This window comes from Schistocerca piceifrons, chromosome 6 (genome assembly GCF_021461385.2).
Source record: "Schistocerca piceifrons isolate TAMUIC-IGC-003096 chromosome 6, iqSchPice1.1, whole genome shotgun sequence".
Classification (NCBI taxonomy): domain Eukaryota; kingdom Metazoa; phylum Arthropoda; class Insecta; order Orthoptera; family Acrididae; genus Schistocerca; species Schistocerca piceifrons.
Genome location: NC_060143.1, coordinates 210,846,474 through 210,990,652, shown reverse-complemented (window position 1 = coordinate 210,990,652; position 144,179 = coordinate 210,846,474).

Below are 144,179 nucleotides of genomic sequence, written 5' to 3'. Positions count from 1 at the left end.
CGTAGGAAGAGCGATTGTATGTGATTGTTAAGCATGGAGTTGCCGCATCAGCGGGAACCTAATTGTTAAACAAATTGGACCGGAAAATTCGCTTTTATTAAGTGATTTAAGTTGCTTCACTACTGCAAGAATATTTACTTCTAAGTTACTCATGTTGGTAGCTGTTCTTGATTAGAATTCTGGAACACTTAGTTCGTCTTCTTTGGTGAAGGAATTTCGTAATTCTGTGTTTAGTAACACTACTTTTGCAGCACTGTCATCGATAGGATTTCCATTGCTGTCTCGCAGAATAGGCATTGGTTGTGTCATGCCGCTACCATACTTCACATACGTCCAGAATCTCTTTGGATTACCTGTCCAGGAGCGAAAAGATTGACTACTTTCTCCTGATTTTGAATACGCCGTTGGCGTATTTGGGCTATTTCCTACCATCCAAGCTTCAAGGCACTGAAAAATGGCATTGTTAATGAAGAACTTACCAGTGGCTAGAACGTAAACGGCAACGTTTGGAGCAGAAGCCAAGGGCTCTCACTAGAGGAACACAGCGTCAGATTTTTTTTCCCTTTTTTGTCACGTTTAGTGGATTTGCAATACACGGAAGCAGACGTAACAGTTGTGCTGACTTGGAAAGATTGACGCAGCATATGTAGTAAGCCTGGACGGTGTGAAAGCGAAACCGAGGCTACTCGAGGGAGAAAAATGTGAAACAATGTAGAATAATTCAATACAGAATAATTCGAATGTCGTTGTTATAAGTAGGATGTATTTTTTAGAATGTTATACGTAAACGTTAAATGAAAAAGTAAGTTGAGGATGTGTCAGATGACGATCAGTTTGGATTTAGGAAAGGTAAAGACACCAGTGAGACTGTAACGCCGGAAATGCTTATCCTCATCTATTGTACTATAAATTTTTTCCTTATTTTGCTATCTGAAGATATGACATTTCTGTGTCTTTATATATTGTAATTGTTTTGCTATATATATATATATATATATATATATATATATATATACATATATATATATATGTCGATGTATAATTGGTTTATTTTGTAAATATTATTTGAATTTTTACGCTGGGTCTTGCCTAGGAAAAACTATGCTATCGAACGAATATATCGATAGGTCGTGTGGAGAACCAAAGTGTTTAGGATCTTTGGTAGGGTTAACCCTGCCGCGTGGAGCGCGGGCAGAGGGGAGCCGGGCTGGAGGAGGGCAGTGGAGCAGGTGTGTTGTGTGACGCTCCCGCAAGTTGCCGCGCTTTCGGGGTTTGGCAGCATGTAATTCCGCTCGAGTTGCTATGTTAGTTTCTGACATGGTGTCGCAGACGGGAGCGTTAGCTGGCACACATCAAGAGCCCGTTTCGGCAGGAGACCGTGTCGAGAAGAAGGCGCGCCAACATCCAGCTTCTGCAACAGCTACGGCCGACAATGAGTGACTGTCGCCACCTCCTCGATCGTCGACTTCAAACCTTCAATCAACGAACACGGAAGACTGGAAGCACGTAAAGTTTTAGAACTGTATGGCAGACCTCAGCATTTCAAACTGTTTCAAAATTACAGCAATGTAGCATGAACCTTTGTTGCTCATTGTCCCAATTGCATTACCAAGCAGGGTCCCGACCTTTTCCTGAATTAACCCGAGTGTCGTTGAAATTCAAACGCCAGCATTAAAGTAATATCATTCCATTTCGCGGCTTTAATTTCAAAATCAGTTAAAGTATTCATAGCTGGCTACAATATTTAGATTACACAAGCACAAATTAAGAGTGCGAGTTTTGTTATCATATTTTAGCTTATCTGTGACTGCAGCTCAGCTTGGTACGTACTAAATCTTGCTATTGTTAACTGTTTAGAATCATTTAATTCAAGTTCAAAGGTAAATCTCTTATTTCTAAATTGCGTGGATTCAAGTAGCTTTTGAAATGATTGTTGAGGTAGCCCAAGTCTAACCATATTTTACTGAATTTCGATGTGCTTCAGAAACAAAGCTCACTATTAATTTCAGTCACTAAATTAACTTTCAGTTTTCCGGTTTTATTAATTCTTTCGCTAAATTAAGTCATAGTGTAGCGAAATTTATTACTTCTGACAAACTTTCAGTTTTCACACTACACGTGTCAACCTTCAGTTGCCACGCTTCTAGTGCTAATTATATGTGTAATAACCTTCGTTTTTCAGTTACTATAGTAATTGTCCATAGGACTGGGAACCGTAATTTCCCCCAAATCTCAAATATCTAATTACCGCTAGTAATTTGTTAACGTAATGACCGCAGATTTTCTTTCTTCATTAACTTTCCCCTTTTCCAAAGTAAATTTCCACCAGTTTCATTTGCATTTTTCCTTTCATTTAGATGTAACCCTTTCCTCCCTCTTTACCGACAGATTAACTTCGGTGACGATTGCTTTTCCCAAATTTCCATTAGGCGCACGCGGTTTAATTTTGCACTGTCATTAAGGTCGATAAGTGAGAAGGAGGTTACAAGACAATTCTGCCGTTGTGGTTAATAATGGATGGAAGACTAAAGGAAAATCAGGACACTTTCATAGGTCTTGTCGACCCTGAAAAGCGTTGAGAACCATGGACCTTGCCGTTAGTGGGGAGGCTTGCATGCCTCAGCGATACAGATAGCCGTACCGTAGGTGCAACCACAACGGAGGGGTATCTGTTGAGAGGCCAGACAAACGTGTGGTTCCTGAAGAGGGGCAGCAGCCTTTTCAGTCGTTACAGGGGCAACAGTCTGGATGATTGACTGATCTGGCCTTGTAACACTAACCAAAACGGCCTTGCTGTGATGGTACTGTGAACGGCTGAAAGCAAGGGGAAACTACGGCCGTAACTTTTCCCGAGGGCATGCAGCTTTACTGTATGATTAAATGCTGATGGCGTCGTCTTGGGTAAAATATTCCGGAGGTAAAATAGGCCCCCATTCAGATCTCTGGGCGCGGACTACTCAAGAGGACGTCGTTATCAGGAGAAAGAAAACTGGCGTTCTACGGATCGGAGCGTGGAATGTCAGATCCCTTAATCGGGCAGGAAGGTTAGAAAATTTTAAAAAGGGAAATGGATACGTTAAAGTTAGATATAGTGGGAATTAGTGAAGTTCAGCGGAAGCAGGAACAAGACTTTTGGTCAGGTGAATACAGGGTTATAAATACAAAATCAAATAGGGGTAATGCAGGAGTCGGTTTAATAATGAAGAAAAAAATAGGAGTGCGGGTAAGCTACTACAAACAGCATAGTGAACGCATTATTGTGGACAAGATAGACACAAAGCCCACGCCTACTACAGTAGTACAAGTTTATATGTCAACTAACTTGCAGATGAAACAAAAGAAATTTTTCAGATAGTGAAGGGAGAAGAAAATTTGATAGTCATGGGTGACTGGAATTCGGTAGTAGGAAAAGGGAGAGAAGGAAACGTTGTAGGTGTATATGGATTGGGGCTAAGAAATGAAAGAGGAAGCCGCCTGATAGAATTTTGCGCAGAGCTCAATTTAATCGTAGCTAACACTTGGTTCAAGAATCATACAAGAAGGTTGTATACATGGAAGAAGCCTGGAGATACTGACAGGTTTCAGATAGATTACATAATGGTAAGAGAGAGATTTAGGAACCAGGTATTAAATTGGAAGACATTTCCAGGGGCAGATGTGGACTCTGATCACAATCTATTGGTATGAACTGTAGATTAAAACTGAAGAAACTGCAAAAAGGTGGGAATTTAAGAACATGGGATCTGGATTAACTGAGAGAACCAGAGGTTGTATAGAGTTTCAGGGAGAGCATAAGGGAATAATTGACAGGAATGGGGAAAAGAAATACAGTAGAAGAAGAATGGGTAGCTTTGAGAGACGAAGTAGTGAAGGCAGCAGAGGACCTAGTAGGTAAAAAGACGAGGGCTAGTAGAAATCCTTGGGTAACAGAAGAAATATTGAATTTAATTGATGAAAGGAGAAAATATAAAAATGCAGTAAATGAAGCTGGCAAAAAGGAATACAAGCGTCTCAAAAACGAGATCGACAGGAAGTGCAAAATGGTTAAGCGTGGATGGCTAGAGGACAAATGTAAGGATGTAGATGCTTATCTCACTAGGGGTAAGATAGATTCTGCCTACAGGAAAATTAAAGAAACCTTTGGAGAAAAGGTTTGTATGAAAAGGTTTGTATGAATATCAAGAGCTCAGATGGAAACCCAGTTCTAAGCAAAGAAGGGAAAGCAGAAAGGTAGAGGGAGTATATAGAGGGTCTATACAAGGGCAGTGCGCTTAAGGACAATATTATGGAAATGGAAGAGGATGTAGATGAAGATGAAATGGGAGATACGATGCTGCGTGAAGAGTTTGACAGAGCACTGAAAGACTTGAGTCGAAACAAGGCCCCAGGAGTATACAACATTTCATTAGCACTACTGACGGCCTTGGGAGAGCCAGTCCTGACAAAACTCTACCATCTGGTGAGCAAGATGTATGAGACAGGCGAAATAACGTCAGACTTCAAGAAGAATATAATAATTCCAATCCCAAAGAAGGCAGGTGCTGACAGATGTGAAAATTACCGAACAATCAGTTTAATAAGTGACGGATGCAAAATACTAATGCGTATTCTCTACAGACGAATGGAAAAACTGTTAGAAGCTGACCTCGGGGAAGATCAGTTTGAATTCCGTAGAAATATTGGAACACGTGAGGAATACTGACCTTACGACTTACCTTAGAAGCTAGATTAAGGAAAGGCAGACCTACATTTGTAGCATTTGTAGACTTAGAGAAAGCTTTTGACAATGTTGACTGGAATACTCTCTTTCAAATTCTGAAGGTGGCAGGGGTAAAATACAGGGAGCGAAAGGCTATTTACAATTTGTACAGAAACCAGATGGTAGTTATAAGAGTCGAGGGGCACGAAAGGGAAGCAGTGGTTGGGAAGGGAGTGAGACAGGGTTGTAGCCTATCCCCGATGTTATTCAATCTGTATATTGAGCAAGCAGTGAAGGAAACAAAAGAAAAATTCGGAGTAGGTATTAAAATCCATGGAGAAGAAATAAAAACTTTGAGGTTCGCCGATGACATTGTAATTCTGTCAGAGACAGCAAAGGACTTGGAAGAGCAGTTGAACGGAATGGACAGTGTCTTGAAAGGAATGTATAAGATGAACATCAACAAAAGCAAAACTAGTATAATGGAATGTAGTCGAATTAAGTCGGGTGATGCTGAGGGAATTAGATTAAGAAATGAGACACTTAAAGTAGTAAAGGAGTTTTGCTATTTGGGGAGCAAAATAACTGATGATGGTCGAAGTAGAGAGGATATCAAATGTAGACTGGCAATGGCAAGGATAACGTTTCTGAAGAAGAGAAATTTGTTAACATCGAGTATAGATTTAAGTGTCAGGAAGTCGTTTCTGAAAGTATTTGTATGGAGCGTAGCCATGTATGGAAGTGAAACATGGACGATAAATAGTTTGGACAAGAAGAGAATAGAAGCTTTCGAAATGTTGTGCTACAGAAGAATGCTGAAGATTAGACGGGTAGATCACATAACTAATGAGGAGGTATTGAATAAGACTGGGAAGAAGAGAAGTTTGTGGCACAACTTGACTAGAAGAAGGGATCGGTTGGTAGGACATGTTCTGAGGCATCAAGGGATCACCAATTTAGTATTGGAGGGCAGCGTGGAGGGTAAAAATCGTAAAGGGAGACCAAGAGATGAAAACACTAAACAGATTGAGAAGGATGTAGGTTGCAGTAGGTACTGGGAGATGAAGAAGCTTGCACAGGATAAAGTAGCATGGAGAGCTGGATCAAACCAGTCTCAGGACTGAAGACCACAACAACAATGTAAAATGATGCAAGATGCCCGAAATTCTCAGAAAAATAGGAGTGAGCTTTAGGGAGAGACGGGTAATGTACAATATGTACAAGAGCGAAGAGGGAATAATAATAGTGGACGACCATGAACAAAGTTCTCGGATTAAGAAGGGTGTAAGACAGGGATGTAGTCTTTCATCCCTACTGTTCAACCTGTACATTGAAGAAGCAATGATGGAAATAAAAGAAATGTTCAGGAGTGAGATTAAATTTGAAGGTGAAAGGATGTCATCATACGTTGCTATATTGAAGGAAAATGAGGAAGAATTACATAATCTGGTGAGTGAATTGACAAGTCCAATGAGTACAGAACATAGCCTGAGAGTAAATCGAAGAAAGACGGAAGTAATGAGAAGTAGCAGAAATGAGAACAGTGAGAAATTTAACACCAGGATTGACGGACACAAAGTAGACGAAGGAAAGGAATTCTACTACCTAGGCAGCAAAATAACCAATGACGGATGGGACAAGGAGGATATCAAAAGCGGACTAGCACTGAGAAAATGGGCACTCCTGGCCAACAGAAGTCTACTAGTATCAAACATAAGGGGTAATTTGTGGAAGACATTTGTGAGAATGTACTTTTGAGCACAGAATTGTGTAGTAGTGAAACATGGACTGTGGGAAAACCTAAACAGAAGTGAATCGAAGCATTGGAGATGTGGTGCAAGAGCCGAATGTTGAAAATTAGGTGGACTAATAAGTTAAGAAATGGGGAGATTCTGCGCAAAATCGAAGAGAAAAGGAAAACACTGACAAGACGAAAAGACAGGATGATAGGACATTTGTTAAGACATCAGGGAATGACTTCCATGCTACTAGAGGGAGCTTTTGAAGGCAAAAACTGTATAGGAAGACAGAGATGGAATACATAAAAAAATGTTCAAATGCGTGTGAATTCCTAATGGATCAAACTGCTGAGGTCATCGGTCTCTAGACTTACACATTACTTAAATTAACTTATGCTAAGGACAACACACACACCCATACCCGAGGGAGGACTCGAACCTCCGGCGGGAGGGGCCGCGCAATCCGTGCATGGCACCTCAATCCGCGCGGCCACTCCCCAGGGCCTGGAATACGTCCAAAAAAAAAAAAAAAACAAAAAAAAAACAAACCTGATACGGCTCTACGACTCATCCGGCAGACTTTATCAACAACGATAGTTGGAAAATGTATGTTCTTTCCCGATAAACTAACTGTTTTCTGTGCTTGAGTATTCGAGAAGCTCTTGCTTTGTAGTCTTGATTAAATAAGTATTTTCTGTTAATGGAGTTAATGGACACTCGAAGCCAAGTCGGAAACGGGTTGAAATATGTAAATAACATTTCTTTTCTGAAACTAAAAATAGCGCAAAAGCACAGCAAGCTCGTCGTAAGTTCCATTTACGTAAAAAGAGCAGAGTGCCTAAGTTGATAAGGATCTAAAACTTTGCCCTAGCCGAGCGTCATTTGGCCAACGTTAGTTAATTAGAGATCTCGATAACAGAGTTTGGCTGCAAAGGTACTTCGCATTGTCATTCTGTTGTTGGCTGTAAGAAAAGCACTGAAAGAGATGTTTGATGCAAAATTCGAAACGAATGGAAATAAAGAAAAGGAAGTACTGGATCCGTTTTTTAATAGCTCCGGACGATTTACCTGTAGAAATAAACCTGTAAGCACAACTTTCTTGCTGGCTGGAGGAGAAAGCGGCACAGGAAATCGGATTAAAAATCTGCTGAGGCCGAAATTCCACCACGGTGGAACGAAGAGCCTTGGAGGATCACTGAGTACGGGCAGAAACTTCTTTCTTTCGCGCATTTATGTGGTTTCTGCAACACACTCACGCCGAAATTCCTGCACCTGATGCAGATGTTCGTATTCTTAACAGGTAAGCTGGTGTCTCGCAAGGACACGAAAGTGCTTTCTTACGTGGTATTCTTATTTACTCGAATGTTTCCCAGTTAGGTCACATGCAGTCGGTCTTTTGGTGAATTATTGTTTAAGACATGAATAAAATCTCTGATTGCTCAAGATAGGTAGCTGGTTATCCGAGGCAAGGGTGGCATTAAATTACGTGATTTAAGTACTATCTTAAGAGATTAGTGATTGACAAAAGAATGTGAAACTTCCTGTCAGATTAAAAGTGTGTGCAGGCCCGGAACAAGAACCCGGAACCTTGACACTCGTGGGAAAAGTTCTCACCGACTGAGCTATCCAGACATGTCTAACGACCCGACCTTACGGCGTTCTTCAGCCAGTACCTGTTTCCCAGTTTCCAAAATTCCCAGAAGGTGTCTTACGTACCTCACGGAGCTGAAGAAAGTATATCGCGGAGAAATGGCTTGCCCATAGACTATGGAATTGTTTACAGACTAAATCTCTCTCTCTCTCCGCTGCAGAGTGAGAGATCCATTCTGTAAATATGAAGTTGTTTAAATGGGTCAGCAGCACTCATCCTGTGAGAAGAGTCAACGGAACAATCTTATTGTTGTGGGTTTAACCTCGTCTCAACAATGTGCGAGACGTCGCACATACTCTCAGTAGCGACTGGTTTAGAGGCACATACGTAGTAGAGTGTAGTACAAACTTACCCTCAGATAAAGATGACGTCGCGTCGTCGAAAGGACATCAGGAGACATTAAAAGCTTTTACAAGCAGTCAGGGGTCTTCTTTGTCTACAGACAAATTTTAACTATGGTTGTGACTCCGTTGTGCGGCGAAGGGACAACCGATGATTTTAACAACCGGTTGGCCAAACGCTTGCTTTTTAATTCATTAGGTTTCTTTAGTTGGGTGAAACAAGTGAATGAAAAATGCCGAATGATACACCTGAATGACATTAAGTCTCTTATGGTTACGTCAGTTTTGTGAATGTCTTCACTCAATCAGCGGGTAGGAGTGTTTACACTTACATAATTTTTTTAACCTTTTCGGTTATACAGGGTAAGGCATTTAAAACTGTTTATGGAAATATCAGGAAAACTGCAAAACCAGATTACAAAATGGTTGGAATAAAAGCAGCTCGTCACGAAGTGGAACATCCAATGACACCATTTCAGCGACATCTGTGAATGATGTCGACAAAGTAATGTATTATGTTCTGGAGAAACAAGTTTTCTTGCTATAAAAGTCGCTTAAATATTTTAGAATAACTACATTTCTAACTTCATGGTGTCATAATCTAATGTGTATGTGTTGAGATATCATTTTTCAACGTTTTTAACCCATTTACACTTTGGTCGATTACAGAGACTTCTATCGGCAACGGAAAAAATATTAAGTACAAAAGTTACCTATTTTTTCGCAGAGCTTCCGAACCCGCAGTAAAAAATCGGGGTTCTATTTAAAGTTTCAAAGAAGACTCCCCTCCAATCCCCTGGGTGTGGTGCAGGAGAGGGGGGGGGGGGTGTAGAGTGTGGTGTCATTGGATGTCACCCTTCGAGACGAACAACTTCTGTTACAAAACTTTTTAATCCGATTTGTAGTTTTCCACATATTTCGAAAAACAGTTTTAAATACTTCACCCTATTTATGAGCCATGGCTAGGGTTGTTTCCTTTTTTAGAGACAAAGTATCTTATTTCAGTGAGAGGTAAATAAGACATGTATTTTGCAAATGAATTATTTTTGAAATACATGTAGCCCTATTTATTTTTGGATAAATGAACCATTTCTTTTGTAATTTAAATTTATTGAATTACACTGCAGAAAATACTGTAACCAACCACAAGCTTTTTTGAAATGATTTTATTGTACCGCTGCTTGTTTCGGGCCTGAGCCCATGGTCAGATGGTAGCACTGACTTCTTTGCAAGTTTTACGTTTGTATCCCGAAATATAACGAAGTTTTTCTGATTACATAGTTTTACGCTTATATATGCTCTACACATTGTAGGCCTATTTATTTCATGAGAAGCCCTCCTTTACTCATTAAAAGACGCAGGACTGATTTTCTTTAACCATCAATGCTGATCAATGGACTTAACTAAATACAAGATGGCGGATACATTTGTTTGTATTGGCTGCTGATCTAACGTGCCAAATAACGTAATGTGTGTAGAGCTATGCACATTTCCGGAGTTACTGCAGGGATACTTCCTCATAGTACGAATAATATTAGACAGTTACATATTTAATGATTTCGGTTTAAAAGATGCTGGTAACGGCCAACGAAGAATTTTTTCTCCAATTATTATTTCTATAATTTCAAATTATAGGAGTTGTATGAAATTTTGGAGGTAAGTTTGGTTTTTTAATTCCAGTTGATCATTCAGTATGCAGTCAGGCTTATTGTGAATGTGCTTGCACATTTCTAGTTTCACTAACAAATTCATATACTCTCCTTTTTAGGTAAAATGTAATATCTATAAGTTTTATTCGATGCTTATCTCTGTGTTTCCATGTTGGGCCAAGTGAATAACGAATGTTGACATATTTAGGTTGATGGGGCGAGCATGCATGTTTTCGCAGTATTGCACATTGTAACTCCTTCCAGTTTGGCCAATATGAATTATAGGCACATAGAACAAATTAGTTTATAAATGGCAGACCTCTGGCGTACTTCAGTTTTTAAATTTAAGTTGTGAACAATTTTGTATTTAATTTTATTGTTTGTGGAAAAACTAAGTTCGATATTCTGGAATGGAATAAGTTTGCCATCTGATATGACACTTTACCAATGAATCGTGTGCGGACATATTTCATAGAGTTTTGAGGAGCTATTTGGACTATGGTGTTGTTTGGTTTGGACTTAGAGCTATCTTTGTTATTATATTCGTTCTTAATTCTGTTGTGAAGTCTAGTGATGTTGTCATTATTGTGGGCTATTTAGTTTGATTGTTTTTAGTTCTTTTAGTTTATTTTGAGTGTCCAAAGGAATTTTTTCTAATATGTTGAGCATTGCCCTACAATAGGCTATTTGGTGTTGCTTGGGGAGCATGATGGGCTGTTGATTATGATATCCACTGCAGTGGGTTTTCTGTATATTTTAAATTTCTATTTACCATTGTATTTACTAATTTTTAGACCCGAAAGATTTATGCCATTATGAGTTTCATGGCTCAAAGAGTGTAACTTACTCTTAACCTCAATTTTAAGATCTGAATGCGCAATAATGAACCCTTCACCACCAAAAGTTCGATTGCAACCAAACATTCACAAAGAACATTGCCCTATATGTACGATTGTGGACTCACAAAAGACCCCTTTGTACAAAATCAGGAGAAACCTTAATTATATCTTTACCAAGGCCTTTACATTAGACGAGAAATTTTGTGTATACAATACCTACGAGCATTCAGAAAATATCAAAGACATTCCCATACCAAACACAGCCAGATTCGCATTCTTTGATATAACTAATTTACACAAATATGCCGGTAAAAGAAACAGTATCAGTAATTAAAAGTAAAACTGAAAATAGCTTGCTCTAATATGAAAAGATCAGTCTACCCGAAATTTATCAGCTTGTTGAATCTCTAAACTATCACATAACTGCTTCAACTTTAGTAAAAAAGTTTTAATGAGCAAGAAGATGGCCCTGCAACAGACAGTTTCCTAGCTAGCCTGCTAGTGAAAATTTACATAAATCATTTTGAAACATTCTTTTTCAATGCCAATATAACAATAAAGAAAAAAACTCATATATTACAAACACTATGTGGATGACACACTTACCTTACATGATGGAACATAGAAGAAATTGCTCAATTTGCAGAAGAGCTAACAGACTCCACCAAAACACAAAAATTTACCGTTTAGCACGAAACTTATAATGGCATAATTTGTTTGGATCTATTAATTAGTAAATACAGTGGTAAACATAAATTTAAAATATATAGAAAACCCACTACAATGAATGTCACTATCAACAGCTCATCATGTCACAGTGAGCACACAGAATGTCGTATTACAGGGCAATGCTTAACAGAAAGTTCCTTTGGACACTAAAGATAAGACAGAGTTTAATGTTTTTAACCTCTAAGGTGCATCTTCTAAACCAACAATTTTTATCATTAGCAAAAGACGCAAAATAATCTACACTCCCTTGGTCTGCGACTGTGAAAAGACGTCTGTACTCTTCACCAACAACAGCGATGTAAATAAACAATTCTTCACCTGCCGGTGATGGTGTGAACCATCGAAACGCATAGTGCCAAATAAATATGTGGTCGACGGGAAAATTGTTTTATTTGTACTGATCAACAGTAGTAGCACTCACAATGCCGACCCCTTAAGGACGAAATATTCACAAGTATAACTGTATAAAATTACCTGTACTACGAAGAAGTATCTCTGCAGTAAATCAGGAAGTGTGTAGATCTGTACACGTATCACGCTGTTTGGCACATCAAATCAGCAGCGAATGCAAACAAATGTACCAGCCATCTTGTATTTCGTTCAGTTCATTGATCAGAAAATAAAACCTGTGTCTCGTATTGCGTAAAGAAGGGCTTCTCATGACGTAAATGCAATGTATAGAGCATATTTAAGCGTAAAAGTTTGTAATCGCATGAAGTTCGTTATATTTTAGGATGGAAATGTAAAACCTTTTGTAAACTATGGAATCACAAAAACTTAATAATATTTTAGGGCACAAATGTAAAACCTGCAATGAAGACAATGCTACCATATGACGATGGGCTGAGGCCCGAAACTAGTAATGGTACAATAAAATCAATTCAAAAAACTTCTGGCTGGTTGTAGTATTTCCTGCAGTGTAATTATGAAAACAGCTGGGGTGTTCTTTAAGCAAAACGCATAAAATAAATTTATTGGAGCTGAGTCTCTCTCTTTCCGCCGGTTTGCACCAATCACCGATAATTATCTTTGCATAAACTGTCGTGTGCTAACTTAGGATAAAGGGAAAACAGGGAGTTACAAGTCAGCCTACAATTACAGAGCAGTTAGGAACAATTGCAGAAAGACAAATTTCCAGTGTTGGCAGACTGCTTGGATCAGCGCCAAACCCCGTCAGAGGGCATCTACGGTACAAGAGGCATACATTTTGGGACTCGATAGGATGCTCGCAGCAGGAAACTCGAGATACTAGAGGGGTCTGAATAGCACTATTTACTTGCATTTTGACTAACTATTACTCTGAAAGCTAATTATAAACTTTAGAAAAAGCAAATGAAGCAAATGGTTACACAACAGAAGTCAATTTCTGATTCCGTGGGATGAGAGCTAACAGAAGTACCGAAGACTAGCAGCATTGTAAAATGAAAACATTGAGAGCACTCCACGTGAGAGAAACAGACTTTTCAGAGCTTACCCGAGGCTGGCGACGAGCGACACGGAGTTGGCGTCTCAACGATCTGACACTGTGAACACAGAAAACATAGTTTTTAAACGACTGTGGCGGCATACTGTTTCTTCCTATCTATAGTGGGCTCGTCAACCCACCGATTGTTTACAGCGATCGGACAGTCTGATCCATTCCCTCCTCGTACTCTGTATGCGGAGATGATTCTGGCCTTTACATTACCAATTTCTAAGTCTGGCAGCAACAGCGTTCAGTTGAAAGCTAAACCTCACTGCCATTCCTATTGCGGCTAGCAATTATACTGTTTTACATCAGTTGGCCGTACCATGAGGCCTATCGTGAGTGGAGACCGCTGTTGCTGCAGTTTTACCCATTTCCCATCTCACTCTAACGTGTGTAAACGTACTGACGTTGCGGTTCTCAGGGTCAAGATTCGAGCTAGCTACCTCTGCTAAGACATACATGTTTGTGACCATCTTCTACCGTGGTGCCTTATAACATCGCCTAGACGGTGGATGGAGTTATCAGTTGATTTCTGAAGTGAAACGTCACCTCTGGAAAAGCTGCCCAGAGCGTCTCCAATACGCAGGACTCGAGCGTTACTATTTATCTCCTCCGATAACCTAAACGGTACCACGTTTCCTGCCCTCTGCATTGTGTCTCTTATTTCCTATCTTGGAGTGCCCTTGCTGGATTCCAACAGCAAACAGTGTACAAGGCAATACAACAGTATGTGACAAAATGCTGATTAATTATCCGGCGACGTAATCACTTGCTTTTGAAGCATATACTGCCACTTTTCGAAAATATTTTTTTCGATTATGGGCAAGGGGTACTATGTTATTAGTGTGCGGACAAGTTGTGAATTCGGTTCTGACGGAAGGCGTTCTAGAATAGTCCGTGGACTTGCAATGACGACTGTGTCCGCACGGCCTAGTGGTCAGAGCATCTGCCTATTAAGCAGGAGACCCATGTTCGAATTGAAAGATTCTTTTAACTGAAGAAGCGTAAGCTATATACAAAGCTTTGAATCATATTTTTATTGTAACATTCTGTTTTATAGCGTTTTCATCTGTAAACATTTACTAACGGTAATCATGTAATTAAAAATAAATAAGTAAATAAAAAAATTGTAGACCAGTGGGATCTATCGCCTGAGTATTATTGAGAATTGTTAGGGGAAACGCCTGAAGTGAGATAGTTCTTTTCTTTTTTCTATGGTAGAGTAACAATGGCGGTGCCAAGTAGGGATAGATTTGATTTTCGCTTCTTTTCTTTTTGGAGATTACACTTAGTTAGGTAAGGAGATACGTCCAAGGCCAGAAGACAGAGAGAGAGAGATAGATAGATAGATAGAGAGAGAGAGAGAGAGGGAGGGAGAGAGAGAGAGAGACAGACAGAGACAGAGAAACTCGCGGTCCCGCACAAATTTCCAACTTTCCCCACTGATTTAAATTAGTGCCCACTCGCAAACAATGTCTGTAATCCCTTTGTGGATAAATACTCGTCCTATAAAGTGTTGATCTTTAAGCTGATCCGTTTCATCAGAGAAAATACCATTCAGACGATGCAAATCTTTCACATTACACAGAACACCCTACCGAACTAACTATGTGAACTGATACATCGATTTTACGGGGGTAGTCCCAAAAGTAAGGTCTCCTATTTTTTATAGGTACATAGACCTGTTTATTTCTACAATGGTTTACATCAATTTATAGCTTGAACATTTAGCTATGTTTTCGACATTTTTGTAGACGCTGTGGCAGTTTTTGTATGCCCATGTCAACCAGTTCATCGCCATGCTGTTCAGAAAGTTATGAACCTGTTCTTTCTGCTCGTCGTCGGAACTGAATCGCTTTCCGGCCAAATGTTCTTTCAACCTAGTGATAGTCACTGGGCACCAAGTCAGGACTATACAGTGGGTGGGTAATTATGTTCCACTGAAACTGTTGCAGGGGAGCAACGGTTTGTCGAGAAAAAGTGTGGGCGAGCGTTGTCATGGAGAATGTGTACGCCCTTGCTCAACATTCCTCTTCTCCGGTTCTGAATTGCCCGTTCGAGTTTTTTCAGAGTCTCACAGTACCTGTCAGCGTTAATTGTGGTCCCAGAGATTCAGCTCTGACGACGAGGTGAAAGAAGAGGTTCATAACTTTCTGAACAGCATGGCGGCGAGCTAGTATGACATGGGCATACAAAACTGCCACAGCATCTACAAAAATGCATCGACAGAAATGGTGATTATGTCAAAAATAGCTAAATGTTCAAGCTGTTAACTGATGTAAACCATTTTAGAAATAAACAGGTTTATGTACTTATAAAAAAATAGGAGACCTTACTTTTGGGTTTACCCTCGTATACTCTGTTATCTGTTACAACCGAGTTCAAACAAATACTGAAAAATACGGGCTATACAGGACTAAAATACCGGTATCAGTTTGAAGCGGTCGGTTTCTCCCATCGGTACGCGGAAGCAGTTTTGCCGTGGCAACGGACAGGTTCAGTCGCCTAATTGGAAAGATTTTTCGTATCCTTCGTGCACAGTTGCACCTTTCCTGCGGTACTGTCGGAGTTGTGATTTAAGTATTTCTGATAACTGTAGATGACTGCAATGTGTGTGTGTGTGTGTGTGTGTGTGTGTGTGTGTGTGTGTGTGTGTGTGTGTGTGTCTGTAACACCAAGATAGCCGCCGAGCTTAACGTTCCCATCCGACGGACAGATCACACTCAACAGAGTCACACGCCCTCACTTCATCAGACAATGCGGAGAGATTTGGAATTTAATCCTGGACTGGCGCAAAGATGGTCATCAGATGCTTTTACGGCACCATTTTTTCTCCCCTTCTACGTATAGGCAAAGGGCAAGCAGCCAACAGGACGGGTCGTACCCAGGGGCTACCCATCGAAGCGCTGGTCACGCCCGACGTTGCTTAACGTTGGTGATCGACGAGAACCGGTGTATTCCGCGAGGCACGGCGGTTGACTCAGAAGAGCTATAGACAGAGTGATGCAGAATGAAACGCGTTTTGTTATCAAAAGGGCAAAGTGTGAAGCCTTTGACTACAGCTGTAGGAGAATCTTACGAAACACCTTTCACAAAACCCAGAGAAATTCTGGTCGTATGAAGTGGCTGTCACTGGCGCCAAGGTTAGAATACTCACGGATGACAGAGTAACCAAAAGTAAGAGTATCTGAGCCCAGAGGCAGAAATGTTGATTTCCGCTTTCAATTGTTCCTTTACAAACGAAGAGACAGAAGTACATTCATAGTTAAATATTCGCGCTACTGCGAAGATGAGTGATCCAGGTATTAGTATCCATAGCGTGGGGAAACCGCGGACATCGTTAACGTTAAATACGGCTCCGGTACGCGACGAAACCCTGCCAGATTCCCCACAGAACTCGCAACTCAGATAGCTTTCATTTTAACCATAACAGACTGTATAGGCCAAGCAGCATTAATTCCGACAACACGGAGCGTGTGATGCCCAACTCACTTATTTCTTATATGGCAATCTGAAAGCGAAGGATCGAGGTAACGAAGAGGGTGCAGAATTTATTGACTTCCTCAATGAATTTGAATTGTTACGACATCAACAATAACTAACCAAAGTACGATCACATGGGGAACCAAAGATTGCGACGGGATTGAAAATTTCGTGGTAGGTTGGACACGGCAAGTTATCATGAATGGGAAGGAGCAGTGGCTTCAGGCATAGACTGTTATGTTCATGTAGTATGTTAATTATGTGTACATTATGCCAAAACGCTGCTTTGTGTAACAATTGTTATTATTGTGACTTTATTTTCATTGCCTATAAGCCTATTTCGGCTCAAAGGCCATTTTCAAGCACTCTGCAACATTTAGTACGGTATTTAGATCATATATGATGTACAGGCAAAGAGTATTAAAAGTAACCTTCTTTTGCAAATGATTCAGTTACTTGTTGTCTAATACTATCTGAAAAATTCAGCACAAATATTAGGTCAGATCTTAATAATATTTTAGAGTAACGCAAAAACCACCAACTCGCTCAGAAATATAAAACTGAGCACTGCACAAAACGAAACAACGTAGTAGCTTATATCTTCAACATCAATGAATCACAATTATAATGAGTCAACTGATAGAAATACGTGGGTCTGACAACTTGTATGGATATGACATTGAGCAGTCCCACAGGCACAGTCGCAGGTAAAGCATGTCGAAAACTTCGGCTTATTGGCAGGATACTGAGAATATACAGTCTGTCCACAAAGGAGACTTCTTCAAAACAGTTGTGCTTTCCATCTTAGATATTACTGATGTGTGTTAATCCGTACCAGATGGAGTTTACTGGAGGTAGTGAACGTGTGCAAAGGAAGGCAGCATGAATCGACACAGATTTGTTTCACCCACAGGATAGCGGATCGGAAAAGCTGGAAAAGTTAGGTGCGAAGTCTCCCTTGAAAGCCTGTTTACCAAGTTTCAAAAAGCTGTATTAAGTCAAGAATCTAGAAATATACATCATCCCCGTACATACATCTCCCGTAGAGAGACCGAAAACACGATTACACTAATTTCAGGGCACACACCTAAACATTCATCCCTTCCATGCTAAATATACAGCTCGAACCTTAAAAACTGTAGCATGTGATACAAAGCGACGTACGCTGTCCCATACACTTCATGGTGGTTTCTACATCTACACGTACATTTAGATCTACAGGGTGTTTCACTACTCATGTTAGACACTTCTAGAGGTTGCAGAGAAGACTTAGTAGATCAAGTTTTACATAGGAAACTATGCCCGCAAACTATTCGTTTCTATGTTACAAGGAAAACGAGAGCTACTGAATTGCACGCTAGATGTGTCTTACGCAGTTCGCCTGTTATGGTAGGCTAACCACGTTGATGAATGGTACGATGACACGGTGTCACGTGATGTCCTCTGTTTCCATCTGCCTTCTTTTCATGCTTCCTGGTGAGGCGTCAGTTGCCATTGCGGTGTCTGGCACTAGAATAACAGGATACCTGCGTACACGTTCGCAGAGTACACCGATATGTCGTTAATTTACCGTGAATCCCGCCTAAATGGAAGAGAAGCTGAACGTCTGCACCATGAGCACTTTCCAAATCGTGTGGCTCCGTCTCATTCCGTGTCTGCCAGAGTAGAAACGGCTGCGGGAAAGTGGAAAATTCAGAAGCGATAGGGTAAACTGTGGTGCTCCAAGAAGGTAGGCGCATTTTCGTATTGGATGAGGAAGTGCTTCATCAAGTCGAAGAGAGCCTATCGACAAGTACTCGAGCCACTGCACCTAACTTGCGTGTGGCTCACTCGTATGTCTGGCGTGTCTGCATGAACAACGAATCCACCCATATCCCCCTCAGAAGATACACGCCATGCTCCTGGCGAATTTTTTGCTACATGTCAATTTCTGTGCTTGGTTTTTACACCGTTGTATATATTTTCCTCAGTTTCTAAGGCGGACTTTGTTCACCGACGGAGAGCATTTCAACAAGGAAGATGTTCTGAACCCTCGAAATAGCCACATGTGCAATCAGGAAAACCCCAAAGCCACTTGTACACAAGATTTCAGCTCACCTTCGGCATCAATTTCTGGACAGCTGTCTTCGATGGTCGTGTGATTGGGCGGTACGTCTTTAATCCCCACCCAATGGGTGCCAGGTACTTGATATTCCTGCAACAAGTGCTGGCGGAGTTTTTGGAAGATGCGCCTTTGGACATTCGGCACAAATTGTGGTTCCAGCATGATGGCAGAGCAGTACAATTTACAGTTCGCGTCCGAAACCATCTGAACGTAGTCTATGGAGACAGGTGGATCGGTCGAGATGGAGCCAATGGTTGGCCAATACGATCCCCAGATTTAACCCCTTGGACTTTCTGAAGGGGCCACATGGTTTACGAGATCCCTGTCCAGAAGACGTGGTTGCACGGATCACTGATGCGTCCGAAGTTATTGATCATAAGCCATGCATGGTGGACAGAGTTTATGCGAGCTTACTGCGCAGATACACTGTGTGCACCAAATTTGGTGGTCGTCTTATCGAACACCTGTCGTAATGTTACAGTAAACAGGAGTGAAATCTATACTCCTTGCTTTCCTTTTGACATGGAAACGAACCGTTTCTCGATATGGGTTCCTACGTAAAACCTGATCTGTTAACTCCCCTCTACAACATTTAGAAATGTGTAACATGACTTGTAAAACACACTGTATATTCTGCAGGCCATCTTACGGTGTGTGGTGGAATGTGTGTACCACTGTAACTTGTTCTCTTCCTTCTTACAGAGGTGAATGGTGCACGGGTGAATGATTGTTGATAAGAATCAGTGCGCGTTCCAATTTCTTTAATTTTACATTCGAAGTGTATTTGCGACATTTACTTAGAAAGAAGCAATATGTTGGTTGCCTCTTCAGGGAAAGAACGGTCGCGGAATTTCAACAGTGAACCATTTTCTGCTGGACAACGCTTGCCTGTAGCGTCTGCCACTGAAGATGGATGAGCATCTCTCTGACGCTTGAGAGCTTACTGAACGAATCTGTGACGAAATGCCCTGTTCTTCTTTCGATATTCTGTACATCCTCTGTATTTTCTCTTACCTGTCTGGTACTAGTGGCAGACTGAAGAACAATAATCAAACCCAATATCCTTCTTGTGTATTCTTTCAGCTGATTGCAGTGTGGTAATCACTTTGTACGCGTATTCCGTGCCATTTTAAAGATGCGACTGCTTCCAGCACTTGTATGACGTGTCATGATACAGTAATGGGCATTTCGTCTAATTTTGAACAATACGTTACATTTCTTTAAAGTGAGGATCAACCCTCAATCGTCGCACCAAGCATCGATCATCGATCCTCTGCAAGTCGTTTTGCATTTCACTACAATTTTACAGCATTGCGGCATCTTTGTACACAATAGCATCATAGGAACTTCAGATGGTGTCCACTTGCATCTAGATTATTTACACTCTACTGGGAAAAAATGCAACACCCTCAAGTATCTTGTTCAGTTATGCCAGGGTATAATATGTGCATACTTAGGGGCTTTAGCGTTAGTGATACATTTGTCACGGTCATCGGGGATCAAGTCATGCTCCTGAAGCCTGTCTGTGTGCCTTCTGCTTTGACTCTGCAATCAGCAATTGCGCTGAGTTTAGAGTTGAACAGTGTTGCAAACACTGTTGTGTTGCATACATTCAGTCTAGGGTACAACCACGCCCCACCGACGAGAACGTACTCCTGTTGAACGTACTCCTGTTGAACAGCTTCGGCCATTTCAACAGGGTCACATTGTGAGCCTGCGGGAAACTGGATGGGATTATCGACTGATTGCTGCACATGTTGGATACAATTCGTCTGTGTTGCGTCGCTCATTTCAACAGTGATCGTGGAACATTCTCAAGCCTGTGAGCCAGGTTCTGGAAGTCCGCCCAGTACTGACACGTCAACATCGATTCACTGTGCGAACAGCGTTGCCCCACCGAACATCATACTGCGACACCGCCAAGCACGGCTGCTCTGGTGTATTGAAAGAGGACTGGAGAGTGGATTGGCGCTGTGTTGTCTTCAGTGATGGAAATGGTTTTGTCTATATGCGAATGATGGACGCACACGTATAAACACTACTGGCCATTAAAATTGCCACACTACGAAGATGACGTGTTACAGACACAAAATTTAACCGACAGGAAGAAGATGCTGTGATATCCAAATGATTAGCTTTTCAGAGCATTCACACAAGGTTGGCGCCGGTGGCGACACCTACAACGTGCTGTCATGAGGAAAGTTTCCAACCGATTTCTCATACACAAACAGCAGTTGACCGGTGTTACCTGGTGAAGCTTTGTTGTGATGCCTCGTGTAAGGAGGAAAAATGCGTACCATCACGTTTCCGACTTTGATAAAGGTCGGATTGTAGCCTATCGCGACTGCGGTTTATCGTATCGCGACATTGCTGCTCTCGTTGGTCGAGATCCAATGACTGTTAGCAGAATATGGAATCGGTGGGTTCAGGAGGGTAATACGGAACGCCGTGCTGGATCCCAACGGCCTCGTATCACTAGCAGTGGATGTGACAGGCATCTTATCCGTATGGCTGTAACGGATCATGCAGCCACTTCTCGATCCCTGAGTGAACAGATGGGGACGTTTGCAAGACAACAACCATCTGCACGAACAGTTCGACGATGTTTGCAGCAGCATGGACTATCAGCTCGGAGACCATGGCTGCGGTTACCCTTCACGCTGCATCACAGACATGACCGCCTGCGATGGTGTACTCAACGAATGGCAAAATGTCATTTTTTCGGATGAATCCAGGTTCTGTTTACAGCATCATGATGGTCGCATCCGTGTTTGGCGACATCGTGGTGAACGCACATTGGAAGCGTTTATTCGTCATCGCCATACTGGCGTATGACCCGGCTTGATGGTATGGGATGCCATTGCTTACACGTCTCGGTCACCTCTTGTTTTCATTGACGGCACTTTGAACAGTGGACGTTACATTACAGATGTGTTATGACCCGTGGCTCTACCCTCAATTCGATCCCTGCGAAACAGTACATTTCAGCAGGATAATGCACGACCGCATGTTGCAGGTCCTGTACGGGCCTTTCTGGATACAGAAAATGTTTGAATACTGCCTTGGCCAGAACATTCTCCAAATCTCTCACCAATTGAAAACGTCTGGTCAATGGTGGCCGAGCAACTGGCTCGTCACAATACGCCAGTCACTACTCTTGATGAACTGTGGTATCATGTTGAAGGTGCATGGGCAGCTGTACCTGTGCACGCCATCCAAGCTCTGTTTGACTCAATGCCCAGGCGTATCAAGGCCAGAGGTGGTTGTTCTGGGTATTGATTTCTCAGGATCTATGCACCCAAACTGTGTGAAAACGTAATCACATGTCAGTTCTAGTATAATATATTTGTCCAATGAATACCCGTTTATTATCTGCATTTCTCCTTGGTGTAGCAATTTTAATGGCCAGTAGTGTAGCATAGACCTGGCGAACTGCCTATTGCAAAGTTCATTCGCTCACAACACACATGTCTCATTCTGGGCTTCTTGGTATGCAGGGTCATCAGTTACAACTCGCTGTTGTTGTTGTTGTCTTCAGTGCTGAGACTGGTTTGATGCGGCTCTCCATGCTACTCCATCCTGTGCAAGCTTCATCATCTCCCAGTACCTACCGCAACCTACATCCTTCTGAATCTGCTTAGTGTATTCACCTCTTGGTCTCCCTCTACGATTTTTACCCTCCACGCTGCCCTCCAATACTAAATTGGTGATCCCTTGATGCCTCAGAACATGTCCTACCAACCGATCCCTTCTTCTAGTCAAGTTGGGCCACAAACTTCTCTTCTCCCCAATCCTATTCAGTACTTCCTCATTAGTTATGTGATCTACCCATCTAATCTTCAGCATTCTTCTGTGGCACCACATTTCAAAAGCTTCCATTCTCTTCTTGCCCAAACTATTTATCGTCCATGTTTCACTTCCATACAGCTTCTTACAACTCGCAGTCACATCTAATGTTTGTGCATCGTAAATTAACCAGTGCTCGATACACTGAACAGGCTGTTATTCCCATGCTACTGGCTTTTCTTCGACGAGGAGGTGATATGCGTTTTCAGAAGGTCAAAGCACGTCCACAATCGGCTCCTGCGAAGCAACGCTCCCCTTGTGTTATACAATCGTCCACACCAGCAAGACGACCAGATCTCTTGCAGCTGAATACGTATGGGACAAGATCAAGCGGGAACTTAATTGTTCTCTAGGGCCTGCAAGAGCCATTGCTTAATTACAACAAAAGGCGCAAGATGTTTTGGGTAATCAGTCGGAGGATGTCATTGGGCACATTTATCATCGTTTGAATGCGAGAATATTCACCTGTGCTACCACCGGAGGGTGTTTGGTCACTCTTTACTGTGACATGTGTGTTTCATTTGGTCTGAATTCGTTATCATGAACTGCCTTTCACTTCACTTGTCAATAAAATGACTTTTCAATGTGGATATTGCATTTTTTCCGGCAGGGGCAGCAAGGGCTGTTCGGAAAGTAAGGTCCGATCGGTCGCTAAATGAAAACCGCAGTGAAAATAAAAATTTTTTATTTGTTTTATTTGCAACAGTTAACCACACCATCCAGCTACCTCTCTAAGAAGTCGCCGTTCCCACTTAGACATTTGTCGTAGCATTGTACAAACTTTCCATTACCCTCATCACAGACAGCAGTGGCCTGTGCTTTCCACCAATTCTCCACACTGGTCTGTCTTTCGTGGTTTATGCCAAAATGTTGACTTTGTAGCCAGCGGTTCATGTGAGCAGAGATGAACAACGGAGGGAGCTAATTAAGGGCCGTACTGTGGGTGATCAGACACTTCCCATCGAAAACGCTCCAGGGCTGTCTTCATTGCCCCTACAGAATGCGGGTGAAAATTGTCTTTAAGAAAGAAACACATGACATTTATGTTATGTGGGCTGCATAGCTTCAGGCGAAATCTATCACGAGATCCACATACTTGGCAGGGGACACTGTTGTTTTGAGTATTTCTACATCATTATGCTCTGTGATCTGAAGGGAGGTACGTGAAGCGATCGACAAGCACACTAAAGACACTGTCCAACACATCTGTGCAAAGGGCCATCGACTTTTCCCAGTGGTTTCCATTTCGCGCCTAATCGGGCCTTACTTTCCGTATACGCCTCGTATAGTGAATAGTAATGGTCTTATAAAACTCCTCTGGGATACGTCCAAAGTTATTCTTATATCTGAAGATTTCTCTCTGTAAGAAGGACGTGCTATGTTCTATTTACAGAGTTTGTTTGTAGAAGAAGATGTAGTTGACAGCCCATATTTAACAGATGACACAGATGCTAGTGGTAACTCAGTTACAAAAAACACCGAGTAAACTTCGCCTAACACAGTACATCAGCAGGCGTACCTAATTTTGTCCTTTATAAATGGTTCTGTGAACTCATGCAACTATGGAAACAATGGGGTGTTGTGTGATGTCCTTAGGTTGGCTAGGTTTAAGTAGTTCTAACTTCTAGGGGACTGATGACCATAGCTGATAAGTCCCATAGTGCTCAAAGCCATTTTTGGAAACAATGGGTTTGTTTATAAATAACTTCTCTGCCACCAGTCACGATTTTCTTTTATTCATATTGTACACGACGCGATTCGGGAAATGGTTCCCATTTTCCAGCGTATTTTCTCTTTGGACTATGCCATTATTGCGTAATGTTTCTAATGTGTGAGATTCTGCTTTGTTTTGTTGGCTTTACTGCAATTTGTAAAAAACGAGCAATTTTTAGTTAGTACTTACGGTTTTCTTATGGTCAGTTTGTGTTGAGACTCACACTGCTCAAACATAACACGCAACTTTCAGTGCACACTATCGTTAAACACATCGGCACGCCACAGGGTCCAGAACCAACCTTCAGTAAGAGTTGCAGACTGGAGTGGCATTGTTATTTCTTCTGAGATCTTGATTGCCTGTCCTAAAGAAACTTTCATTTCCTTCTAGATAATTTCGCTAATTTCGCAGAGGACGCTCAGCGCGTCTGATAACAGGCCGAGCCGCCGAACAAAACGTGCAGTGCCATCTCCGCGGCATTGACAGTCGCGACCCGGTTGTCTCAAGAGACGGCAGCGAGGACAAAGGCGAGGAATGTCTTTTCAGTAGGCTCGCCGGCTTCTTTTCCACAGCTGGGAAAAGCGTGCAACATAATGCTCCGGCTGCGAGGACAGCGGCAATTGTCTTCCGCGCCATCTGGGAGAATCGTCTGTCTGGAAATCAAATTTAGACGATCACGATATTCGGTTAGACTTAAGGATATTCGTCGTCCCGCAAAAGGAGCCGTCTGTGATGTAGAAAAAGGGTTCATCATTTCAAAGTAAAACAAGACTGCTTCTTCAAATTGCGTACAGAAGTACAGAAGGAGAACGTTCTCGACAACAGCCGATGTTTCTACAGGTGAACATCCCATGATTTTGAAAGCTCAAATGTATACCAACCAGGAAACGAAAACGCGATACGACACCGCAGTGCCCGTGTTGTTAACTACGATGCAATGTTCCTTCTGACATACGAGGCGTGTTTTTTTATTTAAGGTCCGTTTCAACATAAGTACACAACGAAAGGTCATTTCAAAAAAGTAAATTTATTTTTTCAGAAAGTACATACTTCACTCTATTTTTCAACATAGTTGCCTAGTTTGTTGAATGACGTATCAAACCTCTCAACCAATTTTAAAGTACCCTCTTCATAAAAACTTGCCGCCTACTCCGATAACCAAGAGTTCAATGCCGTTTTCACGTCGTCATCATTGTAACGGTTGCCACTGAGGTGTTGTTTGAGGTGGAGGAACAGATGGTAATCGCTCGGGGCAAGATCAGAACTGTAGGGTGGGTGGTCTAAAACTTACCAGCCAAAACTGTCCAATAAATCGCGGGTCTGACATGCAGTATGAGGTCTTGCATTGTCATGGAGAAGAACAATTCCTTTTGTCAGGATGCCGCTTCTTTTTGTTTCAAACCGCTCTGCGTAGCTTTCTCGGGGTTTGGCAGTATGCTTCTGCATTGATAGTGGTTCCTCATTGCATGAAGTCGACCAACAAAAGACCATGCCTATCCCAGAACACCGACGCCGTGATTTTGCACTGGGACAGTCTGTTTCGCCTTCACGTTTACAGGAGAGTATGTGTGTCTCCATTCCATGCTCTGTTGCTTCGATTAGGGCGTGATACGCGAAACCCATGTTTCGTCTCCAGTTGCGATCTGACTCAAGAACCCTCTTCGCGATAACGAATCAAGAACTTAATCACACCCTCAAATCTTTGGTCTTTGTGGTCCTCTGTTAGGAGTTTCGGGACCCAACGGGAGCACAGTTTCCTAAACTTTAGGTGTTCAGAAACAATGTTGTAAAGCACTGATCTCGACACGTCAGGAAATTCGTTTGAGAGACCTGTTATTGTGAAGCGCCTGTTCTCACGAATCCTCGCTTCAACTGAAGCCGCCAAATCGTCTGTAATCCAAGAAGGGCGACCGGAGCGGTCCTCATCATGAACTTTGTCACGGCCATCTTTGAATTCTCGTGCCTAATTATGCACTTTTCTTTCACTCATAACAGTATCACCCTACACTTCGCAAATCTGTCGAAGAATTTCTGCAGCAGACAGGTTCCTTGCTGCCAAAAACCGTATCACTGAGCGAAACTCACACGCTGCAGGCGAGTTGATAGTCTTCAACATTTTAAAGCACAGAACACAACCGTACAGGTTAGCTACAGAGATGAAACTGAGCACAGTTGTTCCCGAGGCATGCCGGTACACGACGCACGCGCTCGATGAGGTATGCGCGCGAACTACCGTTGTCTACAACAAAACGGACCTTACTTAAAAAACACGACTCGTAAATGCCTGAAGGAACACTGCATCATACTGCTTAACAACAGAGGCACTGCAACGTCGTATTTATCCGCCGATACCAGGCAGCGACTTTCAGTTAAAATGTCCTCCTCCTGTACGGACCGAGCGAGGTGGCGCAGTGAACACACTAGACTCGCATTCGGGAAGACGACGGTTCAAACCTGCGAGTGGCCATCCAGATTAAGGTTTTTCGTGATGTTCCTAAATCGCTTCAGGCAAATCCCAGGATGGTTTCTTTGAAAGGGCACGGTCGACTTCCTTCTCCATCCTTCCCTAATCCGATAGGACTGATGACCTCACTGTTTGGTCCCCTCCCGTAAATCAACGAACCAATCCTCCTGTACGGGAATCACATACACTGAAGCGTCAAAGAAACTGGTATGGGTATGCTTATTCAAAACCAGAGATACGTAAACCGGCAGAATACGGCTCTGCGGTCGACAACGCCTATATAAGGCAACAAGTGTCTGGCGCAGTTGTTAGATGGGTTACTACTGCTGCAATGGCAGGTTATCAAGATTTAAGTGAGTTTGAACCTGGTGTTATAGTCGGCGCACGAGCAATGGGTCACAGCATCCATGAGGTGCCGATGAAGTGGGGATTTTTCCGTACGACCATTTCACGAGTGTACCATGAATATAAGGAATCCGGCAAAACTCTCTGCAAGAACGGGACCAACGACGACTGAAGAGAATATTTCAACGTGACAGAAGTTGTAACCTCCCCCTCACTTATTGACCTCAATGACAGTGAAAAATTAAACCGCGTGTACCTAAAGGAAATTTGGGAAAAGTAATCGTCACCGAAGTTAATCTGTCGGTAAAGAGGGAGGAAAGGGTTACATCTAAATAAAAGGAAAAATGCTAATGAAATTGGTGGAAATTAATTTTGAAAAAGGGGAAAGTTAATGAAGAAAGAAAATGTGCGGTCATTACGTTAACAATTAACTGGCGTTAATTAGATATTTGAGATTTGGGGAAAATTACGGTCGCCAGTCCTATGGACATCTACTATAATAACTGAAAAAGAAAGGTTAATGCACATATAATTAGCACGAAAAGCGTGGCAACTGAAGGTTGACATGTTTTGTGTGAAAACTGAATGTTTGTCAGAAGTAATAAATTTCGCTACACTCTGGCTTCATTTAGCAAAAGAATTAATAAAACCGAAAAATTGAAAATTAATTTAGTGACTGAAATTAATAGTGAACTTTGCTTCTGAAGCACAACGAAATAAAATAAAATAAGGTTAGTCTTGGGCTACCTCAACAATCATCTCAAAAGCTACTTGAATCTATACAATTTAGAAATAAGAGATTTAACTTTGAACCTGACTTAAATGATTTTGAACAATTAACAATAGTAAAATTTAGAACGTACCAAGCTGAGCTGCAGTCACAGGTAAGCTAAAATATGGTAACAAAACTCGCACACTTAATTTGTGCTTGTGTAATCTAAATATTTAGCCAGCTATGAATACTTTAACTGAACTTTGAAATTAAAGCAGTGAAATGGAATGATATTACTTTAATGCTGGCGTTTGAATTTCAACGACACTCGGGTTCATTTCCGAAAAGGAAGGGACCGTGTTTGGTAATGCAATTGGGACAATGAGCAACAAAAAGTTCATGCTAAGTTGCTGTATTTTAGTGATGCAAATAGAACCGTTTAAAAAGCTGAGGTCTGCCATACAGTTCTAAAACTTTGCGTGCTTTGTCTTCCTTGTTGGTTGATTGAAGGTTTGAAGTCGTCGATCGAGGAGGTGGCGACAATCACTTATTGTCGGCCATAGCTGTTGCAGAAGCTGGATGTTGGCGCGCCTTCTTCTCGACAGGGTCACCAGGCGAAACGGGCTCTTGATGCGTGCCAGCTAATGTTTCCCCCCGCGACACCGTGCCAGAGACTATTATAGCAAGTCGAGCGCAATTACATGCTGCCAAACTCTGAAAGCGCGGCAGCTCGCGGGAGCGTCACTCAACACACCTGCTCCACCACCCCACTCCAGCCAGACTCTACTCTGCCCGCGCTCCAAGCGGGAGAGTTGACACTACCAAAGATCCTAAACACTTTGGTTCTCCACACGACCGTGTTACAAAAAGGTACGGCCAAACTTTCAGGAAACATTCCTCACACACAAAGAAAGAAAATATGTTATGTGGACATGTGTCCGGAAACGCTTACTTTCCATGTTAGAACTCATTTTATTACCTCTCTTCAAATCATATTAATCATGGAGTGGAAACACACAGCAACAGAACGTACCAGCGTGACTTCAAACACTTTGTTACAGGATATGTTCAAAATGTCCTCCGTTAGCGAGGATACATGCATCCACCCTCCGACGCATGGAATCCCTGATGCGCTGATGCAGCCCTGGAGAATGGCGTATTGTATCACAGCCGTCCACAATACGAGCGCGAAGAGTCTCTACGTTTGGTACCGGGGTTGCGTAGACAAGAGCTTTCAAATGCCCCCATAAATGAAAGTCAAGAGGGTTGAGGTCAGGAGAGCGTGGAGGCCATGGAATTGGTCCGCCTCTACCAACCCATCGGTCACCGAATCCGTTGTTGAGAAGCGTTCGAACACTTCGACTGAAATGTGCAGGAGCTCCATCGTGCATGAACCACATGTTGTGTCGTACTTGTAAAGGCATATGTTCTAGCAGCACAGGTAGAGTATCCCGTATGAAATCATGATAACGTGCTCTATTGAGCGTAGGTGGAAGCACATGGGGCCCAATCAAGACATCACCAACAATGCCTGCCCAAACGTTCACAGAAAAACTGTGTTGATGAAGTGATTGCACAATTGCGTGCGGATTCTCGTCAGGCCACACATGTTGATTGTGAAAATTTACAATTTGATCACGTTGGAACGAAGCCTCATCCGTAAAGAGAACATTTGCACTGAAATGAGGATTGACACATTGTTGGATGAACCATTCGCAGAAGTGTACCCGTGGAGGCCAATCAGCTGCTGATAGTGCCTGCACACGATGTACATGGTACGGAAACAAATGGTTCTCCCGTAGCACTCTCCATACAGTGACGTGGTCAACGTTACCTTGTACAGCAGCAACTTCTCTGACGCTGACATTAGGGTTCTCGTCAACTGCAAGAAGAATTGCCTCGTCCATTGCAGGTGTCTTCGTCGTTCTAGGTCTTCCCCAGTCGCGAGTCATAGGCTGGAATGTTCCGTGCTCCCTAAGACGCCGGTCAATTGCTTCGAACGTCTTCCTGTCGGGACACATTCGTTCTGGAAATCTGTCTCGATGCATACGTACCGCGCCACGGCTATTGCCCCGTGCTAATCCATACATCAAATGGGCATCTGCCAACTCCGCATTTGTAAACATTGCACTGACTGCAAAACCACGTTCGTGATGAACACTAACCTGTTGATGCTACGTACTGATGTGCTTGATGCTAGTAGTGTAGACCAATGAGTCGCATGTCAACACAAGCACCGAAGTCAACATTACCTTCCTTCAATTGGGCCAACTGGCGGTGAATCGAGGAAGTACAGTGCATACTGATGAAACTACAATGAGCTCTAACATGGAAATTAAGCGTTTCCGGACACATGTCCACATAACATCTTTTCTTTATTTGTGTGTGAGGAATGTTTCCTGAAAGTTTGGCCATACCTTTTTGTAACACCCTGTATATATACAAATTGTAAAACAATTACAATATATAAAGACACAGAAATGACATATCTTCAGGTAACAAAATAAGGAAAAAATTTATAGTACAATAGATGGAAATAGGAGGATATGCATTTCCGGCGTTACAACGTGCAACCCTTCCGCAAATTGCTGCAGATTTCAATGCTTGGTCATCAACAAGTGTCATGTGGGAACCATTCAACGAGACATTTACATGGGCTTTCGGAACCGAAAGCCCACTCTTGCATCCTTGATGGCTGCACGACACAAAGCTTTACGTCTCGCCTGGGACTATCAGCATCGACATTGGACTGTTGATGACTGGAAACATGTTGTCTGGTCGGACGAGTCTCGCTTCAAATTGTATCGATCGGATGGACGTGTACGGATATGGAGACAACATCATGAATCCATGGATCCTGCATGTCAGCAGGGGACTGTTCAAGCTGGTGGAGGCTCTCTAATGGTGTGGGGCGTGTGCAGTTGGAGTGACATGAGACCCGTGATACGTCTAGATACGACTCTGACAGGTGACACATATGTAAGCATCCTGTCTGATCACCTCATCCATTCATGTGCATTGTGTATTTCGACGGACTTGGGCAATTCCAGAAGGACAATATGTCACCCCAAACGGCCAGAATTGCTACAGAGCGGCCCCAGGAACACTCATCTGAGTTGAAACACTTCCGCTGGCCACCAAACTCCCCAGACATGAACATTATTGAACTATAAAGGATGTCCTACAACGTGCTCTTCAGAAGAGATCTCCAACCCCTCGTACTCTTACGGATTTATGGACAGCGCTGCAGGTTTCATGGGGTCAGTTCCATCCAGCACTACTTCAAACATCAGTCGAGTCCATGGCACGTGTTGTTGCGGCACTTCTGTGTGCCCGCAGGAACCCTACACGATATTAAGCAGGTGTACCAGTTTCTTTGGCTCTTCAGTGTAATTTGTATGAGTGCGGGTTGTGACGCATGAACGGAAGTCTAGGTGTGGCCCTGAATCGTGCACGGATAGTTAAAGCGGTAAAGGCGACCGCTTGCGTGAGTCGGAAAATCCGGGGTTCGAGTCCCATTGCGCCCCAAATTTTAAGTGGCGACATTCTATTATGCTGCTGATGTTTGTCCGTATTCGCAACTGCGAAAACATTTCACATATAGGAAACGGAAAGACGGCGTATGCAAAAAGACCATACATACAAATTAGCTCCAACACATGAAATTACATGAACATCTTCAGACGAGTGAACAAGAAGCCCTAACTCTGACCCTGTCTTGGCTGACCTGGGAGAGAACAGATTGCCAAGCAAAATTTAACGAAAAACCTCTAGCTATCAAATAAGATTGGTTGTTAGTTTAATCTCAGCAAATTTCTTTATATATTTATGCTAGTAGCTGGAAATGCACGTCTGAATGTGTGTGTTGTCATGTTTCATAGGATGCCCAGTGTCAGGGCAAAGTTCTGCAGTCGCTGATTTGCGCGGATGCTGTAAGCATATGTGACGCTTATGCTCAATTCACCGATCTTCCATTGTCATGAACGCCTGAACGATGTATAACTTTCAACAACTGCTAAAAATACATTAGAGACCTACATTATGCAAACTAAGATCATTCTTCATAGAGCCTAAAAGGGCCCTAATTTTAGATAGTGGTCGAAAAACATACTTCACACTGAAACGGAGGTGCCTCCATTCTTCCTATGTTGGATGGCGGGCCAGTAGCCGACATGTACGTAATAAATAACAAAAACGTCGTCAACTAAGAGTTCATCTCCAATTTATTTTACAGGCTACCGGTTTCGGCGATATAATCCGCCATCACCAGCTACTCTGTTGTAGACAGTGGCTGAATTTTTCAGTGACAAAATGTATGTACGTCATATGTGGTGCGAAAAGTTTCTACTGTCTAGAATAGGGGGGCTTATGATGGCGTATTATATCGCCGAAACCGGTAGCCTATAAAATAAATTGGTGATGAACTTACAGCTGGTCGATTTTTTTATGTTTATTGAACATCACAGTGCGTTTACTCAGTATATGGTCAATCCTCTTTGAAATACCATTTGTGTGAGCCAATAAAGCTGTAGATTGTAATGCCTTATGCAATTCACGGTACGTCGATAGCACAACATGCGTCTGATCTGACTTTCACTGTAACCATTCTGGTTCAAAAATGGTTCAGATGGCTCTGAGCACTATGGGACTTAACATCTGAGGTCATCAGCCCCCTAGAAGTTAGAACTAATTAAACCTAACTAACCTATGGAAATCACACAAATCCATGCCAGAGGCAGGATTCGAACCTGCGACCGTAGCGGTCGCGCGGTTCCAGACTGAAGCGCCTAGAACCATTCTGACAAAAGGTGGCTTCAAGGTGGGTTAACTCAGCTGACAAGCTTTCAGGGTCCGAGATAACGGGGGCTCTATGAAACTAGGAAGTTGCTCGGTAACTGGGTCCTATGGATTTTATGTCACTCATCACTTCTTTCCCCTCGGGCAACGTTTGTTGATGTGAAAAATGCCTAGTTTCACCGTGGTTCGGAATCCATGTTAAATTGTAGATTCCCGTATAAATGCCTGTGTTCGTCAGTTCAGAGATCGGAGGAAGGCAACGGCATATCACCTCCAACAGGACAGGACCATGCCTAGTGAAGCATTGCGATCGATGTACTTTACTATGAACCTTCACGCTGAGCCAGATGGTGACAACTATCAGCCTGAACATACAAAGTAAGGTAAATTGGCTTCCTATAAATGTGTTCCAACGTACCTTCATCTCCTTTCCTGACCAACGCGTCTATGAAGGGTAGGCAGCCATTCTTTTCCACTTCCACAGTGAAACGAATATTCGAGGGGGCTGAACTGAATTTTAGAAAGCTGGGCGAAGTTCTCAATGCCATGAGTGCAAATAACAAAAGTGTTGTCTCATGTTTACAAAGCATGCTGCTTTGCCCTAAATGTTTCACAAAAAGATTGACTACTAAAGAGACTCACAACGTGTGTGCTCATAGACCTGGTCGTAGGAATAAAAAGTAAGAGGAAGTCAGCACATGTCGAAACACCTTGAAATATCGACAGCTGTCGAGGCTCCATTCTCATAAGTTATGTTAACATTTGATACGTCAGGAAGCGATCAAGTTTCTCAAGACTACTTGGTCCAACGCAGTCAGTTCGGTACGAAACATTTACGGGGCTGTATTAAGAGTTGAAAGTCTGTAATGAATTAAACGAAGGAAAAAGAGAGAAGGAAGATTAGGGTTTAAGTCCTCGTCGACGACGAACTCATTAGAGCCGGAACACGATCTCTTTTCAAAGGAAGCACCTCTGAGTTTGCCGTAAGTAATATAGGAAAACCACTTAAAATGTACACCGAAGAGCCAAAAAACTGGTACACCTGCCTAATATTGTGCAGGTCCCCCACGAGTACTCAGAAGTGCTGCAACACCACGTGGCATGGACTCGACTAATGTCTGAAGTAGTGCTGGAGGGAACTGACACCATAAATCCTGCAGGGCCGTCCACAAATCCGTAAGAGTACGAAGGGGTGGAGATCTCTTCTGAACAACACGTTGCAGGGCATTCCAGATATGCTCAACAATGTTCGTGTCTGGGGAAAAATGGTTCCAATGGCTCTGAGCACTATGGGACTTAACTGCTGTGGTCATCAGTCCCCTAGAACTTAGAACTACTTAAACCTAACTAACCTAAGGACATCACACACATCCATGCCCGAGGCAGGATTCGAACCTGCGACCGTAGCGGTCACGCCGTTCCAGACTGTAGCGCCTAGAACCGCATGGCCACTCCGGCCGGCGTGTCTGGGGAGTTTGGTGGCCAGCGGTAGTGTTGAAACTCAGAAGAGTGTTCCTGGAGCCACTCTGCAGCAATTCTGGACGTGTGGGGTGTCGTATTGTCCTGCTGGAATTCCTCAAGTCCGTCCGAGTGCAAAATGGGCACGACTGGACGCAGGTGATCAGACAGGATGCTTACGTTCGTGTCACCTGACAGTCGTATCTAGAAGTATCAGAGATCTCTTATTACTTCAACTGCATACGTCGCTCCCCATTACAGAGCCTCCACTAGCTTGAACAGTACCCTGCTGACATGCAGGGTCCATGGATTCATGGGATTGTCTCCATACCCGTACACGTCTGTCCGCTCGATACTATTTGAAACGAGACTCGTCCGACCAGGCAACATGTTTTCAGTCATCAACAGCCCAATGTCGGTGTTGACGGGCCCAGGCGAGGCGTAAAGCTTTGTGTCGTGCAGTCATCAAGGGTACACGAATGGGCCATCGGCTCCGAAAGCCCATATCGATGATGCTTCGTTGAATGGTACGCACACTGACACTTGTTGATGGCCCAGCACTGATATTTGCAGCAATTTGCGGGAGGATTGCATTTCTGTCACTCTGAACGGTTCTCTTCAGTAGTCGTTGGTCTCTTTCTTGCAGGATCTTTTTCCGTCCGCAGCGATGTCGGAGATTTGATGTTTTACTGGATTCCTGACATTCACGTTACACTCGTGAAATAGTTATACGGGAAAATCCCCACTTTAGCGATCTAACATCTGCGCCAGACACTTGTTGTCTTATATGGGCGTTGCCGACCGCCACGCCGTATTCTGCCTGTTTACATATCTCTGTATTTGAATACGCATGCCTACACCAGTTTCTTTGGCGCTTTAGTGTAAAACCGTGTGGTAGGGTTGCAGATTTGAACCGACACCCTCCAGTATACAAGTCCAGTGTACTACCGCTGCGCCACCTCACTCGATGGTAAGAAGTACGGGAATAATAAGCAGTTATATAGGGGTAAAAAAGGAGAAAAACAGATGAGAATAAGCTCACATCAGTGTAGAGCTCTCTGAAGTGAATAAATCTTATCAGATAACCGTAGGTCGAAATTACGCCAATCTGGAGTTACGGTCACAAAACTGCAGCCAATCAGCGACGAGGGCGCGGAAAACAACTCCCGTGTAGAGCTGTTTACAAGAGTTTTGGAGGAGGCAACTGTGAATAGCCACGCGCCGCTGATTTTCGAAAGTCACTAAATTATCCGACAAGGTCAACTTCGCACTCATATTGGAGGCAGTAATCTCTGGAATTTGCTGCAAAAAATGGTACTTGAGAAAATAAGAGTGTTTAAAATTTAGTATCTGTTTTCTTTTTCTTCAATGTCTTGGTTTAAAGTCCTTCTTTTGGTAGGTCCAATTATGTCTATTATTAAATTATTTACTATGTCTGCTTCTATATTTTCTCCCTAATATCTTCAAGTCGTATTCTACCCTTACTTAATCTCCCTGTAACACTTCTTAAAAAATATCATTTCTACTCAGTTGCTTTTGAATCGGCACGCAAGCTTTGCTGCAATGAAGGAATGTAGTAAGCAGTTACTTTGTAAAATTTCATTTTCGTTCTTTCCTAACATTGTTTTAACGGTTTTTTGGTTTCATTCTTAACTTTGTTTCTATTTTAATTTCTTATTTTTGTAATTATCCCATATACGGCTTAGGATCAGCTAAAATCTTGTTCTCTGATCTAGTCATCATAAAAACATATCATAACCAAGATATTTAAAATTTGATACTTATTTTAAAATGTTGTTTTCCAGCACGATTTTTCATCTGACTGGATACTGTCCCGTAAAAACCACAATTTTCGTATAATTAACTGAAACTGTAAAATCACAAGCCTTACATAACATATTTAAAAAATACAAAGATTTCTGCAACTGTGTCTCATTTACTTGAACCATTGTTTAATTATCTGCATATAAAAGAGTGTTAGAGTAGACACTCTTTGGCAATTTAATTCCTGGACCTGCTAGCAATTTCAACTTCTCTAAAATGTCATCAAGGTATATATTAAAAAGAGTAGACGATGAACTACAGTCTTGTCTAAGTCCTGTATTTGCTAAAATCTGTTCATTTCTTATAATTCCAGTGTCTGTGATAAAACTAATATCTCTGTACAGAGTCCTTACTACCAAAATTATAAGTGACAGACAGCCTTCATTGTCTAGTTTTTGTCATGATTTTATTCTGTTTGCCCTGTACAACGTCTTAACAAAATCTATAAAAGCGAGTTGATTTTCCAAATTCGTTTTTCTTCTTTATTATTTGTATAATGGTGAAGACATTATCCACTCATGAGCTCCCTTTCCTAAATCCAGTTTGCTTCTCTCCTGACAGATAATCTGCCATAGCTTTTAATCCATTATTTACTATAAATTTTATATCCTGTTTTCGTGACTAATTGCTGCAAATTTTCATAGTTTTTGCGATATCTATTTTCGAGTATATTGTTAACTAGAACTGATGATCAGCAATTGCTGCGTAGATGTAAAGTTCTTAACTTGCATATTATACCATTAAGTTTAGTAAGTTCCATATTCAATTTATCTATCCTGATGCCTTCCTGTTTTTACAGATCTTAATACTGTATCTAATTCTTGTAATCTTATGCGGTCTTCTTCTGGAACATTATTTCCGCAGGAGCTGTATAGTTTAAGCCATTCTCTTCCTCATTACGCCATAATTGTCTGTAATGTCCACACCACGTGGACTCTGTTAAAGTTAAGTAAAAGCTATCTGTTCATGTAAATAAAGAACTGTGTTAATCCACGTGTGCGTTTCTGTTGTAGATAGAGGACACTGGCCACCCATAATAATATCCTCTTCCTTGCTTCCTTGGTACAAGACTCTACACTTGAGCCACTTGATTGTGTTGACCTAGGTTCGGTCATAGGAAACTATCTTCCTTGGGTGAAGGCTTCTATTTTTTAATTGTTTAACCCATTGTCATTGCATCTGATTGTTTTACAAGTTCTGAGTATTTACTTGCTTTCAAGGTATGTAAATGGTCTCTTAAAAAGTTATTATTTAATACTTATGGATTTCTCATGGATTTGTTTAGTTTGTTTAAATGATTAGTCTATAATCCAAAAAACAGAATGGTACTGTTACCAAAGTGTCGCAAGTATTTAGAAGTTTTGCAGGGAGTCCTCATGGTGTAAATGTATGCTTCTCTTGAATGTTTTTTAATTTCATGTCTTTAAATTCGACTGATTGGAAGTTGTGGTTGTTTGTTTTTAATTCGTCCGCTTGGGAGTACAAATTTAGGAAAGTATAATTAATGTTTAGTTGTAATAAATGTTTGAAAATTTTAGCCTCTCTTTTGATACCCAGTCCTGGCTTGCTCCACTGCCGCTTGATACACTAATCTGGTGTTGTGAAAGAGGTGACTGGAGACTGGAATGGCGCTCTGTTGTCTTCAATGATGAAAGGGGGTTCTGTCTGTAGGCGAATGATGGATTTAAACGTGTATACAGATCCCATTCCAGGAGTCTTCATGGTGTGTGTTGGTGGAGGGGGGGGGGGGGGGGGTACATCAGTTTCAACTCGCCGACGCATTTTGAGTTTCTGCAGGGTAAAGTAACCAGTGTCCGCTACAATGCACAGGCTGATATCCCCGTGCTATTGCTGTTTCTTCGACAGAAAGTCGATGTGCATTTTCAGCAGGACAATGTACGTTAATATACACCGCTGCGGCGCAACGGTCACTTCCTGGTATACAACCACTGCCCTACCCGGTTCACGAATCTCTTGCCAGTTGAACACATATGGGGAATTACTCGTTCTCCATGGACTGCAGGAACCATTGCCGAATTGCCACAAAAAGTGGAAGATGCTAGGGATAGTCCGTAGTAGGATGCTATTCGACACCTTTATGATTATTCCATTGGAATGTGAGAATACCCTCCTGCGTTGTCGCCTGAGAGGACGGTGGGAGGCGGGGGGAGGGGGGGTGGAGAAGTTGTAGTTTTGCACAGGTTACTCCCAGCTTACCTGTGACACACCCGTGAAAGCTCATCAAGTACTTTTGGAGATTAGCATGATCAGACAGCCTAGCAGACAGACACAACGGTTCTACAGTTTTATGATTACTATGGGCAGCATGGAGTCTCGAAGTACTCACGAAAACTGAATCACCTTAGTGGCTGTAATATGCATGTAGCAATTATGCTGGTGGCAGCTTATTTTGAGCAATGATTCCGCTGAAGGCAGAATGCATTTAACAGCTTGTGCTCATATCAAATAATGATTTACGTAAACATATTACAGCGCATGGTAACAGACCAGAAATCGTAATTAAAAATTCCATAAATGACTATGGGATGAAAACGAATCGAAGGAATCTTGGAATAAATGCGTGTTATATTCATTAATTCAATGAAAAGTAGCAGAAACAACATTACATATGTTCCCTAGCGCTCCTTGTGGAGTACAGTTCCACAAAACACGAAAATCAGAACAAAAGGAAATCCCATGCATTTTTAGTTCCCGTAGCAATGTTATACAAGTGAGAAGGTAGTAAATGCCATACCCTACTCCCACGGACGAGTAACTGGAAAATCGATATTGTTCCATGGACATGAAACAAAGGCTTTCTCTTTGAACAACAGCTATTAAGCTTGAATACAATGGAAGTACATCTATAACTGCCAAAGTGCTGCGAGCAAAATACTGTTGCACAGCTACGCCTCACCATAAATTCCATCGAGCGAGGTGGCGCAGTGGATAGCACACTGGACTCGCATTCGGACGACGGTTAAAGCCCGCGTGCGGCCATCCTGCTTTACGTTTTCCGTGATTTCCCTAAATCGCTTCAGGCAAATGCCCGGATAGTTCCTTTGAGAGGCCACGGCCGACTTGCTTCCCTAATTCGATGGGACCGATGACCTCGCTGTTTGGTTCCCTCCCCCCCCCCCCCCCCCCCCAACCAACCATCAATTCCAGAATTTGCCATCGAAATATACTCTCGACTTGGTAAAGGAGGCGTCTCCATGATATAGTAGCCTCAAGGACTCCGAAAACAAGACAGCCCAGAACGCCACTTACGACCAGCACAAACGGGAAACAGGAGTGTCTCTGTCTAACCGTTTACAGGAGCATATTGCCACCGAAATCTGCTACACTAAAAAGTGGTTGGTTAGTCAGCTATTCCTCCAAACGTATCGAGTATACAGGGTGGTCAGGCACAGCTTGTAATGGCCTTGCAGATTATATTGTGCTGAGAAATAAGCGTTAAGAAAAAAGTTCGATACGTTGTCTGGGTTAATAAGCATTGAAGTCTGCCAATCAGGCTCCTGTGTGCACAAATTCAAGCGACCAGTCACTTACAATTAGTGTCATTTGTTCTCCATAGCGCAGACGATAGCGCACAAGAAAGCTATGCCTTTGGCTCGGATTCGATCATTACTACCGACCATTGTGCAATTATCGCTCTCTTGTCCTGTTTTAGGAAGCTAAACGAAAGACACATTTGGCTACACCGTCTCGGGGGGGGGGGGGGGGGGGGGGGCGCTAGAATATGCGCGCGCAACGGCCTGACTGGTTAGCTTAAACGCTAATAAATTCGGAAACGGAGCAATGTATCAACTATTTCCGTAACAATTATTTCTCAGCACAACCTATCCTTCAGCACCCTTACAAGCTTTTCATTGTTTCTGACCACCCTGTATACCTACCATCATTAGGCAGCAAAAGACCAAAGGCCAAAGATCAAAGACGCTTAGCAGTTGAGAACATGCGTACACAGTGTACTACTTTATAACTTGGGTAAAAATAAGTTATTTCTAATTCAAGTTTTAATTTTTGCTAATGTGCGAAGGAGATATACTTTTATTCTAACAAATACGTCAGTAAATTTACGTTCTCAAACTTTTTTCTAGCAGGAGAGGCATCTTACACATTACCTCAATTTCTCATTTGTATTCTGGGTTACCCTTCCTCTAGTTTGCAGACATTATAATTTTTGAAATTAAAAAGTTTTGCATCACCTCGGTTCCCAGAGCTCCTGCAGATAGATGTTGGCTGTAGATATTGTATCAGAGACACAGTCCCTTTGATTGTTCAGGGATGTCCTTAAACCCGCCCAAAGATGTAATCAACCATGCATTATCAGCGCCTATTAGACGGAGGGGGCCCGACAGCCGATCATTTCCAGTCATTCCACCAGGAAGGAGGTACACGGCTCGTGCTGTTTGTTGTTCAACCATGCCTAGACGGTCAATACCGCAGTTCGACCGCGTCCGCATTGTTACTTTGTGCCAGGAAGGACTCTCAACAAGGGAAGTGTCCAGGCGTCTCGGAGGGAACCAAAGCGATGTTGTTCGGACATGGAGGAGATACGGAGAGACAGGAACTATCGATGACATGCCTCGCTCAGGCCGCCCAAAGGCTACTACTGCAGTGGATGACCGCTACCTACGGATTATGGCTGGCCACCATGTTGCATAATGCTTTTCGTGCAGCCACAGGGCATCGTGTTACACAATAGGCTGCATGATGCGCAACTTCACTCCCGACGTCCATGGGGAGGTCCATCTTTGCAACCACGACACCATGCAGGGCGGTACAGATGGGCCCAACAACATGCCGAATGGACCACTCAGGATTGGCATCACGTTCTCATCACCGATGAGTGCCGCATATGCCTTCAACTAGGCAATCGTCGGAGACGTATTTGGAGGCAACCCGGTCAGGCTGAATGCCTTAAACACAATGTCCAGCGAGTGCAGCAAGGTGGAGGTTTCCTGCTGTTTTGGTGAGGCATTATGTGAGGCCGACGTATGCCGCTGGTGGTCATGGAAAGCGCCGTAACGGCTGTACGATACGTGAATGCCATCCTCCAACCGATAGTGCAACCATATCGGCAGCATATTGGCGAGACATTCGCTTCATGGACCACAATTCACACCCCATCGTGTACATCTTGTGAATGAGTTTCTTCAGGATAACGACATCGCTCGACTAGAGTGGCCAGAATGTTCTCCAGACATGAATCCTATGGAACATGCCTGCGATAGACTGAAAATGGCTGGTTATTGACGACCTGACCCACCAATCACTCTGAGGGATCTACGCCGAATCGCTGTTGAGTAGTGGGATAATCTGGACCAACAGTGCCTTGATGAACTTGTGGATACTATGCCACGACGATTACAGGCACACATCAATTCAAGAGGACGTACTACTGGATATTAGAGGTGTGTACAGAAATCTGGACCACTACCTCTGAAGGTCTCGCTGTATAATGGTACAACATGCTATGTGTGGTTTTCATGAGCAATAAAAGGGGGAAATGATGTTTATGTTGATCTCTATTCCAGTTTTCTGTACAGATACCGGAACTCTCGGAACCGAGGTGATGCAAAACTTCTTTTGATGTGTGTTTTTTGTGAATGTATGTGGGTGCTTTATTTCAAAATTTGCTTAATTTTTATTAATATGTGTCTTTTAGTACAACATTTAATGTAAATTTGTTTTGTGTCAGGCAGTATGTTAGGCATTTAAAAGCTTACTGATCTGATCACTTTTCCGACCGATAAATTCTTAACTCAGCGTACTGTCTCCTTTTTGTAGATTATTATTTGTGTTAGTAGTGAGCGTAATGTACCAGCTTAATGATGTAGTTGCTCTTAGCCTCCCATAATTAACCCGAACGCCACATGGTCGTATTTTCTTGTTGGGAGAATTATCCAATTGATCCCATATAGTGGTTACAATTGTTGTGCAGAATTAGATGTTAATTTAGTTTCCTTTTTCGGATTCGTAACATTCAGTGGTGTCCTTCTTCTCGTTTCTTTTAATTTCTGCTCTCTGGGCTTTCTCAGTTCAAAATTGTAATGGTACCTCACAATGTGCGTCAAAAAAATTTAATCACTACACCTGAAGTCTGCTGGGGAGTTTTTTTTTTTATCAGAGAATGGGAATCCAACTTACCCTTGTCGTCAATTGTGGCAGCGATAAAAAAGATTAAATTCAGAACAGTCTAGCATCTAGTACCTGTAGGAGACCCTTATCAGAACACTGACCGTCTAGCTCTACACCGTACAGAACTATTCACACCGTATCTATGGAATCAGGCTACATGATATTATAACTTAAACTCGACAGTAGGTCTAAAACGTTGTGCAATAACTTAGAGATTAATCTTTACAAAGGGTGCTACATACTGTCATTACCACAAAAGAAATATCCAGACGGAATAAGATGTCCAATTCTTCCAAAAAACATCCACTTCATTCTTCCTCATTATTTTGTTTTCCTCTCCGAAGAAGAATCCCCAACTACAGATCAGCTCCTATTTAGTTCTGCTTGATTATCGTTCAAATATTTTATGCTTTCCGTCGTTCTCTTAAGTGCTTGGAATTACATTGCCAGAAAAAAATCGCAAAAACCCAATAATTAATGTAGAGTAATGAAATTTCGGGAATACGTTTGTCTAGGTAACATATTTAAGTGATTAACATTGCAAGACCACAGGATAATGCAAGTGCGAGGTATGCCATTGCAAATGTGAAATACTGGTAATTTAATAACCGGTGTACCTGCCAGAATGCTGAATGCAAACGTGCATGCATTGTGTTGTACGGGTGCCGGATGTCAGTTTTTGGGAAGGAGATCGATGCATGTTGCGCTTGGTCGGTCAATGCATCGACGGATAAAGTTGGGTGCAGATGACGCTGGAGTTGTCGTCCGATGGTTTACAGTACGAGCTCGATTGGAGACAAATCTGTTGGTGGAGCAAGCCAACTGGACATGTCTATCACGCAGAATGATTGGTTGCAGGCCCTCAACTGGCCTCCATCTAACCAACACACTTCCATCACTGGCGACGAGTCAGAACCAGCGTTCATCAGAAAACACAACAGACCTACCCTCCAGTGAGTTCTCACTAGAAACCAATGAAATCGCGAATGGCGGTGGCTTGGGATCAGTGGAATGTACACTGCGAGGTGTGGCGCTTGGAGCTGTCCTTGAAGTTACCAATTTGTAACAGTTGGTTGTGTCACTGTTGTGCCAACTGCTGCTGAAACTGCCGCTGCAGATGTTGTACTATGCGCTACAGCCATACGCCGAACACGATGGTCTTCCCTCTCGATAGTGCCACATGGCCGTCCAGAGCCCGGTCTTCGCGAACGTACATTCTCGTGATCACCGCTGTCAGCAATCATGTAATCAGATACATTCCTGCCAAGTCTTTCTCCACTATCGCACAAGTAACATCCAGCTTCTGGTAGCCCTATTAACGCGACTTCGTTCAAATTCAGTGTGGTGTTGCTGATGGCGTCTCTGTCACCTTAAAGGCGTTTTCGACTAACATCAGTCTAAAAGGTAACTAACGCTCGTGATCGTTACAGTGTGTATTTAAAGCAAACCTTTTCTGCATCTTCATAGGCGCGCTACTACGACCACTCTTATGCGACTGGCGCGAAATCTACACTACTGGCCATTACAATTGCTACACCAAGAAGAAATGCAGGTCATAAACGGGTATTCACTGGACAAATATATTATGCTGACATGTGATTACATTTTCATGCAATTTGGGTGCAAAGATCTTGAGAAATCAATACCCAGAACAACCATCTCTGGCCGTAATAACGGTCTTGATACGCATGGGCATTGAGTCAAACAGAGCTTGGGTGGCGTGTACAGGTAGAGCTGCCCATGCAGCTTCAACACGATACCACAGTTCATCAAGAGTAGTGACTGGCGTATTGTGACGAGCCAGTTGCTCGGCCACCATTGACCAGACGTTTCCAGTCGGTGACAGATTTGGAGAATGTGCTGGCCAGGGCAGCAGTCGAACATTTTCTGTATCCAGAAAGGCCCGTACAGGACCTGCAACATGCGGTCGTGCATTATCCTGCTGAAATGTAGGGTTTTGCAGGAATCGAATAAAGGATAGAGCTACGGGTCGTAAGACATCTGAAATGTAACGTCCACTGTTCAAAGTGCCGTCAATGCGAACAAAAGGTGACCGAGATGTGTAACCAATGGCACCCCGTACCATCACGCCAGGTGATACGCCAGTATGGCGATGACGAATACACGCTTCCAATGTGCGTTCACCGCGATGTCACCAAACACGGATGTTGTAAACAGAACCTGGATTCATCCGAAAAAATGACGTTATGCCATTCGTGCACCCAGGTTCGTCGTTGAGTACACTATCACAGGCGCTCCTGTCTGTGATGCAGCGTCAAGGGCAACCGAAGCCATGGTCTCCGAGCTGATAGTCCGTGCTGCTGCAAACGTCGTCGAACTGTTCGTGCAGATGGTTGTTGGTCTTGGAAACGTCCCCATCTGTTGACTCAGAGATCGAGACATGGCTGCACGATCCGTTACAGCCATGCGGATATGTTGCTTGTCATCTCGACTGCTAGTGATACGAGGCCGTTGGGATCCAGCACGGCCTCCTACCGATTCCATATTCTGCTAACGGTCATTGGATCTCTACCAACGCGAGGAGCAGTGTCGCGATATGATAAACCGCAATCGCGATAGGCTACAATCCGACCTTTATCAAAGTCGGAAACGTGATGGTACGCATTTCTCCTCCTTACACGAGGCATCACAACAACGTTTCACCAGGCAACGCCGGTCAACTGCTGTTTGTGTATGAGAAATCGGTTGGAAACTTTCCTCATGTCAGCACGTTGTAGGTGTCGCCACCGGCGCCAACCTTATGTGAGTGCTCCGAAAAGCTAATCATTTGCATATCACAGCATCTTCTCCCTGTCGGTTAAATTTCGCGTCTGTAGCACGTCATCTTCGTGGTGTAGCAATTTTAATGGCCAGTAGTGTAAATAAACATTTTTCAGATGTAGAAACGCACCAACAAACTTATGTTTATGCCTCACGATTCCTTCTTGATGTTGCGATTTTTTTCCGTCAGTGTATAATATCACTTGGACGTAAACACTCAAGGTACATAGACTAGACGGTGCACTATTAGTGACGCTGTTGACATTTCGGTTATTTCTCAGATGATAAGTTGCGCACTCTTTTGTGTTAGGAGAGACGGCGAAGCGGACAGTTATTCCAGTGACTATCAAACGGAGGAATCTTTCCACTACGTTACTCTGCGAGTCTACGCATACGCAGCCGCTCAGCTGCAGCGATGTGTGGCCGTCTCTGGGAGCAGGTTTTGATACGGGTTTTACGATCATATAAATTCCTTCCGGTATTTCACAGAGCGCGTATTATTTATGGGCTCGTTATAATTTTTAATGCCTGCATAAAACGTTATGCGTTTGCCGTGTATCTGCATTAACGACAGGCTCGCAAATGCCCGTATCCATTTTGGACAATGTGCGAGCTTCTGCGGCCCAGTCAGAATCGTTCAGAAGTATCTCTCTAGATGTGGATTCACTTTACTGCTGAATGGATTTATCTCTTTTTCTTTATCTTTTAAGCTCAATAGATACCGACTCTCAGTTCTGCTGCCTTTAATGTCCCTCATTTTATGTACTGTTATTTCGAAATACGCAATGAAAATTATTTCATGTCCAGTCACTGAATCCTTATTCTTATGCTATAATCGAGATATCACCAGTATGTCTTAACATACCTCTTCTGTGCATTTCCTCTACTTTACTGCTGGGTATAATACTAGAGTGAAAGATTCGTTATGGTATTTTACTATTTTTTACGATCGACAGCAAACTAACAGCGACAACAATAGTTCAGGTGCACATGCCGACGTCGCAAGTAGAGGATGAAGAGAGAGAGAGAGAGAGAGAGAGAGAGAGAGAGAGAGAGAGAGAGAGAGCGAGAGAGAGAGGTAGTATACGAGCGTATTGCACGGGCAATTCAGTTCCCGAAGGAAGATGAAAATCTAATAGTCATAGGGGAGAAAGCAGAAGAAAGTGTGACTGGAGAATATGGGCTTGGTAGCTGGAACAAGAGAGGAAAAAGAATAATTGAATTCTGCAATAAATTTCAGTTAGTAATAGTGAATAATTCGTTGAACAATCACGGAATGACGAGGTATGCCTGGAAACGGCCGGGAGATACGGGAAAATTTCAGTTAGATTACATCCAGATACTGGATTGTAAGGCGTACCCAGGGGCAGATGTACACTCAGATCACAATTTAGTAATGATGAAGAGTAGGCTGAAGTTTGGATCAGTGCGCAAATAAGTAGGATAAGGAACTACTAAGGAATGAAGAGACGTGCTCGTAGTTCTGTGAGGCTATAGATACAGCAATACGGAATAGCTCAGTGGGCAGTACAGTTGAAGAGGGGTGGGCACCTCTAAAAAGGGCAATCATAAAAGTTGGAAAGAAAACCGCAGGTACAGGGGAGGTAACTGCAGAGAAACTATGTATAGCAGGTGAAATACTTCATCTGATCGACGAAGGAAGGAAGTACAAAAATGTTCAGAGAAATTCAGAAATACGGAAATACAGGTCACTTAGGAATGAAAGAAACAGGAATTGCAGGGAAGCTAAGGCAAAATGACCACAAGAAGGATGTGAAGCACTCGAGAAAGAATTGATTGTCGCAAGGGCGGACTCTGCACACAGGAAAGTCAAAACAAACTTCGGTGAAATTAAAGCAAGAACGGTAACCTTAAAAGTGTAATGCGAATTCAACTGTTAAGTGCTGAGAAGAGAGCGGGCAGGTAGAAAGAATACACCGAAGGCCTCTGAGAGAGGGAAGATTTGTTTGATGACGTAATAGAACACGAAACAGAAATCGACAGGGAAGAGACAGGGAATCCAGGATGAGAATCAGAATTTAAAAGAGCTTTGGAAAACTTAGATTCAATAAGGCGGAAGGGATGGATACCTTTCCAGTGGAGTTTCTAAAATCATTGGGGGAAATGGGAGTAAAACGAAAAATCACGTTGGTGTGTAGAATGTTTGAGACTGGTGGAGAAGCGTCATCTACACAATTCCGAAGGAACCAAAAGCCGACAAGTGCGACAATTATCGCTCAATCAGCTTAAAAATTCATTCATCCAACTTGCTGACAACATTAATATACAGAAGAATGAAAAAGAAAGGATCTGTTTGGTGACAATTAGTTTTGCGTTAGGAAAGGAAAAGGCATGAGAGAGGCTGTTCTGACGTTGCGGTTGATAAACGAAGCAAAACTGAAGAAAAACGAGACACATTGATTGGATCTGTCGACCTGGAAAAAGCATTCGACATTGTAAAACGGTGCAAGATGTTCGAGATTCTGAAAAAAATAGGGGTAAGCTACAGGGAACGACGTAATGTACAAAATGAACAAGAGACAAGAGGCAACAGTAAGAGCAGAAGACTAAGAACGAAATGCTCGGTTTAAAAAGGGTTTACGACAGCCAGGGATAACTATTTCACCCCTACTGTTAAGTCCATACATCAAAGAACCAATGATGGAAATGAAAGATTCAAGAGTGAGATTAAAATTAAGTCATGAATAACGGTGATAGGAAGAAGGAACAGGATGGTAGGATATCTGTTAAGACATTAGGGAATGACTTTCATGGTACTAGAGGGAGCCGTAGAGGAGTAATCCACTAAATTACAGGCCCATATCGTTAACATCGATATGCAGCAGGATTTTAGAACATATATTGTGTTCGAACATTATGAATTACCAGGAAACGGTCTATTGACACAGAGTCAATATGGGTTTAGAAAACATCGTTCCTGTGAAACACAACTAGCTCTTTATTCACATGAAGTGCTGAGTGCTATTAACAAGGGATTTCAGATCGATTCCGTATTCCTGGATTTACGGGAGGATTTTGACACTGTACCATACAAGCGGCTCGTAGTGAAATTGCGTGCTTATGGAATATCGTCTCAGTTATGGGACTGGATTTTCGATTTTCTGTCAGAAAATTCATCGGAAATTCATCGAGTAAAACAGAAGTTATTTCTGGCGTTCCCCAAGGTAGTGTTATCAGCCCTTTGCTGTTCCTTATCTGTATAAACGACTTGGGAGACAATCTGAGCAGCCATCTTCGGTTGTTTGCAGATGACGCTGTCGTTTATCGACTAATAAAGTCATCAGTAGATCAAAACAAACTGCAAAACAATTTAGAAAAAATATCTGAATGGTGCGAAAAGTGGCAGTTGACCCTAAATAATGAAAAGTGTGAATTGATTGGCGAGTCCATGTTGTCTTGTGCACTACGACCAGATAACAGGTATACTTGAAAAAAGAGACAGCATTGGTCGTATATTTTTTACTATTGCAAAATCGATTTTCTGTCACTGAGTGACCATCTTCAGTGCTATAAGTTAAAAATTTTTTTCACATTACGATCAGAGAGTACAACACAGAAAATCACAATTACATCTGCATATGAACATAACACTTGTTAAAAACAAACCTATATTGTATAACTTAAATTGGGATGCACTGTTGTCACTAAGCTTACGGCAATCACATAGACTGAGGTCGCTGTTTACCTGCACTTGTTCAGCAGACCTCGGTGTGACGGGGCTTTTAAGAAAGACCTGTGTTGCGCCTCTTTTTATGTTGTTCATTTATTATTCTTTGGCATTATCTTTTGCTTTTTGTATGTTCTGCACTCTAACAACTTATCATCGATCTATTTTATGTTTTATAGTTAAAAAACAATACGCCAATGTTTTTTAGATATTCTCCTGCGTCTGCTATGTGTTGTACGTACATTTTAAATTTGAATTACTACACCATTCATAAAAGTACAAGAGTTATTTAGTGTTAATAATTCATAATACTATGTCTTCACGTGACACATGTCACATAGAGGGCGTGTCAAGCCCCGTCACACCGAGGTCTGCTGAACAAGTGCAGGTCAACAACGACCTCAGTCTATGTGATTGCCGTAAGCTTAGTGACAACAGTGCATCCCAATTTAAGTTATACAATATAGGTTTGTTTTTAACAAGTGTTATGTTCATATGCAGATGTAATTGTGATTTTCTATGTTGTACTCTCTGATCGTAATGTGAAAAAAAAAATTTAACTTCTAGCACTGAAGATGGTCACTCAGTGACAGAAAATCGATTTTGCAATAGTAAAAAATATACGACCAATGCTGTCTCTTTTTTCAAGAAAAGTGTGAAGTCATCCACATGAGTGCTAAAAGGAACTCGTTAAACTTCGGTTACACGATAAATCAGTCTAATCTAAACGCCGTAAATTCAACTAAATACCTAGGTATTACAATTACGAACAACTTAAATTGGAAAGAACACATAGAAAATGTTGTGGGGAAGGCTAACCAAAGGCTGCGTTTTATTGGCAGGACACTTAGAAAATGTAACAGACCTACTAAGGAGACTGCCTACACTACGCTTGTCCGTCCTCTTTTAGAATACTGCTGCGCGGTGTGGGATCCTTACCAGATAGGATTGACGGAGTACATCGAAAAAGTTCAAAGAGAGGCAGCACGTTTTGTATTATCGCGAAATATCGGAGAAAGTGTCACAGAAATGATACAGGATTTGGGCTGGAAATCGCTAAAAGAAAGGCGTTTTTCGTTGCGACGGAATCTTCTCACGAAATTCCAATCACCAACTTTCTTCTCCGAATGCGAAAATACCGGGTGATCAAAAAGTTAGTACAAATTTGAAAATTGAATAAATCACGGAATGATGTAGATATAAAGGTACAAATTGACCCACATGCTTGGAATGACATGGGGTTTTATTAGAACCAAAAAAGTACAAAAGTTCAAAAAATGTCCGACAGATTGCCCTTTATCTGATCAGAATAGTAATAATTAGCATAACAAAGTAAGACAAAGCAAAGATGATGTTCTTTACAGGAAATGCTCAATATGTCCACCATCATTCCTCAATAATAGCTGTAGTCGAGGAATAATGTTGTGAACAGCACTGTAAAGCATATCCGGAGTTATGGTGAGGCACTGGCGTCGGATATTGTCCTTCAGCATCCCCAGAGATGTCGGTCGATCACGATACACTTGCGACTTCAGGTAACCCCAAAGCCAATAATCGCACGGACTGAGGTCTGGGGACCTAGGAGGCCAAGCATGACGAAAGTGGCGGCTGGGCACACGATCATCACCAAACGACGCACGCAAGAGATCTTTCACACGTATAGCAATATGGGGTAGAGCGCCATCCTGCATAAACATCGTACGTTCCAGCAGGTGTTTATCAGCCAGGCTGGGGATGATGCGATTCTGTAACATATCGGCGTACCTCTCACGCGTCACGGTAGCAGTCACTGACGTTTTGCTGTGCAGCGCCATCTGTCGGACATTTTGTGAACTTTGTTTTTTTTTTGTTCTAATAAAACCCCATGTCAATCCAAGCATGTGTGTCAATTTTTAGCTCTCTATCTACATTATTCCGTGGTTTATTAAGTTTTCAAATTTATACTGGCTTTTTGATCACTCGGTATTTTGTTGACACCGACCTACATAGGGAGGAACGATCACTACGATAAAATACGGGAAATCAGAGCTCGTACGGAAAGATATAGGTGATCATTCTTTCCGCGCGCTATACGAGATTTGAATAATAGAGAATTGTGAAGGTGGCTCGATGAACCCTCTGCCAGGCACTTAAATGTGATTTGCAGAGTATCCATGTAGATGTAGATGTCGATGTAGACAGACAGAGAATGACAGAGCTTGGAATACGTCCGGCAAATAACTGAGGACGTAGGTTGCAAGTGCTACTCTAAGATGAAGATGCAGAGGCTGGCACAGGAGAGGAATTTATGGCAGGCCGCATCAAACCAGTCAGAAGACTGAAGACTAAAAAAAAAAAAAAAAAAAGTAGCAACTGCGACCAACGTCCTCAATTATATGCTGGATATTTTCTTTCTCTCTACACTTTTTACCCTCTACAGCTCCCTCTAGTACCACGGAAATTATTCCCTGATGTATTATCGGATGTCCTACCATCCTGTCCCTTCTTCTTGTTAGTGTTTTTCATGCTTACCTTTCCTCGTCGACCTGCGGAGAACCTCCTCATTCCTTACCTTGCCAGTCCACCTAATTTTCAACATTCATCTGTAACACTGCCTCTCAGATCCTTCGATTCTCTTCTGTTTCGGTTTCCCCGGAGTAGATGTTTCACTACTATACAATGCTGTGCTAGAAACGTACATTCTCAGAAATTTCTTCCCCAAAGTAAGACCTTTGTTTGATACTAGTAGACTGATCTTGGCCGGTAATGTCCTTTTTGTCAGTGTTAGTCTGCTTTTGATACTCTCTCTCTGTCTGGCGTGGGTTATTTTCCTGCCGAGGTAGCAGAATTCCTTAACTTCATCTACTTCGTGACCACCAATCGTGATGTTAAGTTTCTCGCTCTTCTGATTTCTGCTACTTCTCATTATTTTCGATTCCCGGCGGGTCAGGGATTTTCTCTGCCTCGTGATGGCTGGGTGTTGTGTGCTGTCCTTAGGTTAGTTAGGTTTAAGTAGTTCTAAGTTCTAGGGGACTGATGACCATAGATGTTAAGTCCCATAGTGCTCAGAGCCATTTGAACCATTATTTTCGTCTTCCTTCTATTTACTCTCAATCCATATTTTATACTCATTAGACTGTCCATTCCATTCAACAGATCCTCTAACTCTCTTTCAGTTTTACTGAGGATATCAATGTAATCAGCGAATCTTGTGATTGATATCCTGTAGCCTTGAATTTTAATCCAACTCTTGAACCTTTCTCTTATTTCCGTCATTGCTTCTTTGATGTATAGACTGAACAGTAAGGGCGAAAGACTACATCTCCGTCTTACGCTCTTTCTAATCCGAGCACTTCGTTCTTTGTCTTCTACTAAGATTTTTCCCTCTTGTCTCTTGTAGATTTTGTATATTATCCGTTTATAGTTTATCCCTATATTTCTCAGAATTTCGAATATTTTGCGCTATTTTGCAGTGTAGAACACTTTTTCCAGATCGACAAATGCGATGAAATGCTACTGTGAGATGAAAAGCCCGGCACAGGAGAGAAATTTGTGGCGGCCCACATCAGACGAGTCAGAAGATGATATCTTCAGATGATGCTGTTTAGGAATAACGAGAAAGCAGACAATATTTACGACCATGTGGTCGATTTGTAGACGGTTTTACAGTGGTCCCTACCAAAAGTGGATCCTGAGCTGGAGCCCACTTAAGGAGTGTCGAAGAGGTTGCCTGCTCTCAGGCGCTAGGCACCACTCAGCTGAATGAGTGTCGAAATCTCTGACAGATACATTTTTAACGTGCTCAGAAATGGTGCGTGGGTGGCACCATGGGTGTTGCCGAATTGTGGGGATCTTCTAGGGACCCTTTGCCATTTTATTCAAATACATGTCAGTGTCGCACCTCTCTGTGGTCATGCTACAGGAGGACATTTAACATGATCATCCTTTGCTGCTGCAGGTCATGTTTAAATTTCGTCCACTGGTTTTGGACGATAGCTAGTTGTCCATCATGTACATCACAGCCAAAATTGCTTTCGCACTTCACTCCAGCTCCACGATATTCTTGCAATAGGATTGGATCGACTGAGGGGTGTCAGCAGTGTCGAACGTTGTCAAGAACGTCACCCTGTTGCCCAATGCACTGCGAACTGTCGTATCTGACAGCGAAACGACCCAAGGAGGGGTGGTTTCATTGACGCCATTTATACCACCTCCTGAGGGTTTTTCGTGTCGACTCTCAGCAACCGTGAGCCTGGAACGTTTTCCTCGTCCACCCACAAGAAAACCGCTTGATTTCAATGCCGGGTGTCGCGGTTCTGACCTCCCTCTCATAGGCTTCAAAAGTCAGGGTGAAATGTGGGCAAGAGGTGATGCGGCGACCTTCCCATCTTCTGCCAGTACAAGTTAGGCACTATGGGCTGTTCTGGCCTCACCATCTCTTCCTCGGCCTTCCTACACTCCTTCTTCCAATAGGATTGTATTCCAATGCCGCTTTCGTTGGATTACTTTTTCGGTTAATTTCTCTACCCCTATTTCTTTTCGTATTTATTCATTTCTTATTCTATCGTCTCGTTTGTAGCCTTTCACGGAGCTAAGGAGTTTCATTTCTGATGTCTCAAGTTGTCTTAGGTCTTCTGATCTTAATGCCAACTTTGTGCTCCATACAGTATTGTGGGTAGCGTTATCTCTTCATAAAATTTCGTTTGGGTTTCTACTATCGTTTTTCCCTTTAAAGTTCTTCTTAATGTGACACATACATGTTCGTAGATGTTGATTTTATTATTTGTGCCTCTTCTTCTTCAAAAGTTATGTTGCATCCTAGATAATGGAAATTGCACACTTATTCTATTATGCTGTTAATGATTATCTTAATCCTTACGGGGTATTCTCCCACAAAGGCCATTGTTTTTGTTCTTTCTGTTGATATCTTTAGGTTATAATTTAGGCTTATATTGTTAAATATATGTACCGCTGTTTGTAATTTGTCTTGTCATTCTGTGTGATTACCTGGTCATCGGTAGAACGCATCATATTTAAAAACTTGCCTAGTCCAATTGTTATAAATTAAGGTATCCTATCCTTTGTCCATTCAATGACCAGGTCGTCGATGTAGATGTTGAACTGTGTTGGTGACGTACTACAGCCTTGCCTTACTCCTTGCTTTATCTTTGTCAGTATCTATTCTTAGTTTGCTGTTTTTATATAAATATTATCAAGTGTCTGGGCAAACCTTTTCTCTCAGTTATTGACCAGAGCTCTTTTCTGTTGACGCTGTCAAATGCCTTCTCAAAGTCGATACATGCTAGATGTGACTCCAAATTGAGTTCTTGTCTTTTTTGTATAATTTTTTTCGGAGTGAAAACATCGTCGGCTTGCTATTCTAATAAAAATGAATCGGAGGCGTTTCGAAGCGTTTCATTAATTAATTTGCTGTAGATTTTATACGAACCATTCAGAAGACTGATTACCCTGTAATTAGAGGTGATACTTCTGTCTCTATATTTAAACAATGAAATAAATTTAGCGCGTGTCCATTCTTCTGCAGGCCAACAAACGTTTTATAGATGGAGAATTCTGAATTCTAGAAATGCTCCACCATATAGTATCAGTTCTGAGTTAATTTCATCTAATCCAGGTGGTTTTATATTTTTTGTTTCCTTGAACGCCTGTTTCAATTCTGTAAAATCTACTGGGTCTGTCCCTTCCTCTGCTTTCTCTTCCGCTGGCTCTTCGGCATCCGGATTATACCATAATTTTATATAGTGATTTATCCAGTCTTGTCAAGGAATGATGTTTTTATTTGCAGTATCTTCGTCTGTTCGTTTTAGCCGTCTGATCAGTTTATGTGCTACTTCCTGTCTAACGTGTACGTCATACTCAAAAATGTATCCCATGAAGAAATAGATGTGCTTGCCTCAATATTTTCTGATTTCATTTCTCATTGCATTATATTTTTCTTTAGCTTTCTCAATCTGTTTCCATGAGAAGCCCATATATGCTTGATTCTTATTTTTTCGTCTTTATTCTTATTTTGTTCATTCTAAATCTTAAGGGGGAAGGACATGAGAATAGTCGAAAAATACGATTTTTCAGTTTTGAGTATATGTTAAACAGAATTCTTTCCTGAATCGAATGTTGTAATTTATTATTTTTTCTACCTATAGAAGTGACTGATGTAGACTTTGCACTGTAACCACGCCCCATTCAGATATCAACAAACCTTGAGAAAGGCTAACTTTTACGTTTCTCGTTTGTCCAAATTTCCGCTTTGGCAGCAATACATTGTAGCTTAGTGTTGGTACTTAGGGAAAGAGCCTTCAGCTGTCTATTCAGTGACGATCTTTGCTCTGTTGTGCTTGGTTGTATATTTCTATCCAGTTGCAATGTAGCTGCAGTTCGGAAGCGGTTTATAATGTTCCCTGTGTGTTTTATTTATTTATTTTTTTATCAAGCAGTCTACCAAAGATACGCTTGTTCAATCGCAAGGAACGCTATTCGCAAAAGATATACCGAACAATGTTCAGCAATGTAACCAGATCAGCAGACTGATCAATCTGTTTCCCCCAATATTTTGCAAGTATCATCTGTCCTGAGTGCATCGAAGAGAAAAATTGAATTTCGTGATATAAATAGTTCTGATATGGAAAATGCGTGTGTTTTTGTGAATTTAAATTTACTGAAGAATTTTGGGTAGTAGAATAGCTAAGCTGAGTTTGAAGTGAAGACTCTGCCAAGAGAGTAACTCTTGTATGATTTCAAAATTCATTCCGGGGAAGAAGGTTTTTGAAGTCAATCTCCGGTGAACATATGCTACGCAGTGTATAGGAAAGGATCATAGAGGACCTAGAACATTTGCTGCTTTGATGAATTTGCCAGCGCCACCTACAAAGTCACGTAGATTGGTTGATTGGTTGATATGGGAGAGGGGACCGAACAGCGATATCATCGGTCCCATCAGATTAGGGGAGGAAATCGGTCTTGTCCTTTCAAAGGAACCATCCTGGCATTTGCCTGAAGCGATGTAGGCCAATCACGGAAAAGCTACACCAGGATGGCCGGATGCGGGTTTGAAACGTCGTCCTCCCGAATGCGAGTCCAGTGTAATAACCACTGCGCAACGTCGCTCGGTGTTATGTAGATATAACAGTATAATCCTAGAGGCTGTGAAAGTTGCATCTGAAGATTCAGAGGAGTGCTTTTCTGCTAATGATAGGTCTAAAGACATTGTTAATGCTTTGGTGAAATGTGACAGAGGAGAGGCCATCCGTAGTATCTGCACTATCCCTTGATATGGTGATAAATGTTGATATTCATATAAAATATTGCCATGGTTGTGTGAATAGAAGCCCATCTCATAAGTGTACTATAAACTACGATAGCACTAGTGGTGGCATGGAAGTGAGGGGAGTAGTGAACATATTTATGCGGTCGGAACAGTCACGTTGGCTTTGGTAAGCAAAATATCTAGTCGATGGTGATACAAAATTTTTGAAGCTAGACCGTTTGGCGACGGTGTAAATATTGGAGAACTTGAATGTGTAGGTCAGGTACGAAAAGGGCAGGGAACTAGGCTGCGAAAATTGCGACAAGAGCCATCAGGAAAGAAACTGTTAGATGGGAAAACCATCAAAGGAGATAGTGAAATAGATAAGCTTCAGACATATTATGGTATGGCTATAAGAGATAATGCTGGAGATCTAAAAAAATGAGGGAGGCATTTTGGGCCACTTACTTTCATAAGTTGTCCACAGAGGAGGACGCAATACATACATTGTGTTCAAAAGGTTTAGATTCTTGGTGTGGATACCAGAGACAGATTTCTGCAGGAGATAAGTATCAGCACAAACGTTCCTTACCAGCAGCTGTGATGGAAGTAATCTTGCAAGTGAAACATTACTCCCTAAGCGTGTACTTGGTTATACATAGAACTTGAATGAAAGCTTCAACCAAAGTTTTTGGGAAAGTCTCCCAAAACAGTGTTCGTGAGTGGAACACCTTAAAAATTGATATGCTTTAACCTGTTATTGGCTTCAGTGATTGAGCTCAAGCCAGTAAATTTGTTTTGGTTAGAATGGAATGGGCATAAAACTAGGAAACAATTGCTCTTCTGCGTCGCTACCTTTTGACCGAGAACATGTCATGAAATCTGAAAGGGACGGTCTCCAAGTACCTAAACTAGCAAGAATGTCAAAAAGAGCAAATAAGAAGAGTAAGCAGGACGAGGAATCCGAAGAGAGAAAGACTTATGAATCAGCAGCGTTTTAGCTATATGTGTACATTGCGTTTAACTTTAAAGTGATTCTTCCGAAAACTAATTCTTAGATTTTTGGTACACATAAAAAGTGAAAGCAATCCTATAAGACTGGAATTTTCGACAGTTGTTATATTTGATCAGGCTAACCTGGAAAATATGAAATCATGTTTTTATCTGTATTCTCCTAGAGGTTGGCGTGCTTACCCCTTAAGTCCCCTATTTAGATTCATTTTGCCTTTTTCACCTATTGCTTCTTTAGCGACCAATATTACATTTTTAATGTTTCTCGATTATTCAGTTAGCTCTTCGGATAAAGGCATTTACTGAAGTAAATTAGTTAGCCTGAATTGATACAAATTGCTTAAACTCTCTTCTTGAAGCAAATGCGCCTTAAAAGCTTTAATGAGGTTTCTTTCATTTTTCCACTTGTTCTTTTCTATCTTTCTGACAACTGGATCACTAATTTAACAATATAGTGGAACGTACTCACGTTCCTCACACTGTGTACTTGAGTGTGTCTCGATCTTGAACCTACATTTTTATTTACTATTACGTAATAAGAGGGGCAGCAGCCTTTTCAGTAGTTGAAAGGGCAACAGTCTGGATGATTGACTGATCTGGCCTTGTAACATTAACCAAAACAGCATTGCTGTGCTGGTACTGCGAACGGCTGAAAGCAAGGGGAAACTACGGCCGTAATTTTTCCCGAGGGCATGCAGCTTTACTGTATGATTAAATGGTGATGGCGTCCTCTTGGGTAAAATATTCCGGAGGTAAAATAGTCCCCCATTCGGATCTCCGGTCGGGGACTACTCAGGAGGACGTCGTTATTAGGAGAAAGAAAACTGGCGTTCTACTGATCGGAGCGTGGAATGTCAGATCCCTTAATCGGGCAGGTAGGTTAGAAAATTTAAAAAGTGAAATGGATAGGTTAAAGTTAGATATAGTGGGAATTAGTGAAGTTCGGTGGCAGCAGGAACAAGACTTCTGGTCAGGTGAATACAGGGTTATAAATACAAAATCAAATAGGGGAAATGCGGGAGTCAGTTTAATAATGAATAAAAAAATAGGAGTGCAGGTAAGCTACTACAAACAGCATAGTGAACGCATTATTGTGGCCAAGATAGACACGAAGCCCACGCCTACTACAGTAGTACAAGTTTCTATGCCAACTAGCTCTGCAGATGACGAAGTAATTGAAGAAATGTATGATGAAATAAAAGAAATTATTCAGATAGTGAAGGGAGACGAAAATTTAATAGTCATGGGTGACTGGAATTCGGTAGTAGGAAAAGGGAGAGAAGGAAATGTAGTAGGTGAATATGGATTGGGGCTAAGAAATGAAAGAGGAAGCCGCCTGATAGAATTTTGCACACGGTACAACTTAATCATAGCTAACACTTGGTTCAAGAATCATAAAAGAAGGTTGTATACATGGAAGAAGCCTGGAGATACTAAAAGGTATCAGATAGATTATATAATGGTAAGACAGAGATTTAGGAACCAGGTTTTAAATTGTAAGACATTTCCAGGGGCAGATGTGGACTCTGATCACAATCTATTGGTTATGAACTGTAGATTAAAACTGAAGAAACTGCAAAAAGGTGGGAATTTAAGGAGATGGGATCTGGATAAACTGAAAGAACCAGAGGTTGTACAGAGTTTCTGGGAGAGCATAAGGGAACAATTGACAGGAGTGGGGGAAAGAAATACAGTAGAAGAAGAATGGGTAGCTTTGAGAGATGAAGTAGTGAAGGCAGCAGAGGATCAGGTAGGTAAAAAGACGAGGGCTAGCAGAAATCCTTGGATAACAGAAGAAATACTGAATTTAATTGATGAAAGGGGAAAATATAAAAATGCAGTAAATGAAGCAGGCAAAAAGGAATATAAACGTCTCAAAAACAAGATCGACAGGAAGTGCAAAATGGCTAAGCAGGGATGGCTAGAGGACAAACATAAGGATGTAGAGAGTTATCTCACTAGGGGTAAGATAGATACTGCCTACAGGAAAATTAAAGAGACCTTTGGAGAACAGAGAACCACTTGTATGAATATCATGAACTCAGATGGAAACCCAGTTCTAAGCAAAGAAGGGAAAGTAGAAAGGTGGAGGGGAGTACATAGAGGGCCTATACAAGGGCAATGTACTTGAGGACAATATTATGGAAATGGAAGAGGATATAGATGAAGATGAAATGGGAGATACGATACTGCGTGAAGAGTTTGACAGAGCACTGAAAGACCTGAGTCGAAACAAGGCCCCTGGAGTAGACAACATTCCATTAGAACTACTGACCGCCTTGGGAGAGCCAGTCCTGACAAAACTCTACCATCTCTTGAGCAAGTTGTATGAGACAGGCGAAATACCCTCAGACTTCAAGAAGAATATAATAATTCCAATCCCAAAGAAAGCAGGCGATGACAGATGTGAAAATTACCGAACAGTCAGTCTAATAAGTCACGGATGCAAAATACTAACGCGTATTCTCTACAGACGAATGGAAAAACTGGTAGAAGCTGACCTTGGGGAAGATCAGTTTGGATTCCGTAGAAATGTTGGAACACGCGAGGCAATACTGACCCTACGACTTACCTTAGAAACTGGATTAAGGAGAGGCAAACCTACGTTTCTAGCATTTGTAGACTTAGAGAAAGCTTTTGACAATGTTGACTGGAATACTTCTTTCAAATTCTGAAGGTGGCAGGGGTAAAATACAGGGAGCGAAAGGCTATTTACAATTTGTACAGAAACCAGATGGTAGTTATAAGAGTCGAGGAACATGAAAGGGTTGTAGCCTATCCCCGATGTTATTCAATCTGTATATTGAGCAAGCAGTGAAGGAAACAAAAGAAAAATTCGGAATAGGTATTAAAATTCATGGAGAAGAAATAAAATCTTTGAGGTTCGCCGATGACATTGTAATTCTGTCAGAGACAGCAAAGGACTTGGAAGAGCAGTTGAACGGAATGGACAGTGTCTTGAAAGGAGGGTATAACATGAACATCAACAAAAACAAAACGAGGATAATGGAATGTAGTCGAATTAAGTCGGGTGATTCTGTGGGAATTAGATTAGGAAACGAGACACTTAAAGTAGTAAAGGAGTTTTGCTATTTGGGGAGCAAAATAACTGATGATGGTCGAAGTAGAGATGATATCAAATGTAGACTGGCAATGGCAAGGAAAGCGTTTCTGAAGAACAGAAATTCGTTAATATCGAGTATTGATTTAGGTGTCAAGAAGTCGTTTCTGAAAGTATTTGTATGGAGCGTAGCCATGTATTGAAGTGAGACATGGACGAAAACTAGTTTGGACAAGAAGAGAATAGAAGCTTTCGAAATGTGGTGCTACAGAAGAATGCTGAAGATTAGATGGGTAGATCATACAACTAATGAGGAGGTATTGAATAGGATTGGGGAGAACAGAAGTTTGTGGCACAACTTGACCAGAAGAAGGGATCGGTTGGTAGGACATGTTCTGAGGCATCAAGGGATCACCAATTTAGTATTGGAGGGCAGCGTGGAGGGTAAAAATCGTAGAGGGAGACCAAGAGATGAATACACTAAACAGATTCAGAAGGATGTAGGTTGCAGTAGGTACTGGGAGATGAAGAAGCTTGCACAGGATAGAGTAGCATGGAGAGCTGCATCAAACCAGTCTCAGGACTGAAGACCACAATAACAACAACAACGTAATAATTAAGGCATCTCCAGCTTCGTGAAGGCCATGTGTATTTATCTGTACCTTTATTTTCAAAAATGTTTAGGTTACTTAAGTTCATTAAAAGGGCAAGCTCTCTCAGTTTTATGCCATTGTTATTAATGGGATCTTCTCCATGGTTGCCGATCAGCTGGTGGATGGTCTTTTACTTATTCTTGAGTTTTAGGTCCCACGCCAAGATGACACGGTCAGTATTGTTTATGTTATTCAGGTGTTTCTGTAGGTCTTCTGAGTACAAATCTGTTTCTTCCTTCTTTACTTCCTCTGGTATGTAGATTCCTATAACTGTTAGATGTCCTCTACCAAATTTTAGTCTCATTGTGATGATCCTCAGTTTACTAATGCCGTATGTTGTCTCCCTATTTTCTCTCTGTCAGTACTAACCCCCCCTCCCCCCCCCCCCCCCCCCCGCCCGTGCCACTACAAGCTGTATAACATTAGGTAATTTTTTGTGCCATTGACTTTATTTTTGGTTTCTGTAATAACGGCTACACTGATGTCATAATCTTCGAGTATTTTGTTAAGCTCGGTCTCGTGTGTCCTCAGACCCTGTGCATTCCAAGTGGCAACACTGGGTACGTCTTATATTCCATAATTCTTAAACTTTCCCTTGTCTACTAGACGTCCATTATTTCCCGTTTTTATCCGAGACTTATTTTGAGACTTGCGAGGATGAAGATTTTTAAATGGATAGGTTACCAGCCTTATCGCATAACCCCCATTTTGGAGTACCAGGCTTTGTGTTATGAGACCGCTCCCCTAGGAAAGCATGCGGAGACCTTCCTTCCCCGTGGAAGATAAGATTAGCGAATAAAAATGAAAGACACCTTCGAGCCTCGCAACCTTCCGGGCGTCGTTATTTCAGTAGTGCATAATATCTAGGGAATACACATGAGTTCACAGAGTGGTCAAGGCTCAGAACGTGCATTTAGGAGGAGATGGGTTTAAGTCCACCAAAACGAGTCCAGCTCCCAGCGGACGGCACTGATGTAAAGAAGCAGATCTGGTCTGAATAAGTAGCTCATATTAAAGTGAGTTAAATGCTAGACTGTGGATGACTCGTGAGCGATAACAAGTGTCTGATTCGTAAAAAAGTGGATGAAATTTGTTACTTGAATTAAACTTGTGTTCTTTCTGCTACAACGTGCGCCTGGAAAGTTCGGTGAATGGTCTCAGAAAATAAAGTAAACAAAAGTTACAAACGAGATACTTTTAGGCCCTTCAAAATTATCACTATTAGTTATAAAACCCCTCTGACATCGGTTATGAAGATGTTGGAAAACTGTTAGCAAATCCTTTTTGTGGAATCGCTTCAATCACCGTGTCGGGTATCTGCATCAACACAGGAGGTGAGAGAAATTCAATGTTGCGGCATCCAGTATGAAGAATGGCCTCAAATATCACTGCAAGTTTTGTTTACTTTATGTAAATATCTTTGAGGAATAAGACTAGTGGTACTGAATAAGAAGGGTGTTATCAAGACATTAATAGTCAGGATACTGGGAGCAAAACTTCAGTAGCAGAATGTGGTGTTTTTGTAGATGTTAATTTGATTTAATTTATGCAGGGGTAAAAAATAACAGCGGTCTTAGATCACTGATGTCCGCACCGAAACTGAGTTTATTGTGCGGTTTCACTCCCTGGGATTCTAGTAACGCCAACCGATAACCTAAAGAAGTAGTAGGAGACCCTTTACTAGTTCCTTATTAGAACGATTTCTTCAGTCTCTACTGAGCTCCAGAGCTTCGCATTGGAAGATTAGACGTGGTGCGGTTTCATCCTCCACACCACATAGTCTACAATATCTTTGTTGATCCATTATGGGCTATGGGACGATGGCTGGCATGCATTTCTTGATGCAATAATTTATCATCAGCTGAATGTATTGTAGAAATTTATTTTATGAACTTATTATGTGCTACCAGTTTCGGCATTACATTGATGCCATCTTCAGTCGCCACACGTCATAGTCGTAAAATCGCTATACACAGAGGGAGCCATATAACTGGATCCGTGAACCAAATCGCTATGCAACAGCAGACTGTGTCGCCTGGCCACCAAAAGCTGTTGCATACCGATTTGATTCACGGATCCAGTTATTTGGCTCCCTCTGTGTATAGCGATTTTACGACTATGACGTGTGGGGACTGAAGATGGCATCAATTTAATGCCGAAACTGGTAGCACATAATAAGTTCATAAAATAAATTTCTACAATACATACGGCTGTTGGTATATTATTGCATCAAGAAAAACGTAATCTACAATAGGCTATATTTCTGCGCTAAAAATATAGTTCGGACTCTTGTTGTTCTGGATGATAATAATATTGAGATAGCGTTTACTTTCAGTATTCGTACAAAACATCTGTTATTTTCAGGTAATTAAAGCTTAAAAACCATTGAATATCAACATTTCGTCACGCGATCGAAAGCGCTCTGTTATTTGCTGAAACTCTGGTGATGTCACAGACTAGGAGCGAGACGAAGCGATAATTTGCGTGTGTTATAGGAAATGTTGACCGAACTTACTGGGCTTTTTGGTGCTTTTTCTGCAAATAATTTAGCTGTTTAGTGGTGGGAAACGCATTTACAACTCTTAAGTAACAATAGAAAGGAATTTTGTGAACACTGTTAGTAGAAACCTTCCGAAAGTTTATATGTTTACTCTTCACCAATTTACAGTGGCGATATGTGCACTTTTCCCTTCAACATCATTAAACTCGCTCAAAACTAAGGACTCGCAGAACTTTTGCAAATTGGTCCGTATTTTATACCTAGATTGTCGACTATCAATCATGAAACTACTCAAAACATAATAAAATTATTCTTGGCAAATATTATCTCTAATTTCCTTATACAAGGCAATCTGCGGATATCTAATGTAATAGTGCGCTCTACAGCGTATGCAGTGCGGAGTAAGAAATCACAGGTTCGAATCCTAGAAGAGTCACATTTTTTTAAAAAGTCCTACACGATATACGAAAATACCATTAGCAAGAATTCATTGTAGCCATTCTTTCTATGGCGGGATAGTTACAAATTAATCTTTGTCTCTGAGAAATGTACAACTGAGCATAAACGCATTTACTTTGCGTGCAAACAATTCCCTTTTTCTGGAAAGCATTCCTTTTAGCGAAGATATCAGCATCCACCCAAAGTACAACGAGTTGTAGGACTATGAGTTTTTGCGTGGGGAGAAATATAAAGCATGTACAACATGCAGGTAATACATGCGTAAAGGCTGTGCTCTTTGTGAGTCAGTCTTAAGCAGACGTACTTCATCTTTATACAAGACCAGGAAACTTCAAAAGTTTAAACAATAAAGATTCTAACTGGACAGTAAAAAGTTTATGATCACATTAACTAGAAAATATCTTCAAAATATCCACGGGTATGCTGCCGGTCTATAGTGTCCAACGGGCACAATATTACGGCGATCATACATGTCGCCATCATCAGGTGAACTGACGGACTGAGCTCCTGTGAACGGGCCGGCACGGAGATCCGTACGCTATGGCTGCTCAGAGGGAACTGGGTTCGGTCGCGGCGGTGGACGATTTAAATACCCTCCGCCCGCGGCGCGCTCCCTCCCCGTCCGCGCCCCGCGCCATGGTCGCGCGGTGGAACAGATTGCGACGGCGTCTGAGATGACGTCGGTGTGATGGCTCTGTGCGCCGTGGCCGTCACAACTATACGTTTGCTCGATTTACTCTTGATTAACCCGATCGCTGGTTCCCAAGCCTTGCTAAGATTATAGCCACAGTCACGGTTTATGAGGTCGTCATTGGTGCGAATTTCGATGGCCTCTCTAACAACGCTAGAAAATATCTTTTTGAACGTAACGTGTACGAACAGCGACAGGAAATGGGAGCGCATGTAAACGGCAAGGAAAACAAAATAATATTCCGTTTCTGATCGGTGTGGTGAAGTTTTGTAATTGTGATTTGCTCTTCATATGAGAGGACTGTCGAGTCGTTTTACAGATAACTTAAAATATTCTTTCGGGCTGGACTCGAACCAACAGTCTATGGACATCATGTTGTCAAATTGAACAGGAAACCACTTAACCAACTGAACTGCCAAACAATGCGAGGGAAACTGCTTGTAACGACAATTTTCAGTAACAGTTTAATTTCTTTGAAAGACGTTATTCTTCTGTGTTATAGTGGGAAAGCATATCCACACTCTGTTTGTAAACCATTTTCCGAAACGTAAATTCCAAAACGAGACATCACTGTGAATTACCTTCATGACAGCAGGAGCAGCGAGCTAGCCAGTGACGTCACAGGCGTTACATGACTCTAAAGAAACGTTTTAGCGGGCTTTCAAATTATTTAAATTTCATTTCCGTTTTTATAAAAGAATACCGAAATTCAAGAGGCACAAGAGAATGTTATGAGCATAAAATGACATAATTAACCATTTAATCCAGAAAACAGTCAAATACCCTGCGATTGCAGGCTTTCTCGGCGAATTCCACTGATGAATTCTTCTCGGGTTACCAGCCGAGTGGTGGCGTCGTCTTGCCGCAACGTTTCGACAAGTTTCGTACCCATCATCTTCTGGCGAAATTCATCAGTCACATACCCTATTCAGGGCTTCTTACATGTTAGTAAAAATGTTAATAATATCCTTTCAGAATCAATGGAGAAAATGTAATCAGTACAACCTAACCGTTGTTTCTCTGTGACACAGAAGTTGGTAAGGCGCGCGCTTGTCTTATTACCATTACAGTTCTTTATTCATTTTCCATTTGGGCTCACTGCTGCTAAACAAACTAAATTGCGGAACTCCTTGGCTTCAAGCCTAAAAGCCTCATTGATACTTTACCAAGTGAGACCACTGCCTTTATTCTCTAACACAGAGTACATAGCTTATTCCTAATATAATTCACAACAGTTTTCTCTTTCGACAGTTTCTAACCTCGTCCTATCTTAACACTGTTGCAGTATCTGTACGGTATTTATCTAACACCTTAAAGCGTAAACACTTATTTTGTAGAAAGACCGGACGTGATTGATAAAATCTGATGTCGTATCTCACAACCGAATAACAAGAATTTCACTCGTATTTTAGAGCAATCGTCTGAAAACCAAGTGCATTCTGACAAACTGGTATCTTGTCTTGTCCTGTGGAAGCGATGCACTAAATGATACACAGTGAAGCGAAAACGGGGAATTCGCCGAAGCAAATTTAATTCTGGTGCTTGTAATAACACACAGAGAGAGAACTATAAATGTAATGTTTGAAACTTCATTTGTTACGCTTTCGCGTGGATGACTGTCAAAACGTTAACCATTGCAGTAACAACGGACATTTCACAGAAATTATTGTAAGTGTAGTACTGAATATGTAATTACAATGCAACAAATCGCTCAGACTTTAAAATCACTGTTCGGATTCTGCAGTGAGTGTTACTTAAACTTCGCATATTGCGTAAAAGAAGAAACCCGGCTTTACTTGATACGTCACGTTAGCAGATAGTGATTTTTTTTGTCGTTACTCAATTTACCCTACTACGAAAGTCGGATAAACAGTAACAACGCAAAAGACTTAACTGAAGTAGCGCTACGTGAGAGAAAGATATAAATCATTTGTTGTCACAGAGTCGTAAGCCATACTGATGTTCTGAGAGCCAAAAAAGCTTTATATTCTGCTTCTCTGTCTCGCAATATCGATCTGTGACGAACGATAATCTGTCGCCACAGTTTCAAACCTCAACAGGCAGAGGTAGGGGCGTGCTCCTAGTCTAACAATAATTCATACACTGGCGGAAAAAAATCGCAACACCAATTAATAATTAAGATAGAGTAATGAAATTTCGGTAGTATATTTGTCAAGGAAAAGTATTTAAGTAATCAACATTGCAAGATCATAGGTTAATGTACGAGGGTAATTCGGAAAGTAAGGAACGATCGGTCGTGAAATGGAAACCACAGTGAAAAACTGTTTCATTTGCAACAGTTAGCTACAACTTCCAGCTACTTATCTCCATAGTCGCCGATCCGACTTAGACGCTTGTTGTAGCGTTGTACCAACTTTCCTATACCCTCGTTATAGAAGACAACTGCCAGTGCTTTCCGCCAATTCTCTATGCTGGCCTACAGCTTGTTGTCTGTGTCAAAATGTTGTCTTCATAGCCAGCAGTTCATATGAGCAGAGATGAAACTCAGGGGGAGACAATTACGGGCTGTATTGTGGGTAATCAAACGTTTCCAATTGAAAACGATGCAGGAGCATCTTCATTGCCCCTGCAGAATGCGGCTGAGAATTGTCTTGAAGAACAAAACGCACGACAGTTATGTAATGTTGGCTGCATAGCTTCAGGCGATATTTCTCACCAGGCCCTCGTACTTGGTGGGAGACACTATTGTTCTAGGTATCTTTATGTGCTCCTTGTGTGCTCAGAACTATAAACAACGTCGTAACGCGATCGACGGGCATAGTAGAGACACTGCCCAACACATTTGTGCAAACCTTCATCAGATTATCACTGTGGTTTCCATTTCGCGACCGATCGTTCCTTACCTTCCAAATAACCCATGTAAGCATGAGATAAGTCACTGCAAATGTGAAATGCTGTGCATTAATAGCCAGTGTAGCGGTCAGAATGTTATATACATGTATCAAAACTGCATGCATTGTGTTGGACAGGTGCCAAATGTCCGTTGCACTTGGCTCGCCAATACAGGGACTATTAATGCTGTCTGTGGATAATGCTAGAGATTTCGTCCAATGGGGACAGATCTGGTAACTGAGCAGGCCAAGGCAACATGTCGACGCTCTGTAAAGCGTGTTCGGTTACAACAGCGGTATGTGGGCCAGCGTTATCCTGCTGGAAAACATCGCCTGGAATATCTGGGATGCTGTTCATGAATAAAAGCACAACAGGTCGAATCACCAGACTGACTTGCAAATTTGCAGTCAGGGTGCATGGGATAACCACGAGAGTGCTACTGCTGTCATACGAAATTGCATCCCAGACCATAAATGTAGGCATAGGTCTAGTGTGTTTAGTACGCAGAAAGGTTGGTTGCACGACCTCAACTGGTGTCCTTGTAATTGTAATGTAATAAAATTATAATTATTTGTGACACTTTTTCTTTGCAATCTGTGTAATGGAATACAATGAATATGAGCCGTGACTTATGTAAAAAAAGAAACATACATTAATGCAAAGGCTCAGCATAAAAGAGAAATAACTAATGTAGGAATATTATTAACAGTGTAATAATTGTTTTTTAAATTAGCCCGACATGTATAAGCACTCAGAAAACTAGCTCAGTTCTTAGGGTAGTTACGTAATCATCGATAATAAATTGTCCTTTTCTTATTTACCCAACACTACAGATATTAATATTGCCGCGCGGGGTTAGCCGGGCGGTCTAGGGCGCTGCAGTCATGGACTGTGCGGCTGGTCCCGGCGGAGGTTCGAGTCCTCCCTCGGGCATGGGTGAGTGTGTGTTTGTCCTTAGAATAATTTGGGTCAAGTAGTGTGTAAGCTTAGAGACTGATGACCTTAGCAGTTAAGTCCCATAAGATTTCACACACATTTGAACATATATTATTCCAGGCTTGTGAGAAGTCGTGTGCTCATTGCCTATGTCAACGTCTACCTGGCGTCCAGAATACCCATCTTCGCTATCATGTTACTGATGCCAAAGACGATAGCACAAAGGTTGATGGCAGTCTTTGACTATTTCTTGACTGTGGGTCTGATACTAGAAGTTCGATAAAATACAGTCACCCTATTCATCAGATGGCGGCCTAGGTCTTATTAACATCCAAGTATGAGTGGTGGACCCTTATAACAATGCGATGCTAAAGTTGTGGACCAAACATCGGCACAGCTTAACGGGCAACCTGATCGACGAGCTGGCTCCACCCATTGCAGTGGCGTATAAATCCTCATAACTTTCCTGCATCACAATTTTTTTCGTTGACTTCCACAAATCTCGTCCACCAGGGCCCCTGCAGCAGTTGATGTTTACCGTCATGCGAGGACATACATGGAACGTGATGGAACATCGTCAACCTATGAGAGCTTAGCCCGTAATCTGGCGTTCCCCCCACCACCCCATTTTCGAGCCGACTGCCCGTACGACCTGGTATCTCCTGGTCAACCAAAACCACATGACACAGCAACGACTCCACGCCATTAACCCTTTCGATGCTGCAGGTGGGCTCTTTGAATTCTGTGCTGAAGCTTATAACACTCTACTGGCGTCTGTTTACAGATAATTAACAAAAATGGTTTATTACACACAGTATATATCAACCTCTGAAAGGATTTTTAGTAATTTGACCGAGATTACTTAACGGATAATTTGGAATCGAACCTTAATTCCGTAAGAATAAGTGTAGGTAAATAACAGAAAGCATTAATTTTGCAATGGGTGACAGTAAATGATTACTGTTTACTGGAATAGTTATACAGTCGCTAGCCTCGTTAGGCATAATAATGCAAAAGCATTATTCATAAAGAATCTATTTTTATTATTGCAAAAAATGAACTTTCATTAAACACTGTTCTATGAAGTGCAATAACCACACACGAATGGACAAATTACACAGGGGGAAGCAGCATTTGTTACCTTAGCACTTAGGCACACACAAGACTTTCAAATAAGCCCTTTCTCTTGTTTATCTCAATCATTATTTTAGTCTATAATTAATATGGCTCAAACCTGCTCTTCACCAACTACACAAGGACAGACAGTACATGATAATAGTCAGGTACAATAATCACACACATTCACTATACAAAGCAATAAGGAACACACAGTATACAAACCTTTTATCTTTGTCACTCATTGATTACTTCTAGATCCATTAGCTAGAAACCTACTAATCAGATTTATCTTTTTTGTTATGTTGGAATAGAAATGTGGTCCCACAAATTATATCTTTCTTTGTAGTAGCAACCAAACTGTTTCTTCTCAACAGTAAATATTTTTGTCATGCATACATTATTCCATTAACAGTTGTTGTGAAATATACTACTAAACTTGAACTGGACATGGGCTTGCCCTATTTCAATAGTTGCCTCTCAAGTAGTACAGGTATAATCAAAAGTCACTTGCAATTGGGTTTTTACACTCTCTATAAAGCCAAAGTGTTTTGTTTTCATAAATCAAAGCAATTATAGTAACTTTTTATAAACAAAGGCTTAAGTGAGTACCTTAAACTGGCTTTCCAATTTCTACTGCACGAAGTACACAAAATTCTAGTATTTCATCAGAATGTAATTAATAAATACATTATCTAAGTATGATTTCTCATTTTAACAGCACAAAAGTGTGAACTCTTAAAATGTCCAACACCATGAAGTTAACTGAACACTCTTTTCTGTGACAAACTGTGCACTAATTTTGCTCACGTTACATGGATTTTAAAACAGTTAATTTCAGTAACCTTTTATAATATAATTTTAATGTATCAAGACAAAAGGTTCATAGTATCACTTGTGAAATAAGTAGGTTTTGAAAGCAATTTTGAATCAGTAAACTTTAGCATTCTCTAAACTGATTTTTAGTTCATTTTCCAGCTAAGTTTTAAAACTTTAAAACCAAGATAGTAACTGTTATAAGTATGAGAAATGAACAATTCTTGACCAGCACATTAAGTGTACTGGCAGAAAACGTTACCACACATCGTAAAATTTGCACTGTATTTATGTTAATACTTTTATGTAAGAATCACTCTCGGAATTTATTAATCAATGGTGAGGATCCTACTTGGATAAGTGCATAGGATACACGCATGGGTGGAACACAATTCTTTTAGCTTTAAGATTATATTTTCACTGAGCCAAATACAACATAACTGGTTCAGATACGCTTACGCATCTGACCTTTTGTGAGTGTGACGAAGTGGTTGCGTAATCGAGGTGGCGATTATGTGTCAGCTAGGTGGTCTTTCCATTGGCACAAATAAGCTCAATAAGCTCTATATATTTCTTTTTGGCGTTGATAATAATAATTTCAGAGCTTTTTCCAAAACGAGAGCACCATTTTAGAGCCATGTATTATATCCGAGGTCGTTCCATTCCACTGGTAACACAATAGGCCTCATTAGGCACCTGCGCTGTTTACTCGTCAGTGTCTCACTGCCGACTGGCTAACGTGCTCTCTCGTTTGGTGCACAGACGAACGCCACATCCACCTTTTCGTTCGCGCTAACCACATTTTGGCGTGCGCTAACTCACTTCCGTTGTAGAGGGGGAGTACATTTACTTTTCAGTTTATACAGTGCGAAGTCCCTATGTATGAACCAGTTTCAACATAATTACCAATGGACATACTTTAAAAAACTTTATCACTTAAGCATATTAAGAAAGCAATACAATATTTGTCTCAATTGAAAGGAAATCTCCTCCAAATTATACGAAGAACTTAACACACAAAGAGCAACCGTATTACAAATGTTATCGTTTCTCCACAGTAAAGATATTACATGGGAAAGAATATACACCTTACATTATTCAGGATAAATCTGTACAACTTATTTACAATATTAAACAATAGTGTTACAGGCTGGTTTCGTTATGGCTGAACTGCTCACCACGTGCTGGTGCTTGTGCCGAAAGACAGCGTTCCAGCCGACATGAAATACCGATCATCCAATTTTTCGAAAACTATTATGTAAAAAAAATGATTTTTGCGAATCTCACAGCCTGATATCTTCACCCAATAAAGAACAGATTTTCGTTTCGTTATCCATCAAATAAAGCGAAGCATGCACGAAATTTTAAAGAGTTCGCAGAGGTAAAAGCATCTTGTGTAAACTTTGCATACGGTTGACTTTAGCTCATACGTTGCAGCGAATGAAATGTATACAACATATCCAAATTTTATTTAAAATTGATAGCAAAATGATAACTCATTCCGTTCAGAGTTACTAGGTTTTGTATTCAACGTACGGTCGGGCGCGACCTGACCAGTTCAGTCCATGAGGACTTGCCCACTGTTATGAAATACTTATGAGCCGTTTTCAAGAAAACTATTACGTGAAAAAAAAAATGACTTTTGCACATCTTACAGTATATCTTCGCTTGATAGACTGAATTTCTTTTTTCATATGCCGTGGCTACTGTGCTGCATATGATTAAGTAAAACACTGCTCGAAATGTTGTGACGTAGCGTCAAAGGAATGTTTGTATCAGGCGTGGCCAATATTTGTACTCCTGAAGCGCGCTCGCTCTCCACGAGGGCAGTCGAGTTTACTGGGCGCTCCTGCTTCCCCCACCACTGTGCTCCTCTGGGAGCTGTGAGTGAGATGGCTGCATGCCGAAGGGTACAGACATGGGAAACTTAGGAAGACGTGTTTGCAAAACAGTGCAGTTAACTCTAAGAGGCGAATATTGCAGCATAGCTTTATAACCAGGTGTTTACAACATATGTCTATTATCTGCTTTTCATTTTGCTGCTAAGCCAATTTCTTTTATTACCCGATTAAATAAATACATTACACAGTGCTAATACGCTGAGCAGGACTACAAAAAGTATTACATATAGGCATTTAACGTAACGATGTGATGTATACAGGGTGGTCCATTGTAGTGACCGGGCCAAATATCTCACGAAATAAGCATCTAGCGAAAAAACTATAAAGATAGAAACTCATCTAGATTGACGAGGGAAACCAGATGGCATTGTGGTGTGTTTCCAGGCCGCTGGATTGGAAGGGTAGGTCCTATTCCATGGCCTGCCTGTACACCCGACCTGAATCCTCTTCACTATTTCCCATGGGGATATCAAAAGTCACTTGTGTATGAGACCACAGTGGATACAGAGATGGAATTGGTTGCCAGAACTGTAGCTGTCTGTGATGTGTTTCTAAACGCACCAGGGATATTTGTCAGGGTGCATCAGAATCTTGTTCGACAATGTCATGCTTGCATTGAGGCCGTCAGTTTCCGCACATTTTGTAAGATAAAGTACAAATGGTACGTTCATTGTTCAGTGATGGTATTTGTAGTCAACTGTAACTAATGTAAGTAAAAAAGTACACAGTAATGTAATTTTATTCCTCTTATCTCCTTAAGCTGGCTTCTCCGATCCCAGGCTCTCTGCCTCAAATTGTTCAGTGGACCATTGTCTGCGTCCTGTTAAGTTTTTGCACGCTCTTACGGAAACATCCTGTATTTTTTGTGGCTTGTCTCTGCTGCCTCAATAATTATAGCGGGCTTAAACAGGCTGACTCGCGTACTGTAACTTCACTCAGTTGGTTTCCAAGACGCTACTCCAGACAGGTGTTAAATGAATGTGCGTAACGGAAAATAATACACGCTAAATGAAGATCTGGCCCTGTCCGACTACCCCCTGAAGTAGATCTTAGGATCTCTTCATGCTCTTCAACACATAAATTCCAACCTAAACAGAAATGAATGATTAAAGGAACTGATTATACATTGTTGCTGCTTATACATTTATTGTTTATTAAAAACAATCTTTATTATAAATGTTTACATTTCCTAACTAAAATTACTGATCCATTGAACAACTCTGCCCTTTTTTATGACTGCGCGATCTAATATAAATAACGCGAAATGACTGACATCATCTATGTACCAAACACAAGAAGACACTACTTTTAAAGATTATCTACAATGGAGTGCAACGTCAGTGGAAATAAATCACAGCTGTTTAGCTTTATAGCGCCTAATAAGTCAAAGCAATTAACAATATCACCGTATATACTGCGTCCAGTGTGTCGGAGTGATGGTTCTCGTACACGTCTGCGACGATGGAAGAACTCCAGCCACAAAATAAACTCTTTCAAAGAGTAGGACGGCTGAAGGCGGTCCTCTGACTAGTATACCCTAATACTGTCTTCTCCTCTCTTTGTTCTACAAACGAGAAACGCAAACTCCCAACCACAAGGACGGAGTACAGATAAAGTCTCAACGTAAGTATGGGCAGAAGAAGTGCTCTCAATCACTGAATGCTGCGTACTCAACGACTTCCAACCCGGAGGCGAAGCCCAGAATCGTATAAGTTCACAACAATACAGTGCCTACCCGTTCTAACTATAAAATCTCTTGAGAGCAAAGACAGCAAGTCCGTCTGTACCAACAAGGAGCTGATACTGAGCGACCGTCACACACGGGAGCTCAAAACGGAAAACTGCCTCTCTCCAGCGCTGGCTTCCCAGCAAGGCTTGGCTCCCCACCATCGTAATTCCGAAAGCGAATCATATTCCAGAAACCACGGAATGTTCTCCCTCTCTACAGATTCTTCCGAACGCCGACCAACCATATTTTAGTCTTTTGTCGTCCAGCGCGGAAAGTTTGCGAGGAAAAACCTATACTCGTACAATGGTATGCTTCTGAGTAAAAATCCTTGGAAATAACCCAGCCTGCGTGGTTTCCGAGGTGCCGCTTCTTCGTTCCTCTCACCTGCGTGCAAGATTTTCAGCGTTTCCGCAGTATACTCCTTCCGGTTCGGCTACAGAACTGGGCGGTCACGACTGTATTGTGCTCCAGCGCTTAGGTGGTACACGTCCGTCTTGCTATTTCCTGTGTGGGCCTTCCACCCCGGGCTTCAGTTCCACCAACCATTTCATTTCCACTGGCGTTCCAACCTCTACTAGTATAGGCAATCACTCATTACGCCGTTTTTATAAAAAAGACACTCTGTCATCTTCCATACAATAAGCGTTAACAATTATTTGCAAGATGTACGTGACTATGTCAGTCTCCTTTATATATTCATATATATGATGTACAACCTAGCACATGATACCTAATTGTGTTTGCAGATCACAGCAAAGTATGTGGATGAGTGCTTGTAAGGTGCGAATTTATAGCCACCTTACAGGTTCAGTCGGAAGATGCTCGGAAAGTATGTGGTCGAAACATCAGTTGTGCAGATAGAGTATCTACGGCTGCACGTTCGTAATCTAATGTATCAACAAGCCCGGAAAACATCAGGAACCACAAATTAAGCCTGTTCTGTCCCGAGCTCTCTTCTCGTTTTCAGAAGGAATTAGGTCACACCGGAGAAAAGTGAGTGCAATGAGAACTGTCAGCCCTCGTGGCTGCGGGACATCCCTTATGTTTATGCGCGTCTGGTTCGCCACTGACGTGAAATAATTTCGTCTGCACCGCTGTTTACTCACCGCGCGGTACATTAACTCTGATTAAAATTCTTTGTGTGTTACACATTGCGCATGCAAATTTGAGCCCTCCTCTTCGTTGCATATCTGATGCTCCCTTATGGGAGTTAATGTACTGAATAAACATGAAATTCTGCTGAAGAGAGACACTGCCAAGAGAAAAGAACTGCTTAATTCTGTACTCTGCGGATGTCACTCTCTGCGAAAGAAACTCGGGAAAAACTGAGGATGCATTAAGAGACGTATTCTAATGTTCGGAATACGTTTGATACTGTTTTCCTAATACTTCTCTCAGTATTTTTATTTACAAACATAACTAATGCTTTTTTATTCGCGATGAACTGACGATCCTTCCATATAATTCTACGCTACGCATTTATTTTTTAATCTGTGGAGATCAGTGCCGGCCACGAAAATCGCTTCCCCGTTTTGGGCAGACGACAGACCTGGCTGGACAGTACTAATGTCAACGTTGGCTTCAATCGTCTCGTTCAAGCACAATGGCCGGGTTTTCTCTGTGTATATGCCGATGGCTCCAAAATCCCCTAAGAAGAGTGTACAGGATGCGCTTTTTTCTGCCCTCAGATCCAGATCCGCAAAACCTTCAAACAGCCTACGAGCACTTCTATTTTTACGGCGGAGACAGTGGCAGTTTTGGAAGCACTTAAGTTTGTCTCTAGCACTTCCTTCCCCAAGATATTGATAGTATCTGACTCACAAAGGGTTCTTAAAAACATTTAGTACAGTCGATGGAACAAAACAACCGACAGTTATATCATGGATGTGATATCTGAATATATTCGCAGCACACGCACGGGCCGGACGATCCATCTGTTGTGGGTACCTTCCCACTCTGGTATCCTCTATAATGATGAAGTTGATGCATTAGCCAAACAAGCGGCAACCTTAGGCACCGTCCTGGATCTGCACCTTCCTTATACAGACTACTTACGTGAAGTCAAGAATCGTCCGCAGCTCGTGGTCGTGCGGTAGCGTTCTCGCTTCCCACGCCCGGGTTCCCGGGTTCGATTCCCGGCGGGGTCAGGGATTTTTCTCTGCCTCGTGATGACTGGGTGTTGTGTGACGTCCTTAGGTTAGTTAGGTTTAAGTAGTTCTACGTTCCAGGGGACTGATGACCATAGATGTTAAGTCCCATAGTGCTCAGAGCCATTTGAACCATTTTTTGAAGTCAAGGATCACGCAAGACAACAATGGCAGGAAATGTGGAACGTTTCTCAACAGACAAAAGGCGGTTATTACGCAGTGCTACAACCTCGGATTCCTTCACAGCCGTGGTTCATGAGGACACATCTGGACCGATCCACGATTTCTACCATCATAAGACTCCGCTTCGATCATGTCTCTTTCCCACAACATCTACATCGGATCAACGTTTACAGTTCACCAGCATGTGAGTGTGATCCTGTGTCGGAAGCTGATGTCAACCACATCTGATTTATGTGCCCCAAATTTGACCGTGAACGGTTGGTCTTTCTGAAGACATTGCTGAGTATGGGCTACCATCTTCGTCAATCAGCTTCTTCTCTTTTGTGTACTCAAGACGTTCGTCTACATAAAGTGATAGTTAACTTCATCAAGAGCACTGGTTACAATCTGTAGGTTTTAATGGTGTACGTAAATTATAAATATGTCTTGCTGATGAAGATATTTCAGAATTGGTGTGAATTGTAAGCCAAGACACTTTTAATTATTTTCCAATTCAATTCAATTTTTAAAACACTATGTACAAAACTGTAACAGTTAAGCTTTTTATTCTTGTAAATATGCATTTCTGTATTTGTTTATTCAATTATGTGTACATTGTCACTATGTGTTGCCGATGGCTAAATTGAGTACACTCTCAAAGGCCAAATAAAAAAAAATAGCTGTATACAAGCGGAACGCTGTTGAAAGGTCTGCTGGCTGATTTCTCCACAACAGAAGAAGCGCGACCACCGAAACTAATTCGAGCTGATGAAAATTTCCGCACAGTTTTGCTTTAAAGACAGATTACTTCCTGTCTCTGTGTTTCATACGAGTGCCCGTTTCTCTGCTGTCGTCGAAAGTATCCTCTTTTTTTTACTTGCCACTGTGGTCCTACCCGTCTTCTAACTGGTTATCTGCGGTCCACCACCGCTTGTGGCAACCTCCTGATATCGGAGTACCACTTGCAACCTACGTCCGTAACTACACTACTGGCCATTAAAATTGCTACACCACGAAGATGACGTGCTACAGACGCGAAATTTAACCGACAGGAAGAAGATGCTGTGATATGCAAATGATTAGCTTTTCAGAGCATTCACACAGGGTTGGCGCCGGTGGCGACACCTACAACGTGCTGATATGAGGAAAGTTTCCAATCGATTGCTCATACACAAACAGCAGTTGACCGGCGTTGCCTGGTGAAACGTTGTTGTGATACCTCGTGTAAGGAGGAGAAATGAGTACCATCACGTTTCCGACTTCCATAAAGGTCGGAATGTAGCCTATCGCGATTGCGGTTTATCGTATCGCGACATTGCTGCTCGCGTTGGTCGAGATCCAATGACTGTTAACAGAATATGGAATCGGTGGGTTCAGGAGGGTAATACGGAACGCCGTGCTGCATCCCAACGACCTCGTATTACTAGCAGTCGAGATGACAAGCAACTTATCCGCATGGCTGTAACGGATCGTGCAGCCGTGTCTCGATCCCTGAGTCAACAGATGGGGACGTTTCCAAGACAACAACCATCTGCACGAACAGTTCTACGACGTTTGCAGCAGCATGGACTATCAGCTCGGATATCATGGCTGCGGTTACCCTTGACGCTGCCTCACAGACAGGAGCGCCTGCGATGGTGTAGTCAACGACGAACCTGGGTGCACGAACGGCAAAACGTCACTTTTTCAGATGAATCCAGGTTCTATTTACAGCTTCATGATGCTCGCATCCGTGTTTGGCGACATCTCGGTGAACGCACATTGGAAGCGTGTATTCGTCATCGCCATACTGGCGTATCACCCGGCATGATGGTATGGGAAGCCATTGTTTACACGTATCGGTCACCTCTTGTTCGCACTGACGGCACTTTGAACAGTGGACGTTACAATTCAGATGTGTTACGACCCGTGGCTCTACCCCTTATTCGATCGCTGCGAAACCCTACATTTCAGCAGGATAATGCACGACCGTATGTTGCAGGTCCTGTACGGGCCTTTCTGGATACAGAAAATGTTCGACTGCTGCCCTGGCCAGCACATTCTCCAAATCTCTCACCAGTTGAAAACGTCTGGTCAATGGTGGCCGAGCAACTGGCTCGTCACAATACGCGTCACTAATCTTGATGAACTGTGGTATTGTGTTGAAGCTGCATGGGCAGCTGTACCTGTACACGCCATCCAAGCTCTGTTTGACTCAATGCTGAGGCGTATCAAGGCTGTCATTACCGCCAGAGGTGGTTGTTCTGGGTACTGATTTCTCAGGATCTATGCACCCAAATTGGGTGAAAATGTAATCACATGTCAGTTGTAGTATAATACAGGGTTATTACAAATGATTGAAGCGATTTCCCAGCTCTACAATAACTTTATTATTTGAGATATTTTCACAATGCTTTGCACACACATACAAAAACTCAAAAAGTTTTTCTAGGCATTCACAAATGTTCGATATGTGCCCATTTAGTGATTCGGCAGACTTCAAGCCGATAATCAAGTTCCTCCCACACTCGGTGCAGCATGTCCCCATCATCTACATGTACATCTACATCCATACTCCGCGAGCCACCTTACGGTGTGTGGCGGAGGGTACTTATTGTACCACTATCTGATCCCCCTTCCCTGTTCCATTCACGAATTGTGCGTGGGAAGAACGACTGCTTGTAAGTCTCCGTATTTGCTCTAATTTCTCGGATCTTTTCGTTGTGATCATTACGCGAGATATATGTGGGCGGTAGTAATATGTTGCCCATCTTTCGATAATAAACCTCTCCGTATTGCGTAACGCCTTTCTTGAAGTGTCCGCCACTGGAGCTTGTTCAGCATCTCCGTAACGCTCTCGCGCTGACTAAATGTCCCCATGACGAATCGCGCTGCTTTTCGCTGGATCATGTCTATCTCTTCTATTAATCCAACCTGGTAAGGGTCCCATACTGATGAGCAATACTCAAGAATCGGACGAACAAGCGTTTTGTAAGCTACTTCTTTCGTCGATGAGTCACATTTTCTTAGAATTCTTCCTATGAATCTCAACCTGGCGCCTGCTTTTCCCACTATTTGTTTTATGTGATCATTCCACTTCAGATCGCTCCGGATAGTAACTCCTAAGTATTTTACGGTCGTTACCGCTTCCAATGATTTACCACCTATGGCATAATCGTACTGGAATGGATTTCTGCCCCTATGTATGCGCATTATATTACATTTATCTACGTTTAGGGAAAGCTGCCAGCTGTCGCACCATGCATTAATCCTCTGCAGGTCCTCCTGGAGTACGTACGAGTCTTCTGATGTTGCTACTTTCTTGTAGACAACCGTGTCATCTGCAAATAGCCTCACGGAGCTACCGATGTTGTCAACTAAGTCATTTATGTATATTGTAAACAATAAAGGTCCTATCACGCTTCCCTGCGGTACTCCCGAAATTACCTCTACATCTGCAGATTTTGAACCGTTAAGAATGACATGTTGTGTTCTTTCTTCTAGGAAATCCTGAATCCAATCACAAACCTGGTCCGATATTCCGTAAGCTCGTATTTTTTTCACTAAACGTAAGTGCGGAACCGTATCAAATGCCTTCCTGAAGTCCAGGAATACGGCATCAATCTGCTCGCCAGTGTCTACGGCACTGTGAATTTCTTGGGCAAATAGGGCGAGCTGAGTTTCACATGATCTCTGTTTGCGGAATCCATGTTGGTTATGATGAAGGAGATTTGTATTATCTAAGAACGTCATAATACGAGAACACAAAACATGTTCCATTATTCTACAACAGATTGACGTAAGCGAAATAGGCCTATAATTATTCGCATCTGATTTATGACCCTTCTTGAAAATGGGAACGACCTGCGCTTTCTTCCAGTCGCTAGGTACTTTACGTTCTTCCAGCGATCTACGATAAATTGCTGATAGAAAGGGGGCAAGTTCTTTAGCATAATCACTGTAGAATCTTAAGGGTATCTCGTCTGGTCCGGATGCTTTTCCGCTACTAAGTGATAGCAGTTGTTTTTCAATTCCGATATCGTTTATTTCAATATTTTCCATTTTGGCGTCCGTGCGACGGCTGAAGTCAGGGACCGTGTTACGATTTTCCGCAGTGAAACAGTTTCGGAACACTGAATTCAGTATTTCTGCCTTTCTTCGGTCGTCCTCTGTTTCGGTGCCATCGTGGTCAACGAGTGACTGAATAGGGGATTTAGATCCGCTTACCGATTTTACATATGACCAAAACTTTTTAGGGTTCTTGTTTAGATTGTTTGCCAATGTTTTATGTTCGAATTCGTTGAATGCTTCTCTCATTGCTCTCTTTACGCTCTTTTTCGCTTCGTTCAGCTTTTCCTTATCAGCTATGATTCGACTACTCTTAAACCTATGATGAAGCTTTCTTTGTTTCCGTAGTACCTTTCGTACATGATTGTTATACCACGGTGGATCTTTCCCCTCGCTTTGGACCTTAGTCGGTACGAACTTATCAATGAGTTCGAAAGCATCGTTGATGCGAGCTCGCAGTTTTGGCACGTTTCTTGGTAGAGGAGGTTTAAACACTGAATCTTTCACATAACCCCACGGAAAGAAATCGCATGGGGTTAAGTCTGGAGAGCGTGGCGGTCATGACATGAATTGCTGATCATGATCTCCACCACGACCGATCCATCTGTTTTCCAATCTCCTGTTTAAGAAATGTCGAACATCATGATGGAAGTGCGGTGGAGCACCATCCTGTGGTACGTTTAGCTCTCTGCTTGCTTTATTCGTCGACTTCCGCGGGCATGAAACTTGCCCGCACGCGTTCAACCGTTTCTTCGCTCACTGCAGGCCGACCCGTTGATTTCCCCTTACGGAGGCATCCAGAAGCTTTAAACTGCGCATACCATCGCCGAATGGAGTTAGCAGTTGGTGGATCTTTGTTGAACTTTGTCCTGAAGTGTCGTTGCACTGTTATGAATGACTGATGTGAGTGCATTTCAAGCACGACATACGCTTTCTCGGCTCCTGTCGCCATTTTGTCTCACTGCGCTCTCGAGCGCTCTGGCGGCAGAAACCTGAAGTGCGGCTTCAGCTGAACAAAACTTTATGAGTTTTTCTACATATCTGTAGTGTGTCGTGACCATATGTCAATGAATGGAGCTACAGTGAATTTATGAAATCGCTTCAATCATTTGTAATAGCCCTGTATATTTGTCCAATGAATACCCTTTTATCATCTGCATTTCTTCTTGGTGTAAAAATTTTAATGGCCAGTAGTGCATTTGTTGGGTATATTTCAATCTCGGCCTTCTTCTACAGTTTTTCCCACCTAATGCTGCCTGTAGTACAGTGGCAGTTATTCACTGATGCATGAACACATGACCTATTGTCTTAATAGCTTTGCCACATGGTCGTTTATTCGCCAATTCTGTGGAGGACCTTCTCAATTTATGTATCGGTCCGTACATTTTTAACATCCTTCTATAGAACTCTATATTAAACGATTCGATTCTCTCCTTGTCTGGTTTTCTCAAAGTCCATGGCTCACTGCCACTGGATGCTGTGCTCCAAACCTTCATTCTCAGAAATTTCTTCCTGTAACGATGGCCTATATATGATACTAGCAGAATTTTCTTGGCCATAATTGACCTCTGTGCCTGCGTTAATCTGCCTTGCTTCGTCCTTTCTTCTGCTGTTTTGCTTTCAAGGCAGCAGAATTCCTTAACTTTGCCTACTTCGAGGTCTCCAATTTAGATGTTAAGTTTGTAGCTAATCACACTTCTGATACTTCTCATTACTTTGGTCTTTCTTCGTTTTACTCTCTGTCCATATTCTGTACTCATTAGGCAGGTCACTCCATTCAGTAGTTCTTGAATTAGCCTTCATTTTCATTGAGGATAGCAATGTATCAGCCAATTTTATTGTTGATAATCTTCCACTCTGAATTTTTAATTCCTCAGTTGATTCTTCCTTTCATTTCCTTCAGTGCTTCTCCGATGTACGGATTAAACAGTAGGGACGAAGTGCTCTAAGCACTATGGGACTTAACATCTGAGGTCATCAGGCCCCTAGACTTAGAACTACTTAAACCTAACTAACCTAAGGACATCACACGCATCCACGCCAGAGGCAGGATTCGAACCTGTGACCGTAGCAGCAGCGCGGCTCCGAACTGAAGCGCCTGGAACCACTCGGCAACAGCGGGAACGAAAGAATTCATCCCTGTCTTATACCCTTTTTAATCAGTGCACTTCATTCTTGGTCTTTCATTCTTATTTTTTCCACTTGTTTCTTGCACATATTATATGTTAGCCGTCTTTCTATAGAGCTTTCATTTTTTTGTGGATTTTGAACATCTTCCACAATGTTACATTATTGATTCTTAAGTCTTGCTTCCATTATCAGACTGCCCCCCTTGGTGTCTATACCTTTCCTAAACCAAACTGATCGTAATCTAACAGATTTTCAATTTTCTTTTCCATTCTTCAGTGCATCATTCTTGTCAGGAGCTTGGATCCATGGCCTGTTAAGCTGTTGGTATCTGTGGAATTGTGTGGATGATATTTTTCCTAAAGTCTAATGGTATTTCTCGAGACACAATCACTTTCTGTATTCATTAGTCATCTCGAAGCAGGGAAAATCCCTGACCCCACCGGGAATCGAACTCGAGACCTTGTGCTCGGGAAGCGAGAACGCTACCGTGAGACCACGAGCTGCGGACTTTCACACAGTACTTACCTCTTTCTCCGGCGTCCGACCTGTCAGTCGGCAAGACTCAGCGGAACCAGGACCAACTCCGAGGATGTCCAGCGCAGTTCTGGTCGAAACGCCAGGAACGAAAATGTTTCATGGACCATAGTCATACAACCAAGAAGGTCCACCGGCATGTAAGACATCCGACCGTGAAAGCCTTCACTGTATCATTACGTCGCTACTTTAGCATTTCTAAACTGTTTTCAGTGATACAGTTTCGTGTTATTGCTTATTCACTAATTTCACTTTCATCAGTCAATTAATTTATTGCATTTTTGTGAAGTGAATTGAATTCGTGTAATAGCAAGAATAAAAATGACTTCAGCTTATTCAAATTAATCTGAAACTTGATTCTGGCTCAAAACGGGCCGGTTACACAGCAATTAAAAAAGTATTTGATTGTCTCTCTAGTGAATAATGCATGCGCAGGTGTACTCGTACGTTCATTCTTGTGGCCCAACTAACCAGCTGAAACGTGTGTTACTTGTTATGTAAAGATAAAACTAGCAACAAGAGATATCAGAAATTTGTAAAGAGGTAGAAATTTACATTAGGCAAGAATAAACATAAGAAAATAAGGGGTATACCAAGGTATAAACGGTGGAAGATTGTCTGAAGAAAAACGAGTAAAAGTAATGACTTGCTTAATACTTTTGAAGTAAACGAGGACAATAACTGGTACATTAACCATGAGAAGTATTCAAAAATGGCTCTGAGCACCATGGGACTTAACTTCTGAGGTCATCAGTCCCCTGGAACTTAGAGCTACTTAAACCTAACTAACCTAAGGACATCACACACACCCATGCCCGAGGCAGGATTCAAACCTGCGACCGTAGCGGTCGCGCGGTTCCAGACTGTAGCGCCTAGAACCGCTCAGCCACCCTGGCCGGCGACAAGTATTCCTTAGATGGCAGTAGCTAAAACAAAATAGCGTATATAATTAAAATTATTAATCTAAATGCTCTGCCTATGTAGCTGAGCAATCAGTACTTCTATCCGCCACACGGAGGACCCAAATGCTATTTATAGCTCTGCCAAAGCTTTCTCGGTCTTGGAAGGAATGAAAAGGTACAGATATGCACTTAGGTTCTTGATGACAACTGAAGCTACGAGTAAATGACCAGCTTCGGTCTGAAAGAAGCTGAAATTAAAGGGGACATGAACGGTTTGAAGCCTCTTCATAATGCATCTAGTGGAACGGTTTTGATGCCGCTTCGCAAGATGACCCAGCCGTTGACAGGGATTCTCTCGTCTTCCTACCTTGGTTGCCGAATCATACTACATCATAACGAGATGTCACATACATGGTGAGGCGCCAACTAATTTTAGACTGATGTAGGAAAAAGCTTTTAGGGAGTTTTGAAATTATGCAGCTTCTCTGGCATCTTAATTATTGGGAAAAGGTTTGAAAAGTGAAATGCATTGTACACAGACCGATTACTTTTTCAGAATAATGATATCATTATTACACTTTTGACGGCAAAGGTGATAGTGCAATGCTCAGTCCTGTAAATACTATGCCTGCTGAAGAGCTAGAATAATTTGACCATTCCTGTTCCACAATAATAAACTCGTCTACATCAGGCTGGTATTGAAAAAGGGGGTGGAGGGGGGGATGATGCAGATAAATATTTCAGTCAATTTATTGTATGGGAAATGAGAAAACATGATGTTTTAAGTGGTGTGTAAATGCACAATGCTCAACGAACGTCCAAGAATTTGTGAACTAGATGACTCAGCCGTGTCTCGAAATTTAACAGTACACGAAGAAAAAGGTTCTAAGAGATCTACTCAGCGTAATGTTGACCATGGATTTATATGATAACTTGATGTGGAAATAGGTGATGGTGTAAATTCTGATTTAGCTCCATGGAACCTGTTTCACTACTGAATTTAATGTAAGAATCCATGTCAGAATTTGGTGACGAATCAGAAAAGAATACCACTCTCAAAAAAATCTCATAGCGAATTTCGTAAATAATGATGAAAAGGGATGTAATTTTGTTGAGTTGCAGCTGTGAAAGCCAAATAATCTCGCACTTGGTTATGTGCATGCGATAACATGACGTTGTACTCAATGTAAACACAGTTTGCATACTTTTGAATGCATTATGGGGACAGCAGTGATCAATGTCTTATAAATAAGTACTATTAAAAACAGTCTTGACCACAATTTATTTTAACAAGGTGACCGGTTTCGACCACTAATGTGGTCATCTTCAGACCATTGAGTAGGAACCTCTTTGTTGGAGGTTCCTACTCAATGGTCTGAAGATGACCACAGTAGTGGTCGAAACCGGTCACCTTGTTAAAATAAATTGTGGTCAAGACTGTTTTTAATAGTAACAGTTTGCATAGTTGGACAGCTATCAAATTTAAAATTTCCACCGGCAGCGTGCTTTTCACCAATAGCGAACGAGCAGCCTTTCTATGATTGGTTGGCGTTCAGAACCAAATGGCGGTCGCCACAACTTACGCGGCTTGCTGCATATTACGAGTACAGCAGAACTCGTAAATGTGGCTAATAGAAACATTGCATACATAAGAAGTAACACTTCCTCCAAAAAATATATAAAACACTTGCAATAACAATCAAAATAAATTATAAGAGAAAGACAGATGTGGTAAATGGTAATAACCACTGTTAATGGTAGAATCAACAACGCCAACGCTGATTATGAACACGCTTCACTAAAAGCACATTTATTTTAAGAAAAGCAAACATTAGGAAACGTCAGCAATCACAGAAATTAAAATGGGGACTGTTTGAAACGTTTTTAGTCTTTATAAGGGGAGAGCGTTCTGCATTTGCAGCTTATCTCTGCGTGGGCGATGCGCTGGCGGCGTGCTTGAAGCAGCTTCGTCAGTTGTCAAATTGCAGCAGATATGTCCCGTAACTTCCTATAGGTTTCTTGAGGCAGGAATATTATCCTCAGATCCAAGTTAGCATGTCTACGACTATAACGTTTCTCTCACACACGATTTCGTTATCAACATCCCGTATACAGTTTTAAAACGATGTGACATTCGCTTTAACTCGCCGATCGCGAAGCGCTACAGTCCATCCGCTTTTAGCACGCTTATGACGATCGCGTATACACAGTTCTGGCGAAACAGTTTCACAAATAGTAAACAGTTTAAAAGTATTCACAGCAACGGTTAATGTTTTAACGCGCGTGGCAATTCACTAAATTGCGAATAAAGTACATACGTTTATGCAACTCAGTTAAAAGCAAAACAATTTCATGTTAACGACGACGATTACTGACTACTCGCGTATGCATTTTGTCATTGTTTTTCGTAATACTCCGCGAAGCTCGCAGTATTCAAACAGTATAACTCTTTCTTTTATAATGTTCACGTCAGAATTCAAACTGTGTCCGAATCATAAAAGCTTGGCCGTAAAATAGTGTGTGTTTACTTCCGACGCGCTACTAACACGATTAACAACATACGCGTGTACACACCACACCACACCACCCACACCACTACACACCCACTGACTGCCCCTGTTCGACTATAGGTCTCGATATCGCTCTTGCAACACAGTTTGTACAACAGTTCTGCATATTAAATTTAGTCTCTGGCAGTGAATTTAACAAAAGAATTACAAAGTAGGTGAAACATAAAATGAAATCTTGGATATTCAGTTAATAAGAGATTCGTGTAGCATATAAACAAAGTAAAATATTGTCACGTTTCATAGTATAAGAACAAAAAAAAAATTCTAGGCCATCAATGACATATGTGTAGGTAAAAGGAAGCAAAAGAAAAGATAGAAGGAAAATTTACCTCTACATCTACATCTACATCTACATTTATACTCCGCAAGCCACCCAACGGTGTGTGGCGGAGGGCACTTTACGTACCACTGTCATTACCTCCCTTTCTTGTTCCAGTAGCGTATGGTTCGCGGGAAGAACGACTGCCGGAAAGCCTCCGTGCGCGCTCGAATCTCTCTGATTTTACATTCGTGATCTCCTCGGGAGGTATAAGTAGGGGGAAGCAGTATATTCGATACCTCATCCAGAAACACACCCTCTCGAAACCTGGACAGCAAGCTACACGGCGATGCAGAGTGCCTCTCTTGCAGAGTCTGTCACTTGAGTTTGCTAAACATCTCCGTAACGCTATCACGCTTACCAAATAACCCTGTGACGAAACGCGCCGCTCTTGGATCTTCTCTATCTCCTCTGTCAATCCGACCTGGTACGGATCTCACACTGATGAGCAATACTCAAGTATAGGTCGAACGAGTGTTTTGTAGGCAATTTAGCAATAACTTCCCAAAATTATGTCGTAGAGATCTTCCAAATTGAATGAGAGACAGAGAAATCTCAAGGCTAAACATGAAAAGTGCAAACTGGAAACCTTCTCTCTCTTATGAAAGACAGACTGAGATAGATAGATAGATAGAAAGAGAGATATATAAACAGAGAGAGAGAGAACCAAGGTTGGTTAGTTTGTTGTGCACGTAGCCAGGTAGTATACAGCCATACCACGAATGGACACCACCATACAGGCACACTACACCCCCAGTTCTGACCAGCTGTAACATAGCACATATGCTGGATAAGGCTCACTCAGCTACTGTAAGATCTTAAAATCTAGAGAGCATGAAAGTATTGTTCAGCTGCAACGGCGACGGTCCTGCCAGCAGCTTGAGCGGCATCGGATGATTCCGAACCTAGCGGCGGTTAGCTAGTTGACACAAAGAACTGGTCAGTGTAGGTACAAGGCGATCAGATCTATTCTCGTTGAGCGACCAGAGGCGGAGAGGACGCTTGGTCAGCGCTAAGAACTGAGACTTCTGTTACATTCAAAAGTGAAGGAATATCCAAATATTAAAAACTCAATAGTAATTCAACAACACTTCATATAACAAATCTGAGTACATCAAAATCACAAAGCAATAGTAAAGCTACTATTGAAATACTAGTGTCTGTGCTATCTGTAATAATATGGAAGTCAGCTTTCGAATGCAAGCAGATCAATTGAGAACTACAGACATCAGTCGTGAACACTACACAGTCAGAATTAATTTAATATTAAATTAGAACATAGATTTAGTTCATACCAGGGTAAGATTTCATGTCTTCCACATGAACACCGTCAGTGAATCCAGCACGCTCCTTTCATAGTCAATTATCCATGCATTCTAATTGTTAATTATTAGCCGGACAGGGTGGCCGACAGGTTCTAGGCACTACACTCTGGAACCGCGCGACCACTGTGGTCGCATGTTAGAATCCTGCCTCGGGCATGGATGTGTGTGATGTCCTTAGGTTAGTTAGGTTTAAGTAGTTCTAAGTTCTAGGGGACTGATGACCTCAGAAGTTAAGTCCCATAGTGCTCAGAGCCATTTGAACCATTTCGTTAATCATTTCTTTAGTACTATGCTGTGTGGAAGTACATTATCAGTTTTTGTTTGCAATTATTGAATGTAATGTATGTTGTTTGGTACCACTCAAACCAAAAAGAACTGAACTTTATATAATGTACAAATTTTTATTGCAATAGTATAAGGTAAACCGTGGTGGTCCATTTGATTAAGCATTCCACTTTATTGAGCATTCGAGTTATGAAAGACAGTAACTTGAGAAAAATCCATTGGCAAGGACCTATATGCAGTCACGTGTCTTATTGGCACTGAGTGGCATTGGTGTGATGTCCAGAGACCAGCTGGGAGCCAGGAGACGGCGTTAAAAGTTACTTCATGTTATGTGAGAGAAGTAGCAGTTACATTCAGAGAGTCATAAGTACAGTTTTCAAGTGGTGGTTTAACTTGGGGAGTATATGGTCGCTCTAAATACAGAGTGTACATAAAGTGCGCGAACACTTTCAATTATTTATTGCACAAGAACCAAACAATGTACAGATATCATACATATTGCATTTGAAAGAGATACTCTGTTTTTTTAATTTTTTTTTACACAAACATTCGACAAGCGAACCATGAGTGACCCTGCAGACGACAATACGGTAATCGAATTCCTGCCATACCCGTCCCAGCATGGCATCGTCGACTGTGGCAGTCGCTTCCTGTATTCTCTCCCGGAGCTCTGCTACATCACGTGTTAGGGGTGGTACATGCACCAGATCTTTAATGTGTCCCTATAGAAAAAAGTCACACGGACTGAGATCTGGTGATCGGGGAGGCTATTTCGTGTAACAGTTGTCCCCTTCTGTAGCACGGCCGACACATCGATGCGGCTGCTCCGTGTTCAGGTACCCACGAAATTCACGATGAAAATGGGGTGGAGCCCCACCCTGCCGAAAGATGAAACGGAGAGTCCGATTGCATTTGAGGCATCAGCCGTTTCTGCAACATGTGCAAGTAGGAATATCCAGTAACAGTGTTCTCGGCGAAGAAGAATGGCCCTTACAGTTTTCTACGTGACAAGGCACAAAAAACATTTACCTTTGGGGAATCAAGCTCAAATTCAATGCATTCGTTTGGATGCTTTGTACCCCAGATTCGACAATTGTGCCTTTTCACTTTCGGATTAGTGGGAAAAGTGGCTTCGTCGCTAAAAATTGAGCAGTCAGCAATGCCACGTTTGCGACTAGCGCTATCAGCAAATTACCAAACTACGCTGTGGCGTTATACGTGAAAAAAAACAAACTTTCAGGATTTCTCCTCAAAATGACATATGTATGATATCTGTACAATGTTTGGTCCTTGTGCAATAAGTAATTGAAAGTGTTCGTGGACTTAATGTACACCCTGTACTTTAACAATTACGAGTATCGTACTCGCATTTTCGAATATGGATAAACTTTGGCTACACTATGCTTTGACGATAATGAAAATTTGTTCTCAACCAGGATTCGAATCTAGATCTTCTATTTGACACGTGAAGTCACCTCGACCACCTTGGCGACCTGAACACGCTATCCAGACCGACCTAAACTTCCATATGTCACCGCTTTCGTCTACATCCTATACTTACACGGATACTGCGAGACCTATACAGGAAGAGACATATGATTAAATAGCATGCACGTCTGAAGGACATAGAAAAACATATTAGAATAACACAGTAGTACTTTAACAACTATCGGGACTCTGAAAATATTTGTGTGTGTGTGTGGGATGTGTGTGGGATTTAGTCATAATACGACAGTTGAGATGTGTTGTCGAGCTGAGCTTTATGAACAGTAAGTGTTGGGGAAATCTGATAATTTTTATATTAATGCAATACAGTAAGCTTCACTGTGTAATTTTTTTATTATTAGATGATGATTATTATTCCAGAAAGGTAGGAGACGAGGTACTGACAGAAGTGAAGCTGTGAGGACGGAGTGTGAGTCGTGCTTGGGTAGCTCAGATGGTGCCTGCACGGTAGCTCAGCTTGTTCGGTCAGAGGGTTAGCTGCCCTCTGTAATAGAAAAACTGAGTGAATGGATCAACGATGCACTTCAATGGGTGTCACTGGATATTTGCCCCGAATATATGCATCGAGCAATACCGAACAAAATAAGATTAAACAAAATATATATATATATATATATATATATAGTAGAGCACTCGCCCGCGAAAAGCAAAGGTCCAGAGATCGAGTCTCGGTCCAGCACACAGTTTTAATCTGCCAGGAAGTTTCGTGATTATTATTGTATGATGTAGTCGACAAGTAGTGAAACGTCCCCTTAGAAAAATTAGTGAATTACTGTGCTGGTAAACCCCTTATGTTATTTGATTTTCAAACAGCTGAGCAAAACTGAACATACACATTTCTCTCCTTACTTATTCTGATCATCACTAAACTGACACACAATATTTATAGCGCAACGCAATCTGACTTTCAATAATCCCTACAAAAGAATGGCCCTGACTAACAATAACCTATACCTTACATGAATCACTTACCTCACAAAAATCTTCGTTACTCGAACTACTGCAATCCAGCGAGCGCCAATACTGCCAGCTAAATAAAGGATTCTAACTACTGAAGGCACTAACTACTGATAGGCATAGTTAGCAAATGAGAGATTTTGATGGAGAACAAACAATGTATTTACTTTAATAGTGTTCAACATCCAGTCTTACAAATTTACTCTCTCTGATGGACCCACGTCCAGATCATCCGCTCTCAAACTCCGCCATCTCTCTCCCCACATCCACCACTGCTGGCGGCTCACCTCCAACTGCGTAACGCTACGCGCTGTTAACAGTCAACTGCCCAACACTACAATAGCAAATTCCAACAATGCAAACCAGCCACAGACTGCACACAGCACAGTCAGTGATTTTCATACAGAGCGCCATGTGACGTTACCAACATAAAAACCTAAACAGCCTACTTACAGAAGAAATTAGCTCTTCGCTGTTGTCTACAGCATTTACTGAAATCATTCATTTTATTTTATGCAGCCAGTGCACTTTCTGTTAGTTATTATTCGCAATGACTAGTCGATGTCTGGTAAATTAGGCTGTTGTAGCAATTGGTGTATATTAGCAGTCAAGCTACTGCAGGGTGTTAAAGCTGGCGTTTGTGTCTCAACTTCTGTGACAACAGTGAGCCAATATCCAATCTGAGCCACACATTGCCCAGTACCGATCTTCATCATAGTCTTTTGCAGTAAGTCGCAAATGGTTTGTCTCATCCCGAGCCGTGCTGCGGCTCCCGTTGGTGCTGTTTGTAGGTTTCCGCCCTCTGTTGGAGGCCAGACAGTATCCTTTAGTTGGCATGGTTGCGGTTGTTTGTCTTCTTCTCGTCTTGACTGGCGCCACTCGTTTCCCAAGCGTTGCCTGTCCGCTAGTGGCAGCAGCGGCGGTTATCGATATATAGGAAGTGTTGCTCTATCTTTGGGGCAACGTCGTTGTTTTTTCCGTGTCGTGCGAGGGTGGCAGTTCGGTTGGGGACTCTGGAGGAGCCAGGTCCGCACAGTGCTAGAACATAATGGGACCGCTGGCGGCGCGCATGGACTGTCGGATGGAAGGGCTGTGGTCACGAGGGTGTACGATCCTGCAGGCCTTAAGATGAGTGCACTTCAACGCAAGTACAGAAACCTCCATCATTGTGACGTCTCGCTATTCTTCAGTGACGGGTTCAAGTTGCTGCTAGTAGTGTCGCTGAGGCGAAGAGCAGCGAGTCGAGTGTTTGGGAAAAGCGGATCTGATAAGCTTTCCTCGACTTCTTATTACTAATTACTGCGTTCAGCTTGTTACAATTTGTTAAGTTCAACCAGCGGTATTTTTCCTGCCTGGTCCCCGCTAACATCCCAGTTACCTGCCCTGGGGGTAAGTGTGTGTAACGGCAGTGTACGTTTCCTCGCCTTGCCGCTTCTGTTCGGTAAGCTTGCTTGATTGTAGGCCGTTTGTGATTCTTCTACTCTGGTGGTAGTGATTCCTTTCTCGTTCCAGGCGCTCTAAGCACAGTATTCTGGGGGTGTGGTGCAGCCTGCTGCTTCTGGCTTTGGCGTGTTGTTCCATTCTTGCATTTGGTTTATTGGACGTCAGGTAGTTTCAGCAATATTTTCATTAGTCATTCGTTAGACTGCCACTAGTCTGAGTAACCATCTTGTGAAGTTAATAAAACTCTTGGCTGCCTACCTCATCGCTCGCGAAGGTGTTTGTTGTCAGACCTTCTCAGAGGTCGATTCCTGGAGCACCGTCTGTCACTGGTCCTTATGTTTTATAATTGTATTATTTATTACCATACCTTGTAATGCCTACATTAAAGGTTATGTGAGCGTAGTTAATAGATCCAGTTACCTTCTGGAATAAATGTAGCAGTGTAAGGGTTGTGTTACAAGATTACTATAATCTTATTTCACCCGTTTGGTGGTCCGTTGCTTGTTTCTTTTAATTAAGCTTTGCTTGTATTTGCTGTTTTACAGCAGGTTTCTAAATTTTTTATATAATTGCCGTTCCTGGTGTGTAAGGGATTCAGCCGTGATTGTGGTAATTTGCATTCGATATTTGTATTTTAGCAGTAAGCCTTAAAACCTTATTTACTACCATTCCTGACGTCTGATACCTTCTGCTGTGTTTGTGGCCACTTACCTATTAATATTTCAATACCTGTAAGTTGTAATTGCAGCGAGTTCTTAAACATTCTTAATTTATTGCCATTCTTGGCGTGTAAGGCCTTCAGCCGTGATCACAGTGGCTGTATAGTAAAGAGATGAGATCCTGGCAGAAGTGAAGCTGTGAGGACGGGGTGTGAGCCGTGCTTGGGTAGCTCAGATGGCAGAGCACTTGCCCGCGAAAGGCAAAGGTCCCGCGTTCGAATCTCGGTCCGGGACACAGTTTTAATCTGCCAGGAAGTTTCATATCAGTGCACTCTCCGATGCAGAGTGAAAATCTCATTCTGGAATATTATCTGTACCTGTATTTTATGGTGATTTGCTAAATTGTAACGCACTGAAAACACTATTATTTACACGGTTGTTTATTCCATCATTAATAACGTGTGGTATTTTTTAAATTTATTGTTGACTCTGGAATTACTGTTTTTAAAATAAATGTGTGGAACTGTAAAAGGCAACCAATAGTAACTGATTACGGCCCCGTCCACAATCGTAACCGAATCCTGCCTTCCCTTCACTACCAGGTTTCACATGTGGGATAATCAAATGTCATTATGAGTGTGGTGAAATTATTAATGATCCGTTGTTCATGGTGTGATATGATCTATCGATACCGGTGTATGTGTGTTAGATTCGGTAACGGAACTGTAAGTTTGCGTCGGATACCGACACTGGTTATGTGGGATCCAGCGGACCCAATGGAGCGCACCAGCTGTGCGTGCCACGCTACGGCGGCACTGTACCACGAGCGCCTTCTGCTACGACAGCCCGCTCACGCTTGGAGCCACTGTACTATGTGTCTCTATGCAGACGCCGCCTACTCGCGGCTCCGACACCATCATTCGTGCTTTAGTTCAGAGAGCTTCTTCCTAGTTGACACTGAGAGTTAGACTCTATATCTTACTGCAGTACCTTTAATCAGTCTTCGTGCGCTTGGAGAAATACAAGTTACATAAATCTTCTGTTAACTGTGTTAACTTGTTCACTAAGCATTTCTGCTCCTGTCCAGCTTTCCTACGACGAGAGTTGTCACATCACTCTGTAGCCCACCTCTCCTTACTACTGTGTACGTTGTTGTACAGAATAGAGAGCCGGCCGCGGTGGCCGAGCGGTTCTAGGCGCTTCGGTCCGGAACCGCGCGACTGCTACGGTCGCAGGTTCGAATCCTGCCTCGGGCACGGATGTGAGTGATGTCCTTAGGTTAGTTAGGTTTAAGTACTTCTAAGTTCTAGGGGACTGATGACCTCAGAAGTCCCATAGTGCTCAGAGCCGTTTGAACCATTATAACAGAACAGAGGGTGAGGTTTTCACAGAGCACTTAGCGTTTTCATCACGGTTTTCTAACTGTTTTTTTCACTAACCAGTTTATGAAAACGGTAGTTAATAGATGACTGGAGAACCTTTTACAGAGGAAGAATTCTTCAAGCTTTCATCGAACTTTCGGAGTCTAGATATTCCTGAAAAATCTCATTAAAGTATTATGGTATTAATTTAAATCTGCAGTTACTGTCATAGAGAGCAGTATTCTCTACAGGTCATCTGTGGTAACCATTTTACTTAGTAAAGCGACTGCGCCGAAAAAAGTTTAGCGAATCCACAAGATAGTAACGTTGTGTGGAGTGCATGCAAATCAGGGCGAGAGCAATTCAGATCCTTCGGATACTTTTGAGCGTGATAGTACGTAAGGGCATAGTAAGCAAATTGTGAAAGAGGATATCAAAAGAAGGACAGCAAAAATGGAGGAACAAAACCGAGCCAGCGAACCTTTATTTTAAATTGTTTTCTTTCTTTGTTTCTGTCGACTGCACAACCTCAGTCAAATAGTTTGATTTCTTCAGCGATCTCATCGTGGTCTCCAGTCTGTCTCCGATTGACTATGTTAGTACTTCCTTTCGTGCTATTATGCAGCTGTACCTAGAGGAAGATGGACAGGGTCTGGGTTTGTTGCGTGGAGACGTTGTCCGGAAACAAGAAGGAATTTTAGGTTTTAGCGTTCTGTCTAGTACCTTATAAGAGAAGGAGCTGTGACTGGACAAGGATAAGAACTGAAACAGGTCTAACACGAATAATTCTAAGGAAATATTCTCTAAATTATTTCCATACCAGCGATTCTATCGAATACGTGACAGGAATAGAAGTACAGCTGTGAGTACCGTGCGTGAGTCGTGCTTCGGTAGCTCAGATGGTAGAGCACTTGCCCGCGAAAGGCAAAGGTCCCGAGTTCGAGTCTCGGTCGGGCGCACAGTTTTAATCTGCCAGGAAGTTTCATATCAGCGCACACTCCGCTGCAGAGTGAAAATCTCATTCTGGAATAGAAGTGCAGTTTAAACATACTAAAAAATAAAAAAAAATAAACACTGTACACAGGTCTGTTTCGATCAGTGCAAAATTGAGACGTTACCAGACAGTGATCTGCCTTGAAGCCTTCTACGCGGTACAAACTGTAAATTAGTAAGAGACTAGAAGTAGAGGAAGTAAAGATTCTCGGTAGGATATTGGGACCTCGAAGAACAGAAGATGGTCAGTTTAGAAGACGAGCGAACCAAGAACTATATACCGAGACAGAGAGAAACTCGGGTGTCATCAGGAAAAGAAGCAACGTGTTCTTCTGCCACATTTTTGGAATGGACCACGGGAGGTTAATACAGCAAATAACGCAGTTCCTGGTGAACATAAGAAAGAAACTACATTGGGTCCAAGTGGTACAAAGGGATTTGGAAGAAATAGGAACACAGGAACAAGAGAAATACGACAGGTTGAAGTTTAAATAAAAATAATTCAGGCTAACACAAGTTTTGAAAACAGAGGAAGACGCAGAACAAAATCATCATCGACAGAAGAGCGAATAATGTTGCAAAATATGAGAATGAAAGAAAATTGGACAAGGAGAAAAACCAGAAGAAGCGATACTGACGCGTGTCAATGTGGTTCTCAATGGCCAAAACGAAAAGAAGCAGAAGAGAGATCTGGCTGCTAAAATATTGTAAACAACTTTTCTCTTGTTTGCAAACCCTAATACAATAAATGAGTTTAGACATATGAGTTTTTGTTTTTCATCATTTCACCCTGTAACGCCTAAAAGAGGTGCACCGTTGGGTGAAATAGGATTTTACTAGGATTCGTAATTCAATAGGGTAAGAGGAAAATATGATTGCTTGACCAAAAATTTTCACCATAAACGTTGATAATTAGGAGGGCGGGTAAGAAAGACTGTCTTCATACAATGATCTACCAAGCAGGCATCCTCTTTCACCACATCAAGTGGTATTTTATTTCGTGTCTAGCAATAAGACAGGGTACTTCCTTTACTAGAGGGAACTATATTCAATTAGTATTTCGTACGTACAATCGTCTTAACGGATCTTGCAATGTGACGCCATGATCTCCATGTTTAATTTAGCGAAACGGCAGCACAACGATAACGCGAGATCCGTGACCACCGTACGAAAACCAAATGGTATTTTTATAAACATATTTGTTCTCCCTAAGGAGGCCATTACAGGTTCTTTGCAATTTCATGCATTTCACTTTCGTTCTTTGGGGTTGTATATCATTAAAAGAACGAATTTTTGACATTAGTTTATTACAGAGAATTTCAGTGTTGATTATAAACGTGACATGATTAGCTTACCACAATTTAACATTATATCTGTACGAACATTTATTTAAGCGGTCAAGTCTCTCGATGAGGAACGGAGTGGGAAAAAGGCAAAAATGACGGAGCCTGATCGCTACTACGAGGAAATCACGTCAGTGCATATAATGAAATGGGGAAGATTAACATGCAACTGCCATTGACGTTAGATAAACCGGGAAATAACTCACTACAGGGAAGGAGGAATAATAATACCTTCCGCATCTTAGCTAAATCACTGGAGCATTCATCACTCCATCTGTAACTTACTACAGTGCGCACGATGGGTTCCTCAGCCACGTGTAATTTTATTATTTTTCTATACTGAAACCAAACACTCGCCACGTCGTCTTAAAATCAGTAACAAAGCAACAGTACCGTTTCTCGAGAAATACTGAATCATACAACTCGCTGAAGGCGAAACAAATTTTCAGCATTTGTGTAAGGTTGTTGCTTTATTTTGCTATGAAAGCGGTACTGATAGACAATAAAAGCGGGTTAAAAGCTGTGAGCTGTCTGAGGAAGTTAACCGTGCATTACTGCGCAACTGTTTCACCAGGTATCTAGTCTAGGTTTACCAAATTCCCAAACAGACTAACATTAATTATAATCTTTTAATAGTCATACAACAACCGGTAATATATATATATATATATATATATATATATATATATATATAAAAGAGAATTTAAATAAAAAGAAAGAAATCAGTTTATATTTGGAAATTTATTTTAAGATTGATCATTGAAATTTCAGCATATTAAACTCGATTCATAACTAAGCTGGTGCCTTATTTAGGATTGTGAAAATGTGAGATTGTAATCTTACGGAACACATCAAATATGGAGCCAAGATTGGGAGACTGCATACAACACTGCATTCATAAAATAACACACGAAGAACGTTGAAACATATGCAAGAGGAAATTAACCACAACCAACCGATTCAATTTTCACCCAAAGAAATTACGTTCGTAGTACAATCCTGTCCGTCATGTAATTACCACACACTGGTATACTAAATTCATTCTAACTCTCTGTGAAATCTTCCCAAAAAGAATAGCTGAGAGCTACTTTGATGATTACACCACATGCTTCACGTGGTCAACTTGGTTTACACAAAGCGTATAACTCCACAATAATTTTGATAATTAAAATAAATTAGATCGAAAAGCAATTTACAAAAGAAAAACCTCGAACTGGTTACTAACGTCTTACTATTAACCTGATGGGTCAAACAGTTATAGAAGCACGTGGTACTGGTCTCGCAAAGTACACCCCACGTGGGTTGAACATAAAGAAAAGTTGCTATATTGAAAAATATTGTCAAGACGAGACGTTATAATCACACAAGCATTCGCATTTAAGATTGATCTTAGTTAGAGTTACTGATCAACACGTGGTTCCACTTTACTCACAAAGTAATGACAAAGCAACTACCGGAAAATAATCTGAACTTCACACGAGAATTACACTGCGCTGCAATTTAAGATAACATTAGATATTTTTAGAGCTAAACCTGAAATAAAGGTGGTTAAATTTTCAGTTAGGCTGAACTTAAGAAATCCATTGTCCTACGGACTTAGCAGACAAGCGCTTAGCCGGAGATCTTACCATTTGAGACACTCGCCACAGACAGACTGACTGGTCCCTTCCTGAGGGGTGGCTCACAAATACAAACGGAAGTGGCCAGAGGGGCAGCTTCCTATACCAACATGACAACGGACGGACAGGACCATACTAAGGATAGAAACCTCTTTGCTTTTAGAAAGCGTAGCTACCTGTTCCGACGTTGGTCCTACTGTTCTCTAGCAGACAGCCTTGTCTGCTACCCTCAAGCATGCAACTAGAAATACATTTGCTCATTCATCCTCTCACACAGAAGGGAAGGGGGATGACAGTATCTTATCATATACAGTATATAAAAGAAAGCGGATGTAGGTTCCGTATGAGACTGTGTGACATGAATTACATATAAACTGTGTTTTAAAGTGTAGTAGTGTGACAGATCGTTCTTGTTTATGTGTAAAAGGAACACGTTCCACTACTCAGTCTCCTCCCAGATAGTCAGAAACGCCACAGTAAATTTAGAAGAGGAATTTATGCCGTAAATGACAACAGATTTAAGAAATTAAACATGAAAGGAATCCAACAGAGACCTTCCTTTTGTCTATAGCGCCACACTTCAAATGCTTTGATACTCTTCTGTTCTGGTTTTGCCACAGTCCATGTGTCACTACCAGACAATGCTGTGCTATAAAAGTACATTCACAGAAATTTATTTCTCAAATTAAGACCTATATTTGAGACTAGCAGACTTCTCTTGACCAGGAATGCCCTTCTTGCCAGTGCTAGTCTGTGTTTTTATGTCCACCTTGCTCCGACCGTCATGGCTTATTTTTCTGCTGCCTAGGTAACAAAATTCGTTAACTTTTTATACTCTGTAATTAAAGAGGATGTTAAGTTTTTCACTGTTCTCGTTTCTGCTACTTTCCACTACTTTCATCTTGCTTTGATTCCATCCATATTCTATACTTAATCCATATTTTGTACTCATTAGACAGTTCATTTCTTTCAGCACATCCTGGAATGCTTCTTCACTTTCACTGCCCTCAGTGAGTCTTAACATTGATATCCTTTCACCTTGAATTTTAATCCCGCTCTTGAAACTTTCGTTTATTTTCGTCACTGCTTCTTCGACGTACAGATTGAACAGCAGGGGCGAAAGACTACATTCGTGTCTCACACCCTTTTTGAACCATACACTTCGTTCTTGTATTCTAGTCTTGATGTTCCCTCTTGGATATTGTACATTACCCATCTTTCCCTACAGCTTCCCCCCCCCCCCCCCTTTTTCTTAGCATTTCAAACATCTTGCACCATTTTACATTATCGAATACTTTTTCCAAGACGATAAATCCTACAGGGTAAGGCAAATAAAAGTAGCCCGGACGAGTGGATACGACTTTGATATCATTTGTGGCAGCATTAACGGAGGAGAAAAAGACCTATATTTACTTCCAACAGGATGGAGCAACTGCCCATACAGCCGGTCGAACTTTGGAGAACATTTACGCAATCTTCAAGTCTCACAGAATTGTTAGCAGAGGTCAGTCTGGTCGCGGCCATAGCTGGTCACGCAGGTATGCGATTACTTTGTGCGGGGAGCCCTCAAGTCAAAGGTGTATATCAACAACCGTGAAAGTGTTCAAAAACTGCAGCAGACCATTTCGGATGTGACTACAACAATTCCAGTAGTCCAGCTTCGGTCCACCGAAATGCAGGAAGATCTGCAGCGGATAGGCACTTGGTGCAGTGAGTGGCAACTGACCCTTAACATAGACAAATGTAATGTATTGCGAATACATAGAGAGAAGGATCGTTTATTGTATGATTATATGATAGCGGAACAAACACTGGTAGCAGTTACTTCTGTAAAATATCTGGGAGTATGCGTACGGAACGATTTGAAGTAAAATGACCATATAAAATTAATTGTTGGTAAGGCGGGTGCCAGGCTGAGATTCATCGGGAGAGTCCTCAGAAAATGTAGTCCATCAACAAAGGAAGTGGCTTACATAACACTCGTTCGACCTATACTTGAGTATTGCTCATCAGTGTGGGATCCGTACCAGGTCAGGTTGACAGGAAACAGAGAAGATCCAAAGAAGAGCGGCGCGTTTCGTTACAGTCACAGGGTTATTTAGTAAGCGTGATAGCGTTACGGAGATGTTTAGCAAACTCAAGTGGCAGAGTCTGCAAGAGAGGCACTCTGCATCGCGGCATAGCTTGCTGTCTAGGTTTCGAGAGAATGCGTTTCTGGATGAGGTTTCGGATATATTGCTTCCCCCTACTTATACCTCCCGAGGAGATCACGAATGTAAAATTGGAGAGATTCGAGCGCGCACGGAGGCTTTCCGGCAGTCGTTCTTCCCGCGAACCATACGCGACTGGAACAGGAAAGGGAGGTAATGACAGTGGCACGGAAAGTGCCCTCCGCCACACACGGTTGGGACGGTTGGGTGGCTTGCGGAGTGAAAATGTAGATTTAGATGTAGAAAGTGTCAAGAGATGAATGGTGGTCAGTTTCAACACCTGTTATAGCCATGTTAGTACTGTATTTCCTTTCCTCTGCTGTGTTTCTTTGTACTCTGGAACTCTGTCCTCCGGACCACTTTTTTTTGCCACGCCCTGTGTGATACCACTGCAGGACTGACTATTATAAAAAAATAGGAAAGGACTGAGGAAAACACAGGTCTTTCACACCCTGTATACATCAGTGAACAGATTATCAAGAGAGACTGAAGAGTACAAGAAGCAAGGTTAGTAATGCGTACGTGATCGGTTCTCCGCCGGCTGAGGGTCAAGAAAAAGGGAGAAAATGGCGGAGGCTATAAAAATCTGAACTTTCCATGTGTGCAATGAGATTTGCTTTAGGGTGAAGTCGTCGATGCACCAACAAAACTGTTGGTGCCTGAACACAAGCTTTTACTATTCAGTGAGTCATTTCCATGCGAAGAACGTTCCAAGGGTTATTTCTGTTCGTCTTGAAGAAAATGCACAGGCGACTGCTGCTGACGGAAGCACCTGCAGGATTTAATTTTAACGGGCGGTGAACGTCTTTTCATTAGCATCGATCGCGGGGAGTGGCTCGCGGGATTGAATCAGTCGGCTGGCGTCATCTCATGCCCAGTGGGTCCGGGACCCGCTCCCTGAATGAGACTGCTGGCTGCGAAGCTCCAAAGCGGGAACCCGCGGCCCGCTAAATAAGTTTCGCGGGTCTCCATGCGAGAAATAGCCGGCGGGAGCGGCGGGGAAGTTTTCGCGAGGGGGAACATTTCGCCAAGCGAACTGGGTAGAAAATCAATGTAGTCGACATTTGTGATATACGCAAGTCGGGGTAGTAAGCGGAAGCACAAAGTGCTTGATTTCAGCATACGTGTTGCACAAGCAAAATTTAGAACTTTCCATTTTATCTGCAGGTGTTGTCACGCTTCTGAAATATTAGTTGATACCATTGATGACCGTGCAGCTTCTCTAGAAATAACTGATAATTAATTGAAACCCTCAGCTGCGAACAGGTATTGTTGATATACCTCGATGGGGACAGCGAAAATATGTGCCCTGAGCAGGACTCGAACCGGGGATCTCGTGCTTACATGACAGGCGCTCCATCCATCTGAGCCACCGAGGACACCGTTGGACAGCGCGACTGCAGGTACTTATCCCTTGCACGCTTTCCGTGAGACACACATTCCCAACTGTCCACAATCTACATAATTGATGTTCCTGATAGATATTTGCCCATCCACTCATTACTCGCGCACACTAGGGTGACGATTCCCATAAGAGGTTGGGCAACCTGTGCACATCCGCACGAACATTACATATGTAGATTGTGGACAGTTGGGCATGTGGGTCTCACGGAAACCGTGCAAGGGATGAGTCCCTGCAGTCGCATTATTCATCTGAGTCCTCGGTGGCCCAGATGGATAGAGCGTCTGTCATATAAGCAGGAGATCTCGGGTTCGAGTCCCGGTCGGAGCCCACATTTTCAGCTGCCCCATTGAGGTATATCAACAACACCTGTCGGCAGCTGAGGGTTTCAATTAATTATCCTTTACATTAGTAGAATATTATGTACAGTCATCAGCCAGAACATTATGACCACCGACCTGCTATCGATATAAACCCGTCCAGGCGATAGCAGCGTCACCTGGCGAGGAATGACACACGCATGGTGCATGCAATGTCACTGAGCGTGCAGTCCGTGTGTAGAATGCGGAAGGCGCTCGATCTGAGTTCGACTGAGAGCAGACTGATGGTCCGGAGGCTCGGCACGAGCATTTCGCAGTCTCTACGACTCGTCGGGTGTTCGAGAAAGTGCTCTCGTGAGTGTCTTAAACATGTAGCGAAAGCAAGGTGAAACGACGTCCGGACGTCGTAGGGTTGGGCGGCCATCACTCATTTCTGATCTCCGGTCAAATGGTTCAAATGGCTCTGAGCACTATGGGACTAACATCCATGGTCATCAGTGTCCTAGAACTTAGAACTACTTAAACCTAACTAACCTAAGGACATCACACACATCCATGGCCGAGGCAGGATTCGAACCTGCGACCATAGCGGTCACGCGGTTCCAGACTGAAGCGCCTAGAACCACACGGCCGCACCGGCCGGCACTGATGTCGGACGTCGTAGGCTGAGCAGACTGGTAAAACAGGCCAAGCGGCGAACTATAGCGGAACTAACATCAGAATTTAATGCTGTGTAAAGTGTATCAGAACACACAGTGCACCGAACACACCTGCCGATGGACCTCCACAGCATATGACCCATGCATGTGCCAATGTTAACATCACGACATCGGGAACTATGACTGAAATGGGCACGTGACCATCGGCACTGGACGTTGGTGCATTGGTAGAGCACTGCATGGTCTGTTGAATCCCGATACTTTCATACCAATTCAATACTATAATGTTTCCCGAAGACATGCGGCGGGGCGAGGTTCGCGGGTCTCGTTTTGCGATTTATTTAATGTCCACCTACCTCAGTATAGTGTCCATTCACCACCCGTTGCTCTGCATTCGCAGGTACTATGTAGAATATGAGAAAAGCAGCGTTGAAGAAAACCACCGTCCATACTTACGATTACAAAGTCCACGTAACTCCAGTAACAAGATAAACCTGTAAATCTATATTAATAACGGGCAAAGTGGGTGCTTCCTCCCTTCATTGAAAATATTTGTTTGTAGATTAATTACGGTCCTTTTCATTTATTGTGTCACCAAGCCCACATTTACGTTGGTAGTACATCTATTACTAGTTTGTGCAGCTTGTATCACACGTAAGAGAGCCAGGAACGTGCTAAGTCCAACCCGAAATCTTACGAGATTCACGCAGGCAACACACTGTTACAAAACGAGTTCACATTCGGTCCTTTTCAGCGGATTCTTCGAAATAAGATGCTCGCCAAAGTGTTCTGTACATGCATACGGAACACGCCACGCAGAATATTCACAAAGACCGATTGTTTCACAAGCGGTTTATTCTGCAACCAACATTCCAAAACCTCTCAAAATTTCACCGAAATGTCCGTAACTGCATCTGCTAGCACGGCGATATGAACCGAGCACGATTTAACCGTCATTTCTTCATCTTACAGATAATTTTTTCCGACATATTTAACATGACCTTCTCGTCTGACAGCGAGTCCACGACTGACTCAATGCCGTCGCTCACAGGGCATATAACTCATTCAATAACGCAGGAAACACGTTTCTCTCATTGGTTGATCAAAATGATCATCCAATCAGATTAACCTTTCATGATCAATTTCGCGCGCAAACCGCTTTACTCCAATCAGCATTCGCAGATGCATCTACGTCATTTCATATTGCATAATTTCACAGAATGTTCCACAAAACCAAACGAAACGAAAATCAAAAGAAAACTATGCTTGAAATATACTTTAGAACTAAGTATCCTCATTCTATCTTTCTGGCTGCCTTATTACAAAAGCAAACGCTCCTGGACATATGTCATCCACCAGTTAGGGGGATTCACCGTTTTCAGGACATCTTGGTTACGTAACACTTGCTAGTTACGGATATAGAATTAAAATTTGACGTATGTCCCCACATACACACTCACATTCACTCTCATCTAGTCCCACCCTAACACAAAATATAAATATCAACTTTTAAACTATTATTTTCCTTACGAAAGCAAAATTGTTAAAAGTTTGGAATTAAAATTCTTTAAAAATAACTCGTGCGCACGGAGAGTGCTGTTAGTATTTTCAAATGACAAAGAAACTTAAACTGTCATGATTCCTATCTGAATTTACTTTACTAACAAGGGGAGGCCGCCAATTGTGAAAATCAGATTCAATTCATATTGCGCATGATAAAAGTTCATGGCCAGAGGTGTAATGTGGCAAAGCACCAAGATGCACTTCGCAGCCGTTGTCGAGAAAATCGACAGTTAAAATAAACCGTTGCGGTGAAATACTCTCAACGACTAATGATTATCGACAGCGTCGTGGCGCAGCGGTAAGCGCTCGGGTTCGTAATCCGAAGGTCGCCGGATCGAATCTCGCGCCATGCAATTTTTTTTTTTTAGTATTTGTTTTTTGTTATTCAAATGTGTCTATACACACACACACACACACACACACACACACACACACACACATATATATATATATATATATATATATATATATATATATATATATATATATAATTCCCGGCAATCAGTTGCAACAATTATGCATATAATAAGTTGTTGAAGGTCGTTTGTCGTGGAAAAACTGGCGACTTCGAACATCATTATGTTTTCCGCAAACAAAGTTGTATTTCACAAATGTTATCAATTGTCTTCGTAATGTTAACCACGTATAGTTAACGGAAGACTTAGAAACGATATTCCGAAACGAATACGTATAGTGTAAGTCAAACGTTCGAATTAGAATAGAAACCCCACGAACACAAATTTGCAATGGCAGGTATGAAATATAAGCTCCGTTACTCGCTCGTTACACTTGAAGGACAGATGTTGAATGGGCCGAAACGAGCCGCCGCATAAAAGCGTAGTTGCCTGCTAACTTCGAAAGAAGGTAGATGCGGTCCCTAGCGCAACTTATAACATCGTCGAAAATCAGTGCGGACGTGAGAGCTTTGGTACACCCTGTTAAACAAACTGAAAAATGAGGGCGGTACAATTGGAGAGCGATCCGCCCTCACCAAAATAGATAAGCAATTCATATATATATATATTTGAATTACAAAAAACTAATAATAAAAAAAAATGTAGCATGGCGCGAGATTCGATCCGGCGACCGACCTTCCGATTACAAACCCGAGCGCTTACCGCTGCGCCACGACGCTGTATAAAACTATTAACCGTAGAGAGTATTTCACCGCAACGGTTTCTTTTAGCTGTCGATTTTCTCGACAACGGCTGAGAAGTGCATCTTGGTGCTTTGCCACATTACACCTCTGGCCATGAGCTTTTATCATGCGCAGTATGAATCGAATCTGAATTTCACAATTGGCGGCCTCTCCTTGTAAGTGTCGGTTAAGTACTCTTTTAATAGGCTTTTTATATTTTGAAAACTGTTAAACTTATCTCCATGAAAATTTCACACACTATTCTTCTAAGTTATAAAAGTTTCTATACCAAATTTGAAAACAAACAGATCATATTTGTCATTGTTATTTAGTTTCTTAGGTGAAATGAATAAGTGATCTTAGTACGTACGCTCCACACAGAGCAGTATTCACCGTCCGCACTCCGCAACAGATGGCATTATGACGCCAGCAGCCGACTACACAACGACCCGGGCTGGAGGCTTCATTGCCAGCCTCCAACACAGCTTGACCAAACGGAATAAAACTTACTGCAAAACTCTGCGGTCCTGCAAGTAGCTGCGACGTTACAGACAGTGGTATTTTTCAAATAAAATAAAGTTCAAATGTGTGTGAAATCTTACGGGACTCAACTGTTAAGGTAATCGGTCCCTAAGCTTACACACTATTGAACCTAAATTATCCTAAGGACAAACCCACACACCCATGCCCGAGGGAGGACTCGAACCTCCGCCGGGACCAGCCGCACAGGCCATGACTGCAGCGCCTAGACCACTCGGCTATTCCCGTGCGGCGGTATTTTTCAACAAGTTAATGCGCCACGTCACAAGGCTAGGATTTAGATGTAGTGGTTTGAGGAACACAGCGCCGAGTTCCAGTTGATGTGCTGGTCCTCAACTCGCCAGATCTGAAACCCAAAGACCTCATTTGGGATGTAGCTGAATGTGGCGTTGGAGGTCATTGTCCCCTCCCCGGAATTTAGGGGCGTTAGGTGACTTGTGTGCGCAGATGTGGCGCCAACTCCCTCCAGTGACCTACCAAGGCCCCATTGGTTCCATGCAACAACGCGTCGCCGCTGTTATCCGTGCCAAAGGTGGACATACGGGCTGTTAGGAAGGTTATCGTAATATTATGGCTGTCAGGGTATACTCTGCCGCGCAAAACTTAAGGACGAGCTATTAGTCCAGTCGGCTTGTGTACAAAACAGCCGCTTTCATTACAAAATTTTCTCAACGATTCTAAATGTTTTTGGTATGCTGAAACCGATTTTGTCGGCCTCACAACGAAAAACGCGAAAAAAATTTCAAAATTTTTGCCATTTTTCTGTTTTTCCGTTACATTACTAAAACTGTGAGTTTTCAAACATAGAAATGAGTGTACGGCATTGTGGGCCGGGAGTCCCCAATTCGGGGAAGTTCGGCCGACGAGGTTCAAATGGCTCTCAGCACTATGAGACTTAACATCTGAGGTCATCAGTCCCCTAGACCTAGAACTACTTAAACCGAACTAACCTAAGGACATCACAAACAGCAATGCCCGAGGCAGGATTCGAACTTGCGACCGTAGCAGCAGCGCGGTTTCAGACTAAAGCGCCTAGAACCGCTCGGCCACAGAGGCCGGGTCTGCACCGTACAGCCAAGCGACAGCTCTCACCTGTCTGTCTGTCATCGACACTGTACTTTCGCTGTATTGCCTTAAAAGAGGTTTCTTTGAATGAACTGATGGGAATACATGTTTAGTTGAAACATTGACAAATTGTATTTTTCAATATATTAAGTCAATGACATTGAACAGAAAGTTGAATATAAAATCTGTATGTAGTAACGTACATATGTCACGAATTGAGTGAATTCCGAGGTCGTGATTTTGTCACCACTTCAAGTAGCCTACCCACGTGGTAAACAGGAAGACATTTAGTAACAGAAAATGCATACTAAATACAGATAGGTCGTAAGATTCACTATCGTTATGTAAAGAAATACCTGTACTCGTGTCATCTGCGCAGTTTCTTTTAGTCGTCTCCGTTTGGGTATTGGAGGCCAAGGCAATGTTTCTAGAGTACTAGAAGGTCCAGGCAAAAGGTTTTGGGCAGTGGAAGGTCAAGACAAAGTTTCAAGGGCTATGGAAGGTACAGGGTGACCAGTGAGTCATTGTTGCTCTTCAACTGAAAAAATTTAAATTGAATAACTACTGTTCTGATGAAGATGATTAGCGAAAATGTTTAATGATGCAAAATATCACATGAATTAATACCTTTTGTCGCGTCAACTACTTCAGACAGTGGTACTGGAAGCAGATCGTCCTGTTGGTCTTTGTCTTCAATATTAAAATTGTCGTAGATGTTGGAACACTATTCTTCACACTGCTGGCACAGTTTCAAATGGTTCAAATGGCTCTGAGCACTATGGGACTTAACATCTATGGTCATCAGTCACCTACAACATAGAACTACTTAAACCTAACTAACCTAAGAACATGACACAACACCCAGTCATCACGAGGCAGAGAAAATCCCTGACCCCGCCGGGAATCGAACCCGGGAACCCGGACGTGGGAAGGCACAGTTTCGTGGAGAACAGTTCTGCTCACCTACATGCATAGCAACCTCGCCAATCTGTCAATATATAAGCTGAAGAAGCCTTTCAGAAGCGGAGGATTTCAATGTATTAATGGGAACTAACCAACTTCTTTCAACTCCCTCCTCCACGGCTCTAGATCCAAGTAGTACAACTAGTACAACAGTATGTGGGACTGAGCCGTGGTGGCTGGCACTAAGGTGCTCCACTTGCATCGCTGATATCGATATTCGGCTGTCCTGCTATCTTTGACTGCTCCCCCGGTGGTTTTCCGGGGGAACGTGTGACGAGTGAGTCTCCAGTCGGCGTTCAAGGAGCCAACTTGTGGTGAAAACAAGCCGGCGTCCCTAACCGTGGTGCATGGGCGTCGCCGTGCTCGCCGCCCTTGTCTTTCGGCGCGCGCCGGATGTACGATGCCGATCATTGGGCGCCTTGACGTGCAAAATTGTGGTGAGTTCGTCGTCTCATGCTGAACAGCTTCCCATCTCGTAATTTGCAAGCTCCAAGTTACGTATGACTTTTATTCTATGTTCAACTAAGAACATTGTTGAAACTTATGGTGGCATGGGTAGCTGTCGGAGATGGTTCTGAACTTGGTTCCACAGTGGCTACTTTTAAGGAGACTTATATTCCACATTCCGTTTCTGTTTATCCGTGGAGTATGTGTTGTAAGTTGCTTTCATGCAAATTTTAACTTGTTTTAGCGCATATTGCCAGCTATGGGACTGGCTGCGGTTGTGTACGTGCCCAGCAGCCGTAGAGTTGATGGTTTATTCATTTGTTACGGCAGCATTTTGTATGTTTGTTTAATGTTGAAAGTGCCTTAAGGCAACTGGAAGTAATCTATTAAGTTTTCCGCTAATTTACTGGGAAACGGGTAACGTTAGAGTATTGCACCGTAAGAATTTGGGGGTGTACTTATTATTTATTCCAGTGTGGCTGTGATTTGACCTTGTTTTCATTGCAAACTATTTGTGCTGCAGGCCGTTTGTTAAGACTACTTGTTCCCTGGCATCGGCGCGGTTACGGATTGTCACGACCGCTCATTGTGGTGCCGGACGGATTATATATAAATATATACCGCCTGCTATGTGAGTCTGTGCACAAGCCGTGGGGAGTGAACGCTTGTACCTGTATTGTCTGCCGACCGTAGCGTTATTACTTCCAAACACTGCTAAGGGCCTTGAAGTTGTTCCCTGAAGTTATTTGGGAATAATTGTGAGTCATTATGTCCGTTAGTTAAGTGAGGCCACCCTACTATAATACACTCCTGGAAATTGAAATAAGAACACCGTGAATTCATTGTCCCAGGAAGGGGAAACTTTATTGACACATTCCTGGGGTCAGATACATCACATGATCACACTGACAGAACCACAGGCATATAGACACAGGCAACAGAGCATGCACAATGTCGGCACTAGTACAGTGTATATCCACCTTTCGCAGCAATGCAGGCTGCTATTCTCCCATGGAGACGATCGTAGAGATGCTGGATGTAGTCCTGTGGAACGGCTTGCCATGCCATTTCCACCTGGTGCCTCAGTTGGACCAGCGTTCGTGCTGGACGTGCAGACCGCGTGAGACGACGCTTCATCCAGTCCCAAACATGCTCAATGGGGGACAGATCCGGAGATCTTGCTGGCCAGGGTAGTTGACTTACACCTTCTAGAGCACGTTGGGTGGCACGGGATACATGCGGACGTGCATTGTCCTGTTGGAACAACAAGTTCCCTTGCCGGTCTAGGAATGGTAGAACGATGGGTTCGATGACGGTTTGGATGTACCGTGCACTATTCAGTGTCCCCTCGACGATCACCAGTGGTGTACGGCCAGTGTAGGAGATCGCTCCCCACACCATGATGCCGGGTGTTGGCCCTGTGTGCCTCGGTCGTATGCAGTCCTGATTGTGGCGCTCACTTGCACGGCGCCAAACACGCATACGACCATCATTGGCACCAAGGCAGAAGCGACTCTCATCGCTGAAGACGACACGTCTCCATTCGTCCCTCCATTCACGCCTGTCGCGACACCACTGGAGGCGGGCTGCACGATGTTGGGGCGTGAGCGGAAGACGGCCTAACGGTGTGCGGGACCGTAGCCCAGCTTCATGGAGACGGCTGCGAATGGTCCTCGCCGATACCCCAGGAGCAACAGTGTCCCTAATTTGCTGGGAAGTGGCGGTGCGGTCCCCTACGGCACTGCGTAGGATCCTACGGTCTTGGCGTGCATCCGTGCGTCGCTGCGGTCCGGTCCGAGGTCGACGGGCACGTGCACCTTCCGCCGACCACTGGCGACAACATCGATGTACTGTGGAGACCTCACGCCCCACGTGTTGAGCAATTCGGCGGTACGTCCACCCGGCCTCCCGGCCTCCCGCATGCCCACTATACGCCCTCGCTCAAAGTCCGTCAGCTGCACATACGGTTCACGTCCACGCTGTCGCGGCATGCCACCAGTGTTAAAGACTGCGATGGAGCTCCGTATGCCACGGCAAACTGGCTGACACTGACGGCGGCGGTGCACAAATGCTGCGCAGCTAGCGCCATTCGACGGCCAACACCGCGGTTCCTGGTGTGTCCGCTGTGCTGTGCGTGTGATCATTGCTTTTACAGCCCTCTCGCAGTGTCCGGAGCAAGTATGGTGGGTCTGACACACCGGTGTCCATGTGTTCTTTTTTCCATTTCCAGGAGTGTATTAGCGTTTCTGAAAGTTATTTTATTGGTTGTGTTATTAGTAGCCATTCTTACTTAACACCTATTTTAATCATTTGTGTATCTTTAATGAACATTTGTTGTTATTTCTGTGTGCAAGTTTTGCGCCGGCCGGAGTGGCCGAGTGGTTCTAGGCGCTACAGTCTGGAACCGCGCGACCGCTACGGTCACAGGTTCGAATCCTCCTTTGGGCATGGATGTGTGTGATGTCCTTAGGTTAGTTAGGTTTAAGTAGTTCTAAGTTCTAGGGGACTGATGACCTCAGACGTTAATTCCCATAGTGCTCAGGGCCATATTTTTGCAAGTTTTGCGACCGTGGATGGACCACCTTGTATTTTTAGTATAAGCATGTTTCACTGTGGACCTTTATGTGGGCAGTTTTATAATGCTGTAACATCCCTTGTTGTTTATGAAGTTGTGGTATTGTGTGACTGTGTATCTTTGGTTGGAAGTGTATAATGTTATTAGTCTTTTGAGATATGGTTAAACAAGAACGATTGTTTGTGATTATCCACCGTACCTACTATTAATGATTTTTGTTGCGGACGCAAAATAATATGATTCTTATTCGTGTTTACGCAACTGAATTAAAGTGAAGATTAGTGTATTGCATCAGTAAGAGGGCAAATGTCCGAATTGAATTTTATAATAAAATTTGTTTTCAGTCAAATTGAAATTGTACAATAATAACAAGCTTGTCCATCACCAGTGATCCCTGGCTTCCTATCTCCTTTAAATAACTGTGGTGAGATTGTAAGTTTGTTTTTCTAAAGAATTGAGTAGTACCAGGGCTCACGGACTGATAGAGGCGTTTCGTTCACAGATTCGATTGGACGAGTTGGCATACTTTCGAACAAATTTTCGATTCATATAGCCATTATTTATGCAGTAAGCAGAATCAGAAAGTGCGAGAAATGTGTTTTATGGGTATCCGGACGGACAGAAGGCTGCCAAGTCCATGGAGCACATGAGGAGATCGACCAAAAAGCGATGCTTGGAGATACAATTTAGCAGCACCATGGCACCAACAGTTTCAGAAGTAAATTTTCTGTCGAATGCGGAAAACATGGATAGAGTCATCACCATGTTGATGACAAAATACAATGAAAGTGGAATCGCCTCCAAGCAGGGTGCTGATGATACAGACACATTGATAGTGCAGACTTCAGAATCCCTAGCTTCGGTTCACAAGAAAGTCGCAATTGTGGGGGAAGATGTTGTCTTTCTGGTCATAATGATGTATCTTCAAACTCCCTCCAATATATACACTCCTGGAAATGGAAAAAAGAACACATTGACACCGGTGTGTCAGACCCACCATACTTGCTCCGGACACTGCGAGAGGGCTGTACAAGCAATGATCACACGCACGGCACAGCGGACACACCAGGAACCGCGGTGTTGGCCGTCGAATGGCGCTAGTTACGCAGCATTTGTGCACCGCCGCCGTCAGTGTCAGCCAGTTTGCCGTGCCATACGGAACTCCATCGCAGTGTTTAACACTGGTAGCATGCCGCGACAGGGTGGACGTGAACCGTATGTGCAGTTGAGGGACTTTGAGCGAGGGCGTATAGTGGGCATGCGGGAGGCCGGGAGGCCGGGTGGACGTACCGCCGAATTGCTCAACACGTGGGGCGTGAGGTCTCCACAGTACATCGATCTTGTCGCCAGTGGTCGGCGGAAGGTGCACGTGCCCGTCGACCTGGGACCGGACCGCAGCGAAGCACGGATGCACGCCAAGACCGTAGGATCCTACGCAGTGCCGTAGGGGACCGCACCGCCACTTCCCAGCAAATTAGGGACACTGTTGCTCCTGGAGTATCGGCGAGGACCATTCGCAACCGTCTCCATGAAGCTGGGCTACGGTCCCGCACACCGTTAGGCCGTCTTCCGCTCACGCCCCAACATCGTGAAGCCCGCCTCCAGTGGTGTCGCGACAGGCGTGAATGGAGGGACGAATGGAGACGTGTCGTCTTCAGCGATGAGAGTCGCTTCTGCCTTGGTGCCAATGATGGTCGTATGCGTGTTTGGCGCCGTGCAGGTGAGCGCCACAATCAGGACTGAATACGACCGAGGCACACAGGGCCAACACCCGGCATCATGGTGTGGGGAGCGATCTCCTACACTGGCCGTACACCACTGGTGATCGTCGAGGGGACACTGAATAGTGCACAGTACATCCAAACCGTCATCGAACCCATCGTTCTACCATTCCTAGACCGGCAAGGGAACTTGCTGTTCCAACAGGACAATGCACGTCCGCATGTATCCCGTGCCACCCAACGTGCTCTAGAAGGTGTAAGTCAACTACCCTGGCCAGCAAGATCTCTGGATCTGTCCCCCATTGAACATGTTTGGGACTGGATGAAGCGTCGTCTCACGCGGTCCGCACGTCCAGCACGAACGCTGGTCCAACTGAGGCGCCAGGTGGAAATGGCATGGCAAGCCGTTCCACAGGACTACATCCAGCATCTCTACGATCGTCTCCATGGGAGAATAGCAGCCTGCATTGCTGCGAAAGGTGGATATACACTGTACTAGTGCCGACATTGTGCATGCTCTGTTGCCTGTGTCTATGTGCCTGTGGTTCTGTTAGTGTGATCATGTGATGTATCTGACCCCAGGAATGTGTCAATAAAGTTTCCCCTTCCTGGGACAATGAATTCACGGTGTTCTTATTTCAATTTCCAGGAGTGTATTTCCTCCTCAAGTCAGTAAGAGACACAGCCCCTCAGATCCCTTACCACCCCGGAAGTGGAGTGGAGAGGAGCGTTGCCAGCTACGCAATTAGTGGTTGCGACAGGGCATTGTTAAATTACTGAAGGCACTCTTCAAAAATCCGGATGTCGAAGAAAGCGTTACTAAACTCACCGATTGCTCAACCCGTCAAATGGAAATAACAGCCCCTGGTCACAAATTCCAGATTGCCTTTTATGGTGGTAACTATCGGGACACAACACTCAACAAGTTGGGGTACAAGCAGTATGTGACATCAGGCCACAAGGCATCACAAATACGACTTCCATAGCTAATACTGAATCTGCAGCTCAACAACATGCCTTCAGTGTTTTCCATCAGGTGCAGCAGTGGATCGGAACTACTGGGATCTAGGGCAGTGTGGGTGGAAGTTAGCACAAAAAAGATTGGTTCCCATTACTATACTGAAAAGTCTGGCTCCTGAGGGGATCCTACAGCTTATATCTTGCAAATGCAAGACAGATTACGAAGTTCGGTATGGGTGTGAAACTGTACAAGCAGTGTGAAGGGTTATGTTCCAACGTCGACAACAATTTTGATATAGAAAATGAAGACGACTAGGACGAGCCACTTGCCGTACCACTACATGAAACAGTTGACGCGAGAGAAGCATTCACGAATCGTAGAGCCGTTACGGCGCCTTCCATGACCACCAGCGGCGTATGTCGGCGCCACATAATGCCACCCCAAAAAAGTAGGAAACCTCCACCTTGCTGCACTCGCTGGACAGTGTCTCTAAGGCGTTCAGGCTGACCGGGTTGCCTCCAAACACGTCTCCGACGATTGTCTGGGTGAAGGCATATGCGACACTCATCGATGAAGAGAACGTGATGCCAATCCTGAGCGGTCCATTCGGCATGTTTTTGGGCCCATCTGTATGTTGTCGTGGTTGCAAAGATGGACCTCGCCATGGACGGCAGGAGTGAAATTGCGCACTACGCAGCTATTGCGCACAGTTTGAATCGTAACACGACGTCCTGTGGCTGCACCAAAAGCATAATTCTACATGGTGGCGTTGCTGTCAGGGTTCCTCTGAGTCATAATCCGTAGGCAGTGGTTATCCACTGCAGTGGTAGTCCTTGGGCGGCCCGAGCGAGACATGTCATCGGCAGTTCCTGTCTCTCTGTACCTCCTCCATGTCCGAACAACATTGCTTTGGTTCATTCCGAGACGCCTGGACACTTCTCTTCTTGAGAGCCCTTCCTGGCACAAAGTAACAATGCGGACGCGATCTAACCGTGGCATTGACCGTCTAGGCATGGTTGAAGTACAGACAGCACGAGCCATGTACCTCCTTCCTGGTGGAATGACCGGAACTGATCGGCTGTCGGACCCCCTCCGTCTAATAAGCGCTGCTCACGCATGGTTGTATACATATTTGGGCGGGTTTAGTGACATCTCTGTACAGCCAAAGGGACTGTGTCTGTGATATAATATCAACAGTCAATGTCTATCTTCAGGAGTTCTGGGAACCGAGGTGATGCAAAACTTTTTATGATGAGTGTACATAATACGAGGCGCCACTGCTTCCCATCAACATACTGCACTGCTAACTGACAACTCATGGCTGACCGTCCGTGTCGTCTGCCTGGACTCAGCAACGAGAACAAGAAGAGCTCAGCTCAGAGATATACCAACATTATTCAAAGACTACTAGTAACACGCTGTTAATCCGTGACAGCAGGGTTCTCTCTGGAGTCCTCACGCTCAACTGTATGCTGTTTCAGATTAGTTTAATTACATTTCATTGAGAAAATAGAAGTAATTAAAGGAAGAATTCCGTAGATAATTTGTCCTTCAGGTCTAGATAATTATCTCTTATAATTGCAATCTAAAGTTCCACATCACCTATATACACAGTGACGAGATCCAGTAACACAGTGCACGGCACCTTCTGTCTGATAAACAAGTTGTCTGCGCTGACCGTGCATACGTCGAGATGCGCACTTGTTACTTATTCGTCGTCACTATACCGGATCAGAGCCTCCCCCCCCCCCCCCCCCTTCTATCGCTATGCTGGCACAGATGTACACCCACTTGAAGGTAGAGCTACAAGATCTTTCTCGGTGTAGGTTTCAGTAACTGAAAACACACATGAGAAGCCACCGGGCAAGTGTGAGTGTTCTATCACGGTATATTGATAATTTTTACTTAAGGACAGTCTGACAGAAATTGAATAAAACAGTTTTAGTACCATACGCATTTCGCCTCTATTTTCTGCAAGGCATCATCAGTGGCCTGGAATATGTAGATATGTTTGCTATTTAATTTATATTTTGGTCACTGTACCTATAGGTTATAAACAGTTCTGGTAGTTGGTATTTCCTATTAAGTAGTATTGTTTTGAACTGTACTTACAGGTTGCGTGAACGATTTCCTACATATTACGCTCCTGTTGCATTTTTGGTGTTGTTCTTCTTCTTATAAATGCCAACTGCGGTTTTTTCCCACATTTCACAGCACTATCAACTAAAAAAATGATCTTAGGGAATAGTTGGCCGGGAGACCCTATGCGGGGTGGTCGGCCGCCGAAATTGCAAGTCCTTTTTAGCTGACGCTACTTCGGCGATTTGCGAGTCAATGACAATGAGACACACACAACACCTAGTCATCTCGAGGCAGAGAAAAATCCCTGACCCCACCGGGAATCGAACCCAGGCTCCGGCGCGCGGGAAACAAGAACGCTACCGCAAGACCACGAGCTGCGGACACTATGAACTGAACACTTGTTTCGATGCAATGTTTTGTTTTCTGTTGCCGACTGTCAGTATACTGTAATATTACACGCAACTGAGGAAGACAGGACTACAAAAGGTGAGTGTTCTGTTTGTTCTAATGTTTTAGCTCCCCACGCAAGAAGGCAGTGATGTTGTCCATGACGGCGGCGCTCTCACACATCGTTATTAGGTTGCATCCGCTTCACTGCTGTTGCTGATTCATTTTGGTGTTGAAGAGCAGTGCAGCACTGGGAAACAATAGCCCTCTACACGAACCAGGAACAGAGCAACGTGGCCTTTACACAGGGACACGCCTCTACTTCTTCTTCTACCTGTTCGAGGTTACCCTCCACCACTATTAGTTATTTCCTTTCTTATTCCACTCGCAAATCGAACGAGGGAGAAACGACTGTTTACATGCTTCCATACGAGCCTTTATTTCTCTTATATCTTCGTGGTCCTTACGCGAAATGTGCGTTGCGAGAATAGTTCTTCAGTCAGCTGCAAATTCCTGTTTACTGAACTTTCTCAACAGTGCTCCTCAAAAAGAACGTCGCCTTCCCTCCAGGAACTACCATTCAAGTTTATGAAGCATCTCTGTAACAATCGCTTGTCGATCGAACCCACTGGTAACACATCTAGCTGCATGCTTCAGAACTGTTTCGATGTCTTTCTTTAATTCTACCTGGTGGGAATCCTAAATGCTCCAGTAGTATTCAACAATCTAGTAGATGAGCAACACCTCCTTAAAATCTTCAAATAAACCAAGGTCAGCCATTCACCTTACCTATTACCATACTTACGTGCTTGTTCCATTTCATATCGGCTTGCAACGTTAAGACTAGATTTTTAATCGACTGTGTCAAGTAGCATCTGTACGATATCCCAATATTACAGGATTATTTTTCTTACGCGTCTGCATTAACTTACATTTTTGTACATCTAGAGCAAGCTACCAATCATCTAAACGACTAGAAATGTTGTCTAAGTCATCTTGCATCGTCCTACAGTTACTCAACGACAGCACGTTCCCATACACCGCAGCATCATCACCAAACAGCTGGAGATTGCAGTTCACCGTGTCCGTGTATCGATACTGTACTCATAGGATGCTACTTTTTTCTTTTTACGAAGCGCACAGCGCACATTTCTAAAGATTCAATAACAATCTCTGGCCTTTTCAGAGTTTAATGTTCTTGTCTTGCTAGATGCAATGAAGACAACCAGAGTTTGGTTGTGAACGGAAGGATAAACTGTATCCGAGATATTTTGCAACATACGACAGACGTCTAATATTTTCGTGGATATATTATGTATAAACGTATAACACCCCCCCCCCCCCCCCTGCTTCCCGGGATTTGCGAAATTACAAGTTAACAATGACCGTGAATTACGAATTTTGACTCGTGTCGGGATAAGGCATCCCAATCCGAAGTAAATAATGATTATTCCACGGGAAACAGGAGACGTTTTAAATTGATCGTTATTGAATGAGTAATTTCATTCAATAACGATCGGTAAATGAAATAATGGAAATAATTTGTAAATAAATTTTGTCAGTGGAAATTTTACCGAAAGAAATCATTATGTTGTAAAAGCAATTAAAAAATCGGTCGCCAGCTCAAATGATGAGCGATAGTTTGGTTCAAATGGCTCTGAGCACTATGTGACTTAACTTCTGAGGTCATCAGTCGCCTAGAACTTAGAACTAATTAAACCTAACTAACCTAAGGACATCAGAGACATCCATGCCCGAGGCAGGATTCGAAGCTGCGACCGTAGCGGTCGCTCGGTTCCAGAGATGAGCGATACGTTAAGTACTTGAATAATTGTGTCAAAAATAAAGTTTACCTGTTTGTAGCGCAGCAGGTGGATCGAGAACTTTTACATAAGCGCTGTGTCAGGCTCAGTAGTCATATAAAATAATGTCATAACATTCTAACTACGCTTAAACATCAATGGTTAACTTTCAAGAAGTATTTTGATAATTATTTTGTTCATAATTCGTCAGCTAAGCGCAATGCTGACAACACAGATAATTATCTATCGAGATTTTGAATAATGGACTGTCATCCTGTCTTTAAAATTACGTACTCTGCGCAGTTTAATCTACTGATAATGAAATATATGCCAATAATTGATTAACCATGTTTTTAATGATAATAATTCATTAATTGGGCGATTGTCAGGTGGAATAAGCTTTATAGTTTCACGAAATATCCTCGAACTAACTTCAGCTGAATATGCATTGAAATAAATCTTAATAATCAAATTTATTACTTCAGTTTATTATTAAGTTACTATGATTGGCGTAAGCTTATTAAGTGCATCAATTAACTACGATAACCAATCGTTCAAAACAGTCTGAAATTTACTCTTCACCGTCTATGCAAATAATTTGATAATTAACATATTTTCTCTTGATAACGGCGTGACACACTCGGTTCAATAAGATAAGGATCGGAAGGAACATACTTGGTGTTATTGTCGGGTGGTATGTAACTGCAACAATTCGATTATAAAGTGCTTGTTATTAATTGTTCAACTTCAGAGAAAAGCACAGTCACTGGCAAGACTTCTACAATTTTATCCTACGAAAATTACGTAGATCTTACTTCCCTCGTTGTCGGTGGATCGACGGAAATCCACGGCGGCGACACAATGTGGCAGCGGGCTTTTACCGTTGCGACTTGGGCCCACAGTGCGCTTCACATTTAAGCCCTCGTTTCTTCAGCACTATGCCCATGCACGACAAAACAATCTCTCTGACTTCAGCGCTAACTAAATATGCCCGGGCTTGCCAATGTTAAATATTACATAATTTAAACATTGTATTTACAATACATATTTACACTAGACAATACATCGTATACAAACAGTTTCATGTGCTAAGTAAGCGGGAAAATTCATAGCAAGGTCTGCGTTGTAGCGTCACAAACGAAACTTAGAATTCACTTACTCACTGACCCTGTATTTGAAGATAATTGAGACAACACTGTTTTGCCAAGAAATCAGGGAACATCATAGTCTATGCCAGTGCGCCCACTGTACGTGTAAAACGTTCACTGCAGACTATGATGGTCAGTTACCGTCAGATTGCAGTGTTGTCTGCCAAAATACGTAAGACGACGGAAATGAAAGTAATAGAAAACGAAACTGACATCGTAGACACATCTTGGAAATGATAGGATTCCCGAACGTCAAGGATCCATCTGATGGAGTATTTGTGCTTAAAAAAAAATCCTAGGTTCTAGGCGCTTCAGTCCGCAAGCGAGCTGCTGCTACGGTCGCAGGTTCGAATCCTGTCTCGGGCATGGATGTGTGTGACGTCCTTAAGTTAGTTATGTTTAAGTAGTTCTAAGTCTAGGGGACTGATGACCTCAAATGTTAAGTCCCATAGTGCTTAGAGCCATTTGAACCATTTGAAAAAAATTCCTTGCTGACAATTCAAAACAGACGGCGAAGAAGTAAATCACCTTCAGGCGATGATTTTCAGAGCCAGCCGAGGGCAACTAACGACAGCACTAAATTCGGTTAGCGAAGATCTTCAAGGATGATCGGAAAAAAAGCCTTGTCACAAGCACTCGACTTCAAAATAAAGCACGCAGTAACGTTTGAGACATTACCCATTCCGTCCATTACAAAATAATCTAATGACTTATCTGTCGACGACGACTATTCGTGAAGTGCCTGTCTCAGTACTTACCCAATGTCTTCATTACTTTTCTTTTCTGTTCTTTGTCTGCTTTCGCTCTCAGTATAAACGTTAATGTTGTTTTATAGTTATTACAAGAAAGCTAGTTTATATATTGACAGGGGTTGGACAGAAATACGGAAACACAGTGGGAAAAGCATGCAGGTTGGACAGTTTCATTTGCCCCCTAACGGCACCCGTGCTATGTCCTCAATACGTGGCAAGTGTCAGCCGTGGTCAGAACGGTGTTCTGTGTTGTTGTCAGTGCATCATATCGTAGCTTGAAACGTATTTTATCGTTGTCGTTTTAAAAGCAAAATCAGATGCTCGTTTGCTCAAAGTAAAGTCAGTTCAGTCTCCCAATAATCAAAAGTAAATTGCTAGCCTTTTTCTCAGATTTGCATTACGTTATACTGAGGTTACTGAAAGTCATATTTTTTACATAACCAAGTTTATGTTAAGTCAGTCATTTATTTAAAGGGTAATTTCATTTAACGTTTCTTTCAAAATTTAGTATTTCAGAACAAGTAACTGCAAAATCAATGCTTATTTTCTCGTGAACTGTTGTGCTGTGGAAAAGTGTGACAATCTTCTGTTGCCACGCCAGTGATTATTTGCTTAAATTTCTTTGCCGTTTTCAATCTCAAGATTCTGGAGATGCATTGCCCTAGCGGGCTGGCGACCGTTTAATTATCCATTTTTAGCCTATCAGTGTTTTCTTTTGTTTTTAGCAATTTTGTAGTAAATATTACGTGGTACTCTTTTTTCCCCTCATGTGTGGTTCTTGAGCGATTGCGCGGTACTTCACCCATTTCAAAATTATCATCAGTATTTAGCTTAAGTTTAGAATAGATTCTTCTTTCAGAAGAGTCTGTTGTACACTTTCCTCCAACTAATCGGCGCTATTTTCCTTCGGTAACGATAGCCTTACTCAGCGTAAAATTTCATTAGGCGTATGCGATCACGGTCAGTTATATCGCAATCCTGTAGGCCGATTAGGAAGGTGAAGGTTGCAACCTGCTTGGAAATGAATAGGTTTATACGACAGAATATTATTTTCGATGCGTGATGTCGCACGTTTTTAGTGGATTGCTGACTGAAAATAATGTGAAGAATGATTTCTTCCGAAGTATAATCTCATACCATGTCGCAGTGCTGGCTATGTTAGTGTCTGTTTATGTTCTATTAAGTTGATGTGTGAAAAAAAAGAGAAAATAGAATGAAAGGTAATCGGATTTTTTTCTGTTACCTCTTATGGGAGAGACTGATTATGCATCATGGTTTATTTATTTATTTATTTTGAATTTCTTACTTGAGCTGGCGTTGTGGTACGCTCTAAACGAGTAAAGGATATGAGAATAAGCGCGAACGCGCTATCGTTACTGCAGATGATATCATCCTCACATCAGCCAACAGTGCCATCAGCAACACATCCATCTTGATGCTACCGGACGGCACCGCAACAGCTGGAGGATATTGAAGTCGGCCAGCCGCTGTGGCCGAGCGGTTCTAGGCACTTCAGTCTGGAACCGCGCTGCTGCTACGGTCACAGGATCGAATCCTGCTTCGGGCATGGATGTGCGTGATGTCCTTAGGTTAGTTAGGTTTAAGTAGTTCTAAGTTCTATGGGACTGATGACCTCAGATGTTAATTCCCATTGTGCTTAGAGCCATTTGAACCATATTGAAGTCGTCCCTGTTAACATAGCGTGGATAATTTATGAAAATGCTCGGTATGACACACTATTCACATTGTTAATTATTTTATCAGAGGGTATGAAGCGTAACAGAATTACCATTATTTCCGATTGTGGACCTTTATTTACGACTCTACTTCATGAAAATTCCTCATAATTGACAGTCGCAGTTGTCAGCGGCGTGCTCCGTACGAAAATTTTGTTACTCAGTTGCATTTCTGCTTCCCAGGAAGCCAAAAGTAATTAACGGTGGTGCGTACAAAAATATCGGTGAATATAGGAAGGAACCATCCTCGCAGTTTCATTTAAGTGCTTTAGGGAAAGTATGGAGAACCTAAATGCCGATGACTAGAATCCCAGTCCTTTCGTATGCGACTGCAATGTTCAGCAATATTACTGACATACATATTACCCGTCAGTATCACCTGCGTGAATTTGGCCTTTTAGTTTACTTTAAAAATCGACTTACAGACCTTCCACGTCGATCGTCGCAAGTCTAATTATTAAGCATAATTGGAGAAATGCCTGGTAAACACTATGCTGTTTTTCAATATATTTATGCACAACCGGTTTCGATTACAGTGGAAAAATATTGACAACTTCACATCTTATACAGGCTATTTAACCAAAAGAGATGCCACAGATGACTTGTTTTTATTAAGCATAAGGCATGAGAGAGAGTAAAAATATTTCATTGATACGTGCTTCGGACGAACACGATATAATGAAACTTCCTGGCAGATTAAAACTGTGTGCCGGACCGAGACTCGAACTCGAGACCTTTGCCTTTCGCGGGCAAGTGCTTTACCAACTGAGCTATCCAAGCACGACTCACCACCCGTCCTCACAATTTTACTTCCACCAGTACCTCGTCTCCTACATTCCAATCAGCGCACACTCCGCTGCAGAGCGAAAATTTCATTCTGGGAACACGATATAATGTCTACTAAGTGGTGCAGGGGCCATTTTGACTATGACTGCATTCCAGATAAGCAGCTGTGTGCAGTCCTTGATGCTGTTTGGCTCCAGTGCATTACAGATATGATGTGCAGGATTCAAACCTGGAGAGCCCATCAGTGTATAAGCGCAGCTACATACTGACAAGTCTTTACCGTCGCGCAATGCATTAATTCATTCGGCTTTGATTTTGTCTCTAATTTCTTTAAAGAATTCTGAAATTTTAAATGAGAACTTAGAACTGAGTTACTTTATTTGTGATCACTTCATTATACAAAGTAACTCTCTCGTGAGTAATGACCGATGTCGTGGATATATGTGTGACTGATTACTACGCAAACTAAATTCGGTTACAACCATTTGGTTTCAGTAATAAGCTGTCTGCTGTAGGACTAGCGACCGTGTTATTTCGTTACATAATTAATACTTCATTAAATTACAGTTTGCTCATTAATGACAAATTCAACGAAGCACTCGAAATACATACCATGTGGCTAGCTCCGCCCGTCGGGTAGACCGTTCGCTTGGTGCAAGTCTTTCGAGTTGACCCCACTTCGCAGACTTGCGTGTCGATGGGGATGAAATGATGATGATAAGGACAACACAATACCCAGTCCCTGAGCGGAGAAAATCTCCGACCCAGCCGGGAATCGAACCTGGGCGTTTGGTATGACGTTCCGTTCCGCTGACCACTCAGCTACCAGGGGCGGACGCCCCTCGAAATTAGTCTTTGTAATTACATACATATTCACCCAATCGATACTAAGGCAGTGTATCCACTTGTCACTTAAACGATTAGTTGTAGACTTTTCGATCTATTTCATTGAGAAATGATGCTTGTCCGACAAATTAGGTACTAATGATCAAGGGCAATTACCGCGTACACCGGACGCGGTGGGAAGGTTACAAACTGAACGCCGCAACGAACCAGTACCCCCCACAACCACCAACGTGGTCTGATGTACCTGTGACAGTACCAGCTGGCGCTTGGCAGCAGACTTGTGTGTGAAGAGAATCAGACTGCAAAATGAGGCGAGGCTGTATTCGTCTGTTGAGACCGCTGCCTTTCGTTACTTCGTTGTCCCAACTCGATGTGCCTGTTTCCGCAAAACACAGCTCCGTATCTGCGGTATCGGAATGACACTAACCGTTGAACGTCTGGGATACAGAGAAACTGTACTGAGCTTCAGACTGATGGGAAACTGTAACTCCTAACCCAGCGGTAAGCTCTGCAGGCAGTTGTCTTACAGTTAGCGTGGATTTATTGGTTCAGATAGGCAGATATTAAGTCTACGCTCCTGTTCTTTATTCTTGGTCGAGCTTAAAGTAGCAAACGACGATCATTTCCTGTGTCTTTGAGCCGTTACCGTAGTCTTAACACTGTTCAGAACGTTGAACACTGATAAGATTGCGGTCTGTATCTTAGCTATTTTCAAGTGTCAGTGATTTATTCCCTGCAAATCAGTATCCAAAAGACGTCTTTTGGCATTACTTGTGAAGTTTCTCGGTTTGGAGCACTTTCACAGCAAGTCAGTTGATTACACTCAAAAATCAATTTATTGACACAATCACACACGTGTATTCAGGGGAGTCTTTGATGACACTGATCACTATTTTATCTGCTGTGAAATTGGTATTGTGAGGCCGAAAGTGCAGGAGGTCAGGTCCATATGTACGAGGATAAGAGTGGAGAAACTTCAGGATAAGGAAATCAGGCGCAAGTACATAACAGTGATCTCAGAGAGGTACCAGTTAGTTGAAGGTAGTCAATTACAGTCATTGGAAAAGGAATGCACAAGGTACAGGGACACAGTACTAGAAGTGGCTGAAGAATGTCTTGGAACAGTAGTGTGTAAAGGTAGGATGAAGCAAACAGCTTGGTGGAATGACACAGTCAAGGCAGCCCGTAAAAGGAAAAAGAAGGCGTATCAAAAATGGCTACATACTAGAACTCAGGTGCACAGAGAAAGTTATATTGAAGAAAGAAACAAAGCCAAACAGATAATTTCAGCATCGAAGAAGAAATCTTGGGAAGACTTTGGAAACAGGTTGGAGACTTTGGATCAAGCTGCTGGAAAATCATTCTGGAGTGTAATTAGCAGTCTTCGAAAGGGAGGTAAGAAGGAAATGTCAAGTATTTTGGACAGGTCAGGAAAACTGTTGATGCCTTGGGCAGATGGAGGGAATATTTTGAAAAGTTGCTCAATGTAGGTGAAAATACGATCAGTAATGTTTCAGATTTCGATGTACAATGGGATAGGAATGATGATGGAAACAGGATCACATTTGAGGAAGTGGAGAAAATGGTCAATAGATTGCAGTGCAATAAAGCGGCTGGGGTGAATGAAATTAAGTCGGAACTCATCAAATACAATGAAATGTCAGGTCTTAAATGGCTACACAGGATAAGTGAAATGGCTTGGGAGTCGGGACAGGTTCCATCAGACTGGACGAAAGCAGTAATCACACCAATATTTAAACATGGAAACAGAAAAGGTTGTAACAAATACAGAGGTATCTCTTTAATCAGCGTTGTGGGTAAAATCTTCTCAGGTATTGTTGAAAGGAAAGTGCGAGTATTAGTTGAGGACAAATTGGATGAAAATCAGTGTGGGTTTAGGCCTCTTAGAGGTTGTCAGGACCAGATCTTCAGCTTACGGCAAATAATGGAGAAGTGTTATGAGTGGAATAGGGAATTGTATCTATGCTTTATAGATCTAGAAAAGGCATATGACCGGGTTTCTAGGAGGAAGTTATTGTCTGTTCTACGAGATCATGGAATAGGAGGCAAACTTTTGCAAGCAATTAAAGGTCTTTACATAGATAGCCAGCTAGCAGTTAGAGTTGAAGGTAAATTGAGTTCATGGTTCAGAGTAGTTTCAGGGGTAAGATAAGGCTGCAACCTGTCTCCACTGTTGTTCATGTTATTTATGGATCATATGTTGAAAACAATAGGCTGGCTGGGTGAGATTAAGATATGTGAACACAAAATAAGCAGATGACTTAGTTGAGATGGCAGATTCGATTGAAAGTTTGCAAAGTAATATTTCAGAGCTAGATCAGAAATGTAAGGACTATGGTATGAAGATTAGCATTTCAAAAACGAAAGTAATGTCAGTGGGAAAGAGATATAAACGGATTGAGTGCCAAATAGGAGGAGCAAAGTTATAACAGGTGGACGGTTTCAAGTACTTAGGATGCATATTCTCACAGGATGGCAACATAGTGAAAGAACTGGAAGCGAGGTGTATAGCAAAGCTAATGCAGTGAGCGCTCAGCTACGATCTACTCTCTTCTGCAAGAAGGAAGTCAGTACCAAGACTAAGTTACCTGTGCACCGTTCAATCCTTCGACCAACTTTGTTGTATGGGAGCGAAAGCTGTGTGGATTCAGGTTAACTTATCAATAAGGTTGAGGTTCCGGATATGAAAGTAGCTAGGATGATTGCAGGTACTAGTAGATGGGAACAATGGCAGGAGGGTGTCCGCAATGAGGAAATCAAAGAAAAACTGGTAATGAACTCTATACATGTAGCAGTCAGGGCAAACAGTCTTAGATGGTGGGGTCATGTTACACGCATGGGAGAAGCAAGGTTACCCAAGAGACTCATGGGTTCAGCAGTAGAGGGTAGGAGGAGTCGGGGTAGACCAAGGAGAAGGTACTTGGATTCGGTTAAGAATGATTTTGAGGTAATGGGCTTAACATCAGAAGAAGCACCAATGTTAGCAGTGAATAGGGGATCATGGAGGAATTTTATAAGGGGGACTGTGCTCCAGACTGAACGCTGAATGGCATTATCAGTCTTAAATGATGATGATGATGATGACACAATCATTTTATGTTCACAAATATAAGTTCTGCGATCCGCTAGCAGTTCAAAACAAATAAGAAAAGTCGTTCTTGAAAATAAAAAATGATTTCTTTGACAATTGAGAATGCTTGGAAAACAACACAAGTAAACCTTTGCGTCAGACTATCTTTTGAAAAGTTCTCCTGCAAACGAAACAGAGTATATTCTTAGACTTTAACAGTAGGCTGAAAATTAAAGTCCCATCTCACGAGCAGTACAAGGACTTCCATCAACAGAGTCCACAGCCGGAGCAGCAGGCCGCGATGCGCGATGGGCACGGGTAGCAAAGGCGTAATCGAGTCCGGGAGACAGCGTAACCCTCTTCTCATTCTGCTGGCGGAAATGGAACTGCCCGCTGCTCGCCGGGCGAAGGCAGTCATACCAGATGGCTATTGGTCTAACGATGTGGGCTCGGACTGACTGTGGAAAATGGCGCGGCTCATACAGATGCAGAAAAGGTCCGTAGATGTGACGGCCTCTACTGCTCTAGCGAGCGCCCTCTGAACAAGCCTGCTGCCTGCAGGTCAGGCGAAGATTGGCTGACTTCGGCTGGTGCGCCTGGCCAACTGGAGCGATAACCCGCATAGCGATACAGCGTTGCGGGTTGGCGATGCTGCAGGAGACCCAATAGTCTACGCTGAGGTCGTAACTAAAGACATTCCTCAAGACTTTCCTGTTTGAACCAAGCAGTTTTCTTTTCCCAGACAATTCAGGCCACGGTTGAAGGCTCCCAGCTTTACATGGAAATAAGGATGCTACATTACATCTCAAATTTGAGCGCAAGTCAGAGCTATAGGAGTCCATGATCATTTCAGGTAGTGTATTTTGCGTCTGGTATAACAAAAATATAATTTTTTAATTAATATAGCTTACACGTGTGAGAGCGCGCGATCGAGAGAGAGACAGAGAGAGGAAGGGGGAGGGAGGGAGAGAGAGGAGAAGAGAGAGGGAGAGAGAGAAGGGGATAGGGGAAGAGAGAGAAAGACAAAAAATGAGAGAGATGCTCGATGGGCGATGGTAATGTTAAGCCAACAAATTTTCAGAATAGGAATGTATACGCAGTGATCACAGCCTGCTGTGCATGTCGCCAGTATCAAACAAAAAATCTCACGTGGCTTCAGTGTAATGCTGTTTGTGCAAAACGTGAGTAGTTGTTGTGAATAGATGTTGCTGCTGCGAATGCAAACAGAATACTTAAACAGTGTTTTTTCGTAAGTAACTACCACATAAACAAGTGACATAGGAACCAATGCACGAGGAGACCTCGAAAAGTAAGTTACACATTATTATGGTAGTCCAAGTAATTTTTATTGAAAGCTGCACTACACTTCACAGTGGCCCAGACACATGACACTACTTTCCAACATGTCACCAAGTTTCTGTAAACAAGTCACGGAGTCATTCGAGAACCGCTGTGTGACCATCCTCAGCATCGGAAAAATCAGTCATTGTTGCCGATCGGTAGTTCGACTGCCTGGACTCTGTCGTCCGCAGTCGACGTAGATGACGTTCCTTCTGGGTCAGCATCACTCAAGTCTCTGCGGCCTTTGTCACAGTGCTGGAACCATTCCACTACAGCTGTGACCTTGTGTTTGGTCCATGTTTCTCCAGAATTCCACGGTGAATTTGTGTGCAACATTGTCGTTTTTCCACCAACAATCATACTGGCCGTTGTACTTCAATACTGGAGTACGTTTCCAGTTGCTGTGCCATTTCACTCCCACACTCTGATGCACCTGTTATCCGTAGTTCAGCAGAACCGTGTCTGCAGTAACCCCAGAACATCTACTGTCACCTGAGAATGCAGCACTCTTGTTGTCTCAGTGTGAGACGACATGTGTAATTTACTTTTTCAAGCGTCCTATATGCTGGTGCAGCTTTTTTCAAGCTTCTAGTATTCGCGACCCAATTTTCAACATAATAATTTTCATCGCCTTGCCCCCCCCCCCCCCCATCTTCCTCCTCAAACGATTCCAATATATACACGGTGTCCCAAAATAAACACCAAGCTTTAGGGTCAGGTTCCTTACACCAGAACAAGAAAAGAAGTCTAGTAAACATGGGCTCCAAAATCCAAATCTTAAAAGCTACGAGTTTTTGTTCATCTTCTACTACAGGCTCATTGCTTTCCATATTTTGACAGGAGGCAGTATGGACTAAAACAATAAAAAATGTCTAGCGAACGTGGGCCAGAAATTGCATATCTCAAGAACTATGAGCACTTGTTCAGTACAAGAGATGTATTTCATACTAGCGAAGATGAACAAGTGCTCAAAGCTCTTAAAGTATACTTTTTAGGTCCCATGTTATACTACCTCCTCCCAAAATATTGAAAGAAAAGTCATAGTATCGAAGATGATCAAGTACTCTTAGTTATTAAGTTATGCGTTTTAGAAACTGTGTTTACTACATATTTTTTCTCGTTTTCGTGTAGCCAACCTATTCCTGAAGCTTGTCGGTGGTTTTTTGGGACACCACGTATATATATGGTGTTAGGATACAAGTGTAGCTGGCCGTTGTGGCCGGGCGGTTCTAGGCGCTTCAGTCTGGAACCGCGCGACCGCTACGATCGCAGTTTCGAATCCTTCCTCGGGCATGGATGTATGTGATGTCCTTAGGTTAGTTAGGTTTAAGCAGTTCTGAGTTCTAGGGGACTGATGACCTCAGATGTTAAGTCCCATAGTGCTCAGAGCCATTTGAACCATTTGATACATGTGGCGATATTCCTATTGATGACAGTGATGACTGGGGACAATGTACTGAACACCGTTACATAAGAATGTACTTCATTTACAGACTAATAATTATAGCTATTACTGGTATATGTTTTTAGGTTGGTTAGTACCTCCAAGTACTCGTGGCACAAGTCAGTCATTAATGTTTATTTTCTCATGGACAGCATGTCTGGTACTGAAATGTGGAAACGTGGAAGCAATACGGACAGTCTACAGGGTGTAAATTTTAAGTTGACAAACCAGAATAACTCGAAAACTAAGCTTGACATGAAAAAATGTGTAGAATCCAAAGTTGATTATTTTCGAAGGGGAGATCTGCTGGTGCTAAAATTAGCCCGCCACCCTAGCCCCCTGGTGGTGGGGCGGGAGGCAACTTTAAAATTTCAAGTGGGAACCCCCATTTTTTTTTTTTTGCAGAATCAGATTTTACATAAAAACTACGTACATTTTGTCGTAAACATTTATTTTAATTCTTGGCAGTTGGCGCTGTAACTCAAGAAAATCCATGTTCTCATTTTTGCATGGAAAATGGTTACAGATAAATAAAAAATGAGTTCTCTCGATAGTAAGTAGGATGTTTGGTTAGTTAGTTAGCTAGTCAGATGATTTGTTTGACAATTAAAAGTTGCGTGGCCTCATGACCATGAAACAAACAAAAATTATCCGAATCTGCGGAAAAAATTAATACAGTATTTGGGTCACCATCTGTAAAACTCTAATTCCTCTCTCTCAAACCCCACCTACGGTGAGAGAGGAAGAATTTTAGTTTTAGCGAATCAAAATTTACGAAGTAAATAAGTATTTTTTATTTATCTGTAACCATTTTCCACGCAAAAATGAGAACATGGATTTTCTTGGCGGGCTAATTTGAGCACCAGCAGATGTCCCCCTGGAAAATAATCAACTTTGACTTCTACACATTTTTTCCTGTGAAGCTTATTTTTCGAGTTATTCTGGTTTGTCAACTTAAATTTACACCCTGTATACTGGCAGGTGTACTCCAGCTCATGATACAGTTACTACCCTGCACAAAACATCAGGTAGTACATTATGTGATGTGTTTGTAGGAAGACTGTTAGATGCATAGAAAAAACACTAAACACACTGACACTGGTACGTATTAAGGTACCAATTATCACAATACCTGTACCTATACCCTGTATACACAGGGTGACTCCCAACAGTTGTCAGGCGCATTTTCTCTGGTGTTTTAGCATATATTTGCAGTTTCGTTCTTATATTGAGCAGATGGAGTCAAGCTAAACAGATAGTGCTCAACAAATCTTTCATGCGACGCTCAATGTCGACGGATAGCGCTAGTCTTTTTCCCATTACAAATAAAATGATTTTTGTTGCAGAATTTTACGTGCCAATTCGATAGAGCGACCACAGAATAGTCTAGAGCGATATTTGTTTTACCGATGTGTATTAATAGGGGCAGTAAAACTCGAAGAGTAACCAGTACTCCATCAGCAACAGCACTGACCTGGCGCGCGCCGACTGGTACCACCAAGCACACAGCGCTACTGAGTGGCTTCTGGATTGCTGTGTATTCTTGGTGTTTTTCTGTCTCCGTTAATACGTGTCGATAAAACGAATATCGGGATAGACTAATCCTGGACCGCTCTATCGAGTGGGCACGTCAAATTCCGCTTTAAAAATAATTCTGTTTCTAATGGGAAACAAACCGAAGTTTTCTGTTGGCACTGGGCGTCGCATGAAAGACGAGACCTGCAGTAATTGTTTGGGACGACTGCAGTTACACAATTCAAAAACGAAATTGCAGATAGCTGCCGAAATACCTGACGACCGTTAGAAGAGACTCTCGGTTTGTAAATAATGTATTTTGAGTATTTTGACGCCAAAGAAACAAAGCTGCAAACTTGTTAGCACGTTACGAATGGGTCGGGGATCCATTTCGAAATACTCCCAAAGATTCAACTGCCGAAGAAGAAATCATAGATTTAACGACAAATGATGAAATCAAATGGCAATTTAGCAATAGATCGCTCTCTGAATTTTGGGTAGGGTTGGACGATCAGTTTTCTATACTGAAAACAAGAGCGTTTCGTATGCTATTACCATATTCAACATCCTACGTTTGCTATACCTGATTTTCTGTGTTGGCTACTGTAAAGACAATATATGGCTCCCAGCTAAATCTACAAAAAGATGTCAGAGTGTCTGTTCCCTTCGAAAAACTTCCCTCTACGAGCCACGCCCAAGTAAGTCAAGCATGAACGCTTGAACGTAAGTCAAGCATGAACGCATGAACGTGTATTCACTACTGGCCATTAAAATTACTACACCACGAAGATGACGTACTACAGACGCGAAATTTAACCGACAGGAAGATGATGCTGAGATATGCAAATGATTAGCTTTTCAGAGCATTCACACAAGGTTGGCGACGGTGGCGACACCTACAACGTGCTGACATGAGGGAAGTTACCAACCAATATCTCATACACAAACAGCAGTTGTCCGGCGTTGCCTTGTGAAACGTTGTTGTGATGCCTCGTGTAAGGAGGAGAAATGCATATCATCACGTTTTCGACTTTGATAATGGTCGGATTGTAGCCTATCGCGATTGCGGTTTATCGTATCGCGACATTGCTGCTCGCGTTGGTCGAGATCCAATGACTGTTAGCAGAATATGGAATCGGTGGGTTCAGGAGGGTAATACGGAACGCCGTGCTGGATCCCAACGGCCTCGTATCACTAGCAGTCGAGATGACAGGCATCTTATCCCCATGGCTGTAACGGATTGTGCAGCCACGTCTCGATCCCTGAATCAACAGATAGGGACGTTTGCAAGTCAACAACCATCTGCACCAACACTTCGACGACGTGCAGCAGCAGCAGGGACTAATAGCTCGGAGACCATAGCTACGGTAACCCTTGACGCTGCATCACAGACAGGAGCGCCTGCGATGGTGTATCCAACGACGAACCTGGGTGCACGAATGGCAAAACGTCATTTTTTTCGGATGAATCCAGGTTCTGTTTACAGCATCATGACGGTCGCATCCGTGTTTGGCTACATCGCAGTGAACGCACGTTGGAAGCGTGTATTCGTCATCGCCATACTTGATGGTATAGGGTGCCATTGGTTACACGTCTCGGTCACCTCTTGTTCGCATTGATGGCACTTTGAACAGTGGACGTTACATTTCAGCAGGATGATGCACGACCGCATGTTGGAGGTCCTGTACGGGCCTTTCTGGATACAGACAATGTTCGACTGCTGCACTGGCCAGCACATTCTCCAGATCTGTCACCAATTGAAAACACCTGGTCAATGGTGGCCGAGCAACTGGCTCGTCACAATACGCCAGTCACTACTCTTGATGAACTGTGGTATCGTGTTGAAGCTGCATAGGCAGCTGTACCTGTACACGCCATCCAAGCACTGTTTGACTCAATGCCCTGGCGTATCAAGGCCGTTATTACGGCCAGAGGTGTTTGTTCTGGGTACTGATTTCTCAGGATCTATGCACTGAAGTTGCGTGAAAATGTAATCAAATTTCAGTTCTAATATAATATGTTTGTCCAATGAATACCCGTTTATCATCTGCATTTCTTCTTGGTGTAGCAATTTTAATGGCCAGTAGTGTAAATTCCAAGTTTGTGTTTAATTTCGTATGAAAAAGTTAATTATTAAAAGCATTGTACAGAACTGATATAGCCCTGTTTCAAAGCGCATTATGTCAGTGTAGATGTGAATCCAGTTTTTAATTACAGCATAGTGTATTTTGCTTTGTTTTCCTGGCGGTAAATTAATCAGTTCTTTGAATTCACATTTTTTTTCTTCTTTTCAATAAGCTCGGTCCCCACATTATGTTTAGACGCCCCTCTAGGTGACGCACTCCACAGGTTCAGAATCGCTGTGCTGGTGACAAAAATTATTTTCTGCGTCTCTGAATGCTCACTCCAAAGATATCAGTGCTATATTTACAAACCCGAGGTTTTGATGTCCAATGTTTGTTAGGTCCTACGAATGGTTTGTCATTTATATTTGCTTTTAGATCTGGTATTGATTTGTATATGGGAAGAAAGCTAACTTGCCTCTTGGTTCGGCATCCACGCTAAACTTGTAGGTGGCTGATTAATTTAGTACAAAACTTTAAGGTAGCAAGGGCATGACAGCTGCAATAGGTGAATGCCTAGTACAGCACTGTGTAGCTCAAAGCAGCCTTCGGTCTGAGAACAGCTTTTGTTTTAGTAGAGCGTGTGGAGGTTCATCACTAAAGTCATAACGACGTGAAGTGCTGTTAAGGGGAGCTAAAAACCTCCACAGTTACGATTCAGTCGTTAAGACGTTCCAGTATTACGACGTTTCCGCCGTTTCATTTCTGCACTTGGGCCTTTTATAGCTGATGGGATGGAGGTCTTCGGGAAGACCGGGGAATTGTAGAAGGGAGGAGAGATCGTGATGAAGTAGGGAACTTACTAGGAATCACCACGCCATTTTAAGAAGCTATTTTTCCATTTTTTCCTTTTTCCTACTATGATTCACACGAACAGAAGCAGTAGACATACACTATTAAGAAACATTGTGGGGTACAACAAGCATCATGACATAGATTTCAACTGCTTAATTAAAAGCGGTTTCAGTAGGGCGTTACACATCCATCGCGAGCGGTTTGTTTTCGCTTTCTCACAAGTACTTCCCCGCGACGTGACGCCGCTGGGGCAAATAAAAGTGGCCCGGAAACAGAGTTCCAGTTTAAAAACAAACATAGCAGAGGGAAGAAAATACGGTACTAACCTGACTATAGCAGATGTTGAAAGTAATAATCATTCATCTCTCCGCTCTTTTGGGTCCTGGTCAGAAAGTTGCTACGGCGGATCGAAGCTGTACTGCTGGAAATGCTGCAGTCTCATCCTAAATGTCGTGCTGCAGTTCTTGAAGGCTATGAGGGTTGTTGCGATACATCTTAGACTCGAGTGCATCCCACACAAAGTGATCGCGCACAGGCAGATCAGGTGACCTGGGTGTCCAGCTAGGGCCTAGACAAGAATGACCTGTGCTAACAATTTTGGCAGGTGTCGAGAGTGTGTAAATGTGCTCCAAGGTTCGAGCGACTGTATGGGCAGTTGCTGCATTCTGTTGGTAGTAACTCTAGTTCTCTTCCTTCTCCGTTAATGCTGCCACAAATGGTCTCAAAATCCGGGCCACATTTATTTGCCGTACCCTGTAGTAACCACTGAAAACCACGTTTAGATAATACTATTTCTTTTTAAAAAAATATATGCCTTCTCCATCTATGACGATGGTTTGAAAAGTTCTCGGAAGGGAATAGAAAACACGTACATACGTTACTGAAACATTTTTATTTTTCAATGTGGTCTTGGTCCAACGATGTTCCAGTGCCTTGATATCGTCTCAAAAATGAGTTTCGTCCAGGCCTGCAAAATAGTTGTTAACTCCGGCTCTCAATTCTTCATTTGAAGTTAATCTTCGTCCCCTAAGAAAAAATTTCAGTTTTGGGAAGACGTGGAACTCTGACGGAGCCATACCAGGTGAATAAGGCGGGTGTGGCAAATATTCATACCTTTGTTCATGTATTTTTGCCATGGCGACGGCACATGTGTGCGGGCGCGCGTCGAGAGACGCGGCACCCATCTTGCAGATAACTTTTTCATTTCTAATTCTTCAGTTCAAATGTGATAAATTATTGCAAGCTGAGCAGTTTCATGCACTTTCAATTGGCGATCCTCCATGGCCATTTTTTGCACTTTTGAAATGATTTCCGGAGTAGTGACACATCTTGGCCGACCACTGCGTGGATCATCATCTGAGCCCTTCCGATCAAATTTAAATTCATCGGTCCACTTGGCAGCAGTTGAATGTGAAGGAGCAGAGTCCCCCAGTGTATTCTGGAAATCGGCATGAATGTCCTATGCTTTCATACCTTTCTTTACGAAATACCTCATCACTGATCAAAGCTCGAGTTTTTAATCACTACGCGGGGACAACAACATAATCACGTAACTGCCACAGCTCTCTTCCAAGAGCACTGACGTGGCACGTGTTTACAGGCAACAGTCCAATGAAGATCACGCGAACAACTCGTTGCGCTAGCGCGGGTCTCTCGTGGTGATACCGAGAACTTTTCAAACCACCCTCGTACTTAAACCTTCGGTCACCATCCGAGATCCTCTAGATCTACAAACAACAGCTGTCCGGAATCAAAGTGGCGAACATCTTTTTAAAACTGACGGCCGACATCGTTACACAGATTACAACATGAGTACTGCGTATTGGACATTTTTCCGATGGACTCTCCAAACCGCAGCAAGCTCACGACGTGACCTCGCTGGAATTAGTTGACTGCACGAACTGTGCTGGACAACGCAATCACGGAATGTCGATAACGTTTATTAATTTGGTGCGGTGCTCGAAGCAACAGATCAATCTTTCAGGAAGTGAGACGCAGGCGTTACAGGCGCAGGGTTTTCACGTTCAGTGTGCGTTTACCACCCCAGCGACACCACATAGCTGTATACCGGGTGGTTATAAGTAAACTTTGCAAAGAAGGGAGAGCAGAAAGGTGGAAGGAGTATATAGAGGGTCTATACAAGGGCGATGTTCTTGAGGACAATATTATGAAAATGGAAGAGGATGTAGATGAAGATGAAATGGGAGATATAATACTGTGTGAAGAGTTTGACAGAGCACTGAAAGACCTAAGTCAAAACAAGGACCCGGGAGTAGACAACATTCCATTAGAACTACTGATAGCCTTGGGAGAGCCAGCCCTGACAAAACGCTACCATCTGGTGAGCAAGAGATATGAGACCGGCGAAATTCCCTCAGACTTCAACAAGAACATAATAATTCCAATCCCAAAGAAAATAGGTGTTGACAGATGTGAAAATTACCGAACTATCAGTTTAATAAGTTACGGCTACAAAACACTAACACGAATTTTATACAGACGAATGGAAAACTGATAGAAGCCGACCTCGGGGAAGATCAGTTTGGGTTCCGTAGAAATGTTGGAACACGTGAGGCAATACTGATCCTACGACTTATCTTAGAAAATAGATTAAGGAAAGGCAAACCTACGTTTCTAGCATTTGTAGACTTAGAGAAAGCTTTTGACAATGTTGACTGGAATACCCTCTTTCAAATTCTAAAGGTGGCAGGGGTAAAATACAGGGAGCGAAAGGCTATTTACAATTTGTACAGAAACCAGATGGCAGTTATAAGAGTTGAGGGACATGAAAGGGAAGCAGTGGTTGGGAAGGGAGTAAGACAGGGTTGTAGCCTCTCCCCGATGTTATTCAATCTGTATCTTGAGCAAGCAGTAAAGGAAACAAAATAAAAATTTGGAGTAGGAATTAAAATCCACGGAGAAGAAATAAAAACTTTGAGGTTCGCCGATGACATTGTAATTATTTCAGAGACAGCAAAGGACCTGGAAGAGCAGCTGAATGGAATGGACAGTGTCTTGAAAGGAGGATATAAGATGAACATCAACAAAAGCAAAACGAGGGTAACGGAATGTAGTCGAATTAAATCGGGTGATGCTGAGGGAATTAGATTAGGAAATGAGACACTTAAAGTAGTAAAAGAGTTTTGCTATTTGGGGAGCTAAATAACTGATGATGGTTGAAGTAGAGAGGATATAAAATGTAGGCTGGCAATGGCAAGGAAAGCGTTTCTGAAGAAGAGAAATTTGTTGACATCGAGTATAGAGTTAAGTGTCAGGAAGTCGTTTCTGAAAGTATTTGTATGGAGTGTAGCCATGTATGGAAGTGAAACATGGACGATAAATAGTTTAGACAAGAAGAGAATAGAAGCTTTCGAAATGTGGTGCTACAGAAGAATGCTGAAGATTAGATGGGTAGATCACATAACTAATGAGGAAGTATTGAATAGGATTGGGGAGAAGAGAAGTTTGTGGCACAACTTGACCAGAAAAAGGGATCGGTTGGTAGGACATGTTCTGAGGCATCAAGGGATCACCAATTTAGTATCGGAGGGCAGCGTGGAGGGTAAAAATCGTAGAGGGAGACCAAGAGATGAATACACTAAGCAGATTCAGAAGGATGTAGGTTGCAGTAGGTACTGGGAGATGAAAAAGCTTGCACAGGATAGAGTAGCATGGAGAGCTGCATCAAACCAGTCTCAGGACTGAAGACCTCAACAACAACAACAGTATGGATCTACATCTCCTATAATTTTTTTAAAGGACTTCATCTCGTTTTCAGCTGTTCGAATTTTATTTTGTGATTGCAATTTACTCATTAAGCCAAGGATCTGCAGAAGATAATGCAACATAATAAAAACAATTTACAGTGGATTAAACAGTAACTACATCCAATTTTGTAGTTTTTTGACATTCATGTGCCGATTCTGACAAAAAGGCAGAAACAATAACGTAATATGCACAATTGCACGTCACATTAGAACAGAACGAAATTACCGAAGAGTTGTGTATGCTAAAACATATAGCAACAAACAACGGCTACAATGCTGGTAAGGCAAACAAAATATATACTATCAAATTACGGAACAAAAGCAACAATAGACACAAAGTTATAATATTAGCAAGAGGAGGAAAACCAGAAGAAACTAACAAAATTGCTCTATCTTATTATGATACCATATCAGACACAGCAGACGATAACTATCGGAAAAATAAGGTACGAATCGGGTTCCCCGTGAAAAACAAAGTAGGGACAATAATCAGACATACAACCAACAAAACAAAACCAGTTTCACAGTCATCGATTTATAAAACCAAATGTGATGAATGTGAAAATTTTTATGTGAAACAAACAGATAGATGTTTCTCCATCAGATTCAGAGAGCACGCAGACCTAAGTGAGAACTGTAAATCGTCATTTAGTCCATATCCACGAAACTATAATCATAACACCAACAGTATCGAGGAATCTTTAAAGGTACTACACATGGTAGAAAAAGGCAGATCAATGGACGTTCTAGAAGAAACTGAAATTTATAGCGGCTTCAAAACAATCACAACACATGCTCAATGCTCAAACAGACCTCAGAAGTAACTATTTTCTCGTCTGTTTTAGACATTTATTTTAATGAGTTGCAAGTGCACACCTATAGTTGAGTGATGTAGCCACGCACAACTGCGGCACTTAAAATGGAATATTGACTAATATGGCTGACTAGTTGTTCTTTGTTGGGCAGTTAAGCATATTACGTTGTTATCACTACCAGTATTTCAAAATCTTGTAATTACGGTATACAAATGTCAAAAAACTGTAAAACTGTTTGTACCTACTGTTAATCCAACTATAAATTGTTCTCATTACGTTGTATTATGTTTTGTAGATACTTGAAAATGGTTTATTGCCGAAACCGCAACTGCAAAATAGAATTCTAACAGCTGAAAGCAAGATGACATCCTTCAAAAAAACCTATGAATGGGCAGTCTGCAATAAGCCGCACAGTTTCAAGAATATCTAAGTGAAATTATGGTGATACGCCAAAGAACAACGTAACTAGGATCAAGGAGCTGTTAACTGCACACTGCAAAACATGACAGTTTCCTTGAGCAGTCCTGTGAAGGTGCACACGGCATTATAACTCAGTCGGCAGCTTCGCGCGCTTACCTCAACCAATAAGGTAACGCAATTCTATAAACGTCTCTATAGCAACGACACAGTGTTGCCGGAGGTCTATTCGAGAGGTCTACTTTCCGGTCAGTGTTTCGGTGCGTTTCGGAACTGTTCGAGAGACCTGCGTGTTTTGCATGTGCGTGTTACACAAATACTGTCAGGGAGTTTTTCGACGTCTATTGTAATCATGGCTCCTTATAGCACAGAAAAGACAAAGTCCGGAAAATGTGTTGCTCTGAAAGGAAAGCATGCGAGTTTATATCCAAATTATATTATTACTCTGAAAGGGAAAGCGATAACGGCCGTCCTTTGATACCAGTCAGTAACATGATCGACAGAGTCAAAGAAAGTGAAGATCTCCAGTGTGGCAGAGAAGAGACTGACGAAGAAGAGTCTGGATGCAGCTGGAAGCTCTGTCCTTGTGATACACGGAAAGAGAAGAAAGAAACTGTGCCACGTGACAAATATTGACGACTTCGAGCAAAATGCAATTCGACAGTATATACGCTGAAGCTCCAAAGACTGTTATAGGCATCCGTATTCAAATACAGCGATATTTAAGCAGGCAGAGTACGGCGCTGTGACCGGCAACACCAATATGAGACAACAAGTGTCTGGCGTGTATTTCTTGATGCAATAATTTACCAACAGCCGTATGTATTGTAGAAATTTATTTTATGAGCTTCTTACGTGCTACCAGTTTCAGCAGTACATTGATGCCATCTTAAGGCCCCACACGTCATAGTCGTAAAATCGCTATACACGGAAGGAGCCATATAACTGGATCCGTGAATCAAATTGCTATGCAACAGCCCTTGGTGGCCAGACGACACAGACTCCATTCATTTCCAATGTGTATAGCGATTTTACGACTGTGACGTGTGGAGCCTGAAGATGGCATCAATGCAATGCCGAAACTGGTAGCACATAAGAAGTTCACAAAATAAATTTCTACAATACATACGGCTGTTGGTAAATTATTGCATCAAGACACATGCCAGCCGTTGTGCCACAGTCCATAATGGATGAACAAAGAAGTGTCTGGCGTGGTTGTTACATCGGTTACTGCTGCTACAATGGCAGGTTATCAAGATTTAAGTGAATTTTAACGTGGTGTTGTAGGGGGAATGGGACGCAGCATCTCTGATATAGCGATGAAGTGGGGATTTCACGAGTGTACCGTGAATATCAGGAATCCGATTAAACATCACATCTCCGACATCGCTGCCGCCTGCGAGAACGGGACTAAAGACAACTGACGAGAATCGTTCGACGTGGCAGAAGTACAGCCCTTCCGCAAATTGCTGCAGGTTTCAATGCTGGGTCATCAACAAGTGCCAGCGTACGAACCATTCAACGAAACATCATCGATATGGGTTTTAGGAGCAGACAGCCCACTCGTGTACACTTGATGACTGCACGACACAAAGCTTTACGCCTCGCCTGGGCTCGTCAACGCCGACATTTGAATTTATGCATAGGCTGTTGCACAGCCGCTGTCTTTAGCCCAAACTGACTTTGCTTACATTGACTAGTGCTGTTGCAACTTATGTTTTGGGAAGGCATTGTGTTGGTTAATGCCGATACTGATAAAACATTGTTTCTTAAACTGCCAAACTTTTGGATCAAGTTTCGCCTTACGTTTCCTGATTAGTGTTTATCTTTGTCAGTTTCGTGTTACGAACTTACTATCTGATATCATTCTGTTAGGTTATATGACACCTGTGATGTGCAAGGTTGCAGGTTCAGTCCTGTAAGAATATTTTGTCAAGCCAGGATTGCGTGTGTACCTTGTTGTGGTTCTTACATCCCGCATTTATTCTGTGTAATTTAAATTTTGATTGTGTTGGCATATTTTGTATCTTAGGTCAGAGTTTTAGTATTCACTTGTTAATTTATTCTCAAAGCAGTTCTAGAATTTTGACCCAGAACTCAGCTGCCAATTCTGAAGTTTTGTAATAAACCTCAGATGTGTGATTTAGTACCATTGTTATTTGACCTATAAGTAGTGCTTATATCTGTCACTGAACATTTTTGCTGCTGGTTTCTTGGATCTCGTATTAAATGTAAGTCAGGAAGGTAATGTTGTCAACAAATTGTGTAACTGCTAAATTATAATTACGCCTTGAAAACCTCTAGCCACTTCCATTCCACAAACTATACTGCGAAATTTCTACGTTACCGCGCCCTTTTCTTCCAGGCGTGCAAGTCTTGCAAGCTTGCTAGTAGAACTTCTGCGAAATCTGGAAGGTAAGGAAAAGCTCATAAGTTTGAGTCTCGGTCGGCCACACAGTTTAAACTTGCCAATAATTTTCATATCAACGTACATTCAGCTGCAGAGTGAAAATTTCATTCCACTATCACCTGTTTCAACTTCACCCAAGAGGTTTGAGATACCCTGTATTCTCTGCCTCGTGATGACTGGGTGTTGTGTGATGTCCTTAGGTTAGTTTAGGTTAAGTAGTTCTAAGTTCTAGGGGACTGATGACCATAGAATTTAAGTCCCATAGCGCTCAGAGCCATTTGAACCATACCCTGTATCTTGCACTTTTCTACAGTGTAGATTTGTGGCATACAGATTCCCCGAATATACTGCACTCTCCAAAATTCCTTTTGATCATGCTAACAAAATGGCGTTTAGATTGCAATAATAAGGTGGCGAACGAAACGACATTGTGTTCTTTGCTTTGAGCCTATTGCAACCACACACAGTCAACTGCTTCGAGTGCCGAAGTTGTTAGTTGGCAACAACGCTGGTAGCAGCTGTCAGGGATATTCTCACGACGACTGGACAGGCGTGTTCACGTCTGTGTATTCCAGGCAATCTTCCCGGCCACCAGAACAACGCCAGCCGGCACGTACTCCAAGCGCTTGGAACCGCTCTGTCTGTCTGTCTGTCTGTCTCTGCCGGCCGCGGTGGTCTAGCGGTTTTAGGCGCTCAGTTCGGAACCGCGCGACTGCTACGGTCGCACGTTCGAACCCTGCCTCGGGCATGGATGTGTGTGATGTCCTTAGGTTAGTTAGGTTTAAGTAGTTCTAAGTTCTAGGGGACTGATGACCACAGATGTTAAGTCCCATAGTGCTCAGAGCCATTCTGGCCGTCTCTCTCTCTCTCTCTCTCTCTCTCTCTCTCTGTGTGTCTCTCTCTCTCTCGTCGCGCGGATTAGCCGAGCGGTCTAGGGGGCTGCAGTCATGGACTGTGCGGCTGGTCCCGGCGGAGGTTCGAGTCCTCCCTCCGGCATGGGGGTGTGTGTTTGTCCTTAGGATAATTTAGGTTAAGTAGTGTGTAAGCTTAGAGACTGATGACCTTCGCAGTGAAGTCCCATAAGTTTTTTGGACAACATAGTTGTGGAGAGAAGCAGCGATTAGTATGATTAATCAATAATTCAAGAACAGTCTTAATCGCATTTATTATTGTTATAATACCGCCAACCGGTTTCCACCCGACGTAGGGGTCATCTTCTGGGTGTTTACACCATTGCTCGACTGCTGGTGGTGTCACTCCTATCTACATAACGGCAGGAAACCTCTATGAAGACAGGAGTGACACCACCAGCAGTCAACCAATGGTGTAAACGCCCAGAAGATGTCCCCTACGTCGGGTTGAAACCGGTTGGCGGTATTATAACAATAATAAATGCGATTAAGACTGTTCTTGAATTATTGAAGTCTCAAAAGATTTCACGCACATTTGAAAATTTTTTTCTCTCTCTCGTGTCATCAGCTGCCAACCGCTACTCGACTCCACAGCGGCACGCTTCAGTACGAGGCTGGCTGCTCCACTGCTCAACAACAGAATGACTTTCCGACATCGTGGCCGCCTATTTTGCTGGCGTTGAAACACTTCCGTTTTTACAACCAGCGCCTTCCCGGCGAGGCTAGAAAACAGCTGCAGCCATGGCGCCACCTAGTAAATGGCGCCGTATTTGATCTGTGCTGCGACGTCAAGGCATACGGGAAAAGAAATAAAAGCTTTGCCCACGGCAATGTAATTCTGTAAGAGTCATTAGGCACGACAGTTTTCTTCATCATACCAGGTTCTCCTTATTGTCTTTATTCATATGAATTTTGTTGCCTTTGTGTGATATGTTTTCTATGTAGCCTTACTGTGTGCATCCGGATGACATGATGTGGCAGGGATTTTGTTTGACACCATCAAATTCATTTTTTTTTCGAGTCATACCAGCTGCTATTTTTTTCTTTTCTCACGTCACATCATATTAGATATCTTTTCAACACAGCTATTACTAAAGTTACAGTAAGCATTTTATGTTGAAGGCCTGCCTCACAGTTAGTGTTACAAGATCATTTAGTTGCACTTCACATCGCACCAATGCTTGTAACAAGGCACGCCATGTGGTAGATCGTCTCCTCCACACAGGCAGTAGGAGGCTGTAACAGCCAAATGCTGGCAGTGTTGTGACGTAGAAGACATGGACCTCATTCTTCCTGGAATGTTTTTTCCACATTAAGCTCAACTTAAGGTTTATAGTATTGCATCGCTTAGCGGCAGATGTCTTCCTTGCCGAAAATGGCGCTTTCCGGCAGCGAGTCTGCTCGCGATAAAATAAAAAAAGTGGGTGCTACGGGTTTTAAGAATATAAATGATGAATTTATGTTGATATCAGATTGGTTCAAATGGCTCTGAGCACTATGGGTTTTAACTGCTGTGGTCATCAGTCCTCTAGAACTTAGAACTACTTAAACCTAACTAACCTAAGGACATTACACACATCCATGCCCGAGGCAGGATTCGAACCTGCGACCGTATCGGTCGCGCGGTTCCAGACTGTAGCGCCTAGGACCGCTCGGCCACTCTGGCCGGTGATATCAAATTACTTAAAATTTGTCTGATGTCGGAACAGTAGAATATATGCTCAATATTCGGAGCTTACAAGCTTGTAATCTGTAGCAACAGCGTGATCTGTTGGTTATAATTTGATCCACACACTTCTGGCTTCATTTAATTTACTTATGTCATCTCTCTACAGGCTAAGTGTAGCTCTTTCATTTATAAAGCTAAAAAAACACATTACGGTGTTGTCATAAAGTCCCGATCCATTTCTGCGGAGTAATTGATAAATTTACATAACGGACATTTACAGCATGGTCTGTTGTCAAGCTATGTGTACGCTTTTATCGGACTTCAAAATGGCCTCTGTGTACTTCGAAGCTGTTTCTCATTGCTGAAGAGCAGCCCTCAATACATTCTGAAACATATCTTGCGAAACAGGTGAGCTCATAAATTCTGGAAATCCTTTCCCATTGTTTTTACACTCCTGACGTAGTGTACCCTCAAACGAAGATATCCAAGGATGTCAAACCAAGGAAACCCGAAGACCACAGTCTTATGTACGTGTCCAGCCATCTGTTGGCGAATCTTCGATTTACAGGGTGTCCACAATTAAAGATCCAGTTTCAAAAAGCTGTAGAACGAGAACCATTGTTCAAAAGACGTCAAATTTTAACAGTATATTATTGACGCAGGGGAAAAGTCACGGAAAAAAATCAAAACTGGGCCAGTAGATGACGCTGTAAGCTTCAGAATATGCACACCAGCAGAAGAGCTGCACACGGCTAATCCTCAGTTTGTGACCCAGAAGCCGAACTTGGCTGTCTCCGTGGAGGTTACAGCGTTGGTGGTAAAGCTCTTCTACAAGAACGGTGACTGTGCACCGTTAGCCCTGCAGAAGTTCCGGTCCCTCAACACTATGAAAAAAGGCATTGGTCCGATGTCTGCAAAGGATATGAAGAAAAAGATGACAAAATTTGTAAAGGCAGGTTCTTTTGAAGTACAGTGTTTGCAGAGGGAAGAAAGCAGTTGATCCGACGTCTGTCGTAGATGTGGCCACAG